Genomic DNA, 144,179 nt, shown 5'->3' with positions numbered 1-144,179 from the left:
CTAGGAATTCAGCGTCCACAAGTTTTATTCTGGCAATTGGGTTTAAACTCTTACTATTTTAACTTGATATTAAAATCCGTCATAGAAGCTTTCAAAATGCATCTGTGAATCATTTTTAGGTGAATATTTACTTTAAGTGTATATATATTTAAACATCTTTTTATTAAAGAAACCCAAGAAGACTAAATTTGCTGGATCATTTTTTAGTAATAAATTCTTAAAGCCTACATTCCAAGAAATTGCTAGGAGCATTAACTCCTCCATTACCACCAGTAGGGATAACTGAGGATGCATTTGCAAAACCTCAGCAGATAAGTTAAATTCACATGTGGTATATTTCCTGTATTAATATCAGCACAAGGATGTTCTTGAAGTTGGCAGACACACAGCAGCAAAATGAAGCTGACATAAGTTCAAAATGACCAATGATTTAAAAAGTGGAGAAAATAATACGACAACTTATTTGCAGAGACCTTCTATGCTACTGTTTAGATTCTTCACAGCTAGTTACTTATCAACCTAATAGAAATGCTGACACGAACAACCTTAACTCCTGTATCACCCAGGCAATGCTCTAATCGAATTGATTTGTGGTTGTTTCCTTGGATGAAGATATAAAGTGGATGTACTTTCCAAAATATCTTCGGTTCTTCTTTAGAACAAAGAGGCTGTCCCAGAGGTACCTGTGTTTACATGATTCATACAGATTTTTATGATTTTTGTGTGCCTGTTAAATGAAAGTGCATCATATTTTACACTGACTGAACTGCAGCCCTATGAATGATGAAGGTATTTTCAGCTGATAGTACCCTTCCATGACCTCTGTGGGCAAGAAGGTAGTCCTGCATTTACTCAGCATTTACTCACTCCTTTAGTTAACACTGCAGTGGCAGCAATTTCTATGAAGTATGTCAGATAATTATGTTGTCTTGCGTTTTTCAATTATCTAAATTACCATATAGCATTTACAGCAACTGGTATGTCATACTGCATTTTCTCCTCAAATTCTTGTTTTTCAAACTACAGAAAATAGTAACAGCTATTCATTTTCCTTCTTTTTATTCAGCTTCATTATGCTGAGAAAAATAATCTATTATATTGCTGAGAAAAGGGAAATAAAAACAGAAGAAAAGAGCAAATCTAATAATAACAAACAGCTTTTTACTAAAAGATGCATGACTTTGTAATGACTAAGATTCGCTCATCAATGTGAAAATAAGTTTGGTTGTGATCTGTCAGTGCTTCCTCTGTTCAAGGTCTCTTCAAAGACTCCAGTTTGGGAGGGTGAGGAGGCAGCCTTTTTTATGCCGGCAAAGAACAGAGCCAGCAATGTATTAGCTAATATGCCAATTACCCAGAGAGATTTTGGCTGCAGGATTTGGTCCTACAGACCACCTGTCATAGGTATTGTTAGAACAGGGACTTTTAAGCTATCTCTTCTCGTTAGGAACTGTTGAAGCTTCACTAACCTGGACCGTGTTATCCAGGAACACGATTTAGCAGCTCTCTCCACTGATCTGTGCTGCTGATCTGGTACGGCCTTGGTGGGGGAAAATGTGGATGTCTTCCAGGCCCCAGTATTTCTCCACCAGGAAGACTAGGGTGGGAAATTCCCAATGAGCCCAGATGGATCCTTTTAGGCAAATGCTGGTGGTCACAGGTGGCTGCTGTTCACACTATTTTTTGGGCCAAGTCCTAGTAGGATACATAACTTCGAGGTCTGGAAAATGGACAGAACAGCATGGATAGATTTAGCAGTTGACACGTAAATGTGAACATGACAGTAAGAGCCATATCATGACTCACGTCATTTCAGATGGGGACCTCCTATCCAGGTAGTAATGTACTACATACACATTTGGGTCAATCTGTCATTTTGAGTTTCCTGAATCAGTCCTGTGATTTGAAGGCAAAAGACATTTTAGAGCCAGTGTTACTTTCTGTAGCAAACATTTATGAAAGTCTGAAATTTGATACACAAATATTTGAACAATTTCCACATCCGTATGGTGAATCACTTATATAGATATATTTTGCAGCCTTAGCAAGTAAGGTTCCTTTTCAGTAAATCACCCTTTTAGAAAATCTCAGTCTTTTCTGATCAAATTTCTCTTTTGTGTTTTCATCCATATGTACATTACAAAGTTCAGTAAATAAAGAGCTCAGGAATATAACTAGCAACATAATTTCCAAAATTATTCTAAAACATTTTAAATCAGAACCAAGCAAGAATAATAATCAATTTGTCTTACGGATTTTTTCATTAAACCAATTTTTATTTGTAAAATACATTCTTGTTTGCTTCCCCTTTGAAAATATTTGAAATGGGATGCTTAAGGGCAATCCATAATTTAAGCCACAAAAACGGTTCCACTCATCACGTTGCTAGGAATAAGGATATTAATTTTTTTTTCAGCTGAAGGTTGTTAAAAGTGATAGCCTTGTACTGAATATGACTGAGAGTTTTTTCTATTTGACAGTATCATCTGTGCTGAAGAAAGGAATCACATTTCAAATGTTTTGGGATCAAAGGAAGTGAATGCAATCATGTAAGCTCTAAATTGGATTGTTATGGCTTGTTTTTTATTTATGTAAATATTGCTAAAGGAATAAAACCACTGCAATTGAAATACCTTATTCAAAGGCTATCTTGCTGAAATAACAGCAGATTGTAGGGACAGCAGTGGATAAAACTCTACACCTGCCAGTGTTGTGCTTAGCAGCAGCAAAGGAAAGAAACAAGTGATATTCTAGGATGAAAAGCAATGCTACAAAGATAGAAGTCATCAGTCTGAAGAAATGTACCTCTCAATTACAATGATCAAGTATGATTTGCTGTGGAGGAGTGCAGAGGTATAATATGATCACCTTGTCAAAATAATCACAGTCTACCAGGGCCGTTACTCTTTCACAGTTCTTTAATGACAACGCAAAGAGATCCAGCATCAAATCTAGACCTATAGTACTTGTAAAAATGACAGCAAATGACAGTAGATCTGATTAAATAGATTGGCAGCTGAGGCCCAAGGATACTTGAAGTCTACATCAGCTTACAAGTAACAGGATGCTCAGCGGTTCCGGCTGTTCATCAAAAGTCCTCAGGGTAGTTATCTGAGGAGCTGAGAAAACAAACTGTAATTACTTCTTTAAAAAGGAGAATAGGGTCTTATCAGGAAATAATCCTGAATTCCAAAGCAAAGCTCTAAAGCAAGCTCACTTTTGCACCAGTTTTTCCTCTACTTTGTCTCAACCTTCCTTTTCAACCAGTAATTTCTCTTGGGTGCTTAGAGTAGTTTCACATCAAAGTAGATGGAGTTATCACAATCAGGTTATCAAATATGAAGTTCTGGATTGTCTCATTTAATGCTGAATTCAAAGCACTGCAAAAGAAGATGATTTCTCCCCACCACCGGGAGCTATTTAGTCTCAGCAGTTGCTTTTTGGGCCTCTGGGAGGATCAGAGAGCGCAGGTAACCTGAAAGCAGAGGCTCCCCGTGTGGAGTGGTGGCACAAACAGCGAGAACGAAGCCCCTGTCTCAGAAACACCTCAGTTTCTCCAGCAGTTGGTTTTAATTGTCTGTTTTTTATCTGTTTGCAGTAGCATAGTTCAATAGCATGGATAACTACACTTAGGTATGGCAACCATCAGTGCTATTTGCTCTAAGGAGATAAAAGTAAATAATGTTATAACATAGTAACAGTTCATTGTGGAATTTGTACTGAGGGCAGGTTTATTTTTCAGCAAACAGCTACCCCTTTCCTAGCTAAAGTCAACACTGCCACTTAATCCATGAATTTCCAGACACCTTCTTTTCTCTCTACTACTTTCTGGATTAAGGTTGAGAAGATTTCTGGTGATGGTCAATTCATTATTTTTATTCGTATCAGAAAGTTGTGTAGTGACTGGCACCATTTAAAAGAAAGTGTTGGGGGTGGTAAGCAGATCTTGGACCACTGCAAGAGATATAACACAAAGGCAAACCTTCAAATATTTCACTCTCCTTCTCACTGAGTCATAAATTATCAGTTAGCATCTATAGCAGTGTTTTGCCAGTTAAAGGTCTCCAGATACTGGTCTTGCCAGTGAATGTGTTGCATCACTGGGTGTCCTCAGAGGATTTGTTTTTCCTCAGGATGTCCCTTCTGATAATTGGGGTCTTCACTAGAATAAGATAAGGTATCTATTTCCCTTTTTGTTGGTCTTGGCCTGCGGTATAACGAATAGCTTGGGGGCAGGACAAACAACTCCATGCATGGTAGAACTCCTTTTTACTTCTTTTTCTGGTCTACCAATTGTATGGGAAAAGCACCAAAATATACTAAAATGTTTATAGGACAGAGATGGGACAATATTTCAGCACTGCAATAGTCCATGACACTTCAGTAGTGGCAGGAGTGAAGAATTGCATTGGGCGGCATGCCAGTGATAGGTAGACGGTAGTAAGATGCTGTCAGAAGGATTAGGCCCTAACTCTGACCTCTCTTGATGGTGCTATAATCTGCTGAAGAATTTCTCTCCAGAATCTAAATATCAATTTATTTTAAAATCTATCACTGTCACCAAGAAATTGCAAAGTAGCCATAGCCACCATTACTACGTGACCCTGCAATATTTTGTTCTTGCTGCTAGTGGGGGCAAGCTTCCAACCAACAGACAGAAAACACAGCAGCTAGCAAGCAATGACTTCACATTCAGAAATACTTTCTTAAAACACCTATAAAATGGTGCCACTTCTAAGTTTTGTTTTGCTAATAATTTAGAGTATTTACAGAGAATGAATGACCGGTGGGTTGGCCAGTCATTGGCCTGGGTGCTAGGAAACCTAAAATAATTTCTCAAATCTGTCCTGTACCTGCTATGTGACAGAAGAAATGTGAAAACAGTTTTCTTCTCCAGTCTTAGTCTTCTGTATTTAATATGCAAATATTTTTATAAGAAACTGTATCCTTGGGTATATGTGCAGTGCTTTTAACTCTTAGAGTACCTTTAACTTCTAAAATAGTATGGTGTGATGTCTCCTGAGGGACCACTGAACCACTGCCTTGAAGAGATGCTATCCGTACGATATTGCTTTATCTATACTCATATCGGGACATCTCAACAGGCTTTGAGGTCTTTCTGAAGGTTTGCTGTGAAACCCAAGGCAGCAGTGGCAGGAAGCTGGGGTCCCAGTTCAGCCCCGGTGGGCCCACTGGTGCAGCCTTACCAGCACAGAGCAGAGGCGGCTGTGTAAAAATCCTGCAAGAGAGGCTGGTTTTGAGGTATTTCTGTCACAATCAAAAGCAGGAAGTACAATGATTGTTTTTGTCAATAGTAAATCCTGCTTCTCAAGAGATTTCCAGACTATTTTTGCAGACTCAAGTGTTTGATAGTTCAAATAAGCTTTTGATAAACAACAAGATTGCAGTTTCTCGGAGAGACTATAACCAGGCTGACTTTGCTTTTGCTGAAGTCAATGAGAGCATTTCAAGACATCCCTGCCTGGCCAAACACATGCTTTTAAAAACCCTCTTCCTTGCATTTTGGTTGCCTGTCAAAATCCTACTTGCCTGTTCCAAATTTTTGACAGTTATTGACGTCTAAGGAAAGCAATTTCAAAAAACACTTGAAATTATATTTGGGAACTTTGCATGTAAATAAAAGGCGACTGATTTTATTTTTACTATTGTAAAGGGAGGTGCATGCATTTTAATGGCTTGAAAACCAGCTGAAGTCCTTCAATTTGTTTTAGGACATGCTTACTAGAAAACCTAATTTTATTTCACCTTTGTCAGCTACCCATTCCCCTTCACATCCAAAGCAGTAATTTAACTAAAATGCTCTAGATTAACTTCATAAAAAGCTCCTGAATATGTTTATCTTTCCTGCACTTAGAATACTTTTATTGCCAACAGTAATATAGCTTCAAGTATTTAACAACTCTAGGAGTAACTTTTGACAGTCAGCAATACCAGTACATTTATTAACATTTATATTTTAATAAAATTGGATGCATTAATATTGCCTTTACTGAGAACATTGTGGCCAAGAATAATAACATTTTTATTCCTTCGGTGTAGCTTGGGAATGTATATAAAATATATCACCTCCTTTTTGAATCTTTTTAGAAAGCCAGGCTTTCAAAGACATAAGTCATTTTTTCAAACTATGGTTAAAAAAAAAGTGCCACTTAATCTTGCTGAAAATGATTAAATATTGGTAATTGATTATTTCTGCTGGTATTATATCTTGCAACTCTGAGCCATAGTTAAGTAGAGGGTTATAATTTCATAGAGTATCACCAAAGCATCCCAGTTCACCCAGTCAAAGGTCTGTAACCCATAGTCTTACAGACCTGGTGGAGACATATGAGGATTTTCTACATTTCAAGGCAATGCTTGCAAGATGAATCGCATATCCAGAATATTCTTTCTTTATGTCAACAATCTGGATATTTTAGCCCCAAATAAAGGAGACCAATATAAAACTGTAGAGCAATAATCATATTCAACCAATTTGTACAAGTCTATCCATCCATCCATCATCCATGAACTCATTTTCTTCTTTTCTGTACATCTGTTAGCAGGGGCTGAAAGAGATAAAATTGCCAGCCATTGCCAAGTATTTCAGGACGGGTGGGCAGCACTTCTGAAACATATTTACCATCTGGTAGCCTTTTCATGTTAAAAAGATAACAGAGGAGATAATCTGGAATAACTCTATTAGGCACTTGAAATTAAGAAAAAGCTATTGAATTTATTTTTTTGCTGTGGGAGTGAAAGTAAAAGCACTCACTTGGGAACAAAGTGCTACTGTGAACCTTTTTATAGGACATTTTATAGTTTACACTGAGGGATGATCCTGAAAAGCCCTGGGTTGGTGATTCATGAATACCTGCAAGGTTAAAAACAGTGAAGAAGGAAAAATGATAATGAAAGCAAATGCTGCTTTGTGGTCGGTCTCCTGCCAGAAGCCCAAGGCACCCGAACCGAAACATCGCAGTAGAGCTCGTCTTCAAGCTCCTGGACACACACGTTTCCTACTCTTTGTTCATACCCAAGTCCCTATAACATTCATTTGAAACAAGAAAAAACAAAGGATTTCCCAACTAATCGCAGAGAGAGCATGAGCTCCCTGCGTACGAACGTATGGCAGAAACAACCTGCGGCTCCAGGTCTTTGGGGGTTTATCTGGGACTGTTCAAGAAATGCAGAAGCCCTTCTTCCTTGCTACTGCTCAGCCTGTCTTCCTTGTTTTAGGCGAGGAGGATGGCTATTTTGAGAACATATTGCCTTTTTCAGGGGGCCTCCTGAGGGCACCTTCAGTCCCCGCAGCTTGACAGCCAGCCGGGGGCCGGAGCCGGTGCCTTGGGCTCAGCATCTCCTCTCCATTCTCATTCCTTGTCTCCCTTGGCTTTCACGCACCTTGCTTTATACCATAAAGAAGAGCCCACGTTTTCCTCATAATGCACTACTGCATTTCTCATTTTGAAAGATTTTCCTTTGAATTCAGGACTTAAAGGATTTCGTAAATTAGTAGCAAGGCAGCAATTGTTTCAGCATGTTTTCTCTGAAACTGATTTTTTTAAGCAGCTTTTCTGTATATCAAAAACCTTTCAGAAAAACATAACTTAATGTGAGCGATTTCCAATTAAAATGTGCAGTGCATTAACTTAATGCAATTCCTGATCTAATAGCGCCTATGAAGACTGTCGAGAAATTACAGAGGTTTTTTGCAGTAGAAACGTGAGGTCATACCTTGTCTATAAAACCCTCCTATTGACAGCTTCCCACCTAATTTGTTTAAACCTGGTAGTTTCATGGCCTGTCTGCATCTCTCTTGAAATGGGGCTAATAAGAGGAAATGATATGACTTGTCCACTATTTCGACATAAAAAACCTATCTTTACCACTACCATCTACAACAAGCACTCGCTTTTAAAAGACACCACAGCAAATTAATCAAGAGCAAACACAAACCTCTTCTGCCTAAGGGTTCTGTGTAAAAGGGTAAATAATCAAAAGGAATGCTACAGCTGATTTATATTTCTTTATGATGATCAAAGGCGAACGGACTCCAATTCAGCAAGGAATATAAATGCTGTTTGAAAACTCACTTTTTCTGCTGCAGATAAAATTGAAAAGCCTTCTCCACCGAGCTATATCTAGTTTAAAATCCATTAGCTAATACTGCATGCCCTAAGGTTAAAAAAGGAGTAAAAATCCGATGGTGGACTAGACATTTCAGATAGGTTTTTATGCATCCCTCAAGTTTTATGTATCCTTCTCGCTTCCTAGCTGGAGATAAATAGATTTTGAGATATCTGACTTGTTGAAATAGTTGCTGGTACTGCAAAGTTTCTCATACATAATCATCCGATGAAGTGCAGTTCTCCATTAAAAATAAAAAATTCAGCATCCAAAAAGAAGAAAAAAAGAAAGTCTGAAATGTGTTATTGCTTTGGCCTCTGAGGGCTGGTGTGAGAGAAGACGGAGCCGTTTGCTGCCGTAGGGGCTCCAGCTGAGCCCTAATTCCCACGGCTCTGAAACGCACCCACAGGCAGAGCAGGGGTGTCCTTATGCACAGTGGCAACGTGCCTGTGGTTTACTTGCCCTTGACTGGCGTTGGGATTGCAGGTTAAGCAGGCTAGAAACAAGAAGACAAATCATCAGCTGGCAGCACTCCACAGGAGGTGAAGAACTGTCTTTTTAAAACTCAGTGATTTTTATGTTTTTTTTTTTAAATTTGGGGTCTAGTAGCTCTGATGATTAGAAAAAAAATAAAACCAGTGGAATGGAAAGATACATACTCCTCCAGTTCTGGGTGTTAAGTAGTTTAAAAACATTTATTACTAGGAAAACAAAGCCAAAATGTTCCACAAAAGTTTCTACAAAGCAACTATGCATTTCAAAAAACAAAAGAGTATGCCAAATCTTGCTGACACTATTTTACCCTGCTAGGCCATGTGCTGCTAAATTTATTTCTAGTTTCTGGATTCTTTTCTGTTTCCCTTAACTTTAAGCATCCAGAACCCAAAATCTGGTATCAACATTTTTCTTCTAGGATCTCAAAGTCCTCTCCTCCTTGCATGCTTTACAGCCTGTAACGCCCTGCAGCATTTTGCAAGGCAAAGTGTGTTCTATTCTAAATCTTTTTACAGATTTTAAATAGCATTATTCTTAAATAATACAAAACCTTTTCAAAGAGTATAGAGATGATTGCAATACTTTATTTAGATTTGAAGCTCTCTGGGGCAGGGATTGATTTTTTTCTGGTTTTGTATGGCCCATAGCAAAAGGACTAGTTCCTGGTCTATAACTGGAGCTCCTAAATATTAATTACACAAGTGCACTACAGCTATTGCAAGACTAAAACAAGTAAGAGAAGGAGACATGCAATCAGACATGTTCTCTAGTCAAACGTGACCAATGCCTTCACTTGCATGACTTACTGGTATCGTTGCTGCCACTCAAACTAAAGGAGAGCTAGAGCATAATTAACATGGTGATATCCTTCACTCTCAGCAGTACGGTACTTGATTTTTTATGCTGGCTTCTCATCTGAAGTGCTAGGGAAGACAGTTAGCTATTTCAGTTTAAAAAGGGGTGAAGGAGTGGGAAATGTATGAACTAATTTAACTGGATTCAAATCAGAAAAGTTTTTAAAGAACTGAAAATAAAGCTTTTTTCTATAAGTAATAGCCATGCCTCTTTGGCAAGAAGCAAAGACATTGTAAGTCCAGAGGAGAAAAAAATCTCTTTGATTCCCAGATGCGCACAAAGCAGAAAACTTTACTAAAAATGCATGGATGTTCGTATAAGAAGAAAATTTATTTTAAGTTCACTGGCAAGAATTCCACAGATGACAATGACTGAAAAAAATAAGGTTTTACATTTTGTGTGAAAAGACAGAAAATGCTATGCATGTTCCCCCTAGATGTGACATCAAGGTGGGATTCATCTACATAAAAAGTTCAATTAGTTGTTTGATGACAAAAATCCCACTGGCTTCACTAGACAAGGAATGGTCCCAAATGAGTGTTCAAGAGATGTTCAAAACTAAGGCTTTATATTCTAAGATGTAAAGCTTTTATCACAGAAAGCTCCTCACCGTAAGGATCTGCTGCCTAGCCATCCTTTTTTAAGATGGTGACATTTTCAGAAGACACAGCATTGCCCTAATTCTGCTCCCCTTAAAATCAGTAGACAACTGACTTGGAATGGGAAGGAGCAAGACAAATGCTGGGCAATCTTGCAAAATCTCATCTGTAGTGGAGGTATCTGAGAATTTATCAGTGGATCAGATACTTAATTTGGTACAAAACATGCGAGCAAAGCATTATGCAAGGGAAATCTATGTGCACAAATATATTCCACACTTAAAATTCATGCATGCATGGGAAAGTTATGGAAACTGTCTGGGTTGGACTACCACAGTTTTCAATTGTAGTACTCAGCTGCCAATTTAAGTGTGTATATTTAATCAAGTATACCACTGTTTAAAGTGCTTCATTTAAATTCTTCAATTAATTAAAAAAATCATAAAAAACTCTTGTAGAATTATTCTGTCTTTGCCAAGAATAATTAAAACAATTTAGCAGAAAGAACCTACTAATTTTCCATATTCAGCATTCTTAATTCACCATAAAACAGTATATTCCTATATGAAGCAAATCACTGATATGTCTACTTTTATTTTTAGATGGATGAAGTCTAGAGCATTCTACTTACTGCATTGCTGATCTGTCTGGGTTTTGCTGTCTTGCTACTCTTCCCTTGAATTGTACTTCTTTGCTTCTTAAGTAGAATACAAGCAAATTAAAGACCTCATTGCTCAATATTTACATTTTAACAGATCAATTTCTCCATCAGATGTTAATTTCATTGATCTTTTATCTCTTTCATTTTTGCTGCTTTATGAACAATGAAAATGGGAACAGTGAATGAATAAGCAAAAATGTACTCTTTTAGGCAATTTGTTACCTTAGTAGATACAAATATGCAAACAAAATAGCCATTTCCTATTGCTGCTCCCATTTTCTACAGACTGCAAGATGGGTTCTTATAATTTTAAGTGGGAACTCTGAATTACAGATCTGTACCTGTTTGGGACACAGGCCATTTTTGGAAATGTGTTATGAGGCTATTTACAACACCAGAGAAAAACATAATAAAATCCACCTAGAGAAACCGAAGTTAAATGAATTAGTATTATACTTAGAATGTTCATTTTTTCCAGGAATGCAATTATTCCTGTAAGGTTAGGTTGGGTTTTCTCTGATATAAAATCTTCAGATCAAGACTACATTTCTAAAAGTATGCATTTATGGAAGATACATTGTTTGATGCAAGAATCCTGTAGCAAGAATCTATGCCTTGTATCAGGTATGCAATCAGACTGAATGGGCAATGTGGTCTCTTCTGGCCCAAATTTCTAAGAATCTACAAATCATTAAGAATCAAAAATAAATATTTTCCCTGGTGGTACCTAGAAACCCCTTGAAGGAGCAGTATATGCAAGAGTGGTGACCAGTATTCAAGCAAAGAGACAGTTTGCCATAAGAGAGGAGCAACTTTACCTTGCTTTCAGTCTGTGCTTTCTCAAATGATTCCTGATGGGTTTGCAAGTATATCTTTAAATAATGCATAAACAACCTGAAATCAATATGAAGACTCCTATTGATTGCAAGGGCCTTATGTCTAATATGCATCCTCCTTTCTTTCAAATCCCTCTTCCAAAAATCTCCTGTGCCACTGATCTCAGGAGCACAAGCCAATACCAGTGAAGCGATGCCATACCATTCACTAAAAAAGAAAGATACTCTAGTACCTAAGATCCTCTGAGGCTTTCAGGCATATCGCCACCTTTTAAAGTACCTCAGAGAACTCTTCAGAGGTAGTATCTGAAAATTCTTCTAAGTTTTTGGACATTGCTTTCTGCAATGACAATAATTCCGTTATTAAAAAATAAAATCAAACATTTAACTCTTAAATGAGTTAAATTCTTAAAGAAGATAAGCATATAAAACATTTTAAAAGTTCATAGGGTCTTGTCAGTGTAAAAACTCTCATTGCTTATACGCAACTATTTATTAGGTACTTAAGATTTTTTCTTTTAATTCTGACCTATAATATCTCCACATCTTAGTCTTAGCAGATTTTATCAGTCCAAACTTTCCAAACTTTACAGACAGTGCAATAGGATCACTTAACAACATGACAAGAAAAGAACTCTTTACTTTGTATCTGACCAATTCCTTTTATAAACCAACTTTTCTTGGGTTTCCCATTTTTTATTGTCCAGTTCTTTTTGATGACAGTGAACAATTCTGCCTTCAGACTTGAGATAATTTGGCAACCCATATTAGAACTGGAAAAAAGCAAAACAGGTTCAAGGACATCATTTAAGAAAATGTCATGCAATCAAGAATCTCCTTTCCCTAAGACGTGATAACTAAATATCCCTGCTTGTTTATCTAGCTTTTTATTACAATACTGAAGATACTACAGCCCTTTTTACTTCAGAAAAATTCTTTAATACTGAAGCAGAAGCTTACTTCCTACAGTCTAAGCTTGTTACTTCTTGTCCTACTCCTTGTAGGCACAGCAAACAGATTTTTCCCTTCTTCTTTTCAAGAGCACTCAAAAGTTGTAATTCAGCATGGTTGTGCAATTTATTAAACTTTTTTTTCACCCACTTTAAAAATGAGTAATGCATATGATGAATATGGAGAGTCAATAGTAGGAAAGAAATGATCTGCACTTAGTGTTTTGTATGTCCAAGTCATAGCACTGTATAAACACACATGGAAATTAAGCTGATATATAAAGCACCAAGACAGCGTTGCTGCCTTAACCTATGTCAAATATCCTACATATATCATACTACTTGTGAAGCATGGCAAATTCGTATTCTGTTCTTGTTACTTAAGACCACCTCATTAGCACCTTCATTTTAAAGCCTAGATTAATGTCCAGCCAAAAGGTTAAATAAACCTTTAACCTGGACCTACTTGTTCTGCATGAAAGCTTTAGGTCAGGAGAAGGAAATATGCTACTCACATAGCAGAACTTTTTCTGGAGAAGCTAGTTACCAAATGACAGTCACAACAAAGTAACATAAGCCAGACTTTAAGGAGGTATGTTACAAGCGGGAAACATCTCAAGAGACTGAAAGCACATGTTTTCTCATTGTGCTTGGGAAAATATAATGATCCCGCAGCCCATTTCCTCTCGCTGCAGACAAACAGCTTCAGCTCTTGCCACGATACCCCGGTCGTTAATCCTTTAATTTATGCATTGCTAAAGTGTAACTCACTCTTCCCCTTCCATCACAAATTCCTCTCTGCCTCAATATATTTCAAGTTCTCATGAAATTTCTTGTGGTGTTTATTTTTTATTTATGTAGCTTTTGGTAATATCATTTATAGCATGTTTGTGAGAAAGAGCCACCTGCTCCCACCGGGGAATAGACTGATGCATGGATGACAGATTCTAGAGAAAATCTTGCAGAAGATAAAAGTAGCAATAGCTTCAAATCTATTGCCTGCTACTTCTTGTTCATAATAAGATGCTCTACCCTGTGACTCTGGGACCAGGACTAAGAAATTCACAGATAGGAGGTGTAATCTTTTAGCATACAAAACATCAAGTTGTTAAACAGAAAAATTCTGCTTACAAATATTTACATGCTGGGAAAGACGAATTTGCAGTTAACATATGGTGGCTAGGAGAGACTGGGGTTTAATTCTCAGTGCTGTAGGCTTGCAGCATAGTTTTAAGTAAATCATTTCTCTCACTGTGCATGAATTTTACATCTGCAGTGTAGGTGATAATACTGATTCTTTATCTGCACACTTTGTGTCCCTCCCCACTCCCAGTTATGAGCGTTTTAAAGAAGAGGCTTTTACTACATGTCTGTATGCCGTCACCCCAGATATTCAGCTCTAGGGGCTGCTACAAGCAACACGCAGCAATTTCCATGGCTCGCTTTTGCAGACAAAACACAGCAGCAGTGGAGGTCCTTTCGCATTAAAGACATTATGTGATAATAATGACTAAAGCCAAATACTGGCAACAATGACCAGAGGGAGGGGAAGGTTGCGGAGTGTATTTACAGCGAGTAATTTAAGACAAGTAGCTTCACTGAAGCATGTGGGAGAAATTCAAGTACTATGAGCGGGACGGTGCTTGAGTCCAGCAGTGTGTTTATAAGTGCTTAAAACAAGGTGGGGTACAGTTCAGCCAAGGATCTCCGTGACCTACATAAGAATAAAAATGATATACCAGAATTGCAAAATTTTACCCACTGGCAGCATCTTCTTCAAAAATCAAACTGTAATATGACTACCGAGATTTCTCTTTAAGTAAACTAACAACACATAACAATAATGCTTTCATAGCTCAGGTTCTTAACGCACACCACTCTCACTGATTAATTTTGAAATTAGTCTGCTTTCAGAAAAGTGGTTTCAAACTAGTTTGTGGGATACAAAGTAATACCATAGAGGAGACACTGTAATGTGGCCAAATCTTACCAAAGCCCTGGCATGGCTGGAAACATTTGCAAAGTCATTTTGGATGGCCAGTTAGCCAAGGGGCTTGAGTCATTCTGCAAGGCCGTTCCCTTGCAGCTCACTGGTTTGAGCGCAGGGGGTGCCTGCAAGGCGCTACGCCACCGAGCAGCCACCGCGCCGGCGTAGGTTGGTAGCCTCAGCGCAGCTGCTGGTGGACTGCTGTCTGCTCTTCCAAGTCATGGACATGATTAGTACTAACCAGCAGCCTCTTCAAGGAAGCTAAAAAAGACTAAATGAACGTGGCGATGAGCTACCCTCTTGCTTGGGAGGTTATTACGAAAATAAATAGGACGTGGTCAATCAAGGCATAAATACAACATCCACTGCGCTTCAAATGCCACATCCATAGCCAGGATTTAGCCAGAGAAAATGTCCCATGGGCAGCACAGCAGCACACCAGCCGGGTGTTACTGCGCTGACTGGGTGCACTGAGTTTGCATGGGACCTTGAGGCTCCGGGCACGGGACTGACGGATACGGAGCCCATGCAAGCCGAGAAAGGCGGCCTCGGCAGCCCAGGGCCTCTGGCCGCATGGAGCACCACAAATTCCTTCCTGCTGAGCTGCAGAGCCCTGGCACCCGCTCCTGAGGAGCCGAGCTGCAGCCGAGTTGTCAAAATAACAGTTTCCAGCTGGGTGCAAGTGGGATAAAAATAGAGGGAGAAGGGGGGATGTGAAAGGTTACGTAAAGATTCACACAGCCCCAGTGCTCGAAAGATAACAAAAAATTGTCTATGTGTATTCACGCTCTAATTAGGAAACCATGCAGATTCGCATGCGCTGCTGAAGTGGTGCTTCTCCAGGTTTTCTTTGCAAGTTTGATTTCCTTCTGCCATGTGTGCTGGTCTCAGAGGAGGAGGAGGAGGAGGAGGAGGCAAGCGTAGCAGCATCGCATCGCATCCACGGGCTGGAGCTCCTGCTGCAGGCTGGGAGCTCCCCACGTCTGGCCCTCGCTGCAGCAGCAGGAATTTGGGGGAAAGCTGGGGCATGGGCACATTGCTGGCTCCACCAGGCACAGCCCCGTCTGGCACATTTTCTCCAAGTCTGTAATCTGGATTTGCTTCAGGGCTTTACAGCATAGATCTTCCTGGGGAAACGTGTGTAGAGGGGGAGACTTTAATCACGTAGCCACCAAATGATGCTGCTCTTGTGTTCAGAGGGAGAGGCATCTCTACACACACCTGTAGTGCCAGCTTTACAGAGATATGTAATCATTATTATTAACAACAGAACTGACAGAATTTCTAACAAAACAGTTTTTCTGTGGATCTGCTTTGCTATCAGTGAGGTGATTTTTTGTTAGCTTTATGTGTTATGTTAAATTCTGAAATGCTTAAGAGTTTTTCTTTTTTTTTTTTGAAAATGGGCTTCTAATACTTGCGAATTCTTAAACATTTATGGATAAACTTATGAATCTGCAAGCACTTGCAGATTTCCCATGAGAGCTTGAATCCCTATATTAAACCTCATCTGGTAACTGCAAGTGTCAAATTTATTTCTACTCTGCTGAATCAGCCTAAGCTTGTCATTGCATCCAAGAGAAGTGGAAAATTAAAGTGAATTTCATTGCTTCATAGCTTGCAACATGAAAAAGCATGTAGAAATGAACAGCACATACAAAATTAAAATTTTAAATTAGATTAATATATGTTCTCTGGAGACAGTTTCCATCAAGCAGCCAGATACAATCTTCCTCACTAACCACTACTATTTATCAATAATGTTTTTTGAAATATTTTAGAAAGAAAACAAAGCCTTTTCCCAGGTTGTGATGACAGTTTGTGGACTCCGGCTGGATGGTTTCCTGATTTTTTTAACGCTGTTAGAACCTGTTCCATTTAGAGAGAATGGAAAGGTGGAGATGATACATCCAGTACCGCAACAAAAAGAGGATCTTAATCCCTACAGGTATAATGAGATCCAACAGAGAAACCCCCCTCCCACCTAAACTTTTGTTAGTGGAATTAGACCCTTTATCTGTGTACTGCCATTTTCCAGACAGGACCCTGAGAAATAGTGAAATGTCACAAAAAGAGCAAAAGATGGGGAAGCTTTTTCATGCTACCTAGTAATTATAGGTGATTCCCCTCTCCCTAGCTGGTAAAATGACTTAAGATCTTATGCATGTGAAAGGAAAGATATTAATGCAAATTTAATTCATTCATTCAAAAATACATGCACCTAGAAATGCTTTTGGGGAATCACAAAGCTTGAAAGACTCAAAATATCAAATATTCAATTATTTGTGCTTCTGACATTTTGTGTATATGTAAATATTTTATTCCTCATACCATTTTCTCTCCTTCTCTTATCTCTTCTTTCCAGTCTCTCAGATGAATGTGGGTGAAATAAAATGCATTTCAAAGTGTTGTTCTGAAGTTTCCACAATACCCTCTTCCTCTGGCAGTCCCTTGGGAGGCTTTTGTTTTTTGCTCAGTAGTAGGGATGGGAAAGGAAAAAACATTTTTCAGTGTTGTTTTGGAACTTCTTTTCCCCTCACTGCTCCCTGGTGCCAATTTTTACTTCATCCTCTGACTTTCCTTTTTCTCCTATCTCTTGGACCAATTCTCCTGCTGCTTAGGTTAATTTTACATCAGTGAAAGTTGGCTGATTTCAGTGCACTTACTCTGATTTCTCTGTACTCGCCTGATATGATGGATGTGAGAAACAAGTCAGATCCTCTGGCTTTGATTCACTAGTGTCTTGAAACACATCTATATCTCTAAAGCAGCGATGAAACATTAGCATCTGGATGATAAGAGCATTTTGATTTAGACACATTTTACACCCACTTTATAGTCAAACATGATTACAGGGTGCACTAAAGATACAGAGTCCTTGGGCGCATTTCACGAGAAGGAAACTATTGGTGTAAATATCCTGTGCTATAAAGCAACAATTAATTAGATTTAAATAGATTATGTCAGTCTGCATACTTCTGATGTAGACAAGATAACAATCTCTTGTACTTCTTTCAGCAAAAAAAAACAAAAAAAAAACAATTTCTAAACTTTTCACTACTCCTTTTTTTATCCTTTATTGTCTGGATATTTGTATAAATAATGAAGATGTTTTGGGGTAGGCTGTTCATTTCATCTTTTCTCTTTGCACCTCATAATAAACTCTGCTCTTTTGATGTTGACCCCAGGTCCCATCTTGGAGACACCCTGAAGGGCTGAAGCATTCCAGGTCCCACTGGCATGGGCATCTCCAACAAGGGATGTGTCAGAAATGCCACAACCTCTTCCTAATCTTCGGAAATGCTTGCTTTCCTAGGACACATCATTCAAGACTAGCTCCTGCTAGCTGTGGATTGTGACTTGAGTCCTCCAAGAAAGCAAGTCTGCAGCCATTAAACCTGAGTTGATAATATGCTCTTAAGTATCCTTTCTGGAGCCCTAACAATGAACTTGAGAGGTTTGGTTCCACTAAGCAATCAAAGCTTTTGAACAAAATTTTTGAAAAATGATTGCCTTAATTTAGGCTCCTTAGCTACACTGAGGCATCTCATTGAATGGTCTTATTAAGTCCAAAAGAGGATGCTGGTTACTCAGCATGACACTGAATTAGACCCTTTATTTAGATGTTTGAATGCAGACATAAGGTTCTTGCTGTGTGAATCACTTTTTGAAAACCCTGGTTTCGCTAACACGGTGGATGATTTGGTTCTGGCACTCTGAAGACAAATTTCCCAAGAATACCTTTTTATAGTCCTGCTGCACTTTCAGCTCCCAGGACTCACCAGGTGAGATTGGAGGGAGGTTTGATTTGCAGCCTGAGTTTTAGTAACCTGGAAAAACACATTTTTCAAGTGTCATGAAAAAAGGACAGTAAAGACACAAAATTAGCATGTTTTAGATGACCAATTCATGCTTGGTTTATAACCTCACTCATTTTAGTGGAGGCACACAGAGAACATATTTTTACCCATGTGGTTGATAGCCTCCTTCCTCTAAAGTGTATTCTTTTCTGCCTGTCTTGAATGAAAGTTTAGAAGAGCAGGTTATATTCCCTTGAAAATACCATTTAAATTTGGAAGAGTTTTTTCAGCAGATAGTCTTTATGACTGGACACACATGAACAGGGGCTACTAAAGAGTCTCAGAGAAAATTCAACTGACAATAGGTAAGGATTATTGTTAAGTGTATGTTTTTGACTGCCTATCAGAGTTATTTAAAGATGGGAAGTTTAGCAGCAATTTGAATAATGTTCTATCTTTGGCAGGATACATGCTGTGTAGGGATCAAGAAAAGGTATGTGACTTAAAAGTCCTACAAACTGGTGTAGAATTTAAAACGTATTTCCTACTTAGTGTTTTATGGCTGCTTCTTTCCAGTTCATTTTATAGCTTGGCAAGGAAGACAATTCCTTAGATCTTCTCTGTTATCTCATATGAGCATTTTCTTTTTATTTAAACCTATACTCATAAAATATTGTGTACATCTGTTTTTGCCTTAGGGTTTTAAAGATGTTAGTTTTTATTGTTCTTATTTTGAAATCAAAAAGCACAACCACATCTTATATTGTGGGGATTCTATGTTTGTGGTGTGTTTTTGTGTTTGACATACTTGCATATATACATATGAATTAGTCCTCTTTATACCATAGCAAAGAGGACAATTCAGGGATGACCAGCAGGCAAGGACTTTCTGATTCCTTGCTCTCCAAGAGGTAGGACTGCTAATCTAAGAAGATTCATCTCAACTCTGTGACTCATTTTCCTCTTATGTAAAATAAGGCAACGTAAAGGCAAAACAGTTTTGCACACAGACTATGAAGGCTCTAATATATTATAATTATCAGTATTTATATGTTGTGTGGCATTAAACTAACAAATCCTGAATTAGATTTTTTTCATAAAATATAAATAATTATCATTGTTTTATTTCAACTCAAGCACCCATTATTTCCCTCTTGCTAATATTTTTTCCTATTTTTTATGCTGCAAAGTCAGAGAAGAAAGCAATTAAATGACATAAAATGCTTAATTTCATAACTTAGCACAATTTAATGAAAAGTAAGAGAAAGAAAAATGAAGACTGAACATGAGGAGACCATGTAAAGGAATATCATAAAATAACCCCCCAGGGGGATCTCCTGGATCTCTTCAAACTAGACCAGAAAATTTACTGTAATGTCTGTTCTAAGAAACAATCCTGCTAGCTCACATAGGATGGACTGGAAAACATCAGTTTGTTTTCCTGTTGCTAACTGTGTTGTATGAGACACAGACTTGCAAGTTCTTTCAGTTTGCTGTTGAGATCTAGATAAGTGACATGGAAAATATCTTTATTGCAACCATTATTTCCAGCTCCCATAACCCCCAGTTACAGCCATCATGAAAGCCCCAGGGCAAGAAGTTTACCCAGCTCGAGGGGTGGCTGAGAGCTGGCAGAGAAGAGCGAGAGGAGAAATCCTGCACTGTCTCCTGTACCAGGGGGTGAGACATTTCCTGAAGCTCTTTTATTAGAGCCTGCTAACTTCCAGAATTACCAGAACCTGTCCTGAGAGTATTTATAACAGAAAGCATTGGAACCTCATCTCCATTTTGGTCATAGCAAATGATACAACAACAGCTGTTTCCTCCCAATTACTTGCATTTAACAGCGCCCAGAAATGGATGCAGATGCTGTTCTTTAAAATGAAGATTTCAAAGCTAATGGAGTGAAATATAGCAGGATGTGATTAATTCTTTGCAAATATTTTTCTTTATTGGGGATCTAATTAGATTATTTTCTGAATTCTCAGTTAATAAAAATATTAATATTTGATTTTTATCTACTTCCAAATACTAATAGTTAGCATGTTAAATAGAACCTTCCTGGAATTACATTTTATCTGTTTTTACTACATCTGAGCTTTGCCATAGTCAAAGTAGATTCAGACAAGCTTTCAACTGATTTCAGTGTTATATTGTATAGTAGTCATAATAGTACATATCAGTACACCAGGGTGCCAAGAAAATCAGAGCCCTATTATGCTAGGTATGCTCTTACACATAGAAGTGTAGTGCCCTGAAGAGGTAATACATAAATTGAAGCCAGACAAAAAAATGAGAGAAAGTGTAAAAGTCCCCACCTTTTAGAGTTAATAAAGACAGCATTAAAGGTAGGAACCAGAATATACATAGCAAGGCTTTGAGTTCAGCTCAAGTCTCCTGAGTCCTAGACCAATGCCTTGAGGAAGATTACTATAACATAGCAGTTTACTCAGAGGTCAGATTCACGATGAATTTTCTAAGAATATTTGATGGTGGAGAATTGCCTGCCTGTTGGTGGAACCCTGTAGAAAAACTCCATCCAAGCTGTGAGCCATGAGCTAGACATCCCTGTCTCCACTAAAACACCCAAAGAATGAACTGGGCTTGTAAAATATAGGTGAATGCCGATTCAGATTCTTAAAACTTCTTTCAATAGTAGTACCAATAAAAACTCTTAGTTATTGAGGAAAAAGAAAGAAAAGCAGAAAAATGGACTTATGGCGGTTGCTTGTTCTAATTTGTAAAATACAACTGTAAAATTGTTAAACCCTTAGAAGATGAAAAGATTTTGTCACTTATCCCCCCCAAAAGCTGCAGTATAACGTTATATATCTTTATGCAGTATAACTGTGAACTTCTTGTCTGCAGCACAAGTTATATCAATAAAATGTTTTAAAAAATCCTTCTTATTCCAATGCCATTTTGCATCTGAAGAAGCTGTGAGTCCAAGGATATGTCAGTGGAAATTGCACTCTTTTGTCTGGTCTCCTACAGCCTTCCTGAAAGCTGTCACAACACTAGTAGAGTCTGTTCCATGCTCCCATAATATCTTATTTTCTGAATGTGTTGCATGTGGCATATACCTTATAGCACCTCGAAAATGCATTTGAATTATTACCACTATTACCACAAGCTGGCATGCGAATCGTCTGAGTTCAACAGCTACACTGGAACCGTTGTTAAAACTTGCATGGTATGATTGATTCACTATTTTTTAAAAAGAAAAGTACTTGGACATGGTTTGGAAGCTGCTAGAGTCCTGAACAAGATCTTTTAGACATGTTGCTGAACACAAGGCAAACAAAGTTGGATTTTTCCCATATTTCCTGGGAATAACTGCTCACTATTATGTAGATGCACGTCAGATCCAAACATGAAAACTGAAATAAAGGAAAATAACATCAGGAGACTATAATAACTAACAGTGTTTTATAACTACCACTCATCTATTCAGTTTTCTCTGGTAAAATCTTAACCTAAAAAATTGTTCTCTGAACTGTTGTAAGAGACAATTTTTGGCATTGCCTATGAATTTCAGAAGTAGCCATTCATTCTCCAGTTTCAGCAGCTAATAAGCTCTGAATTCAAGATATTCTTGATATTTATCTCTGTATCATATATAGAGCAGTGTTTATTTTTTAAGAAAAGTCCATTTTGGATCACTGTGCTGGAAACTCTTCTTGTCCTACCTAGTAGTCTTCTAGTCAAATGGATCTTGTCCATGAAAACATAAATTTTTGTCTAATCCTCAGCTTATGTAGATCACCCTAGCTTCATTTTCTTTCATTTACTGCTGATTTGATTTAGTTGTGAACTTCAAATAAAATATTTGGAATCAGATTTTATTATGCCCATTGCCAAGTTCAAATTTTTGAAAAGATGTGAATTCATTAATAGCTATTATTATAGTATTAATTAATATGTCACCTTTTATATCTGAATATATTTGTTTGTTTTTACCCAGAAAGAAGAGAATAAGGGGGAGAAGTTTCCTGTATACAAATATTTTCACATAAAGCTTTTTTCATAAAGGTTTGCCATGAGTATTATCTAAAGCAAAATGTTGCAAGAATTGAGACTAAAGATCAAGAACGTTAGCAATGTATAAACCAGAATTTCTTCATTGCCTTGTCTGGTGTCAGTGGAGGTATGCAAATATATCCCAGGCAAAGAAAGAGCTCATTATTTCTGAGAGAGAGAAAAGGAGAGGGATTTACTAATTTGAGGTCAAGCCAAGACTCTGACTAGAATGCGTGTAGATTTTTCCCACGTCATCTGATGGCCGTATGGGACATATTAAGGTGCCACTTTGTGAGAAATTGAAAAGCCATATATGTATCTTGTGTTATTGATTCCTGAAGTGGAGTTAGCCATTTAAAAACAGACTGCGAAGCTGCAGCAATGACAGAAAATGCTAGTTGAATCTCCCATCATGACTGTGAGTTAAATGTATTACGTTGTTACTAAATAGAAAAGGACTGAAGTGCAAGAAATCAGAAGTACAAGCCAATCAGGAATAATTAGGAGGATGAAAGCTGAAGCCTTGGTGCAACAAATCAGGGTGAAACTAAAATCAGGTTTTACTTGTCAGATGACAGATAATGAAAATAGTTCTGAGAACAATTTAATGATAAACATTTGGGCAAAAAAAAAATGTTATTGATTGACGGCATCTAAGACTGACTCTGCTCATACACCACTGAAAACCTTGAGTAATTACAGTGGAGTTTATGGAACCACTCTGTCTCCTGTCCTGTGTCAGAGAGAAGAAACTGTGGGCCAGTATCTGTAATGTAAATATCATCTGTCATGTGATGTATGATACACAAAAAAAGAAACAGTTGTTAAATATGATATCCTTAAATGGCTACAGATAGGACTCATAAACCTTGCCTCAGACTTTCTCAAAACTGTAAAAGCTGCATTAGCTGAGCAATGAAATGCAAGTCCAGCAAACATCACAGTAGAGGAGCAGAAATCAGAAAGCCAGCAGCACATGAGTGGCTTAGAAGTGGTCAGGACTAATCCAAAACAGAAGAAAATGAAAATACAACAGAAAATCCAGAGATGAGTTAGCAGTGAGGTGGGACAGAGAGGTGCTGATACAGAAATTCAGAGGAGGAGAGAAAAAACATTGTGTAGTGAAGGAAACAAAGGCCTTTCTGAGGAAAAACATAATAGGATTTTAGTTAGGATTTTTTTTTTTTTTTTGAGAGAAAAACTCACGCAGAATAGTCACACACAAATGTGTTGTTTCAGCTATAAATAGTTTAGGTTCAAGAAAAGCTTAATTTGCTTCTACAGCACCTAGTATGAGGAGATATTGTTTCAGACATGACTCTGGTTGATGCTGTCACAATGTAGCTTGTATGGAAAGGTACAAACACAGTAAGGAAAGAATCAGCTACACTCTTAAAAATAAAGTATTGTTAATTTTTGCTACTAAATAATACCATGGTGAAATGGTTCTACTAAAGTTCAAAGAATTCTGAAAATCCTCTCTTGATGGAAATTTCAACTACTATTTTCCTTCTGTATCCAAGCAAAACAAAGTGATATTTTCAACAGAATGAGATTATAATATTAAAAAATAAAAATTCAAGATCTAGTTCATTTATGAACATACTTCATCTTCTATTCTATTCATTTTATCTCACGGCATTTGTATCAAGTCACGTGATACTGTGTCCACTTGGCTGGGTATGCCATGACCTCTATTATAAAGCATGATATCCTCTGTTCCATTACTAAATTCATGAAAATTTGCAGATTAGCATTTTAAAACATCTTACTTTCTATATCAAAGTATTTTCTGTCTGTTTGTAACAAAACTGTTGAATACCGTGACACTCTGAACAAGAAAAAATGTAATCATTCAGTGTACTAATTAGAGGAGCAGCTGTGTAACTATGAAATCATTTTTCCCTGATATTGAAAACAGCTGCTCCTGTTCAGCAATTACATTATGTCATAACATGGCATGTTATGTCATACCATACCTATCATGGAGATTTAAGCTAACATATTTCATAACGCACTTCCTGCAGATTAAGCCTACGGCACATAGCCATTTACAGTGGGTTTTGCTGTTAAACTCTGGTAACCTGATGACATTTGAGCCCTGATTTGTAGAGCTGAGGACTTGGCCTTTTCTTTCCATAGGCAATAACCTCATTATTACTCTCTTAAATCACCCAGAGGAATAGGTCGTGCAAGGAGTACATTTGCAGACAGAGCAGCATCCTTTATTTTGAGTTTTTAAATAATTTCATTTTACACAAAGCTATATTCTCGTTGCACGTATTCATAATTGATGATAGCTGATCATTCCTTTTTATTCCAAGGTTATTTTGAACAGCATACCAGTTCAGAAAGTTTCAGCACAGGACTCTTATAAACACTCATGGGTCACCGATGACAAGATCGCTGTATAATACATTATCTTCCAAGCTGTCCCTTGATGTCTCCCCTATAGTCTAAATACTGTCTGCCTTGATTGCTTCTATTTACAAATCGTCTCTGCCGTTCCAAAGTTTAAATACGTTCTGCATGTCTGGATTTAACTTATTCCAATAAATGAAACTTTTCAATAAAAGCCGCCCTTTGGGTTATAAACACGCCAGGGTAATCCCAAGTCAAACGAGATTTTTATGTGCGCGCTTCTGAGCGCTGAGCGCCATCCATCAAACGCAGCACGAGGCCCACAGGAGCGGGGTGATCCCGGTCCTGGTGAGACACCGGAGCCGCCCTTCGCCAGCAGGCTCCGGGGCCCTTTCACGAGTGGGGTTTCTGTCATGTGAAGGGGAGAAGGGGCAGTAATGGGGACGAGTTCAAAGCCGCCCCGAGCTGCGGGGCCGGGCGGCGGTGGCGGCGGCAGTTGGGCAGCGGCAGTTGGGCTGTGGCAGTTGGGTGGCGGCAGTTGGGCAGCGGCAGTTGGGCAGCGGCAGTTGGGCTGTGGCAGTTGGGCGGCGGCAGTTGGGCAGCGGCAGTTGGGCAGCGGCAGTTGGGTTGTGGCAGTTGGGCGGCGGCAGTTGGGCGGCGGCAGTTGGGCTGTGGCAGTTGGGCGGCGGCAGTTGGGCTGCGGCAGTTGGGCGGCGGCAGTTGGGCTGTGGCAGTTGGGCTGTGGCAGTTGGGCGGCGGCAGTTGGGCGGTGGCAGTTGGGCTGTGGCAGTTGGGCGGCGGCAGTTGGGCTGTGGCAGTTGGGCTGTGGCAGTTGGGCAGCGGCAGTTGGGCTGCGGCAGTTGGGCGCAGCGGCAGTTGACCCCAGCCCAACCGCCGCTGAAGGGCCCGGAAAGTTCCGGAATGGCTCTGTGCAGCCGCTCCTATCCCCCCCCCCTCCCCACCACTGCCGTCCCCTGCCCGAGCTGCAGCTTTCGCCGGGTTTCTCCCCACCACCAGGAGGTGACGTGGAGATCGAAAGACAATAAAAAAAACGAGTGAAACCAGCAGCCCCCAGGAAAGCTGCGTTTGAAGAATTATCCCGGCGCGCAGGAACATTTGGGAAAACGGTAAAATGGCTTTGATGAAGAGCATCTGTTTTATTGAGTACTTGTATATTAAAAACAGGGAAAGCCCTGCCAAGCCCCACACACTCAGGGAGAATCACACAGGAAGTGGAAGCCAAGTTAAACAGCTACGGAAAAGGGCAAGAGCTGCCTTCAGGCTCCCTCCCCGATCAGCAGGGGGCCTACAGCAGGCCAGCTCCTAAAATCAACAACCGCAGGGTTAGAATGAGGTTGGAGTAGGCTTGAAATGGGTTAGGGATGATTATCTCAGCAAGGCCTTTTTATGTTGACTGGATAAAATCATCCCAAAGGGAACTTGTTAGGACAGTCTTAAAGTTTTCCAGTGCTAAGGATGGCTAAAAGCTAGGGTAGTTTGCTGGAATATAAAATAGAGATTTGCAGTGAAGTGAAGGCTTTCAAATTATGTTTAAATAAACAGCTCCCAGTAATGCTTTCAGCCAGTCAGTGATGGACTGAATAGACATGTCGCTTCCCTCCTTTTTATTTATTCTTTGACAGTTTTTTTCCCATTTGGCTTTTATACTAATTTTGACACTTAAATGAATTTTAGTAGGTTGAAACCCTTCGATAGTATGAAAGAAAAAAATACTTGAGTTTTCACCAGCAGTGCTGATAGTTTCTTCAAGTTGACTCACAGGACATTAGCTTAGGGGTATCTTCAAAATGTAAGGAGCTAAAACGGTGATTATTTTAGGTGGGAGCATTGCTCCTGTACTTACAAACAACATTTCTTTTTTTTAATGTGGCATTCCTCTTGCCCTGGGCATAAGCAATCAGTGATAAAGTTCTTCAATAAACAAATGAACATCCTCAAGGAACATGAAAAGATTGCATCTCTAATGTTATTTTCAGATTTTTATCAGGAGTGTACTAACTATATATTCCAGAAGACAAAATTTTCCAAGTGTCCAACACTTCTTTAAAAAAGTAAGACCAAACATCAACAAGTGTAGCCAGTATTATTGGATTCCAAATAGGAGTAATTAAGAACTTATCTAAGAAATAGAAAAAAAGCAACAACCAAATTGACTTTAAAAGTCCATTAGATTTCTTTTTTTTTTTGTATGAGTGGCTGTGGGACCTACACATTAATTCAGTTGCATTTAAGTTACTGGCAAAGGCTGGTTAATGGCCAATCTGTTCCCAAACAATATCTGGGATATTATATCCAAACATTAAGATTATATTGGAGATTTGGAGAACTATCGGGTAACAGGCTAGCCTAATAATGAAACACATCTTAAATCAAATTTCATGCCTATTGTTTCAAAGATGGTTATTAGCTTTTGGTTGAAACATCAGTGTAAAGTAAAGAGCTATTTGCTATGAAGTAACTGCAAATTTCATTGAATGCAGTGGTTAAAATTTACCGACTTCGCCTTTTCTTCAGTGATCCATACCATAATCTGGCTATGAAGATTTAAAGGTTAAATTTGTGCAACTACTCTGCTAGTGATGTGGCACCTTATTCCATGTGTCAGTGCACAGCTGCAAGGTTTCTTAGGCGACCATCACAGATATGGCTATACAAAAAAATAGGTTTTAAAATATTGTCATTTTGTGTGATAAACTTCCACAGTGAATCATTGCTGATGGCTTTATCCAGACTGTATATCTAGGCAATTCTTTTCCTCTCTTGTTTGCTTGTGATACAGTTTCACATAGCGTGTCTTTTACATTACAAGTTATATGCAAAAAGAGGTACAAACCAGAGGATTTTGAATTTACTACTTCTCCATTTGCACATTTCAGGTATTGAGCTCTAGTTAATAATGAGAGTAAAACTGAACTTTTTTTTTGGTAGTCTAGGTGAAGTGAAAGACTCCCTTCCACGGTTTTCAGAAAATTGATCCCTTTTGAATATCAGATGCCAGATGATGCATCACAGTCTGTTAGATTGTGTACTGCAGTGTGAGAGTTTAAGTGGGGACGGCACACAAATCCAGCCATGCATTAAAACAAAGACTCAGAAGAGACAGCATGTGCTGGGAATTGCATCTTCAGCACTTGTCTAACCTTCTTTTTCTTTCCCCCAAGTAAAAATGACTTTACCCCTATGAAATCATTGCGATTAACTCCTGGGGTAACTGCTTCATCTGAGGATATTGTATCCAGTAGTCTACTCTCTGCTCTTTAGTGCACCCATACAAAGATTATAGAATATATATGGTCACCTTCCAAGCCTTTCAACTAAAGAAGAATTTGTTTCTCTTCCACTTCACATATTTTGGAGTCAGTCCACAGATACATGCTTTTTCAGGGCTAACATAATTAAACCATATGTTGCTTATTGCTATTTTTGGTTAAGGGAGAGGCCTAATAGCAAGTAATGAAAAACAGCATGTTTTTTCCGTTGAATGACAGGCTAGAAAAGCAGTGATTGTATACACTAACTTGTGTTTAACACCAGAAAAAAATCTCTTGACCATAGCTTTTGCACCAAAAATACACAGACAAGTCAACTCACACTGCTAATATGCCAATATTTTGCCAATTAATTCCATTAAGTTTTTTAACTGGGAAAAGATAAATAAAATTTCAGGAAACAAATCCCAAGCTAAAAATTGCAAAGTTTTAAAAAGCAAAATATGTTCATCTTTTTAAAATTTATTGTTAAACAGTTTGAAACATTTTTAAAGCCCAGAGTAAGTGGAGGTTTTAATTTCACAAAAAATCTTACTTTTACTTTTTAGTTCAAAAGGTTTCAAAGTGCTTTTTTTAGAGCGAATCCAAAGTGATTTCTCCTGATTTTTCAGAACTGCCAATTAAACAAAAAATCAGTTCATACTATTTCTAGATTGTTTGAGGAGTTCTTGATTGTTACTCTTATGCTTCCATTGTCATTCTCCTGTTTTGTGTAGCAGTTAATTATTTTATTGAAAACCAAAACAGGCCTTAGCAACATGAAAGCAATAAAGAAATTCAAGGAGTGCATTCACTCAATGGACTATAATTTCTGAAGTCTGAAAGTTCCTGCACTGGAGAATGAAAGGCTCACTAATAACCTATTGCCCTTGAGAGTAACACTGAAAATAATGAGAAAAAAAACACTTTCCTTGCTACAAAGTGGTGTTTCATTTTATCTCCCCTGTATATACTGCAGCAGACATGCAAAAAAGAAAAAGTACTCCTTAACAAGTTAACAAGATCTTTGAAAATGAAAGCATACATCTTTCATTATTATCCTATTGTGATAAATGTTTAGTCCTATTCATCTTCAAGAGTTTGCAAGTGATACTTGAAGTCCAATAAAAGTGAAGACTTGCTGATGCTGTTGGAGTTTAACAGGAAAAGAAAGTCCATGTCAGTTATATCACCTCATTGTCTAGGTGAAAATTCTTTTATTTAAATAATGTAATATTTAACTAAAATCTAGCCATGGAGATTTTTTTTCTAGTAAGCATAAAATTATCTTTATTTTGCACAATTTGTAATTAATTCTTGATGAAGGTACTGCTTCTCTTTGGCACACAGAAAAGTACTAGGAAATGATTTTGTATGCGAATAAGTGACATTTCACATTTTGCAAACGTATTACATCCTTCTTCTTGATCTATTGCCTTTTGTCATCTGGGGTCTTATCCTGAAGCCCTTACTAAGGGAAAATTTTCTCTGACTTAAAAGCTAAGCAAAGCCTTTATGAATAAATCACTTGAGCTTTTGGTTTCACTGATCACTGAGACTTCACAGTTGTTACAGACTTTTTGAAAACAAGTCTATGGTACCAAGCTTCATTGCTTCATAGTGCAGTATATGCCAAACCCTGCTCTTTTTTGCTGTGTTTTTGCTAATTCCGTTCATGATTTCACTGCTCAGCTTTTCCAGGTTGGTAAAGTTACTGTAGCAGCTTTCATCTCTATATTTAAATACTTAAACCATTTGTCCTATCCAGGATTTTTATCTTATTATAAAAATTACTATCAATAAGAAAGAATGTTGGAAGGTAACAAGAAAATAAAATAATTTAAGGAGTACTTTATTGAAGCAGCTTAAGCAAATGCTTGTCTTGCTTAAAGTGTCTTGCTGTTACTGACATAAATGGTTTATATTGTTTGGTTTATATATTAATAATGCAAACTGGAAGTGAGATTCTTGTGGCTCTAATTGAGGGAACTCTGAGTCCATGCAGCTATCCTATTTAAAGCAGCTAAGGAGGTCATCCTTGATTTTTAAGTAACATGAAATAGTATTAGTGTCTGATAAAAATAATGAAGGGGATAGTCAGGTGCTGGATTGTAGAAATGGGTTGAAAAGAGGATGGTGATAATTTTCCTTTCACATGTTTTATCTCTTTCATTTGGTCTGTGAGATCTAGTGTCAGGGTATGTCTCATTATGAACAGCAGCACCTAGCATAATATAGTGTAAGTTGCAGTTCACTATTTCAATAGCAATAATGCAAAGAGATTCAGCATTAGGTTAATAAAGATATTGTGCCCCAAAATGAGGGAAATAAATAATTCCCAAAGCAAGCATCTTAATCTTCTTGCAAAACTCTACAGGACTTTCAGTGTCACTGAATACCAGCAATAGGAGCAACAAGAAAAAAACAATACAATGCATGAAGGTTGGAAATCAACTTAGAGAGATACTGGCAGGTCACTTTAAATGCCTTTGTTTAGATTTAAAAAGGATATGAAACAGTTTAAAACTGGCATTTCTGCTAGATAATTCTTTAGAAAATTGGTTAGTAATCTCCCAGGCTACCCTTTTCTTTGCCTTAATAATTTATAATTTATGTCATCCATCTACCACCAAAGCATATAAGCCAGGAAGCTACCACAAATCAGGGTAATGTTGGGGTAGATCAGAGACTGCACAGGGACTGAGATGTTCTTCAAAAGTACAGCATCCTTGTACAGTGACGTTGTAGGGTCTAAGAACATCAATATGGATGACTTCCTTTTAAAAATTACCTAGCTCCAGTTCCCAGAAAGAAAAGAAGATATAACTGAGAGAATTTCCAGTGTGAAGTAAATGGGAGTTACAAAAGTGCAGGCTGCAGTTTCTCTGAAATGATAATCTTTAGGACTTAATCCTGACCTTTGCTGTTGAAGCATATAGTATCCAACTATCTTTATAAATATATTTATGGCATATATTCATACTGTTTATGTACTCAGAGACTGATCTTCCAGTCTCCGAGACTGATCTTCTTGCAGTAATATTGTTGTTCTTCCTAGCCAAAAACACAATGAGCTCTCAGAATATAGAAGTTAGCAGAGTTATAAAAGATCAATAACCTTTTAAAAACTAATGTATAAAAAAAAGTAAAATGTACCTACTTGACATAAACTTTAAATTCTCTTAATTCTTGAGTATATAGAGTGATAGACTTTTCAGCTAGTTGTAATATTAAGCCCTATTCTGCAGCACTTTCTACTCAGAATTTTTAAAAGATCGGCTGAGACGTAGCTGCATGCTGACATGTTCTCACTATGTCCTAATCTTAAGTTTTGCTGAACAGCCTCCTGCAGCCTTCAATTACCACTGCAGAACTTTGAAATTGGATCAGTGATGGCTTTTCTGACGAGGAGAACTTGATGTGATTTTTATTGTACACAGCCAGCTATAGAGTGCCAGGTTATACTGTAACCAGTTTTAATACCTATTTTTAATTTTAACTTTGTGGTAAGGAGTAATGATCAATAAAGTAGTTTTTTGTCTGAGTTCCACAAGAGACAATGATCATCATTCCTCTAGGGAGAATTTCACTAAAACAAACAAACAAAAAGCAAACCTATGATTCCCCCTCAAAAAGAGGGTGCAGTGCATTTTCTCACTACTTAGCAAATTCATCTTGTTTTTCAGGTAACATCAATTCTATCATCATCTTTTATTTTCTGTTGTGAGCAGACTGGTTTAAGCAGTCTCTTGAAGTAGTCCCATTCTTGTTTGCTTGCAAAGTGTCTGTAGATAGGTCTAGATTTGTATCTGCAGTTGTTATTCGTCACATTCATTTGATGGAAATCACTCAGTGCTACAATTCAGGCCATTACAGCAACTAATCGTCATTCCATACAGTCTCTTCAGAGTTTCCTCTTTTTTCTCTGACTGGATATTTTCCATGTTATTGTCAGCGTTTTATGAATTAAGCCAACTGGAGAATCTTTCTAGAAGGAAGTGGGCCACAGTGGAGCAGGGTCACTGGGAAAAGACTGGTTTCCTTCCGAGCTGCGGAGCATGAAGCACTCAAGAGCAACAGTGACACTGAGCCTTTGAGGCTAATCCCCATCCGTTGTCAGGAAAGAATCATCAGACCCTTCCTCAAAGATCTGAAAATGCACTTGCAATCACTGACTAACTATCCATACCTCCTTTTTCATGTGAAAGGCAGATGCTTCTGAAAATTACTACTGCTACTAATCCATAGAGGAAAATCCCTTCATTTTCAAAAGAGCTCTCAAATGTTTTGTTGTGTTGCAACCTCCAATACTAGATGACTTTCTGAGATCTGTGACAGTGGGCAAAGTAAACCAGATACACATGGATCAAACTTCCCTGTACTAACTATACACCTGAAATAGGAAACACTCTTAGAAAATTAGTAGTTGCCATTTTTTGTAGTTATTTCTCACCTGATTATATTTTAAGGAACTGGAGTGAATTACTGGGACATAGGAAGGAAAAAAGTTCCTTTGGATGTGTTGTAGTGGTGAACTTTGCTTAAAAGAAACAACAAACAAATAAAATCTCCTCTATACTACACAGCCATCACAGTGGTGTTTGTGCAATATGTCATCAATCATTAGTTACAAATACAAACATGCTACATCATGTACTATAGACCAAACACTGCAGTTTCCCTTCAAGCTCTGCTTAGATTTGTGAGTTTAGCAGACTTCTCTCTGGTGACATTATCCAACCACCAGGTGTTCCCAACCCTTCCAGCTTAAGCCAAAACTCTGTATGAATTTCAGCTTCCTTTTTGCTCTAATAATGTTTCCTCTTTAGATGGTTGTTGTTGAGCTTTAGAACTTAATATTAAGCATGATGCAAAGTTTACTTGAGAAATATTTAATAAGAAATATGGATGGTACAGCTATAATACTATCATAATGCTGTATATTGTTGTCAAGCTTGATAATATTCATTCTCTCAGGATGAATTAAAAAGGCTTTGTATATAATGTTGCATATTATATCATAATTTGTGTATTAATTTATTTTTTAAGGATTCTGAGGCATCTTTCTCATTCTTTTCTGTATGTGTTGTTCTAAATCCATAATATGCTTTTCATTAAAAGAGTAGACTTTTCTTCTCCAAACAAAACTTGTAATGTTCAGCTTATCAGGATACTCACCTGCATTTCTGGAGCAGGAAGAACTCTATTTTAAACACTATGTGTGCCACAGTGACAACCACAAGACCCTAAGTGGTCAGCGATTTCTTAGATTATGCCAGCAGCTATGTTCATTATTGTCTTTTGAAATGAGTGTTGTTCGTTATGAATTTTTTGTCTCTGTTTCACAGATTTAACACAAAAACTGTCTCTTGCCTCCATGAAATGGTTTGTTAGAAAATCAGTGTTATAAAAATCTATCTCTGGTTAGATTATCTCAAGAACATGCCACCCAAATGAACAGTCCTTTGTCAGTACACCAATATAACTGTAGGCAATGTAGACATCTCAGAAAAACTGCTTCAGATTTATATTACCATCAGTCTTGCACAATGAGACTCAGGCATAATTACAGTCAAAAAAAAACCACTTAAACTTTCAGATTAGTGTGTAATTGGAATAAAGATGTTGATTAAGATTGCTAAAGAAAGCAATATTTTCCAAAGAAATTACCATTACTGTTACAATACCCCCGGTCTGAAGGTTTTGGTTTTTTATAGTGAACATCATTCATCACAATCAAAAGACTTTCTCCTAGGCCAAGGAGAGGCCAAGGCCTTGCCTCTTCTCTTCTCTTCTCTTCTCTTCTCTTCTCTTCTCTTCTCTTCTCTTCTCTTCTCTTCTCTTCTCCTCTCCTCTCCTCTCCTCTCCTCTCCTCTCCTCTCCTCTCCTCTCCTCTCCTCTCCTCTCCTCTCCTCTCCTCTCCTCTCCTCTCCTCTCCTCTCCTCTCCTCTCCTCTCTTCTCTTTTTCAAATGAGAGAGACTAGAAAATTTATCCAAATGAAAGTGTCATGTTTCACATAAGACTATATCAGACATCACTTTTGCCAATGGTTGATAAATCAAAGGCTACCTAAATAAAAGCAAGCAAACAAACAAACAAAATGTGGACAAGCTCACTTCACAAAAAATGTAATAAACACATGAAATCTGATATACTACAAGGAAAATAAAGATTCATATTTTATTCATGGATTCCATCAATGGTTTCAAGGGATTACTAGCACAGACAGATTTTTTTATGCCACATTAATATTTTATTGTTTTTTATGGAAGGGACAAAAATGAACAGTGATGATAAAATGGTACAAATAACATTTAAGAGAGGAAGAAGATGGATTTAGAATTAATAAGACTGAATAGAAATGAGAGGGAAAAGATCACAATAAAATGTGCAATCTGGGTGTCACATGCACACAAAGTCTTTATATAGACTTCAAAAATTTTCATTTTACTTGTTCATGCATTCAGGAAACACATCAGACTCAGTGCTGACAGCCGGCAAATTTGTATTCAGAGAAGTGGCTTGCTCCTTGCTGGGGAAAAATGAATGGTCAGAGAGAACAAAAACATTGTATCTGAACCTAATTAAACCTTTTCAGGAGAAATATCAAGTGAGCACCTCAAGCGGTACGTCAAAGCCCAGGAGAGTCCCAGTCCCTGCCCCGCTGCTTGCTCTCCTCCTGCTGTGTTCACGCTGCAGAGTGAGCCCTTCCCCTTGTGCCATATCTGTTCTGCAGTCTCTACATTGCAGTTGCTGTAGTTTTAGATTTATGCCAGCAAGCTCAACTGTTGAGAGCCATTCAGCCTCTGCAGCGCAACATTTTCCACTCCAGGCTCTTCCTGGAAGATGTCTTTCCTCCTTAAGGGATCACAACCTCTTCCAGCTTTGAGCCAGAGGTTGTTTTGCTCCTGGTGAGCCGTTTAACTTTCCCTGGTTAAAGTTTGCCAGCAGTATTACAGCTGGAAAATGATAGATTATTATTTCTCATTTGTGTTGCAATGTCTACAACCCAGCCAAAAGTAGAGAAATCGGTAGTTTCTTCTAAGTGGGCCAGGCAGACAATGTATGGGCAGGCTGAAAAGAGAACAAGGAGACAACATTGAAGTGCTTTGTCCAAGATCACGCAGATGTACTACAACGAAACTGAGATCTGAAGTGATATCTTTGAGATTCTCTGTCTGCATGGGCTCTGCAGAGATGCGCGAATGCTCTAGATTTGCTGTGCGTACACAGACCTCCAGTGAAATGCATGTGCTCAGATTCCACCTAGCAAGATTTTCAGGTAGAAAACAGGAAGCTTCCAAGAGATGAAGATTTGACAGACTTAACTTCAGATTTAGCCTTTATCTCTAGTGGCTGGATTTGCTTCTGATTTATACATATATAAGGATGGCTGCACACAAAGTTTTTCCAGACCTCTAAGTCTCTGCACATTATTCCCCCAAGTACCAAGCAGAATAAGATGATTTGCATACAATATTTATGTCCAGGGTACTGCATCCTTCCTTCTTTTTATCATAGAATGATTCAGAAGGCTAGAATATATTCTATTATACATTCTATTATATGTTATTTAGTATTTAAAAATATAATCTCTGACTGTGTATAAAGTTAAATCTGTCCTGTATGGAAAGAAAATATATTCCAGAGACTGCTTGATCTACAAAACTTCACTGCATGGGTGAATAAGACACACCTGCAAGGCATAAATATCCAGTACTTCTCCCTTTATACCTCCAGGTCTGCAGATACATTTCTGCAGAAAGATTTTGTAGAAGCATGATCTGTCACTGTGGAGTAGGAAAACAATTTGCAGGTATTCACAGATATAGTCCATTTCAAATTCTTTCTCTAAAAATATAAAGAAAATTTATCCTAAAAAAATTATGAAATACAGTAAGTAAATAATGTATTAGCCAAATAAATTACGTCATAGTATGTGCCTACTTTGTTTCTTAAAAAGGGCTCTGCCAAAGCTACTAGACTCAAAACATATCCAGTGTGAACTGAAATAGGGCAAAACCCTAATTTTGTTTGTATTTAAATTTGTTTTAATCTGGCAGACCATTGATACACCTACTCCAAAATTACACTGAAGCAACTGTTGGCACAATTTCTCCCACAATTAAACCTGTTTAAAATACTTTTCATAAATATTTTAAATGTTTTCATTTCCATAAACATAAATCCATCAAAAACATTTAAAAATTTAGTTTTTTTAAATGAAATCCTCAATAGTTCATTTTATTTTGTATTTAAAAATGCAAAACCCCCTAAAAAATAAAATTTGAAAATGCCAACTGCTCCTCCACAATTTTTCAGTAGAATATTAAGATAACCTGTGCTTAAGCATTATTAAGTAAGCAAAAAGATTATATTTTAAATAATTTAAGGATTTTGGCAGACTGATAATATTTTTATTATAAGAGCATCTTCAAAAATCAATAATATGATAACTATGCAATGATCCATTCATGCAATGAAAAAACAACCTTTTTATCTGAAAGCTAAATTTTAAAGTATATGCACTTTACTATTTGTGCTGTGGTGATAATTGCTATTATTTATTATTTGTGCTATAGCCATAATTAGCACTGAGACTCAGACTTCAGCATTTTATAAACACAGAGGAAGATATAAATCCTCCCCTGAAGAGTTTACAACCTATTTTTGATTGTAAAATGTGGGAACTGTACTGTACTGTATTTTTCCTTAGAATGTTTTTTTTTTTTTCACTAGACCCAGTAGCCAAACCCACCTCTAATTTAATGGCCCTGCCTCTAATGGAACTTTACCAGGATGAATCTGAGCTTGGGTATCACAAAGATTTCTGCTTTGACTTTGAAATGTAGCTATAGGATATGAATGATAAAACTTTCAGACAAGGCTTAAGAAAGGCAGTTGTATCTGTCCTACATGGACATCAAAAGCCTTGTTCTGTGTTAGGAAACAAGCTACATTTGACAAAGCCATTCTTGCCGGGCACTTTTTCTTTTAAGCAATCCTCACACACACTTTGGCCTCTACTGGGAACCAGTTCAGTTGCAGGATTTTAATACCAAATGCACTTTATTCAATCACCATACATTACTCATTAAGCATGGTTTATCCTTGCTTATTACAAGACAAATCTCTTGTAATTGGCCATGGAGAAAAGGCAGCCAGTGTTTTTTTGATAATGGGTCAAACATGGATTAACTCTGAGGCTAGATATGGGGCCCAGGTATTTCATATCAAATTGTTATCTCTTAACTGAAAGGAGGAGTCCAAGAGAGTCTTTCCACTCCATTAAGGGGAGATAGGTAAAGGGTGCCTTTTTCTGTTAAAGACATGGTTTTCCTTCTGAAGACTCTTCTCTCTAATATTTCCATGGCACACTAATGTAATGTGAAATTTATACAGGCTTAGGGAGATGTGGATAATTGCATTTATTTTTGATAAGAGAAGACATTTAGCTATTGTGGAATATTTAACGTAAGTTTGTTTGGACAGAGACCATTTTTGTCATGTGTTTGTAAAGTGTTTAACTGACAGGGTCCTTGTACATGACCAGACACTACAGCAATAAGAAACTATGAAGAATAATTGGTGTGTTAATTCTCTTCTTCAGTTTCCTCTATCTATGCCCCAGTTGTTTCCTCTGCTGCTATCCCCTACTTAAGAGAAGGATCAATGTCAGTAAAGTCAGATCCTCTGACATTATGATGCTTACCTTTCTTCCTGCTCCCTCTGAGGGAGATGTTCATTAAGAAATAATATAAATAATATAAATAAATGTGGTGGCTGTCTGTGTCACAGTATAGTTGAACACTTGGAAGTAAAGTTCCTTGATGTCCAATACAATCTGAGAAGAGCTTTCAAACTGCATATATAGTCCGTGTGCATAATTATATAATTCTAATATTAGGAATGGAATAGGTTATTTGCAGATCTTGCGATGGATAGTAACTTCATTAGCTTTGACTCTGAAGTTTTCAACTCACTGAACCAGAACTTGTCCCTTCATTAGGATGACAGATCTTGTGATGTCTCTGACAGGTTCTCCGTTCCACCTAGTTCTGGATATCCTGAGCCAAATTATTTGGAAGAGTGAAAATTTCTCTTTCTTTAATTTGAAAGGACCTCTGGACGACATCTAGTCCAAACTCCTGTCTGATACAAGACTGTCACCAGCACTAGGTCTGGTCAGCTGTAGCTTTTTCTGGCTGAGTCTTGAAAACCAGAGATTTCATAGTTTCTCTTGGTAACCTGTTCCAGTGCTGCCCATTACCCTCCTACTGAGGTAGTTTCTCTAATGTCCAATCTGAACTTCCCCGGCCACTTGTTTTACCATCTGCCCCTGCCAAGAAGAATTTGGCTCCGTTGTATTTATAATTGTCTTTCAAGAGAACGTCTCTGGAAGTTCAAAGTTCAGTCCATCTCATGGGCTGGTCGTCCAGCCCACATCTCCTCATCTTACAGAGGAAAATGTGTGGAGGTCCATGTAGCCAGCCATTTCATCACACAGGGCAAACAGGCTGGTCAAGCATGGATTGCTCATGGAAAATCCTTGCTGACTGAAGGACTTCTTGTCCTTCATGTATTTGGAAACAAATTTGATGAGGATGTGCTCAATGCCTTTTCTAGGGACTGGGAGGACGCTGACTGGCCTCGGTCAGTTCTACAACAGCTTTTTGTTGTTGATTGTGATACATGGCAGCCTGTTTACCCCTACAAAAGAGACACCAAGAAAAATGCAGTTCAGTTTCTTTGAGTTGTCTGAGATATCATGACTGTCTTGTATCTTTTTGCAGTACTTTTTACTAATTATAACAGCAGCTATATATCTCTTTCCTCTTTTAGAAGCTTATAAACAAGTTCTTAGATTCCCAGCCAAACCTTTGCAGTTCAATTTCTCCCAGAGCACTAGAAAAAAAGTACAATCATTTGCTGGAATCATGAGCAGCTAATTTGCCGAGTTTAGTGGCAGGAAGCCTGAAGATAATCAATCCAGTTCTTCTCTACATATATGAATGCAATACAGCATGCGGAGTATGGTAAATTACCCTGTTCAAGACAAGATGAAAAATCTTATCAGGTGAAATTTTGGGTAAATCTTCACCGTCAGAACATGATATTTTAGAATATCTCCAGATTCTAGGAAGACTTTTTAACAGTCTCACTTAGTCAAAATCCAAGCACAATTGGACAATTGCACTGAATTAGGATATGTTTATATTTCTTATGTAAAGTAACAATTGCAGTTGTATGACAACCATACAGATTGCCGCTGCTTTTCCTCCTCCAAATTCAAACAGTAATGTGGACAAAAATGCATTTACATGGAAGTGTTTAATTTTTTCAGTGTTCCTTGTTCTTTACTGATCATTCATTTCCTTCATGTACCTTTTTTTTTGTGCATTATCTAGTTTTTGCTTACAAGAAATGTATCATAGCAAGGTTCATCTTGTGTACAGCTATCAACCCTCTTTTCTGTTTCATCCAGCCATGTCCAAACTAGATTTCATCAGTGCATCAGTCAGTAGAGGTACTTTTCTCTATGAGTCTTGTAGCTTAGCTCATTTCAGGCCATTGAGACAGTTGATATAAATATGAGCTGAGCTGGGCAGTATAAAACTGCCTAAAATCCTTCTGAGGTTGTATAACTTCATAACTCTCCTGAGGTTCACTGAACAGTCATTTCTGTCTTTCTTTCTCCGTCTTTGAGGTGGGTTTAACTGACATGACCAAAACTCATTGCCTGGAAGTAAAAAAGAAAAAAACCCTACTGTATATTTTTCAGCTAGGTTGTAATTGGAGAACTGCACTTTACTAGACCTGCCATAAAACCCTTTCATTGACTTCTGAGCAGTGAAATATATACAGACTTTAGCTGAAAAAAAAAAACAACAGAGGAGCCATTTCTACACAGCTGACATTTAGGGCTGTATTGGATCTTTGAAATGAAATTCTGAGTAGGGAATTGATTCACAGCATCCCTCAGAATGACAAAAGAATTAGGACTCTTCAAGGTCTGGAAGAGGAAAATTAGGGGCAGTTTGTACCCTCTTTGGTGTTAATAGTTTGCTGCATGTTAGAGTCATGATGAGACTTCTTCACAGTTATCTAGAAACTTTTTGGAACCCCAGAAATGTTTGACATTTGGTTGTCTTCAAGTTTAGGTTGGATACTCTGCAATGAAAGGCAATTCTTATGAAAAAAAAAGCAGACAAAGCAACAAGCAAAATATTGTTTTCAAAACTAAATTCCCTTGGTCAAGTTCTAGGCACCTACGCATCAGTGGCCTTATTTTCCAGTCTTCTATGATAATTTCATTTTTCTATACAAAGCCAGGTAACTTATTTGTGTGCACAAAAGGGTAACTTAAGTTCCTAAATTCAAGCACTTGAGTTTGAAAAATTTTACATACGTCAATATTTGTTACTTTCTCCACTGAATGGGTCTGTATATTTTTAGAAATAAAACCTAAAATAAGCTTTGCTTGCAAAGTTTCTGATAAACAGAAGAACAAATGAATAGACTTCTCTGACTCACTGTTTCTTTTCAAGTGCATATGTAAGGTCACAAGGTTATAGCAGTCAAGGGAAAATTCTTATTAAAATATTGTGGCCCACTGGCAGCTGTACTGAAACACCAAAAAGGAAAAGGAACATTGTTCAGGCTTATTGCACTAATATACTTTCTCAGGGCAACCATAATGCATGTGTGCATCTGAGTCAAAGAGAAAATACTTGTGCAACAATGCTGTGTTCTCTAATTAGAGAATTGAAAATAATGGTGATAATAAAAATAGTGTCATAAAAGGGTAGGAAAATTGCTTCTTCATAATAAGAATATCTCCATTGGGGTCACATTTAGCTTTTATGGACTGACAAAGAAATTGGTCTCAATAATATATTGTTAACTGGCTGTTTCTCTGATCCTGAAATGTCTTCTCCACTCACATACATATTTCTAGCTTGTTAGGGTGGCAACATGACAGTACAAAGGACTGGAATGTATGTCTGTGCATTGTAAGCATAACTTTTAGATGCTCTGAGTCAGGATTTTATAATCAGATAGCAGAACTAAGTAAATGGTTATGCTCTATATCTTCCCCCCAAAATAACAAAAGGAAAGTCTGAAGCAGCTCTGGATACAGGGAGACTCCTCAAATCTGTCAAATATTATAAAGTATATGATTGGAAGTATCTGCTGCTTTTTTGTCTCATGTTCTTCAAAGTCTGATCAAATGTTAAAGACGATCTGAATTTATATGGGGTGGGGGGTGGGGAGTACATATTTCCGCCATTATCTCCTTTTCTGCTTCCTTGTAAATCCAAACTGGATAGCATCCAATTCTCATTGCAACAGCCTCTGGAAATGAAAGAGAGCCTGAATAGAGGAGGAGATGAGCTGCTTTAAATGCTTTTTCATAGTTCTTCTCTCTGCTATGAAAGCTTCATTAAAAGCTGCAGCTTGCTTGTTTTCTAACTCTTCCAAAGTAATGAGCATATAATTGTGCTGAAAACTTGGGAGGAGTGTATCACTGCAAGCCATTATGGGATCATTTTATTTCAAGGTCCTTTTGCATTTTCTTGGGAATCAGAGACCTCTCTGTCATTCACAATAGAAGGAAATTCAGAAGAAATAGTGTCTTTTTAAAGAGGACATGGAAAATTTGCAATGTCGATATGTCTACATAAATTACTTCTTCATGGACTATTGACTGTGAGTGTGTGTTGGTAGCATAACAATTATTTTGTCTTTTTTTTGTCTTCTTAACCTACATTCAAAATATGTTGGATACTGTGCTCACTGCTAACATACTAGGAGCCCTTTTGTATTTATTTTGATTTGTTGAAGTGGAGAAACATGAGTAATGATGAAGAAAATGTGTGATTCCTGGAACATATTACTGCTTATTCTAAAAAATTCAGCTACAGTGCTAAGATCCACATATGCTATAAATGATTACATAGCCTTCATTCTAATATCTGCTGTGGTGCAAGACAATCTTGCCTGCAGATGATAATAACTGCTCTTTTGAAGCAGCCGGGAGGGATCTCAGACAGCACAGTTAGATACATGTATTTCATAACACTGTAGGTGACAATAATATTCAGAGGTCTTAAATCACCCTCCAAAATGACGGTCTCTCAGTATAGTAACTCCACTTCACAGATTCGCCAAATTCAATCTTATATTTGCTTATGAAATTCCATTTTTGAGGTCCTGGGACATACTCTGCATGCATTATGGAAGAAAACACTAGCCTTTTGCATTGTCCAAGGCTCAAGCTCTGTGTTATTTCTTTTCTGACTTGCCCCCATATAAGACAGTGCCATGTATCCCACTGTGCAATGCAGTATGGAAAGAACATAGTATTTACAAGACTCTAGATGTGTAGATAACTGCCACCACCTAAAATGGAAGGGTAATTCTCAGGGTAAACTGATATTAGCTAAGTAAGCCTAATGGAAACTCTGACAAAAGTACTTAGAAAGTCAGATGTTGATTAAAGTAAATGTATATTTCTGTAGAATATACTTTCTGTGGAATACATTTCCTAGCAATATTTGTCTCCTTTCTGTCTGTGGCATTCACAACTCCCAAATAGGTATTCTGAACCTCTGTTCCATCTTCTTGTGTCCAGCTTATTTCTGGGATCTCAGTGAAAAATCCCTTCTAGTTTATAATGAAATAGAAGAGACTTGTATCTCATAAAGCTTACGAAACTATGAATTTCAAATGGCTGTCCTTTTCCATTGAATCTTGATAACATTGGTTTTCAAGCCTTCCACAAGCGAACTCCATATTGGAGTTCAGTATAGGAAAATATATTTACATGTGTTAATTTTCTTTCTCAAATTGATAAATGATTATTCATAAATAACTTCTTAAATTGATAAATGGCTATTCCAGAAGACAAAAGTGAGTATTAAAACCCAGAGTGAGGCCAAACACAACAAACCTGGAATCAGTGGAAATCTTCTGGTGCATTACATAGAGATGGGTAAAGTCTGTGGTGTGAAAGTCATTGTCATTCTTTTCTTTCTTATCAATAAAAATCTTGCAACTCAAAGAATAGCTTTAGGATTTTATCCTGTGATTGAGGGAATTTATTCATAGATCGGAAAAGATATTCACAGAAAGTGAAACAATGACTTTTACACCACAGGCTTTATCCTAACTCAGAGAAAATGCCCACTGAAGCCAAAGAGAAATCTCATTGTGGAATCAAGGATGGAGAGTGTTTCTAGAAGAGCTATGAATACAGAACTGGGAGCCTATTACACCCACAAAATGGTGACGAACAGAAGTGTTCATCTTTTCTCACTCTAATGCTTCATGAGTCTCCAGTCATGCCTTTTCACATCTGCATGTGAGGGAGCAGGATGGGAGAATGTAGAGCTGAAATTTGGATTCTCACATCATATTACAAAGGTTCTACTTTCTTGTGCACTAAAGTGTTAAAACGCTTTTTTAGAATCTCTCTATCTCCTGACACTTCAGAAAACAGGCCACAAAATGCTGAGTTTTGGAAGTGAGGTAGTATGGACTCTGGCCAGATCATTCATATCTGCATTAGTTCTGTATTACAAACTATAAACAGAACTGAACGTGGCTGAACTTTCACATTTCAGTATGAGTGATTGCACAGCCAGCTTAAACAGCAATGTAATGGTTGCTTATCCCAGGTATTTGGATCTAATGTATTGTAGAGCTAGCTATTTTGTCCAAAATCAAGTTTTGGACAACTATATTCACTTTCCTAGATTAGACATGTACAAGTGTGAGTGAGCCATTCTTTCAAAATCAAGCATGCAAGAAAAGTGCTCTTGAATAAGATAGTGATATTTTTGTAGTGATACTTTTCTACCTTTTAATATCCTTCTAGATTTGGAAGTGCCATATCAGAATCAGTTCTTTTTTGACCATTCTGTTAATTATAGAGGGAGACTAGTTTTCCAAGTTGGCATATGTTAGGTTCCTAGATTTAGAAAATATGGTGTTACTTCCCCTTATTTTGTCCTGAATTGCTAATTTTCAAGAAATGTCCCAAAAGGAGCAAGTAAGCATTTAAGGTTCTAGGAGAAATAAATCTCAGTTGTGTGACCCACTTTTCCTCAATAGAAAAAACTGTCTAGCCATGAAAGCCAACACAACTGGGATAGGGAGTTTTAAAATGAAGCACAAATGTGGTTTCTTCTTCTTCTTCTTTTTTTTTTTGAATACAGGCTGGATTTTTTCTTCCCTTTGTGCTTAATTTCAAAATCCAGAGAGAAAATGAGTGAAATGTTTGCTTTTCTGTCTGCATGCCACAATATATGATTTTCATCAAAAACCTCAAATATTTTCAGGTGGAGTAATCTCTAGACACTCCCGGAAGCAATTAACATTGTCTGGTTTTGTAAATGCATTCTGCCCATGCCTGTTTGTCATGTGAACTATACAAATATTATTTTCAAGGTTTCTGGTAAAGCTGTGATTGCTTATCCCAAAGTCACTGAACTGACTAGGCAAGGCAAGCTTATGAAATAGCTTGGCATTACCATTTGGATCCCTGCCATTCTGCTAACGAGCATTATTGCAGCTCTGAGCTAGGTAACTCTTCAACTTGACCCCGAATGGGGAAGAGGTGGGAGAAGGACTCTCCATCCCCAAATGACCTACGCACTTCCCTTTCCTTTCCTGGACAAAATTAGCCTTGAGCTTTATCAAGAAAAGAGCCTTGAATCGTGGCTCTGGGCTGGGTGGCTTCTTCCAGGAGTGTATCAGCTAGTGAGTTGAAACTTTTCAAAAGCTACGGTGTGGGGATGGACCTTAAGGATGCTCCAGTGGGTAGTGGAGAAAAATAGATCAATTTTTTTCTCCATTCCCTCACGGTTAACCTATAAGTAGAGGGACAGGACTGGCTATTAGAGAAGTAAAAAAAATCTTGGAAAGTTTCTGGAATTTTATGGAGAAACAAAATTCAGTTTGAAAATATTATCCCTTAGCATACTTATCAACACCTCTTTTTTTTTTTTTTTTTCCTTTTTGGATAGCAATTTGCAAGTCATTTTTTGCCAGTTGCAACAGAGAAGGATCTTATGCTGAAGGAGAAGTACTTAGGCTTTATCCTTAAATATTTATTAGTCCAAGAAGCAATGATGTACTGTAATGTTCTGGCTTTGTGTTACATTCTATTCACTTGTGTAGGTACAACCTGTAGGCAACTGTTACATCTAACAAACAAATCAGTAAGAGAACTGAGAGGTACTAATGCAAACCAGCTCTTGCCAATGATATGCACAGTTTTCTGAAAAGGCTGGAGCTGTTTTCCTTTGTGCTCTGCATTTTTACTATGTTAGGCTTAGCAGCTTGCAATGCATAAATTGAACATGGCTACACATCACTTCAGGTGCAAAATGCTTGTGTGATTTGCACTTTTTATGTACTATTTTTTACTATTTTCATGTAATGTCACTGTTCCCAAGGCATGTGAGCAGCTTTTTCATTTCATTTATTGCCTTGCAAATATATGTGAATTAGGTAATTATATAAGTTAGTATTTCAATGGGAGAAAGAAAGAATTGTGATACAAGAAAGCGGTAAGGCAACCAGGGCTTATAAATGTCCTCAGGCCTCGCCAAGGTCTTAACCCTTTTAATGTTGTCATGGCACTTATTGCAATGAAAATGACATCCACTGTCTCAGTATAAAATAATTTTTAAAAAGAAAAAGCAAAAATCAGTTGCTTCAAGTTTCTCTGCTATTTGCTGCTTCAGAATTGTCAGTCATGGCCTATTTTTAGGGTCACTGAAAGAAAAAAGAAATTATTCTGTCCACTATTTTTTTTTCTTATAAAGCTGCTGCATTCTGGGTGTTGTAGGAGCCAATAATCAACCATATAGAAGGTAGTGCCAAATCTGACATTAATGATAATGGGATGGAATCATTGTGGGCAAAGGAAAGCCATGTGATACCTTCAGCACTGAGGTTTTCATGCCGCGACTTAAACTCCTTAAATAAATGGAGTTGATTAAGGTGAGCCAGAGGCAATTCAACCATCAGCTTCTCTAGAGCTAAGCAAGGAAACAAAATAGGTCAGCTGAAGGAAGGGAATATTCCTTAATTAGTGGTGAACCCCTCCAAGTTTAGAAACAGATGCTGCACGGCTAGAAGCTAGGGAGGCATCAGCAATGATGGTAATGAAGAGACCCATGACTACAAGGCACTTTTTGAGGAGCAGCATTGTCCACAGGTCCAGATTCCAGATGGTGTGTCAGCCTTAGGACCTAAAAGCATACACAGGAGATGACTGAAAGTCAGAGTGTCCTACTAGCTGTCAAGTAGAGAAAATGTCCTGAGGAGATGACAGGCAGTTTAGTAGAACAGAGTAGACAGTATAAATGTAAAAATGGAGACAAACAGAACAGATCTAGGGAAGGCAGCTGAGCATTTTTCTCTTGTAAAATATCTGTGTTGTAGTTTCAATTAGCTAGGAGAGGAACAAATTGTCATTTCAATTTGGAGTTCCAGCTTTTGGAAGAGAATAGTGCAAAAGATTAAAGAACAGGTGAGAGAGAGAGAGCTCAATAATACAAATAATATGGAGAATTTTTGTGGCATACTGAGGAGGGCACAGTAGGCATCACACACATCTGAGTCCCCTTCTCTCCCCCACCAGGTCTCTTCACAGCCAGCTCAAAGTCCCTTGCATAGGCAGCCAGCTGTTTAGGCCTTGAGAGTGCCCAGTATCACAGCAGCTTTGACAAAGCCATGCTTAACAACAGCTCCAAATTATTCCTTTTATTTACAAACGTGCAGTTCTTGTGGAAGGTGTTTGGATGTATGTAACCAGCAAAGCAGCACTGTCAAACTGCTTCTTGACTAATCCCTCAGGTCTTAGTCCATATAATCCAATCTAGTGGCTTCTCTTCAGGGCACATAAAGCCCTTTTTATCTGTAATCTTCATATTAGCAGATAATATTAGCTGAGTAACTCTTTTCTTCCCATCTTCTGAGTCACCAAGATTTCGAGTCTCCATTGAATGGGGGAGTTTTGATTCCAGTGTCTGATTCCCCATCTCCCTTGTGTGCCCTGTCTGGGAGAATTTCCAGCCTGCAGCAATTCCAGGATTTACCATGTGAAATGGCAAAAGAAATCTGCTCATAGGAACCAGGCACTTCCAGGATCTCTCTACTGTGTGCTGGCAATTTGAATGACTTGGCCTAAAATCCTGTATTCCTTTTAGTATGACAACAAAAGAAATACTAATTGCAGTTAACACTCTCCAAAGAATCCCCTTTTGAATTTCATGAAGCCTTAATGGTTCTCCAGGATATAAAGCAGGTAAATGCTGGGGTGCAGGTAGGAGAATACCATTGCAAGGCTTGGTATATATACTGAAATTTGCCTATGCAGCTAACATATCCCATCACAGTAAAAGTAACTAAGGGTACACAATACCGCAAGCTGGGATCTAATGATTTTATCATGACTTTATCATGACTTTATGGAATGTCTGTCACACTTACCAGAGCAGTCTTGGCAGTGGAATTGTCTCCACTCAGCTCCTGCAGCAATATGCCCCTGGATCCCCATCACGCAAAGGGAAGTGGGGAACCTCCCTTCTCTTGAAGAGGTGGAAGATGTCTCTCAGACTTCCACATGAGCACCTGGCTGAGTCCTGAGCCTGTCATTCTCTCCAGCTGCCTTGGCAGCTCCTTTGGGGTGACAGTTCCCTTTCCCACACCTTCTGCCTCTGACTCAGACAGAGCTCACGGTGCAGAGGCTGATGGCTGGTAGGAGGAATGGAATTGTGTGTCAGTGAGAAAGCACTAGAAGAAACAACAAAACAAGGGTTAATGGAATGGCATATATTAATTGCTACAGAAAATGGAGAACAAACTGATATAAAGATAAGGTGACAAGAAGATGAAGAACAGAACCAGAGCCATAAAATAATGAGGCAAAACATCCTGGACAATATCTATTTCTAAAGGATCTAAAAGGCACATCCAAAGTTAGTTTGCTGTCTTCACTCAAAAGGACCCCAGAAGATAAAGTGAGAATGTCAGCCAATGTCCTTTATCCTCCGTGTCACACACAAGTGGTCCTGACCAGACCACTTGGACACACACACACTTAGTGCTTGTGAGTATGCGAGTATAAGAGTGAGTGAGTCAAATCAGCTTACTGAGGGATTTGGTTAAATCCTTCCCCTTCTCTAAGATTTTGAATTTTTGCATTGAACTTTGCTACACTGATTTCTTACAGCTGTATGACTTCTAGCTGAGTCTTACTATATTATATGTCAACTTAGTTAGAACACATGCTCTACTTTTTAATTGGATCAGTTAAGGGATTGCCATCAAAACCAATTCTTTAAAAGAAAGAATTCCTTTGTGCATTTGAAGTTCTTCCACCAGTGAGAGCACAAAAAATAGAACTCAGAGCAGTGCCGATTGTAGTTCTCCCAGAAAAATGCAGGATATAAGCAGCAGAAATTATAGCAACAGAGATTTTGAAACGAATATTATCTGAATAAGGTAGAATTTTTTAAAATCTTTGTTATCGTTTAGAACCTGTGCTTCTAGGTTGGATTGACAACTCCACTTAAATGGATTTGTCTATATTTTTATATGCCTTTAGAGAGTTACAAAACCAGTTTACATACTATTTTAAAATAAAAAATTTATGCCATATGAGTTCAAATGTTCATCATCTTCATACTTTTGATTACAATGTCCTCCGTGACTTCTGCTTTATAGTTTCACTAATATATCAGAACTGTTTTATTTCCCTCAGCTTCCAGTGCTAATTTTGAAGCAAAGCTTGAGCATTTACTGTATTATTGCAAAAATCAGAGCACCTGAAAACCACTATATATGAAGTGATTTTATACCTCTAGGAAGACTTTAACCCTGTGTAGACAAATATACTTTTACTCTTTTGCATTTGATGTTTTTAAATGAAAAGTTTGATAAAAAAAAATAGTGTCAGTTTAGAGGGTTAGCATTATCCAGTATATATATTTGTTGACAAACATCCACATATGTTTTTCAAAAAGAAGAGGAAAGTTTGTTTTTTCCCTAATCTCTAATTATTGAGTTAAGTTTGCACAGGAGATTGAGAGAAGGAGACTCATGTGGCTGGGATTTAGAAGGTGTTATAAATTGGGAATCAGCATTTTAATGATGAGCTATGCAGAGTAAAAGGCAGGCTTCTGGGGGAAAGGAAACCTTTGAAAGCTGTTATATTGCCTGGGTGGAAACCTTGCGGAGAACTTTTTCTGTTACTAGATGGTCTTTCTTGAGAGCTGGACAGGAACTGAATGTTATTTGCCCTCAACTGAGAATATTTTACAATAGTTGCTAGTATAACAGTGGGTGGGAAAAGAGACTGATGAGGAAACTAGGGATGTATAATTGGCTAAAATTACACTGTGGCTACCCAGCTCTGGCAACTGATAGCTTTAGGTAGCTGATCTTCAGTGCTTTTGGAGATTTATAGCTATTTGCATATCAAAAGCTGTAATTTTACTTGACAATGAATGGAATTTTCTCTGATTGAGCCCACCTGGTTTTTATTTTTATTTTCTCTAGTAAGAGTCTTAGACAATTGGCCTTTTGTCTTAACTCTGTCTCTTTTTTTGTGCAGGCTTTTTTCCTGAGTCTGAGCTGCTATTTTGAAAATGGGCGAACCTCTTCCTCCATTTCTCCACCTCATACTTAAATCTGTGGCTGCTTGTTATCTTATTCCCTTTTGACCTTCAAAAACTACATGTTGACAGTTCAGTAAGCATTTCTGTGCAAATTCAGGAGAAGGGGCCAGTGTTAAATTGTACTCTTACTCGTTCCAGAGTAAGAACTGCAGATGTAGTGGCAGAGGTTTTCTAAAGGAGAAGCTATGGTACACCTGGGTTTTAAGTAGGGTTCTTGTTAAACAGCCCTTCCTCTTCTTTTATCTGTTCCCTTTCAGAAAGGAGAACACAGAAAAGATATCCTGAGCGTAGAGGCTTCTTCCCTACTTCAAATATAGCTTAAATCTTTGTGGATATAGTGGGAGCTAACTAAATGGATCATGTCCAGCTAAGTACTATCTCAAAGGGAGAAACATTTGACAGATCACTAAAGGTTCAAAACTTGCTCTAGTAAATAGGCAGAAGTAATTTTATCACACAAGACAGAGCTTTCATCAGTACTAGATAGTATATGAATATAAGTGTACTTAAGGCTTGCACCATGTGCTTACAGAAGCCATCTTTAAGAAAATATATGAATATTGGCCAGGCTAATACTTTGCCAAGCATCATAAGATAAAAGATGAGACAAGGGCACCCCATATGCAATCAATTTCTAAAAAAACGTGGTCATTCATTTCAGTTCACTCTTACTGAAATAAGGAAAGGACAGTCCCTAAACTTCCTGGGTTCACATTGTTTCTTTTGCATTAGGTCTGAGCCCCTTGCTCTGTTTTTAGTGTCTTTATGACATGTGTAGCTTGTGCAGATGAAGGGAACCCTGGATCATCAAATGTCTCAGAAGAGTGGGTGTTATTATTGGGTAGCTACAGATTTTTAGGGAGAGAATAAATGCAGAATTATTTTCCCCTACTTTGATGGCTTCCTGAAATTTAGAGGATGGTTCACTATTTTAAAAAATGATAATTACATCCAAATTCCATTAGAAGAGACTGTGAATATGCTATTTTGGGGCTAAGTCTGTATTTCTAGCTCTGTAAGATTAATCTCTCTGGAAAGTGGAAAAAAGTAGCCATACCACTTTTCAGATGCTGGTAATCCATTTATTTATTACCTCAATGAAGCAATTAGGATACCAGAGCCTTGGATAAGTTTCTTTCTTGTCTTACAGTGCTTTAATGTTTTCTTTTCCCAGCTGCACACACACTTTTCCCTTCCCACTGATCTTCTGAGGTTATTAAATGATTTTTCAGGAAACTGCCAGGTTCTTTACTGTGGTCGTGCTTATACATAGAAATTAGCTGACTAGCTAATTCAGCCTTTGCCAGCTGAACTTTGTGCAAGGGGTGGCGATAGGGAGAGAATGAGCAGCAACACGGAATGAGAAATGAAATGAGAGTATATAATTTTTGATACAAAACTGTTGATTGAAGCTTAGATGACAAGAGCTTCCCTACACCAAACTCTGTCTGACATGGAAGTTTGCTTACTATGATCAAACAAAAATTATCAATGGGAGGACACTTAATGGCTCAGTCCCTTGAGTGTGTTTTGATATCATATTTGAGATGCTGTCTGTGTATACACCTGTAGTTAGTGAACTTAACCTTACAGAAAATACTAATTAGATATTCCTTTTCCTGTTGTGTTTGGGAGATAAATTGTTATCATCATTATCACAAATTATGAAAAAACATTAAAAATAGAACATCTGTTTTGGATTAAATAGGTGCACAGATATTTCAATACCTACCTGTTAATCAAACTTAAACTTTGCCATTCACCTCATTTATTTAGCCAAAAATGTTATTAAAAGATCTACTTTTTCTTTTATGTAACAGTGGTTTGGGGATTTATTTTAACTCATATGGGGGGAAAAAAAGGAAAAAAAAAGAAAAGGACCAGTATCCTGCAAACTTTAAAGACTTTTTTCCCTCTGTTTTCCCTCATTGTACAATTCACTTTGATCTAATTTTCGAAATGGGTGACCAGCTATTTCAGATAAAACAGCTACAGCTGAATGCCTCTAAAACTTAAGATTTCCAGAGATTCATCTCTGCTGGAATTATTAAGCTCATTACTGAGGAAAGAATGACTTGCCAGCAGAAGCATGTCTGAAGTTGATTTGGGAGGCTTGGAAAGAATCACATGGAGGAAGAGCTGAAGGGACATTTTCTGTCTCCAGATGCTCTGAGTTTTGTCAGAGTTAGCTAAAGAGACAAAGCTGACCATGCTGTATACACCAAAGTGATAGAACACCCTAAAAATTAGGGCCAAAATGTGCTAATTAGGTAATCAATTTTGAGTGACCTCTAGTGGTGCTTTCCCACGGTTTGCCCTCAAACAGATAATCCAGATCCCTGACAGTAACTGAATTTCAAGCTCTACAGTTAATATTGCTCCCTGACTGACAAGGCAGGTGTACTATAGCTAGGTGGGGACACCACATCATAGGCTTGTTTTTCAAAAAAGGGTCTGCTGTCTTCATGGAGAAAATCAAAGTGTTTTTTATATATGCTTTTATTACACCTGATACAGCAGTATGCTGGAACCCAGGCAATGAATGATACAGGATTTCATTGCATGAATAATGAAAAGTACACCTGTGCTACAATATGAAGAAGTGGTTTTTAACAGATGTAGGTACATTTTATTAGCTTTAGCTGAGCTCGTACAGGTAATAACAGCTGTGGCGATGTGATGGTACCCACTCATCTATAACCTGACTACACCAGGTCTACGGCGTGCCCGTGGGAAACCCATGTCTCTGCAGTGTTCCCGTGTGCCCAGCTACAGGAAAGCCAGAGCAGGGCTGTGTCCAGTTCTCCTGCCAGTGCTGCGGCAGCTGGCCTGCAGCCACAGGGGGTGAGGCTGGGTGGGCTACAATTTGAAGTACAGAGATGTGGTAGCCAAAAGTGAGGGATTTTAATATCTTTAATACCTTTAAGACCTATAGAAATAATCAGTGACTCTTTCTTTTCTGAGTGTTTGTCTCAGCACTCCTATACACTTTGGGTTCTTTCTTTGACACATGTGCAGTCTAGATATTTCATTCCAAAAATATAGCAGGCACCCACTGAATTGCCAAAGGGTTGCCTGGATGTGACATCTTCTGATGACACATAACACCAGGGTCCTGACTACTTATGATTGCAAAAAAAAACCCCATGAGATGTTTTATAAATGGGACAGAATGAGCCCAGGTGTCTAGATTAGAAGGGTTGAGGCTCATTCTCCAGGTGAGATGCACATGTGTGTATGAATAATCATGCAGCACAAAGTGTGCTTCCAGGAGAGGCTGCAGTGAGGTGGGTGGCTGCTCCCTGGGCTCCCCGGGGTGCTTTGCAGGCCAGCAGCCTCCCTGTGGGCAGGCAAACCCACCCCCAGAGAAGGCATAAACATAGATTAAGTTATGGTAAGGTCAAACTATGTGATCAAGATAACTCTGTGCAAAGCTGGAGCATATGGGAGACATCTGAGATGCCCTGTGTGGCAGTAGTCTTGTTGCATGAGGTGAGCCTTTATGCTAAATAGGTTTAAGTTTCAGTTAAAGGGAGCAAATCTTGTCTTTTCAAGTGCACCAGAAAAACAATCTGGTAGTAAATTAATTCCCTTACCTTCTACTGCCTTCTTATCTTGGGTGAATTTGGGAACACAACACAAGTAGGAATGCTCATCGTTTGCTCTGTAAACATAAGGGACAATAAAGCATCTCCCATGTGCGCCGAGAACTTAAAAATCAACAAGCAAGTAATCATAGACTGTAAAGATTTACTGTGTGCGCCATTACAATCCTATAACCCCATGAAAAATCACAGTAAGATATATGAGTTAGTTCTGAGGTACAGACTTGCAGAGTTTAAATTTGCACAAGTACTGAGGCTGGCTCTAAAATACATAAATAATTATTCAAATTTCTTTCTCAAAATCCACCAGCCCTGTACAGTGACATGTGACCTGTCATTTAGATGTTTAGTTTTATGAATGGTCTTGATTTAGTGAGAGACACAGAAAAGTCACTTTTTATTTGCATTCGCTGTATGGAGTGGATTTTGATCAAGATTCTCAATCAAATTGTAGCTGACTGACAGTTTTTCTTCACTAAAAAGATTTAAGTCCAAAGACACTGTTAGAATATATGACATAATTATTTTGCCTAATGGAAAAGCATTCATTTTGATAGCTGTCTTAAATTACTGCTGCCTTAAAGGCAAATGCTTTAGTATATTAAGGATTTGAAAATTGGCTGATTAGTGGTGTAAATCTTCAGCAGGGAGGGCAAGGAAAGCTTGCATTTGGTCCATTATTTAATTAATTCATCATTGAATGACTTGCAAGTATTTAATCCGCTCTTTATTTATTGTTATATTTCATGCATACATGTCCTGCTTGTCTTATGGACTGAATTTATTTATTTCTCACTTAATTAAAAACCCTTTTTGTGCTTCTATTTCATGAATAACAGAGATATACAGTAGTATTCTATGGACAATGTAATAGGTTTTTGCTAAATACCAAAAAATTAGTATTTTTAATCTTCTTAAGTTGGAAGTATTTCTGCAGTTAAATCTGACTCTGCAAGGTAAAAGGTCGCAGTAACTTATTTAACAAATACATTTATTAATTCTTAATTATTTCCTATTAATAGTCTTTTTTTTTTTAATATTGGAAGATCATTATTATTAAGTGACTTTGCTTTGGGATAAAGGCCTGATCATCTCAAAGCGCAGAAGAGAAAAAGATGTCTCCATAGCTTTGTGGTGACATAGAAGTAATTTCAATTCTTCCTTTCAAATCACATAGCTCTGAAAAGACTTTTAAATCTATTTTACGTAAAATCAGAGGTTAACTTTGGTGTGACACGTGAGTTGGTGCTTAATCAATTTTGTGGTTATCTGCTTCTTTTTGCTGCCTAAGCCAGAATGGGAGAAACATGGTTAAGTACAGGAGCTGATATAAACTCTTCAAATGCAATTTCAGTTTTCAGAGCTAGGCAGGGTAGCTCTGAGAGCCAGATTTGTCCGTAAAAGGAGAGTTAAGTTGTGCTTCAGCGGTACTGACTCCAGGCAAAAATAGGCATGAGGAACTTAGGCAAGCATTCAGCTTTAAAAAAAAAAAAAAAGGCAGAAAGAAAGCGCTGTTCAGATTTCCAGGCTGTAGGAGCTTCTACAAAACAATGGAAATATAGAAAATTGATTTGTATAGATCCTGCAAGCTGGGATAGGCTTTGCAGTGCGTCAGACCAGCATTTCTGGGAACAAATGAGACCCCCGAGACCGAAAGCGAAAGCCCATGGACTTTTCTAAAAATTACGTGACATCGCTTCTCTGTAATTTCCAGTCCACCAGCTGCTGCAGAACAGACTCTTTGAGTAGACTGTCAGGCCTCCCCAGCTGCAAAAGCCTGTCCTGAGACTATAAAACAAATTCAGAGTAGTTATGGTTTTGTTTGGTTAACCAAACTTTCCGCATCCCTTGAAACAAGCCTTCCTTGTGTAAATCAGAAGCAACTGCAGGGCAGTCAGTGGAGTTTGTATTAGAGTGTGATGAAAATATTATAGAAGTTCTCAATGATTCTGCCCTGTTCTGCTATTTGGCTAATGTAGCAGCGAAGTAAGAAATCTGGGGATATATTGAGGGGCGAAAAACCGTTGTCTCTTGGAAGTGTGTTTATTCACTGCTGTCAGGCTAGATGCTTCTCTGGAAGTACATAATCTGAGTGTTTTGTTTTAGTTTCAGTTATAATTTGTAGCTTGCAGTGGTCTGGTGGACTCAGCTGATTCTTCATTTTCTGTTAGACTCCAAAATGATAACTTTCAAGTAAATAAAGGACAAGGTGAAGCTGCTTTTTCACAAAGATTGCTATTGTCTTCTATATCTGTTTTGTGGGGATTTTTTTAAATTTATTAGAAAAGTAGCAGTATAGGAAAGATTTTTTTTAAAAAAAAAGAGAGTTCACAGATAGAATAGCTACATATGACAGACCTTCCATTTAAATGAAAACAGAGGAAGACTGAAACCTACTCATTCTTGAATAGTATTTTATACAAATGCTGTAGAAAATGTAACTAAGCAAAGGAATTTTTGCTTAGCATTACTTGAAAAAAACTACAGTTTAAAAATTTATGCTGCAGTTGCAATGCTTAAAGTCTCAGCTTTCCACAAAGCAATGAGATGGACTCTAAAGTCATAATAAGGCTTCTACAAAACATTGCATGTCTACCACAAATTTCTGAATAGAACAGTTTAAGTTGCATCTCAGAAACCAACTAGAAACTTTGATTTTTTGGCACGCTTTAAATGCCTGTACTTGTTGTTATGGTAATTTTATGAAAAAGACTTGCAGAAATCAATTTGCTGTCTGTGTATAATTTCCAGCACTGGGAGAGAAACTGCTAGATGTTGTGTAGATGAAGGAACAGCCACTAGAGAAGCTGTTGAGCTCAAGCTAAATCTACAAAATGTGCCAACTGTTAAATATAAATGGCTTGATTGCATGGTGCCTGGTGGCGGGGAGGAGTTAAGATGCTAATGGCACAGCTCAGATGGTCTCAAAGGTTATTGCACAGCATTTTTCCATACTCTGCTCTGCAGCAAGCCCAGAAAGAGTAGGACCGCTGTCTGAATTTGTCCCAGCACGCTGCTGTTCTCTGAAGAGTGTGTATGGAGGAGGCTGTTGGTGCCTTCAACGCGAGCCATTAAACTATTAGAACTAGACGAAACTTCAGGTAGATTGGAAAGTAGCATTCAAATGCAAACGGGAAAAGAAAGAGTTACCAAGCCAAAAGCTGTGCTAAAAGCACTGAGAACACTTAAATTTCTTACAGCTATCAAGGCACTGAATGCAGGCGAAGAAACTGGCAGGGCGTTGGCGCAAGCACAGGAGCGGGTAGGGGCTCCCGCGGGAGGCAGGCGGCAGCCCAGCTCGCAGGGCCGGGAGCCCGTGAGCACAGAGGCACTGCGAGCCCCTGGCTGGGGAAGGTCACCATGCAATTCCCAAACCACACTATTTACTCATAAAACCAGCAGAAGGAATAGGTTTTGTGGTTTTTTTTCCAAACTGCACTTGTCCAAAGCCTACTGGCAATGACATAGGAACCAGAATTTAAAAAAAAACCTAATTCTGCCTGAACTCACACATACGTGCCTACTGAAGTATGAAAGATTATCCTGGGGGGGAGCCAGTTACCTGCAGGATTTCAAAGAGGAATGGATTGAGTCCTGCAGAGAATAAATAGTATTTTCTGGTTTTTGGATGACATACTAATACCTGGGAGGAATTCAGAGGAACATTTACAAAACCTTGAGGAAATTCCAACAGGTTACAAAGCTATGCTTTAAATTTAACAAAAAGAAGTATGTGGGTTTGGGATTTTTTTTTTTAACATCCCTAAAATCAGACTCCTTACTTAAGCCCCAAGAATAAAGCCATTAAAGGAGAAGATGAAAACTATGGAGTATGCATAAGTACCTTAATGTTGCAGAGCTTCGATTGTTTTTAATCCATGTTAAATGGTTGTTATTAAAGTTCCAAATTATCACTGCTAATTAGGTTGATGTCTTTCCTGATATGGGAAAAATAAAGTAGATTCGGACAGAACAGTTAAAGAAGCCTTTTGGAGGAAGACAAGAAAAAAAATCAGTAATTCTAGTCCATGGGTAGCCTTTAATTTGAAGTTATCCATGTCCACCTTTAAATACCATTTTCTGTAGGAGTAAGGGCTATTGCTTCATAAGACAGTAGGAGCAAAAAGCTCCCACTCATTTACTTTTTAGATCATTATCAAAATCTGAAATTACATCTAATTTAAAAAAAAGACTTATTGTTTCCTTTAGGAATTATTAAATTCTATGAAGCTCTATTTTAAAAAATATTCTTAACATGGATAGTAATTCATTGATGAGGGGCATGTACATGTTTTTGGAGGCAGGCAGTTTTCAGAGCTAGGGCTTGACATTTGTCTTACTATTGTAAAGTTCCGTATAGACCATCAGAAACAAGTGTCAGCAAAGCCACTCCCTCTGGCCGCTGGGGAGTTCAGCTAGAGACCGAGATGAAAATGTGGCATATGGAATTCCTTGCCTAGCTGATGCCCCCATTGCAGCTAAGGAGATTGTTCTGGAAAGAAATCCCACTTTCCTTGTGGTTTTGGAACAGCCCCATCCTGTGAGGTGTTTAAGCTTCACTGTTTCAGGACACCTGAGTTACCTGCGGAGGAGACAGTGTTTCTGAGGAGGGTCTTTCCGTAGTAGCACCAAAGAGCTTATGAGATTTAGTACTACTAGAATTACATGAGTAGCATCAGGGAATAGTAAAAATAAAAAAGGGTAGTCAAAGTTATTTCTGGTGGCAAGCTTTGATTAAGATTTCTTGTTTTCAGTATAAGCCCTGTAACAGCCGTTCAAGCATGCCAGAAATTGCAGCATGTCACCCACAAAGCAGACTCCGGATTGCACATTCGTTTTGTGGGAGGGTGAGGGGGACTGTGCATGTAGTGTTGTCTGACGCATATTTCTAAAGCATATAAAAACTTACATTTCTACCACAGTTTCAGTAAAAACTATCGAAGCAGTTATTCTGGTTGCTCACAGCAGTCAAGAAGCCTTCTGATATTTAACCTGGCCGCTGTAAGGCGACTGTGCCCAGCTCTCCTCTGCTTCCCTCCTCTTATATCATTGTACACACCTGTAGTACGTGTGTAGCTTTTTGTTTCATTCTCAGTTTGCAGTTTGCTGCAAGGTGTCTGAGCCCGCTGCAGCCTCTGGGAGCAAGGGCAGTGATGTTTCCATCAGCACCTTTGGACTGCAGGTCTCTCGCTTGGTTGCCTGCGCTTGCAGCAGGCTGGACGTGATCCCTTCTGCTGTTACTGAAGAGTTTCCTGAAAATCTCATTTGCCTTAATACTCCACAATTTATTTCTGATTTATTTCAGGTCTATTTGTTTCCCCCACCCAAGTACTGAATTGAGTATTAAGCCCCCAGCCCTGGGAGGCTGGCAGAGCATTTTGTAGACTGGACGGCCCAGACATTGGACAAAAAAGAGGGGACTGCCATATCGTGTTACAGTATTGCACTGCAAGTCTCCTTCTTCCACTCCGCAGACTACTGCCAAAAGCCCCTAGCTGAGTTGCTTTTAGACCCCAGCAATGTTCTGGATTTAATTAATCAGGTTAAATTACAATGCCATGTATGACGCTGGCCGAGTTAGGATGGGTCATTAGCTATGTGTCTGCCCACCTGTTTCTCTCTGTACCTTACACCAGGGTTCTCCTTAGGGATTTAGTCATCTCCCAGCTACCTGGGGACACTGGTCCCCTGGCCCAATCCAAAGCTTGCTGCGGAGGAAGGCTTTTAGGCACTGCTCCATTACATCCGCTGACTCTCAGCCTTCAATAGAAAGGGCGTCCTGCATATTTTAGTACAATCTTGTGGTCTGTGCATTTAGTTTAGTAACTAGGAGGAAAAAACATTATTGTCCTCAGTTAATTGCTTCTTTGTGGCAGAATACACTTCAAAGACACTTTAGTCTCAAGTGCATCTTAGCAGAAAAAAACCATATTACTGATTTTAAAAATCCCTCATTTCCAACGATGCAGATAAATGAATTCTATATAATAGAATATTCTCTTCCTAACATCATAAGACCCTAAAGTAGAATGCTAAATTAGTTTGGGGCTTGGTTGGGATTTTTTTGTTTTGTTTTTTAAAGTGCTGTTTTAATGAGGTGTTTAGTTTAGCACATTTGGCTCCTCCAAATTACCTCAAGGGGATTCATATGTTAACGAACTACACAGCTGTTGTTTGTGAAACCAGCCTAGCACAAGCAGAGCATGTTGTGCAAAGATTTAAATGCTCTATTGTAGAGGTCATTGCACTTCTCTGTCTGCTATCAGTTATTAATAATGAGCCCACTACTTAATTTTAAACACTAAGTTAATTTTTTTCAACACAAAAAAAGTTTCAGATTGGTATGGTTTTATTTTGAATGCTTGGGTTGAGATAGGAGAGTTGAAATCAAAAGATGACCTATTTTAAAGCTATTGATGAAACATTTTGGGGTGGGGAAGATTAGGAATGAAGTTTCAAGTTTTGGTGGTGGCCTGAAGAGGCTCTATTGAGCAGAGCTAATGTTTGCAATGATAATTGTTTTATAAACATGCCCTGATATGCTTCAAAAGCTTTAATTCTGAATTTCTTAAATTAGCCAGGCTTTGCTCCTGGCAAGCAATAAACTGTTTTCATTTTAGAGATGTCACTTTACATTTAAGGAAATTAATAACTGGGAAGGGAAAAAAATCCTGTTTGGTAAATAAGGGCAAAGAATCTGTTTCTCTTATTCCAGTTCAAGTATCCAATTAAAATCAACAGGATTTCTCAGAGAACAAACCCATCATTTTTAAGGGTCAGAGTGACAGAATCTGTACATTAAGGCAGGAATCCCAGTTTTCACCATCTCATGGGAAACAATATTCAGCAAGAAATGTCTTAGCAATACTCAGCTATTCTTGGAGCCTGCTTGGGTGCCCTGGCTTCAGTAGTTCCAGGCAATATTGGAAAATTCTGTGGACAACAGATTGTCCCCAAGAAATGGCTTAGGGACTGCTATTTAACAAGCTACTTACACAAGGCACATGTTATATAATTGTGGCTCACAGATGATTTAATCATTCAAATTATTTGTGTTTGGTTTCCTTTATATGCTTTATTACTGAAAATAAGTTCACTGATTAATCATTAACGTCAGAACAACCTCTGCTAGCAAGTGGAGACAGCTTATTTCTTTGTTTCTTAGTGTCATGGCATGTTAAAAGAACATTCAATTTCTATATGTTTGCTGCTAAATCCACACTTACACTGTTTCTGAGCTTTTATTTTCCCTCAAAGGCATTAGTATTTAAATATAAGAAATTATATTTTGCTTAGAGTTTAGGTAGAATATACAATACATGTACAATGAGAGCTTTGCTAGGTTTTAAGAACTCCTTATTGGCATGCAGTATTCAAAAGTATATTCATCAAGACCTCCAGGAATATATTTCCTAAAACATAATGGCTGAAGACGACAGAGTCTACCAATTCTTGTTCAGCGTTCTTTGGAAATTAGTTTTCAGAAAGACAGCACAGAGATGGTGCTTCTTAAAGAGCCCCTCTAAAAAGAAAGCAATCCACGTTAGGTAAAAATATAACAATGTTTCATAAATAGACCTGTATTAGTATTTTACAGATGGGAAACTGAGGCACAGGGTGTTCACATGCTCTCTCAAACGTGGCTCTCCCAAGCCACCTTAGAAAAACATTGACCATCGGTGCAAGCTGCACTACCATACCCGAACGGCTCACGACCCTTCTGAGGCACAGCCAGTTTTTAAGACTGTGGGGCACTTTCCATCCTCGGCCAATGCAATCTTCTGAGGCTGATGACAGGGCACGACAATTAACGTTGCCTGCAGTATCTGCTTATCTAATGGTAGTCTGTCCACAACGGAGTGGGCTAAATTCAGCAGTTCATTTAACATAGCCTATTGAATACTATCCATGCACAAGCTTTTTATTTAAGCAGATGAGCTAGCTGTGAATGGGTAAACTGGATTACTAAAACTGTATTTGAAAATCTATACTGAAGTCACCTTCCATGTCAGGCTCATGTATCTCAAAAGGATGAGTTCTCCAGTGGATCTGGATTTGTCACGTATGTTGGCTAGGAAAAACTCAAGAAACCCCACATTTCTGGAATGCAAGGGGCTTGGAGGGAGCATTTACACTCTGTTGCCCACCGCTTAGCCTAGCTGCTTGTGCATGGTGGATGAGAAGCCCTGTCCTCCCCGCTACAGCTTTAGTCTGCCCTGTGGCTATGCAGCTCTGGTAATGGTACGGCTGCCTCCAAGGACTCTGTGGTCTTTCTGTAGGGACCTAGGAAAAGCAGTGTTGCTAAAGGGCTAGCGGAAGCCACTGTAGATATCAAGACCTCCAAGTACTTTACCTTGTGTGTTTATGGATGCCCCAAGATCCAAATGTTAACGGAGATTAGAGGTTTAGCAGGGGACAGATGGCTTTGGTACTGGGTTAGATTGGGAATATTCCTAAAAGATGAAATCCCCAGCCAAGAGAGGATTTCCTGTAAATGTTTAAGTAATAAAATCAGCGAGTCCTTTAAAAAAGTAATTATAAACTATCTAGATATTTCTAGTGATAAAGTTAGTCAAAAGCCACTGACATTGGAAGGCGTACAAATCCTATAGAAAGCAACTTGGTAAAGCTCTTCAGACAAGAAAAAGTCTAGTGATAAAGGTGCAGAATCATTTTCCTTTGTGGTCATTTATTTCACAGTGCAGCTAACATGTACACATATCTTCTCATTTATATGAGTAAGCACTGACTTCTGAGATGGCTGTTAGACCCTTGTATTTAAATACTTAATCACACATCTTTAGCTTACTGATGCATCACCACTGATGCAGGGTGTCATTTTTGATAAAATATAAACTCTTTTCCTGTATCAAAATAAAATTATTGTGCCATAATTTAATAACATAGCTCTTCCTTCTTATGAGCTCTGAAAATATCTCATTAACAGTTTCACAAATTACCACAATAACTTACGCTGACATGCTCATTTGTTCTCATCTACGAATAAATCTGGCTGACAACTTTAATGGAATAAAGCAGGGATTTCCCAGACTGTGGTTCAGAATAAGCTTCACTTGAACACCTCAAATGGATGTTACCTTGAGCTCAAATATTTGATTAAGCCAAGGTGTGAGGTGCCACTTCAGGCAAGCCTAGATTAGGACTGTGTGCGCTATATGGCACTAGTGTGAGAAAAGGACTGTTGTAATGTTTTTCCTTCTCTCTCAGATCTCCTATTTCAGCACTCTTCACCATCTGCTGAAATACTTCAGAGAAGAAAACAGTCTTGCAATGTCTAATTTTGCCATGTTTTTGGAACATTATTTTAATGATCTTTGTGTCATTTAAATATGATTACTTGTCCTCCAAGTCTTTTCCTGTTTACACTTAAATAGTATTGGAGCTTAGCCAGATACACTTTAAATTAAATGTACAAAATACTACATTTTTGTCATAAAAGCTTAAAAGCAACATTTACAATTTGGGAACATAGCTAACACTTTGCATTCTGGTAGGTTTTTTTTGTTTTGATCTTATTGTAGTATTAGATAAACAAAATGAATTAAGCAAGCATAATTACCAGTTAAATTTTACAGAATACCAAGGAAATGGAGAACCTAATTCAAAGGGGTGGTAATGGTGTAAATAATTAAGTCAAATTGTTTTCATTTTCATGCTGCATATTGTTTCCTTCAGCCACTAATGGTACAAGGCAAAGTGTACTCAGCACTAGAACTAGACAAATAATAGACAAATTTATTCATAAACACTTTGTGGATTGTAATTAGAAGTTCACTGCAGCAGCTTTCGCTAGTCTTTATTTTTTCTCTTGTTTCTGTAAATATTTGCATGAGTAAATTTTCTTTTGAAGAATGTACTCAAGCAGAATATAAGACAGACGTTTCCTGCAAGCATCTTTGCTTCCTGGCTCAAATGGCAACGAGGTCTCCAGCAGCGTCCGTGCCGAGGTCTGTGTCCTCGGCACGGACCCCGGTAGGCACACACCGCAGCCCCTTGGGCTCAGGAGTAGGGATTTCATAGCTACGCGCGCACAGTCCTGGATGGCACCTGGTGGTGCTGCCTAGCAGTGAGGATATCTTGCTTTTTGCATAGCACGTTCTGCCTTGCGTTTGGGTACTGGCGATGCCGTCTGCAACAGGGCACTGCTATCATGGTATCTTCACCTGGAGATGTTTTCTCCCTATATATTTCTATTCCTTTAGCAAAAATGGATTTAAATATATAAGACCCTGATCTGCAGTGTAATAAAAAGACTGGATACTATTTTAGGGTGGTGGTTATCCGGCAATATGCTTGTTGTAGGTTGTGGATTGTTTTTTTCTTTGAGTCGGTGTGAGGTTAGTTTCCTTCTTTTCCTTGTGTAATACTATAAATAGAGCTTTTCCAGCCATCAGATACAAATGACGGGGCAGATATTACCGTGAAACGCACCAGTCCTCGGGACTCCAGCAATGATTTCTGTCAGAAGGAGGAGCCTGGCAAATTAAATGGTTGTGCTGGGTAAATATGGCACTACGTACAAGATGAGGAAATGATCACTGCCCTCTGACGGCAGGTCTGACACGGTGTTGCCTCAGTCCAACATGGGTGTATCTTCCTTCAGTGAGCTTATCCTCATATGGGCCTGAGATAAATGTGGGAAGGATGCAAGACCAGGACATCCTTTGGGATATGGGCATAGGTACTTACCATGGCAAGTCCTCAAATGACAGGCAATGATACTAAAAGCAGCATTCATAATAAATACCACACAGGTAGTTCCTAGGCTGAAATCCTTTTATACAAATACCCCTCAGTTTATTTTGAACGTGCTATAAACTTATTAAAATCATAATTTTGAAAATTCAGAGATGCAGAAGCAGGTTAAACCTGCTGAATATATTTGCCATTCAGCACGCCTGAGATATGTTTATACTTAATGAAATCAGCCATAGCCTTCGGATTGCCTGCATTTCCTCAGATTAGGGGGACCGTATACTTCCCTGATGCATCTGTACAGACCCCATCAGTATTAAGCCGTACGTGTCAGAGGCAGGATAGGTTCCCGTGACACTTGCAGTCCTCACCCACAGCAGCAGCCTATGTGAGAATGGATGAGGATTACCCTGATCACGGCGCAAGCACGGCTTGCAGTATCAGGCTCTTGGTTTTGAGGCTATGCCCAAAGCCCAGGGAAGGATTTGCCGTTGACCAATATGCAGTGCAAACTGTTAACTACAAGCAGTTGGACAGAGGTCAAAATGACAGATTCCTTGGGTCTGTTAATTCACTGTTTGTTCTTCTGGCAGCCTGAGGGAGAGTTGCAAAATAGCGTGGTGCTTGCCTTCACCTCTCACTGCAGGAGCGCACAGCTTCTGCATAGCACTACTGGCCTCTGCTGCCAGCACAAGAGAGAAGGCGAGTGAGAGGAGCTGCATGTGGGCTTCCCACACTTCCACTCCTCTGGAGGGCCTCTTGATCCCGGGATATGAGCTGGAGGAAAAGCAATCTTTCATCTTTACCTTATTTTCTTGCTTACAAATAAAGGTCAAGGTTCCTATGCTGTAGTCAGCTCTGTACGAGCTTTAAACAACCACCCTGAAATGTGATTGTAATTAGTTTCCTTTCAATCTCGATGTGAAGAGTGATCTTAAAATGCCAGGACTGTAGCAGTGCGTATGATTAACAAGCACACAGAAAGCCAGTGTATGGAAAAATATGGATAGAAACGAACAAAATGCAAATATTGCAGCGCTTTAAGTTTTATTATCCTCTTAGCTCTTCATAAAATACTGTAGACATCATTTGATTATATTTTTAGTCTAGGGAATTAATTTTTAACTAGGGAACTCGTTTTTGTCTTATGATTACTCTTCTCTGCAATGGCCTGTAGGTCTGAACTAAAAAATCACAGTTTTAATTGAGCTAATGATGCCCGGAACTCAAATTAATCTCACTTATGTGTGTGTCAGGCCATGCAATATGTGCTATAGCTGCAGGCAATGTGTGCATCTTTTCATACCAATGATATCTCCAAGAGACTGAGAGTGAAAATCCTGGCTGGGAGTAAGTCTAAGTCCTGCTATTACCACTGACCAGGAGAGTCCTCTGAGAAGGCTGACATCTCTGCAAGAAGCAGAGGGGAAGAAAAACCAGCAAACCCAAGGATATTTCCTGATCCTTCCCTGATTCCACCCCAGCTCTTTCAAGGGCATGGTTTTAAGGGACTTTTAGCCTCTAGTTTGCAGGAGGTGGGTACCTTCACAAAAGAGCCAACTAGTCAGTGAAGATAAATGCTGACCAGGGTGCTCTGGTCACATCTATTCTCAGCATCTGACACATCCCCTACACACACCCGCTGCTGGGCGCGAGTATCCCCCTGAAGAGAGACAGAGATTTCCTACTCCCTTAGTGGAGCCTGAGAAATGGCCCTGTAATCTGCAACGTGGCAGCTGCCTCTCTCTTTCTTCTGTAGCAAGGCAGGAAAAAGCAATGACAGAGTAAAGAGGAAATTACACCTGGGCCATTTTTCTTGTGAAGTTCTTAGGCCATTTCTTCTATTACAGAAAACACAGCATTTTTTTTTCAACTGCCAATGAAATTCACTGTATCAAGTTACAGTTCTTAGAAAATTTTTGGAGAGAAAGACAAGGAACTACAAGGCTATGTTAGAGACATACAGGGTTTTTTTTTCTATCCTGAGATGAATTTGGGAAGGAATATATGGAGCAGGAACATTACCTAATTCTCTTCACTGCCTAAGAGAAGTAAGGGCATCTGGTGCTTGCATCCAATCAGCTAGCTTTTTCTACAGCACCCTGGACTCGGTCAGGACACGTGTTTTATAAGCTTGACTTTAGCGTCTGAACCACAAATGCACACCAGTGCCTACCTAAACATTGTCTTGATTATCCTCTCCTCTGAATAATTTGAACTTAGATGCAACTGTTTGAATGGCATAATATCTTGAACCAAATGAGGCGGTCTCCTCACGGCTAGTATATAGTCCTGAACATTTAGAGAACATAGCGTTACTTGTTTATCTAATCACATACTCACCATCCCACTACCTTGGGCATTAACTCTCTGCGCTGAAAACCACATTAAATGGAATGTAGAAATTCCTATTATTTGATGTCAAAAAGTTTCAGCTGTGTGATTAAAGATGTGATCTTTCTTGCCAGCAAGAGTCTTTTTTGATTGATTAGTAAACATGAGGTAAAATGTGGGAGCATGCCAGTGTTAACTCGATATTGCCACAGGCTCTGTGCATCAAATATTTTTGCTTTATTTTGAACATCCTGTTAATGAGAAAAATATTCTAATCAAAGAAACGTTTCCTTCGATTCTCTCCACAGAGTCATTTGCAGCTTCAGAATAACATGCTCAATTATGTCTGTTTTATTCCTAAATTTAAAAAAAAGCTACAAAAAATTATTAAATAAGCCTCTTAGCAACTGCTAAACAACATCCAGTATTAATTATTTAATCATTTTTTAATTATTTTTCATCAGGTAAGTAAGAGGACAATAGCACACTTCCTCTCAGGTTTTCTCTTCACAAAATGCTTTCATACAAGGGACCAAGGTCTCAAAGCAAGCAGCAAGGTACGATGCACTTGTGCACACAGATAGGCAGAAACATTTTCCTAAAAGCAGCTGGAGTGGCTGGTGTGAACTGAGAATAAAAGGCAAGGTTTCTATACGTGTTCTGACACTTCACAAAATGGCTGGTAAAGGATCGAGTCCAAACTGATGCAAGAGGGCCATCGTCTGAAGGCACATCGGGAACTGTTGCCCCTCGGTGCTGTGCCAGGCATACATTCCAGTTCCTGGACACTGAGGTCCCTCTCACCTGCTGGGATCAGCTCATTTCTTGGTTCAAACTTCTCTGCCTTTTCCAAACAATTGCACAGCTCCATCCACTGTACTTTCCCACCTACCCATCCCTCTTTTCTATTTTCAATAATTTCACCGTGCTGTAGGATTGCATTTAAAGAAATACCTGGCAACTTCCACAGTCAGTGCAGGCTCTTTGGTGCATAGGAGCTTCTGAGAGTGAACTTTGGCTCATTGGGTCTTTGAGGTTGGGGACTTTTTTTGCTTTGTTTTGATGAGACCAGTTAGCTACCCTTTGGATTAGGGAGAGGGTTCATTCATCTCAGCTCTCCTCAGCTGCTGGGAAAAGCCTCCCGCACCCATATTGCATTTTATTTTTTGGACTCTAGCTGTACTGGAGCTTCCCCTATAAATGCTTCCTGCTCTGCTTCCCCCGAATAGGCCCCAGCCCTTTCTTATCTCACAGAGAACTCATCAGAGATTGCAGATCGCTGATGCGAAATCGAGCCCATCACCACATCTTCCTGAGGCTGCCTGAGGCGAAAAGGCTCCTGAGGTTTCCTGAGAAGAGTGAACAATGTCAGCCCAAAGAGATAGCAATAGTGGTTTCTCACAGAGCACGTCTGGACAGGGGATTTGCTGAACTCGGGGGGGTCATGCAAAACAGTCCTATTTCCCAAAATACCTGTGAGCCAGGCTGAATGAATTCCTCAAATATAAGAAATTCTAACAATACTGGTTAAGATGACACAGATCAAAGTAAACCCACTGTTAGTCAGAATTGTTGCTTTTTTTTTTCCTCCTTTTTCAATTATACCATTTTGTCTCAGCTACTTCGGGGCTGTATGCTAATACCTTCCTGAACCCATAGAGAGATTCTGCACATTTCAGACACGTAATGGCTATATGCATTTCTTGGAGGGAAAGGACGGTTTTTACCTCTCCCTGCTCCCCTGCAGTGACTGCTCCGAGTCCTCAGTGCCAGGACATGAAAACTGACCCAAATTAGTGGCCGCTGGCCTTCAGAGTGAAGTGAGGAACTTGCAGGCAAGGTGTCCAGGAAGGACAAGGCTGACAGTTGTGCTCCCTTGTCTGTCCGCATTGCCGGGAACCTCACTGTGCCAGCATATCACACTGCTGTCTGAAGAGTACTTCAGGGCCGGCCTGCCCCGAGGAGAAATGAGGACGCTGCTGCTGGAAGGAGCAGGCTGCTCTCTGTCTGTTACTGATGGTCCTTGCTAAAGCACAGGAGAGAAAATTAAATGGAAAACATGCGGCATCTTATGAAGCCAAAGTGAAGCTTCAGTTCGTATGCTGTTTATACAGTGCATCTTTTAAATATTAGCATTATTGCTAGTATTTATTACTATTTTTGTTATACGCATCTGGATGAACATTGCAAACTGCCAATGGAAACCAAACAGCAAATGTTCCTGGCTGAATGAGAACAGTCTTGAAAATTCTCTCAGTAAAGGGTAAGAAAGCAAAGGACCATGGATCCTATGCATTGCTGCTGTAATACAAACTTAGGGTTTAAAATATATAGCTTTCTTTTTAGAATCCTGGAAATTGTTCGTATCTTCTTGTTCTTTTCTTTAGAGTTATTTTAATGTACTTAACACTACAAATCCATATTGGTGGGATACAGAAAATCGCTTGGCAGCCTGGCCTATCTCTTTGGCTTCGTCACGAGAAAAAGGATAGTCTTCAAGTCCGCATACAAATTTTTCACACGTCAATAGCCAGGCCTTATGCCATTGAGCTTGTTTCTTTAGCTCTTCTACAGACTGACAGTTTGCCACAAAACTTCCCAATTTCAATCTAGTGAAAATAAATGCAGTTTGATTCGGAGCACTGGGCTGCAGAGAAAGAGCTAACGGCAGATACAGCTTGTTTCGGGCACTTGGCTGTGCAAACCTCCTTGGCATGGTGGGTGTAGACTGAGATCAACAACCTTCTCTCCTAACTGAAATGAAGCAACTCGTTTCTAGTGTCTGCATCTCTGCCTTGAAGGTCTCCCTTTCTAATGCAGTGGGCTGGGCTGCTCCCTTAACTAGCAAATTAGCTGTCTACTTCAGGAGCATCACTGAAGTCCTCTTTGGTCATTGGTATGGTGTTTTCTCATCCTAATTTCTGTTGGGACAGATTGTTCCAAAATATTTAATAGTACTGTAGGTGCTATTTGGGTGAGCAGCCATCACCTTGTTCAGGACCAACACTTATGAAAGTGTTGCATGGCTTGGCCTGAACCACAGCTGCCAGGGTTATACTTGACCACTTGGTTTACTTACTCATCTCCATGAACATGCACTTCACTACTAAACTGTTTTAGAAGTATTACCATGAAATAGTTCTCCCAACAACAACAAAAAAGTCTCAATATTTCTTAAGTCCATCAAAAAGACTTTGCTACACTGTAAAATATAGGTGCCTTCAAGAATAAACTTCTTGTTACCTTAAATAGTCCTTCTATACACATAAATAAACAGTGCCCAGGCACCCTTTTTTGTAGTTCATAATAATTTCACTCATATAAAAACTATTTATGACAATTCCATCAATTGTCATTTAACAGTGCTTTTAAAGGATACTGAGATGTAATTAGCCCCTCATGGGGAAGTCATGAGTTATGTCAAAATAGATGACAACCAACTGGTCAAACTACTTACAGCAGGGATGAAAATGCTGAGAAAGAGGAACTGAGGACAATAATAACTATCAGCAGGATGAGTACCAGGTACATGACAAACTTTTAGATTTACATTGGATACAGTTCCTGGTTGAGTTCACTTCCATCTGTCAGCTTCATTTAGGACCACACTCCCTGATTCAAACTGATAGCAAGTATCGGAGTCAAATAAGTGAATATTTTTGCTAAATGTTGTCTGTCACATCATGTTATTCTACTTTGGCTTCTTCACCATATGTACTAACATGATGTGGTGTAACATAACATGATGCATCATAAGTGATTTAATGCAATATGACAGAAAAACATTGCTGCAGCTTTTGGAATAAACACCTGCTTTTAGCAGTTACTTGGTCTACTCGAAACAGTTGCTTAAAATATGTAACCTAGGTCCTGCTAAAAATATATCTCCAATACTGTTCATATATACCTAATACTTTCTGTAACACATTACTTGGCCACTTCCTTTTATTCCAGAGGCCATCTTCCCTTATAGGGTTTTTCTTCTCATTAGAAGGTAAAAATTGCATGTTATGAAAATTGAGCAAAAAAAAATCAAAAACATGAATGGGGACACATATGGAAAAAGTTCTTATTATGAAATAAAAATACTTGCTCTATTAACAGCAAAGAATATATTTACGCACAGATAATGGTAATAAGAGTAAAAAGTATAGAAGACTTTTTTTCCTTCAGTTGAATGTCATAAATGAAAAATGGATAAAGAACATATCTCTCTCCTTGGAGAAATACAGACACAGATAAAGCAAACATTTAACTGTTGATTTTGCATTTGCAAATGTAGGTTTTATGAATGAGAACACTGTCAATAATAAAAGTTAAGGTATGAGTGAACCTTTCTAGAATTTTGGTTCATTATCCTTGACCTGACTGACAGAAACATTAGCAGTGGGAAATAAACCTGGTGCTTTTATTTTAAAAACAAAGTATTCATTTGTATTAAATATTCTTTCCTTCCAAAAATCCTTCCATCTGTGTGTGAATGTGTGAAAATTAATTAAATTGGCAACCATTGCTTTGTACTTTTTATTTGGAGGATCCCTGTCTTAAGCTAGAAGAAGAGCTTCATCCTCCAGGTCCTTGTTACAGAAGTATTTTTTGCAAGCAGAGGGAAGGGAGAATGAAATAGATATGCTGGTGACCTTCAGCTCATCGGCTCAGGAAGTTCAAAACAGAATTCATTTTCAGAAAAACAACAATTTGGATCACCAACGTCTCTTCAGAAAGAATAAAATTGCTCCCAAGAAGCCAGATATGTGTTTTCTGTAAGCTGTAGCAAGCAGAGGCATTTGGTATGTTCTTTATATATCTGACACCTGCTGAAGAAAAAACGTCATTGTGTGTCTATAAGGTTTCCATCAGCTGTCCTTCTTGTCCCTCACCCAGGAAAAAGCACCACTCATCCTTGGCTCATCTGAGCCAGCCCCAGGATAGTGCAGCGTCAGCGCGCAGGTGCTCCTGTTCAGCAAGGTGCCGTTTGGATCATCCCATGGGAGAGGGGAGGGAACTCTGCTGCGTTACAAAGGGCTACAGGTTAGATAGCACAGAGAGCCACATCCTGCAGCTCTTCCAAGTGCAAAGTACCTTTAGACCTTTGGTAGAAATTAAACACTCGGAGGGACTGGGCAAAGCAGATTTTAATTTTTAATAAAAATAAAGACATCGTTGCCTGTATTTTTACAAAGGCCCTGAAGAGCTCTCTTGCTATGTGAGCCCAGCAAGTTGGCAATGTATTTTAATGTATTTATTTGAGTATGCATTCATTCTTTCATTCATTCATCTATTCAGTCATTCATTCAGACACTTGTTCATTCATCCCTGTCCTTTTGCAGGAAGAGAACATAAGCCAGCAGTGGCATACTTCTTCAGTGTCCTGAGTTTGTATCAATAAATCTCTTTGGCCCTCTTCAATCCAGCATTATCCCTCATTAATGACTGGGATTTTAAAAAAGGATTTTAAATAATATCAGTTTTTATTTATATATATAAAAATATACATGTATGTCTATTGCAATGCTTTGATTAAAGTGATGGGGATTTTTCTTATTTAAAAGACCTTTAATATTCATGATTCTCTAGATCTTGCAATTATTTTCACAAACAATCCCTGACTATTTATTAACTGGCCCAATAATTTCCCTATTGGAACTGAATGATACGATGCAGTAACAACGGGGAACCTGGGAAAACACATCCATCATCGGTGGTTTTGCTGTCACCATTGCTGTCTCTCTCAGTACGTTTTACCTGCTTCTGAGTAAGTCTTAAACATGGGAGGAGTTTCTCTGAAGAGTACTTAAATGGCTGGGAACTACTCTTTGGGCTGGGATTACTCACACACTAATGGTTGCTGAAGCACTTTTTCTCCCGTATCTCTGAAATACACTTAATTAATCTTGCAGACATCTCACAACACAATTGTGTCCCTAAACTGTTAACCTTGAAAAGTGTTTGACAGTGTACTAACATCTCAGAAACTTGTTATCACAGGGAATATAATAAATCCATAAATATCCTGGTTTCTTTCAAAAGTCCCAGAACAATTCTTTGCTGACCGTCTTTTTTTCTCTAAGTTTTCTTTTTGAGCTGGTGGCAGGAGAGGCAGGAGAGAAAAAGGGCATGTTAAGAAAAAGGCAGCTTGGGAGGAAAGGTAGTTATTTATCACATACAACTTCTTATTTCTGTTAAAGACCGGGGTCCCTTTACCAACCAAGGGCATGCATTATCCTTGCATCTGTGGTGCTATGGGCCTAAGCCACTAGAAGTCACAGCGTGTTGTTTGCAATTGGGTCAGTACCAGTCTCTGGTAACTGAAAAAAACAATACTGTAATTCAAGTAGTGCAGAACTATGCAGGCTTTGCCTATAGTTATAACTGCTTCATCTTAAATAAACTCCTCCTATTTAAAAGAATTGTGACACTATATATCTAGGTTGGCAGTGTGTTTAAATGCTATGTTCATGTTGGCTTGGAAAATGAGAAATTTAAAATACATGCATTCTTCTGACCTCAGTGACCTTATTAAAGGCATAAAAATACTGAATGACCGAATAACTTTAATTAAAGTTGTTAAAATGTCTTTTATTGGTTCGTTCTTAGAAGCTGAGAAGCTCTGTTGTATCTGGCACAGACTACTATTGATAATGGAGACAGTCCTGTTCTAGTCTCATCTGCTGTTCTTACCATGTTGTCATTTGAAATCATCAGGAAAAAACAATCATAAGCATAAAAAAAGCAAAAGAGACCGTCTGTTTCAGAATATTTCAGTATCTGTGTTTGTTACAACTGAATGTTCCTGTTAAAATCATAGTCTGATTTTCCTCCCAAAGATTAGGTTATAAATGGAAGGATTTGACAAAGACAATCCCACTGACAAAATTTAGATCTGAGTTCAGATGTGCATTGGAACCCCTTATAAATTGTTGAATCTCTTTGGATTGAGGCCATCTCTATTTTAATAATAATTGCTTACCTAAATATAGGTATTCTTAATATATTTGCGTATCAGGAATTAACTACATAACCTAGTAGAAAACAGAAAATGAGATCACTTTTTTACAATTTAATTTAGAGGAATTTGAAGGCTAGGGATCAGTAGGGAAAGCAAGCACAGCTGCATTTCTTTTAATTCTCCCATTAGAATATACTAATTTCCACACTGATGCTCCCTTATTTTCAGTGTTTTTGTAGGTATTATTCTCATATTTGGCACCATTAGCCTGGAAAGCCTCAAAAGTGTGCATGTGTGTTTTTTTGCTAAAACAACACTTTTTCACCTCGTTTCTGATATGTATTCAGCTTTTACTTTCTAGTCTTCAAATAAAATGGTAAAACTGTGCTGCTAAAATGACATTATTATACATTTACAAACCTGTAATGCAAATTCCAAAACTAAATCTAGATATATCTGAAGCACTTAGAAAACTTGGCTGTACTAGAAAGCAGGTGCTTCGCAGTGTGGAGCATATTCTGCCTTATAACAAATCTTCAAGATAGTGAACAACCTTAATCTCCACTGGACAAAGAACTGAAGTTCAGAGGGCCTGAATATATTTAAGGTCATACAGAAAACGTATGACACAACAGGGAGATAAACCTGCGTCTTCAAAGCCTCGGCCACCCCAGCTCCGACAGCCTCCTCCTCTGTGCAGAGCCTTTCTGCCCAGGCACAGTTTCCTTCTTGTCAATCCCTTCTAAAACAGGTTTTTAAGCTAACGAACAGCCCAAACTTTTAAATCCCTTAAACTTTTAAACTATCAACATGTTAAAACATTAATCGTGAAGATATCAGTGCTATTGTACACATTCTAAGCATTTCCTCGCCCATGGTAATATATTTGAAATGCTGGAGTTCCTCTTTGAGGGAAACATTTTGTCTGCTTACCCTTTTGCACATGCTAGAACGCTCAAAACAGCTTTTTTTACCTGTCATTAAACATAGCAGAACACTGAAAAGCTTAAAAAGAAAAGACTTTTCAAATATTTGAATTAGCATTTGAGATGTAACAGGTCATGTTTGATCTGGACATACTTCTGGGGTCATAAGATTAACTATCAGCAAATATTTGAAAGTTTACAGGGGTATTTATGAAATCTTTTTTGAAAATTAGATCTTTGTATAGTAAGTGAAATTAGCATTTGGTATCCAATTGTGATATCCAGTGATATCTTTTCCAGATATTATCACTTTGACCAGAAATGCAATCACGTGACTTGAAGATATATACTCCACCCCTGACCGACAGTTATCTAATATATGCTAGCTGTTCATTCAGGCTTTCTCTAGGTATTTTCAAATACATTTGAAAGCAAGATATTAGTTTCCAAAAGATTAGCAACCCCCCACCTCCGCAACCCCTTATTTGCTTACGAATTTTTTTATTCACTTCAGTCAACCACCAGTAATAATATCAATTTCATCATTTGTGCAACATGAATTATATCAATATATTTGCACCAGGAATACATCTGGCCCAATAATATGCTAGTGTGCATTACCGGCTCCTTTGTAAGAGATTTATTTTTTTACACAGCGTTCTGTTTGTCCTACGTATGCCACAGCTGCATATTGAAGCAGCACAGCAAAGGCTTTGGGGATTTCCCAACAATAAAGTTGAAATCTCTTTCCTGGTTAGTATTCAGCAGCACTATAACATTTAGCAGACATTTTCCCTTCTCCAAGATTTCAGTAGGCTACATTTATCAGCATGGAGTAGCAATCAACATGTATTTGCTCATGTATTCAGATGTCAGGTGTATACTTCCTCGTTATTTGCAACTCTTTCTTTAAAAACCTCTGTTTTCCATGCCTACATCAAAGAAATTCTGGGTATATATAATGTGTATACAGTGGTCTGTGGAAAGAATTTTTTGGTGTGGCATAAATAAACCAGTATTATCACAGGTATTTCATTAGTAGCAAAGTGAATTATTCATGTAAGCCCTAAATAGCATGTAGAATTCCCCCTTATTTCATCCCCAAATGTTTTTAATATATGTATTATAGTATTACATATATTATGTTGGAAAAAAGAAAGCATTATTTGTATCTGTGCACTTACAAAGCCATTTCACCACTGGAAGCTAAATTCTAATACTACAGAGTTCTTGAAAAAGAGAAAATAATATATTTTGCAAACCTCCCAATGTGATCTAAGATAGCTGTTATACATATCATTAGACTATAAACTGAGAGGAAGGCATTTTTGAGAATTTTAAAGAATGACCATTCTTATTCATTGAAAGAGCAATTATGATCTGCTGTGGGAGGCCAAAGACACTAGGCTTCAGGGCCAATAGAGTTTATATATGTTGCTATAACTAAATATTTATCATTCTGTCAAATAGCAGCTTATCTTTAGAGTTTGGAAAAAAAGAAGGAAGGCTTTTTTTTCTAGATGGGCAATTTTAAACCAATGGAAAGTCCTTAAACATTGCTGGGGGATTTGGAAGAACAGAAGTCGTTCCAATGGAAAGACACTGGTGGGCAGGGTGCTCATGAATATTCAGAGTTTATCACACTTGAAAGCTATTATTGAACAAGCAGCCAAAAAATGGGGAGAAGAGGAGAAGTGGGAGCAAAGAAAGAAAGGTATGTCCAACCATTTCCTCAGTACAGAGCCAGATCTTTTACTGATTTCAGAGGGACAAGATTTCAACCTCCATCACTGATGTGTGCACTGTTTTGCTCCTTTAATAATATTTCTCCAGAATAAAAGATGCAAAAACTCACTGTCTTTGAGAAAAGTCTTCTAACAGGAGATAAGTCAAATTTGATTTATTTAGTACAACTTTTCTCAGCCAATTGGTTGCAGCTCCAAAGAGTCATGAGAGGCAATTAGAAGATATAAGACTTAAAATCTTATTACAGCCTAAAATAAAATAAAGTCTAAATCCTACTCCCTCACTCCGCTTCTACCATAATCCCTGAAGGTCACAGTCTGAAACCTTCTAAAACATACAAAACTTACTTATTTCTATAAGTCTTGGTCACAGATTGGAGGGTTTTTTAATTTGAATGTAAAGAGAAGGAGGTCTCAAAAGTGTTATACACAAAGCAAAGGCCCATCTGACTGGAAAGAATGAAAAATATTGAGTTAGTCATCCCATAAATGTGCAAATTATGTATCAATTTCTTTCTCTCTCTCCCTATATGGTTAGCTTTTATTACTGAAAAGCAAAATACAGTGCTTCCATATTCTGATATCAAACCACAAAATTATTTGTTTTAAATAATACACAATTCAGGAAGACACTTAGGCACCTGCCTAGCCCCCTCTGTCTCCAATTTTATGGGCATTAACTGTCCCAGCTGATTCAATGAAATAAAATCCATTGATCTGTGTCGGTCAGGATCTTGAAAAATGAAGAACTGAGGCTTAAGAATCCAGCATAATATGCATTAAAATCAGCTAGGAGGCTTCACTAGAGTTTGATTCATGCACTGACAACTCCAACTCCAAACAAAATTCACCCAGTAAAGCTCAAAATAAAACAAAGTTATTTGCCTGGACAAGATTCAAATATATATGTTATTATTAAAGAGCTGCATCAATAATCTCTTCTCTGTATTCAATAGGATATCCCTCCTGGGGCTGCAGTTTGGGAGTTCTCTAAGAGCACCAAATAAAGTGAAATACAGAGAAGCTGATGGAAGCTCAATAAAATGATTCAGAGGTTTAATGGATTTCTTCATGATGTTGCATTTGTTTGATCATATATGTAGCCTATGTGCAGCTCAGCTGAACTAGAAATAGAAGAGGATGTTAAGAGCCATCTAGAAGTAAGTGAGGAACCGCTCTGAGAAGGGGAAGAACCCTTTGGGGTGCTATAACTAGGTACTATGTACTAGGTACTATGCTATAACTATGGTACTATAACTAAAATAATGGGATTACATGGAAAATGTAGTTGAATATTAAGACCAAATTGTTCCCAATGGAAAAAATCAGCTAGACTAAAATAGCCTCCCAAGGGAAGTAATAGAAGCAGTGCCATCTGACATCTTTGACACTGGCTTGCCAAACTGTTAGAAATGTGCTGCAGAGAACAAGCTGACATCTGCAGAGAGGTGGAGTGGACAACCTGAGACAACTCAGCCGACTTGCTAATCTTTCTGACTGCATGTGCTGACTTCAGGCAGTGCGGTTGTGGTGCCTCCCTCCAGGTAACACAGCCTGGGGCTGGACCCAGGTATGAACCCTGTACATCACAGTGGGTAAGGAGATTCGGAGAAATACCGTAACTAAATTTAAATCCTCTTTTGTTTCAGATGTGGAAAATTCCCACTGCACAAGCAGGGTTAAAAAAAATAGAAAGTCTATTTGTTAAGAGTTTTTCAAGAAATGCTTTTCCATGGAGGCCAGCATTATGATTAAAATTACATAATCTGATCCCTAGAGATTTTTGCATGTATATTTCCTATCGCAAAGGCAATTTAAAATACACGCTTGTTCAAAGTACATCTGTCAGAAGGAAAACTTGAATGGCTTTCCCAACCAGATCCCAGAGGGACAGACTGAGTCTGACTCCAACTGCGTCAAATACATGGTATTAGAGAGAAAACGGCTGCAAAACAGGAGGGTTAGCACTGGAAGGGTTAGCAACAGCAGGGCAATCTGGTGGAAGTGAGATGGTCAGGGAAAGCTCAAGCTTGTTCAGAGCCTTAGGAGCGGTCAAAGTTATTAAGTCTGACCTTTATTAAATCCTATGTATTGGCTTTTTAATATGATCAGCCTGTTTCCTAGATTATCTAAATCTTAGTTAACCTAGTCACATTGTATTATAACATATGACTACAGCTTTGCATTCTTGTTTCTCTTGACATTAGAGACAACTTAGATTATACTTCGTAGTGGTTTTAAAAATGAAATATTTTCTCGGATTCACTCATTTTAGATGGACTTTATTGGTGACTTCCTATGGAAGCATTTTTCCTGTTGAAGTCGGTGCTTATATTTCAATGGCAATAGCAAGCTTGCAAGTCTTGACACTGTGCTGTGGCATGATGAAGCCTGAAGAGCCAAGGGAAGCAGCAGGCGGCAGCCTCAGCACCCCAGCTCCGCTCCTGGCATGCCCAGAAGCAGACCCAAACACCTACAGCTCTTCTTCATGGACCATACTCCAACCTCTGTACCTACCAGCTCTGCTGGCTCACCAGCCTCTGGTGGAAATAGCAGAGGAGGAGCCTCATACCTGGCTCTGATTTAAATCAGTGTAGGAGTAAGAAAGCTCTCACTCTACGCTCTTACCCTAAAAACCAAGTACAACATCAGAATAATAAATGTTTGTGGACTGTCAGCCAGACAATGCCGTCTTCTCCTGTGCCCATTAACTAAGAAAAGCTGGTATAATAACAAAGCAGAAGCAACACTTAAAGAGTTGTACAGGCTGTCTCAAGTGATCGATACAAATAGCAGAAAGTGTCCTCTGGAACATCTTGAGTATTACACCTCCTCATTATCACCACTTCAGATATTTATAGAGAGCCTTGAGTGTGCAGAGTACTGTCACACCAAGACAAGATCCCTGACCGAAGGAGATTACAATTTAACTTGATCCTCTTCCGGAACAGATGCATTTCTAACAGGTCAGGTGTAACAAGTATGAAGGATTCCCAAGAAGGTGAACAAGTACAGCTGCAGGAAAGAGGGGGAACAATTCTGCAGGTAGACAGACCTGGTCAGGAGGCAACAGTTAATGGGAGCAGTCTAAAGTTCAGATAAAAGATTAGGGGAAATCAAAGGCAGCAGAGATGAACGGCACACACACACACACACACAAAAAGACATTTACTGGAGGATGCTTTGAACTAGAGAGGGCCAATATGATTCTTGAAAAGGAGGTGTCCTGAACAGCAAGCACAACTGGTATGCTGGCTAGAAGCCTTGGAGATTTTCCTTTTCCCATTAGCAGTTCTGATAGAGCCTGCAGGTTTATTGCATTGTGAATAGCGTGATCTATGTCATTGTCTTAAACCATAGTGCAATCCAGCTGCAGGTACTTCAGCAGACAGCACGCAGGGACTGCTGTTTTGTGCACAAACCTTCTGCTGTTTAAATCAAAACACCCATGGTCTTCCAGTGAGACCAGGGCCAATCCTTCAGTCCCAGTAAATTACATTACTTTTATTAATATTAACTCTTACAGAGTTTGGAATGCCTAAAGACCCAATCCACAAAGGTGTTTGTTTATGTTTATGAATAATAAATATTATATAATGTAAATTATGTACATATCATAAATCATTCCTGGACAAAATGCATTATTGCAATTTGGTACCAACTTGTATCAGACTTGCTTATGTCAACTGTCCCAATGTCTTTCCTTACACTGGAAGGACGTCCAGTGAAATTCCATAAGAATGAAGTCCCTGAGTTGGTCCAAAAGGATTAGGATAACTGACAGAGTAAAAAGAAATCTCCAAACAGCTGAAAATGTCTGGAGATTTACTGCAGTGCTATATACAAAGGAAAGTAAACAAACATGGCTTCATTACACAGCTCACTACACTTGGCAACTGATACGCAGTCCCTATTCCCTGGTCACCTACAGTATCTCATCAGTGATTTCGGCCCAGGAAAACCAATAAAATAAGAATGTATGTTGCCAAGGTGAATTTTTAAGAGTTACAATTTTAAATTTCTTATTAGGAATAAGGTAAGATTTACAGATGATATACTGATTTATAAATATGTTTAGACAGTAAGTATTTTTGGCTTTAGGCTGGAATCAGAAAGCTTGGTGTAAAGAAAGATTTTTAATGGTTTTCTGGCACATAAAATAAATCCAACTTATACTTTCAAAGAGCCCTCTGGCTGTATAAAAGATGATGACAGTGACTGGGAAAAAAAATCTGCTTATATCTACAATGCTCCATTATTTTCTCATTAACTTGAGTTTTAAAGGGAATCATATTAGTGCCTCCAGAGGCTGAGCTATATAAACAAGAGCTACAAATTTATCTGTGCATTAAAATGAGTGCTATGGTAACAGGTTTGATTGTTTTGGATGCAATTTAGAATCCTAAAGGTATATTATCCTGAAATAATTTCACTCTTGGGTCTTTATATATATTATATCTCATACCTCTAATCCTGGGGGACAGTGCCTAGCTAATAATATCCCCTCTGCCTTTGTCTGGTTTGTCCTATTGCAACTAAAACGTGCCTCTTTCAATTTTAAATAACACATTAGTTACGTAATTTTACTTTGATCACCCTGAATCATTAGTTTATTTCTGAAAAATGTGTGAAGATTTATTTCCTTGGACATAAGGAAAAATTTCCTCACCAAGAGCACAGTGCAGTGCACAGCACCCAGAAAAATGGTGGCATTTCTATCCCTTGAGGTTTTCAAGACATGGCTAGGCTAAGCCACAGCTGAGCCGATCTGCCATGGCAATCACCCCTTTTTGAGCAGGAGGCTGGACTCCATGATCGCCAGACATCCCTCCCAACCATCATTTCTGCAGTCCTCTTAGATGGCAGAAATAGTCAGCATACTCCGTCAGTACTACCAAACTGGTACCAGTGGGCAATACCAGCCTGGGTATCAGTATCTTACAGGCCAGATTCTCTGGTTTAAACAAGGGAGTCGTAAATAGTTTCTTAACTATAAAGAAGTTAACTATAAATAGTTGCTCCTTTGGCCATGTCCATCCAGCCTTTGCCTATGGTGTCTTGCCGAGGACCTTTCTGACCCACAGAGGCACAGACACAGCCCAAGGCTCCCCAGATCTGCAGTCATCCAAGCAGCTAAGGAGAATCTCAGTCTTCATAAGTTGGTAGTGTTTTGAGATTTTTTTTTAATCCTTTTCAAGCACTTTCCTATGGATGTATGCATTTACTACAAAGATTAGGATGGCTTTAGCCTGAATCAATTATTTTCAGGTCCTCACAGCAATCTTTTCCCATTGAAATTTGACCTGTAACTGATGCTGTGCTACCCCTGAGAGATCCTCTGTGCTTGGACCGGTAGACAGTGGCAGTGGATCACTGCTTGGACATGGCAACTGAATTGCAGAACATGCAGATGTGGAGGTAGGATCCAGTTCTTCACCTTGTGGATGAGGTACTGACCTAAAGGCTTACATCTGTTTATCCATAAAACAGCTGAAGGCATTTTTCCATTCCTAAGTCTGACCCTTTCAAGAGCCAAACACCTCTTAGAAGAATCTCAAATCTTATGAAAGTTGAAGGAAATCAGCATATGTCAGCACATTCACTTCATGCCTTGAATTGGTCAATAAAGTGGCAACAGCTAGATTTCTGTTTTTTCAGTCAGTCGCAGCTCTCCTTATGCTGTTTATTGCAACACTATTATTCTCTATTAGTCATTTGGCTATATAAATTGCAGACATTGCAGAATGATTTATAGAAGGAGACAGTGATATCTCATTAAGACAAAATGACCTTGCTTTTGAAAGTCTAAGTCAGATCCTAAGGGCTAGCAAAGACTCCTCAAGGTCTCAGCCAGCTATTGCATGATTTTTATATACTGTTCCTGGTATAAATTGCCTCTGAACATACCTTCCCCTGTCAGTTCTGTTGAGAAATTTTTGAATGTCATAAACTTCTACATCTTAAAGCCAGGTGTGGAAAGAATTCCTATTATTATCACTACATTGTCAGCAACAATAACAACAGTTAATAAGTGATGATAGGGATATAAATGCCTGGGTTTTGTGTACAGCTTGTCATCTGCAGTCAAATCTAACACTGCTGGAGGAGTCTTTGGAAGCTAATTCTGAAAAAATGTTTGTCTTCTAGGAGCAGACTCGGTAAAAAAGGCATGCATGTTTAATTCCACTTAATCTTTTCTAACTGAAGTGTGCTCTGCTCATAAACAAAATTAACATGACAGTGTGAACATGCACATGTATATTAAGGACGTTTGAATTTTCAGCTGTGCAGACTTGTCCCAAGGTCTGCACCACTCATTCCATGTCAGGCCCCAATGGCTGCTTTTGCTGATCACAAACAGGGCCTATTCCAAATATTGACTTCAGCGGGATGAGAATGGCTTCTTGGCTGCGTTGGCTTTTCCATTGTCAATAATATGTAGGTTAGAAAGGGAATAGTAGATTTGACTCGCAATACACTAAGTAAAACCAAAAGAGGAAAGTTGTATATATGTTGCCACTTCTCTGAATGCAGTATCACGTTATTCCAGTGCTCTGTTGTACTGTGCTTTCTTTGTTCTTTATTTTGTATAGCTTAAAATCAGGCACTCACTGATATTCTTCCCAGGGAATTGTTTATACCAGTCATTTTTGCACCTCTCATGCAAAAAATTAAATATGGGCATGAAGGGGAATTGCTTATCTTGCCTGGATGACATGTCCTTGCACTTTGCCTTAGCCATGTTCCTGGGTTTTATAGGTCTACTAAAAATATTCTGCAGGAAAACTGTTTCCCTTATACAAGCTGTGTATATTTTGCCTCTTACAACAAATTAAATAGCCTGTGTAAGAAGAGCACATGAAATATTGATACTGTACCAAGATTGAAAGTGTAGGGAGAACAGACAGAATATTACATGCTGTGGCAAAGCAACCACACATTTTAGTTGGCTACCTTGGTAAATAGTTCTGTAGGAAATATTGTGATTTGTTGCCTGGTGAATATGCAGTTGATCTCAGACACTTTTTTGCTCTCTGTAGTTATCTTTTCCAGTTTTTAGTTTTGAGCATAAGCTGATAGTAAAGTTTTGACAAATTATTTAAGTGAGAAGTTCAGCGCTCTGTCTTTAAAAGGGAAATGTGATTCCTTGCCTGTTGTAAATCCAAGGGACAGGGGGACCCAGTTTCCCGTGGTTGATTTTGGTCTCTGTTTGAAGTATTCATCGGCTGAATTTGCAGCATTTGTTTTCATCAATTGTTCCTTTCAACTGGGAGGGGGATACTTGATTTTTCACATCACTCTGTATTTTCCTACTTAGGCAAATTTAGTTAGCTTGCGTAAATATGAACGTATTCCTGCATGTCTTGAAGGCTTTGTAACTAAATATTGCCTGCAACTGACTCTGCAGGTAAATTAACAAACAAGGAACAAAGTCGAGGAAAGCAATAATTCTGCGCACAGTGAGAAAACACCAACTGTTAGATAAAGGCCTCCCCCTTCCAAAATATATCTTTTCTACCTTTTTAGTGTTTCCTTTTTGGTGGATGGAGGGTCAGAGCCCACTGTGTCCTTGAGGCCAGGCTTTATGCTTTGCTTTGTGTCAACTTCATGTTATCGGTTCTTTTTCTTTCACTGAAGCCAAATATCAAACTGAAAATCACTCCTTTATCTAGTACAGTATGAGTCAGTGTAAAAACCTTTACACTTTTTAGGAAATAATTGGGTAATACTCTAACAGGATCTCCTAAGAAATTCATGGTAACAGGCTGTCACAGACTTTCAAAACAGAAAAGGGAAAACTTTCACTAGAGCCTTTAAACATTTGTATCTGCAAACTTCAGATGAGCACACTGCATGTGGGCAGTAAGGAATAAATCAAGTACTTGCGCACATTTTTCAGGTTCTACTGTTCCTGTCCCAGGTGCTACTAGTTTGCATATGGTTTTGAGGATTTTAAAATTTTGAAGTTATTTTTATCCTCTAAGAAACAGCTTCTACATAAAGAGTGGTTGCTAATGTATTATAAACTCAGATTAGCTTAATTAGAGACTTCACAAGAAAGTAATGACTATTTAAGCCCTGAAAACAAGCTAATTATTTTGTATCACATTGTTGCTAACATAACACAGTCCTCAGTTCTCTTAAGGTGAACATTCAAAAAGATATATGGGAGACATGCTAATTAACAGATTTCCTGAAATCACTTTACCAATTTTTTATAATACTATTCAAATTACTCTTTTATACAACACTTCATTTATACACATTGTTACTCAGGTTAATTGACAGCATGATTCAGTGCTTCCTGAAAGATCACATCACCACCAACGTTGTTAGCATACTTGCATCAACATATAACTTTATGGGCTTTATCCCCAGTGACCTGCTGAAAATAGCCAGTAGTTGCATTATTTGTGCCACATTTTTTCATATATTCCTTTATTTATGTTATTGTAATACGATATATTTAATGTTGTTAAATAAATCCAAAGGAATAAGTAGAATCTGAAGTTCTCCCAAGAGGCAGGACACTTCAGATCCCTCCCAAAGCAACCCTTCAATGTCTCAATAATCCTGTTCCTGCTCTTCCGCTACTGGAGCCTTGTACCTGCAGCTATATATTACATACCACAAATTATGAGTGGAAAGCCCATAAAATCTGCATGCTTAATGTAATGCAAATATCTTATGGCAGTTTTCTGTAATTAAAGTGTCTAGAATTTACGGAATATCTAGCATTTAATTCTAATCTCTATTTTTCCCTTTATATTATATTTGCCTTTTCTTTAAAATCACCTCTTTTTTTTTTAACTTCCTCTGCTCTTGCTTTTCATATTCAATTTTTCTTTATTGTTACTGTGCTTCACATTATCTGCTCTTTCCATTCCTTCACCATTTTTCACATGCATGCATATACATATTCCAAGATCTCACTGGTGTATTTGCAATTAATAGTGAATTTATCCTGACACACAAACTCTTACAGTGACTACATATGATGTCAATCAGATAGCTGATTTCCATAAAGGGGTATTGGAACAGAAGCAAATTTTCAGCTCTACTTTTAACTGGCACACGGGCTCTGGTTCATCCTAAATTTCCCATGGTATTAGTCAATCTAAATCCCTGAAGCCTGACTTGAAGAAAAAAAAATGTTTAGATAAATATATGTATATATTATAAATTATGTGTTTCTCAGTAAACAGAAATATATCTGCTCATTGTAAATGGAATAATGCAGGCATTTTTGTCTGACTGCAAACCCAAATGGCTGACAGAAAATGACTACACTATTATTAAGCATGTATGCAGTTTCTGCTGCGAGGTATCGTCTGATCAAAATTATTAAGCTTCATTAGCGAGCTGGTGCCTTTAAAAGAATCCTTCTGAATGGAACTGACTGTCCTAAATGAAGGCCCCTTCAATAAGGCCTGATAGCGTTTCAGCTCGGCAGCATACCGCTTCTGGCTCTTTTTTCCATCTTGAATTTCCCATGGTGTCATCTTATCTAATCATTGCTTGGTAATGCTGGCTCCGTAAGAAATCTTCCATAGAAAATGAGAGTTCATACATCTGTCTCCTGCTGAAAATGCTCATGAATAATGACATGTCGCAGCACTAGTCAGTGAGGAAGCAAAGAGCTATTCCAACTCTGTGAAAGGTAGAAGGCTCCGAAGGAACAGAAATTCAATTCTCATTTTAATTTTGTACCAGGGACTTCTTCGGGTCTAGATTGTCCCAAGCCCTTGAAGGAATATTAAAGGAGAAGTCACAAAGAAATCTTTTTTTCGTCTCAATGCAACAGCCAGACAACAATTATACCTTTTGTGGCTGGTTAAGTGCAGAGACAACCCTTTTATATCCCTAAAGTAAAGCTCCTAAAGGGAGCCCAAGGGGTTCCAACCAGCCTGTGAGCGATCAGCAAGGAGACGAAGCCTCTGTGTGTGTGTGTGTGTGTGCGCGCATGCACGCGCGTGGGTATGTGTGTAAGCAGGAGACTCCATGCACATGCATTACGTTCATATTTTCTTCTTATGACATTCCTAGCAATTGAATGTCTTTGTCATTTATTACTGTCATAACTGGATACTTATTAGTTTTATGTTCAATATTTTGATCATAAAACTCATCCCACCCCCCCATTTTTTATAAGCATAATCATCACCTTCTTCATAAGCCTTGCTCTGATGCTGGAGATCACTGGCAGACCACCCTGACTACGGACCCTTCACATATGCTTCTGGCTGATGAAACAATTAATTTTTCTAAGTCTCTTATTGACACTGTGATCCCAAGAGCACAGTGTGAGTTAAATATTTGCTTATTATAATTGCACATTTCACATGCTAGAAGCAATTTCTATATTATATTACTGGTACAATATTCTGCACTGTAGAACTCTCTCTAATAAGGAATCAAATTCAATCAGACTTGAAAACTATTCATGTGAATGACTACCATTACTTGATATCATCTGTAATGTAATAAACTGAGTGTTTGATATAATACTGTTATATTAGGAATAAGCATAACCTATTTGTTATCCATCATTTGAATCACTGAAATTTTGTGATCAAAATTAATTACATTTTAGGGTATGTCTGAATTAGAGCTAACCAAAAAAATCAGTTCAAATGTGTTTTTCAGAGAAAAAATGGATGTGATGCTGTGATCTTATTTGCAAAATAGCTTTTTTAAGAAGCTATGCACGTCACCAAGAAAGTTTGGTCCCTGCGTAAATCTCTTGCATTGCAAGTTGCGGAGATGCTGGCTACAGAATACAATCCTTCAAAGAAATATTACATGATATGAAAAATATTACATCAGCTTTCAAAACAGAAAACTGAAAAGAACTTAAAAATAGTATTTCCACAGTCAAATATTTTATATGAAGTGCTACCCTCAGGATTTTTTTTTTTCATAAATGCATAAATGCAGCATTTGTGAATTAGTGTTGCACTTCACAAAAAATGCCCTAACACTTGGCAAATTGATTCATGAATTTGAAAATAAGTCAGTCTGGGCTTTTTAGAGTAATAGAGATAGGCAGGAAATATATTTGCATTTGATTATAGTAATTACTTATTGCCATAAGTAACTTTCAAGTCTTTAATAAGTTCAGTGAAAATGGCTTTTCTCTTAAAGCAGACCTGCACCACAGCCAATGGGACAAATGCAAAATACAAAGGCGGCAATCCCACAGTATGTGGATTTGATTCTGAGCTACATCTTTATCACATTTGTGTAAATCCAGTGATGCTGGAGGAGACACTCCTGATTAACACTGTTGTAAGAAAGACTAGGACTGAGCTTCATAATATAATTTTTAATTCTAGTCCTAACTGAATGCAGTAACTTGCAACTGCTCTTTGCTATGATCCTCCTTTCCTGCTGCTGCTTTTCCTACTGCTACTGTAAACATGTGGAGAAAGGTTTTCACTGTGTGTTTGCACCTCACAAATCCTTCTCTAATTCAACATAGTATCAATCAGAGTGTTTAACTAGTAATGACAAGTGTTAAAGTTGTATCAGGGTTGATGCTACATATAAGCTATGAATGATATTAAATGCATATGGGAAGACTTTGGGGGTTTAGGAGCTAATCTTAATATCCATAGGATTTACCAAATGTTTTCTAACCTATTTTGTGAAAGGCTGTCTTAGAATAGTTAGTATTTTCTCTCTTTATTCCTGCACTCTCAGACACATGGTATTTTCTTTGTCCCTTGATTGTACGATTTAGCATTTTTCACAGCATAATAATTAAAAGGATTTGGGGTTGGATGCATTCTGTTCTGGAAGAGCTGGAAATGCACAATAAAATTATCTCCCTTTGTACAAAAGTGTATAGATGAGGGAAAAGTAAATTAAAATCTCTGAGTTTCAAGATAAATTGTTCTAACTGCAGAAAGGAGGAAGCTAAGGAAGAGGGGAACATTATCTGTTCAGGGACTGCAGCTCTGCAGCAGGAATTCCCGGCTTAAAACCTCAGCTCTCAGATCACATCGGTGAGCATCCAGCTCCAACACGAGGTGTCCAGCAGCAGCCTCCCAGTGGCCATGCGGCGGATGCTCCACCAGCCGAGCCCGCTCTTAAATCTGCACAACGGCCCTCGGAGACAAAGCTCGCTGTCAAAACCAACTATTGATCATTCTTCTAGTTTTTCATCTAGGTTATTTTAGGCTAATTTTTAAAAAGAAAAATTTCACAGTTTCCAGCAGTTTATAGAAGTTCAAAATCCTGCTAAATACTCTTGTTGAATTATGCCCTGTTAGACTTTGTAATAAGTCTGCCCTCCTTTCTTTAAATCTTCAGAGTTTTGCTTATTGTCTTCAGGACTGGTGTGGATGATCCTACCATAGATGCTAGTATTTTCTGATCATATGAAATGTTAGAATTTCTTATTAAATCTTCAATAAATTATACCCACAGTCATATATCAGCTATTTTGGCATACAATGGTTTCAAAGTAGCCAGACTATATTCTGGAAATGTTAAGAGAAAATTTCAAAAACTACTGAAAAAATAATGGTTGACAACCAGCAAATTCATTCTATATTTGCTTACAGATCTGTTTTATACATATATGAACTTTCAAACTCATTTATTCACACTAGTGACATGAATAACCAAGGGCAAGATTTATAATGATTTGTTACCCAGCATTGCTCAGATTAAAAAAAATTTAATTAATTTTTCATTAACCACAGTTAATGATGGGTTTGTTTACCATCTTGTGGTGAAGCCAAGAGCTATTAGCCATATTAAGGACCAGTTTCAAGAAAATCGCTCCTTTTAAAATCCCCAAAATGAGTCGGAATGGGTTTTCCCCTTTAAGAAAACAGTATTAAGGTATATAGGCATATTAAAATCTATCCAGAATACAGGCTCTGTGTAAAACTGATCATGCAATAAGCAATTTTTGCGTCAATCAAAATGAGATCAAACTACTTGAGGGTTACTATAATGCAATAACCTCATGAAATTAGTTACCAGTTCTTATACCTAAGAATCAACATATTGGTTTATCCTATAGCAAAATAGTTAACTAGAGTGAGTAACTGTAAGAGGAACTTACAGGCAGAATTGGCTGCCTACCACAAGGGCATATTATGGAGAAAATCAGTGGTGAAAAACTGGTGTTCTTCTAGTGATAAAGTGAGTAAGAAACACTAGACTTCTGCCAATCACCATAACTGTGCATCTCGCTAAAACAGAAGTTAGGGTTTAATTGAAAAATTACTTTGTACTGACCCGTGCCCTTTGCTACGCCGGAGGTATGATCACCACAGCGCAAACAAACAAAAAATACATATGAGCAGTTAATGTGCAAAAATGTAGAAAAATAAATAAATAAATTGAATGCTTTTTCTAGCAACTATCCTTCTAATTTTCAAAAAGAAAGATTACATTAAAAATAAATTCAAAATCTTTAAAAATAACTTTCTAAACATAGAATACCAGGATGTGAATAGTCTTAAAGCTTAATTTGAGTTTGTGGGAGGAACAGGTCTATTAAAATCAATGACAAATGTGAACTCACAGTAACTCTAAACCATAAAGTATTGTAACTGTGGGTTTAAATAGGAATTTAGAAGCACTTAGCCTCAACTTTTGCAAATCTTGACCAGGATATACATCAAATGAAAATATACTTAACTTAAATAGTTATAGAAGAACAAAAATTCTGTTTCATAAAAGATTTTTAAATTTAGTTCCATTCCAAACTGCAATAAAATTTCAACCTTTTTCCACAGCAAAAATGGGAAAAGTTGAAAATCCATTTTCCATGGATTCAAATGTTTTGCTTTGGCTTTCTTCTGTTCTTAATGTCTTCATATCATATATAACACCATGCAAAAATGGTAGGAACTCAAACTAGAATGTGGTTTCAAAATGTCAATGTCATTCAATTATTAAAAAGTATTTTTGATCTTATGAGGCACTTTTACCAATTTTTTCCTAAATGACATTTCAGGGAACTTGACATGAGCTTGACCCATCACAAAGTGCTTCAGTGAGAACTTCAATGGAAACACAGGAAGCCACCAAAAAACCATGCTCGATGGCTGGCGTTGGCAAAGGGCATCGGTTCTGCCTGTGCTGAGCAGAGAAGTACCGCTTGATCCACTTGAAAACTGAAAAGCGAACAGAGCAGAATCAGCCTCCAAGTACTGACTGTGCCCCTTAGCATTTTAAAATAAGATGTTTGGGCCTCAAGTTGATAAATTTTGACAGAAGTAACTGCATTCCTGCCACACTGCTGAACAAGCCTCAATCATTCCACGCTTGTCTTATGGATGCAGTCTGCATTCATGGCTGTCTTTGCCTCCGCAATTTAAATATGAATGTCATGGATTCTGTGCACACAAACTGCACCTTGTGTCCTCACTGGTGTCAACCAGCACTTCCAGCCCTGTGCAGTTGGCCATCCTCGGTGCCGACCCATGTGTGCACTGGAGCGGATGCTGCCCAGATGATCGCCAAGAGACATCAGGCAATCTCGGCAAATGCAAGTATGAAGATAGGAAATCTTTAGCCTGACCCAGAAAAGAATTGTTGGAAATAAAGGAGATGTGTGGCAAAATCTGGATGTATGGTGGCCTTACCGTTGATAGGTATTTCTGTGTATGAGGATGACCTGAACGAGCACTTGTGACTTCATGCAACACAGGGCAGCTGCGCACAACACCTGCCATCTCCCTGCCCACATCCAGTCGGGAAAGGGTCTATTTAGTTGAGAGCAAGAACATGCACTTTGAAAGCATAAAGCATAAGACCCTCTAAATGCCTTGCCCAAGGCAATCTGTTTCCTTTAGCCGGCTTGCTCTTGAAAGAAGTTTGCAAGGACCCTTCCTTACCACTTTCCCTCAGAGCTGGAGCAACGAGGGCAAAATTCGCACCCTCAACCCACGTGGAGGCCCCAGAAATGCTCCTGCCATGCCTTGCAGCCCCGCGCCGGTCTGCGAAGCCGGCTGCTCGTATCTGCAGTTCACTCATTTGGGCAATGCTGCTTAACCAAATCTGCATATCCGAAAATGGGACGCTAAATGAAGCCGTATGCATGGAAGGAGAAGAGCTTAGGTAAGTAAGAAGGCTTAAAAATCTCTCTGTTTTCTCTGTATAAACCCATTTAAGCAAGCTTCACTTAACTGATGTGTAGCTAGCCTACTGAAATATCCTGCTGGGTACCCCCAAATTCTGCTGAAATGAATAAATATATTCCTCCATCTTCATGTTGATATTTTGACCTAGATAGAATAAATATATATGCTTGGTCAATCCAAATATTCGGCCAATCTAAATAGCAAGGCACGAAACATATGGGTAGAAAATACATAGGTTGCTCCTTATAGCTTTTCAACACACAGTTACTTTTATGTACATGCGATTGTGCAACTGTAAAGAAAGCATGGGAGGAGCAGCATTAAGGGTGCACTAGTTATCGCAGCTCTGGCACGTCTTAGCATTTTGCTCTTGACATTGCAATCTTAAAAACGTTCTTTTAATGCAGAACTTTGGCAGGAGTGGAGGTATTGATATGAGTATGCAATATTACAGCAAACTCTTGATGATGTCTTACAAAAATTATAGAGTTTTAGTCCTCCTGTTAGCAATAGTAGGTGTCTGTCTGTCAATTGTTAATCAGTCTTTACTGGATACTATTGTGGAAAGAAAGAAATTCCAGATTTAAGAGTTAAGCAGCAATGTGGGGCAACAAATGCAGATGCAGCCTCCTGCGTACACACTGTTCTCATGGACTGGGAGAGGGGAATGTAGGGCCTATTATGTGCAAGAGCAACAAATCTTAACCCTACATTTATCCTCTTAGGTCACTTTCTCCAAATTTCCCCTTATCTCTATAAACCAGGACTTACATAACCCAACCTGAGGGTTCCCCTGTGCAGACTAGTAAATTCCAACAACTCTGAAAAAACAGGGATTTGGCTTCTTTAAAAAGAAATAGCTAAAGTTGTGGTTCTGTTCTAGTGAAAATAAATTCTAACTGGTTCTAGTAAAGTAGCATTTTGTTCAAAAAGAGCTAGACATATCTTTGCTCTATGCCCGTCCAGGGAAGACAAGGATACTATTCTAAGCTTTACTACTTACTAGATGGCACACAAACTCGTTCCAGACATTTAGGAAAAAAATAGATAGATAGATAGATAGATATTTTTTGCATATATATATATATATAAAATACACACACACATTGCATATATATATATATATGATTTACAAACCACACAAGGGAGCAAAATCAGAGACAATCGGAGATAAAGAGGGAGGAGAAAAAAAGTACTGCCAAACTCCCAGCTTCATTTGCTGCATGTATATTCTGAGCTAAAGGGCTAAATGTAGTGTCCCTGCAAAAATTACAGCAAAGAGACTGGGAACGCAGCCCCCGCTGATGGCACTGGGGCATTTGGTGCTGCAGCCCTCGCACGACCCATCAGTTGCTCTGCACAGGGCTCGTACCGAGGCTAGCGGCATGGTGTAACACGCCCAGTACCTCCCAGAACACATCAGGCCATGAAGAATGGGAGGAAAAACCCCGGCAGCAACACTAACGCTGATGTGGGAATTTGTCATGGTGACACTGACGGTACGGAGAGTCCTACACTGTAATGATCGGTTTACAATAAAAATTACTCCGAATGCTGGATCAGAAAAGGGATGGTTCAGTCCATCAAATCGCTGTCAGCTGCAAATTAGGTTGCCCATCCCTAGGCAAGGAGGAACATAATTGGTTTTGCCCATTGCTGGTTTTATTTTTATCTGTTCTGTTAAATTCAGACTCTTTCCTCACTTGCACTGGTGTGATCAGGGAAAAAAGTCATTGGCACAGAGAGGATCTTTCACTCCTTACGCCCACAATAAATGGGGCAACTTAGCCCTGAATTTCTAAAATTAGCTAAAGGCTCTTTGAGAGACTGCTTTTTGTTAGAGCAAGGTTACCTTAATGGAAGAAAGTAAGACCAAATGCATATTTTAGCATATGGATTTCCTGGAGTCTTAGGCTGAAACAACCCTTAAACTACAAGTGGCCAGTGGTCTGGTTTGGTTTGCAAGGTGGAGTAGGGCAGGAAATCTCCTTTTCTCTTTTCTAAACCTCTAAGCAACGCATTAGCTTTAAAATCTGCTATAATTTCGTGACAAGAGGATGGAAATACATACATTTAACTCCTTCCCCTTATTGTGGATTGATGGTTTTGACAGTCCGTTGAAAAGCAAATTTGTCACAATGTGATGTCTTCACGTTTCTACAAAATGTAAGAATGCAAGGTGAAGTTACCAAGTTGCATGGGACTGAAGTAACTGCCAGCAGATGTTACTGTGAGCATACAAGCAACTTGAAACCATTTCCACCCAAAAGCATTAGGATAAGTTGCTTTTGTAGCCACTAGCTACAGACTCGAAACAGAAGTGTGCACCATCCCCTGCACAACACGCAGCTGTCAGACAGTCGAGAATCTCTTTCTAGCTCTCAAACGCATCTACCTCAGCATTCAGCTGTCTCTAAACTCCAGATAGTCCTATCCATCTTCCTCCAAGTGCTCAGATTTTGAGACTAGACCCTTCCCTGGCTATCAGAGCTTTCTTCACACATTCCCCTGACACCGCAGGGTACAGTGAGACTCAGAAAAGGAGAAAATCCACTGAAAAAATAAATATAGCTGCCTAAGTAGGAGTGGGGAACAATGTCTGTCATCTTAACCTGTCTGTCATCTTAACCTGGAGAATTTGCTGCTCTACTTGCTTGACTTTCCCTTTCCTTCACTCTAACTTTAGGGCAATTTAGCAGTCACCTGTGTGCCTGGGAAAGCAGCTACCATGTGAAAGGGTTGTCTAAGCCGTGTCTGCACAGAAAAATAAGGACATGTGCAGAGCTAAGGGGGCAGGCAGGCAGTCAGGCCCAAGTTTAACTAACCTCCATGTTGCGCCCAGCACAAAAGAAACATGTCTAGGGACAGCTGCTCATAGGACTCTGTTCATCAGTAAAAGCCAAATAATCCAGAGAGGGAGCACAAACTAGAGACCTCACTGAGGCACTACTGGCAGCAAAGAAGCAAAAATTATCTATTGCACACCTTCTCCTGTCGGCTTCTGTCCCATTTATACCGCATTTACCCGGCCGAAGATTTGGATGGATGGGGGTAATTACACCGCGGCATTGTCTCGACTTCGCATGCATGAGGAGCTGCTGTAAACCTGAAGCTCGAAGCAAAGGATAAAAATAAAATAAATTAAAGCATACAATACTAATCAAGACCTTTGGAAAACTAGAAAAAATACTGTTAATAATAATAATAATAATAATAACGGTTCTTGTTTTTGTTGTTGTTGTTATTGCTATCATGATGATGATGATGATGATGATGATGGTGAAAACCATACGGACAAGCAGCTTGCTTTGAAGATACCTGCTTCTCTCCCTCGTAGTTTTTTCTCCCCCGAGCAGGGCTCGGGGCCGGCGGGGACGCGTCGGGGTCGGGGTCGGGGCCGGGGCCGGGGCGCTGCGCTGCGCTGGCTGCGGCCGCCCGGCTGCGCGGCGCTGCGCGGCGCCGCCCGAGCGCGCCCCCTGGCGGAGCCGCACGCAGCTGCAGGGGCCCCGGCCCCGCGCGCACCCCCGCGCACCCCTCTGCACTTCAAACGGGTGCTGATGCCCAGCGCCCACTTATCCTCCTGCGTACGGAGGGTGCCGCCGGGGGAAACACCTCGCAGCCGGCATTGGTTTTTATAACTCTGTTTAACCTGCGCTTCCGACGCTTAGGCCGTGCCGTTTAGAAGTTTATTCATTTTAGAAAGCTCAGTCACGAAACGCAAAAGGTGACTGCTTTAAATTGTCAAGTGAAAATCAGAAGCAAAAGGCTTTTTACCTTTCTCTTTAATGGAATCCAGCTGGCCTCCTTCTACACAGCCTTGCAGTCATTTACAGATATGCAAATTGTTGGGAAAAAATCTTGCCATTTTCATCTGCACTGCGCAATAGAAAATCAGACAATGCACTTGTTTTCATAGGCTTTCAGCAGTTTTGCAGTTCTGTTGCTTTTGTGCTTTAGTACAGTTTCACAGTACCATGTATTATGGATATATATTAAAAAAAAAAAAAATCAGTCTCTTTACCTGAACAATATTGATGATGTCCCTTTGACAAGCTGAAAACTTTTAACATCTCCTGAGTAATTTTTAGCAACACCTGCCAACACAAGCAGCACAAGCGAGAGGCCTGGGATTGTGGGGGAAGCGATGGACAGCAATAGGGAGGTTGCAGAGCCCAAAAGGTGCAGGCTCCAGGTGAAAACTGGACTTTTCCAGATGCTGACACACCAAAGAGAGCCCAGCCATAGAGTTATTTTGCCACCTGCGGCATTTTGCTACATTAGGCAACTGCCTACTTTCCCTGCGTCAAATGCTGGCCCTGCTAGGATCTAGCTACACTGCAGGTTAGGATTAACACCAATATGTCAGTGATTCACTTCTGGGGTAAAAGTATGCCAGCAGGGAGTTATAAAGGGCCTTGTCTAGCTTGTCTACTTACATTGGAAAGTTCTTAAAGTTTGAGATACTCTGTAACAGCATGTATGTAATGCTAGCCCCAAATGGCTTCAATATGGAAGGAGTCCCCCCAAGTGACAGCTGATTAAAAGGCAAAATATAAGATTACATTTTAAATGGTGTAATTTAACAACTTAATAATGCTATCTTTAAAAAATAAGCAAGCAAACGAACAAATGAAATGATTCGGTGGTAAAAAGAAAATGAAATCCCCAAGCCGGCAGGCTCCACCAGGCAGCTGCCAAGAGAAGTGCCTCGCTTTAGCAGTGCGGGATCCCCCTTCGAAACTCCTCCAGGGTTACTGGGGGCCTGTTGCAGAGAGATCTCAAATGTCGGATCTTCCTCTATGGCTTATTTGGAAAAATAATTAAAGCCGCCTGTTAAAATTAGTAACCTGCAGGAGAACTGAAGTAAGAATTTAGCTGAGTTGATCTGGCACTGAGCCGGAGTTGTAAGGATGAAGAAGAAGAATCTTAAATACATTCACACACAGAGGTCGCTGCTCTGCAGGTTTTCTGTGTGTAGTTACATGTTTGTACAGCACCTTGCGCAGAGGAGTCCTTGGCACTCCCACAGGGTAAATTATTGATATTAATCCTCACGTTAGACTGCTTCCACATTCATCATAACCTCCGTGGGGAGGTGCAGAAACTTGCCAGGTGCACAAAATAGTTGCTATAAGCCAATTTTCATCGATTCTTTCCGTAAAAGGGTTAACACAGTAAAATTTTCATGGTTCCATGGTATATTTAGCTTGATGTATTAGCACCATCTTGGCTGCAGGCTTTTCAGTGGCACCATAAGACTGAGGTCTTTCACTTTATACTGTGATACCATTCAGGAAGGAAGGAAGGAGGAATCAGACAGCACCTGCTTGAAAACACGCTCAGAAAACAACGCACAGCTTGACTTTTGCTGGCCACTCAGAGGACAGGTGGGACATATTTTGGGTTGGCTGGCTTGATTTTAAGCCAATATCTGCTCGTTTCATTTATGATTCAGTGTGATGTGTTATTTTGACAGTTCCACAGTGGTGTTCCTGCAGCAGTTCAGCCATACGCCCTTCACTGTGGAGCGCGTAGCTTATTATTTGGTGTGTGGGCACCGTACACCCCACAAGCCGATGAACTATGGACAATTTATTCATTGGATTTTAAGCCTAGTTAAATCAACAGATAAAAGGAAGTTTCCTTGCACTCTTAGAAACTGCTAATGTTTAATGTTGTAAGAGTTGTTACGAAATGTTGAGTATTGTTACAGACTTTACGTTACACCATGGTACTGTTTTTCTTACACTAATAGCTAAGTTTTTTGTCTGTATTCAGGAACACCAACTGTCAGAACTTCTGGTAAATTTTCTGGTACTGGAGATTTTTCCTAAAACTCCAGCTTCTGGAAGCAGGTGACTACCTGAGAAGCTCATATTTTTATCTAGTTAGCTATCTGGAGACAGATGGATATGTAAAGATAGAAAATAAATAGAAATTGAAAATCTTAAACACAAGAATCCTGAAAAATTAAAAGTACACAAAATGATTCGAGGTTGTGTGTGTGTGTGTGTGTGTGTGTGTGTGTTTGTGCGTGTATGTGCACGTATGCATATATATATATACTTTCAAGACTATGATTTTAGCCAATCACATGAGTTCAGAGCTTGGACATACAAGGCTTGGTGTTAGCCATACTTTATGCATATTGTCGACCTAGAAGTCTTCAGTTCTTTCATGCTCAATTTTTTGGTGTCATTATTTCTATTGAGATCTTGTTCTATATCTGTTTTTCATGAATTTTTTTGTATTTCATTTAATGAGTATATATCTATTTTAAAGGGAGGTAGCATAGGATCACATACGATTCATTCCTCAACACTTGGTGAACAATCAGAGAAGGGGGTTTGGAGGCTGCTCAGGCGATCACCTAATCCATCTTTCTGCCACAAGAACTACTGACTGAGAATCTTGCCTGCCCCTTTACAGGCCTCTATAACCTCCTTAGTCAGCCTTTGCTGTCCTCACCATCAGAAACATTTTCCTAATGTTTAATATAAATCTTTCTAGCTACAAATTAAGACCAATCTTTTGTTCTCTCTGTGATGTTATTCACAGAGAATAAAGTATTCCATTTGTTTTTGCAGCATGCTTTTATATAATTCAAAGCTATTATCATGATCCTCCTAGTCTTCTTTTTAAAACAGCCCCAGTTTAATCTTTTCTCATAGGTCATACTTTCTAGACCTCTCATACATCTACATATAATGACTATCTGGTTGTAGTGATCAAAAATGGTAGTCCCCACTGTTTCTTTTAGAAGAAATTCAGTATTATATAAAATGGCAAAAGTCTAAATGAAAAAGATCTGATATTTAATAAATGAAAAACATTTTTTTTCCTAAGTTTTCTCATCTTCTACAAAATGATACTATTTTAATTAAGACAAGGAAAAAGGACTCTACTGCATAGAGGGGATGGTCACACTACTCAATTTTCAATACCTAATTCTGTTGTCTAACATAAAAGGACAGTCTCGCAACTTCCCTAGTCAGTGGAGAGAGAAAAGCCCCTCCAGGGCCGGTTCAAAGCAGAAGTCTAAATAAAATACACTCAACAGTACTTCAGCTGATTCTGTCTCTCTCCATTTAATAATTTTAGCATTAAAAAATCATCTTAAGAACATGTTAATGTGTTAATGCATCAGGCACTAGAAGTCTAAGTGTTATAGTTCCTGCTTTTACATATTAGAGAAAAAAAAAAGATTTTAAGACCAGATTTTCTTTCACCATTTCTACAGACTAACATTAGTCCACAACTTCCATTACACAGAACTGAAATCAGAATGAGTCAGCTTGTCTTGAACTTCATAGCTGAGCCAATTTGGGATGAAAGATCGCGTCTCGATCATAACTAGGGTCTACGATAGCAATTGTGGCGGCAGCAGCAGCAGCAGCAGAGAAGAAAGGAGGGCAAGACTCGCAGGAGCAGAAAGACATCATTCTCACCATCTCTTCCATGGTCGTTGAACTACTTTTTCTAAGAGATGAAGATGCCTGCCCATCTTGCTGCCTCTGAACCGAAAGATAAAGCCTATCTCTGTGTCTGTCTTAGCTGTCCTTGAGCAGGAACTGCCAAGAACCACATTGACAGGAAGCATGCGAAATGGAAGAGATAGGAAAGAGGAAAAGTAGCTAACATTAAATGGAAAATTTTGGCACCGTTGGAATAAATGGAAGTGTCACCCTTGACATCACTAAAAGTAGGATCAAGACTGATCTAAAAAGCAATTTAGAATATGAGGTTTTCTTTCCAAATAAGCAGTAAGTGCCTTCCTTCACACAGAAGTCAGTGCAATAATAGTGGTTTCTATTACATTTTAAATTGATTGGCATAATGGCCCAGGACTGGGGAATTGCCCTAGCATGATCTCTTTGGGCTGATGTTTCTAATTCTGGCAACTCTAAATCCAGATGCCTTGAAAATCTGTGCTGTTGCTTACAGCGTGTGCTGGAGGGTAATCTCCATTTTCATCCATCCAGACAAAATAAAGGTATTGGTTTGTTCAAAAGATTAGCCCACAAGATGAAAAGAAAACCAAGCAAAGCAAGCTGGTAATTGCAAAAGAAAATGTTTACGTGCAAAATGCATACATGTAAAAATAATCCAGAATGATTATTCTGGAGCAAATCCTTCACCCAAGAGAATCCAAACTTTTTTTTTTTCATTATCTAAGATTTTTAGTAGGCGAGCAAGGTAGCAGATGTCATTTGAGGCTCTCTGACCTGTCACCTGGGTCTTAGAGCAGTGGCTGGCGATGTTTGGAGAAAGCACTTCCATGCAGGTGTGCTTCCTTCACATGGGCATGGTCGGCCTCATTTAGACCATCAGAATCTGCGTTTGTGCTACCAGGGTAAAATAACTCCTGCCACTAAAAGAGAAGATGCAGCCCATTGGCATGAAGGAGGATGTGGCTGATCGGCTGCAGAATTGCCTGACTGAAGCATAAGGAGAAGCCACCTTTCTGCACGGCAACAGAGAGAGCTCATAACTCTACAGTTCGGATGGGAAGAGATCGCCCTAAGGGAATTATTCTGCTTTTGATCCACACATGAAATTCTGGCTGCTGTCAAAGGAAGTTGTGCATACCTAACCATGGCTGTAGATCACTCTCGTAAAGGCCAAAGAGAAGCTCATATATAAATGGAGTGAGAAGTTTTTTGACACTGGCTATAATAAATATCAGTACCTTTAGAAAAAAGTGTGGACTTACGTGTCTGAGATGGAAAAATAGCTTTAGCTGTGCCTGATTTACTAGAAGGAAAATTTAAGGTCGTTGAATCATTAGATAAAGAACTGATCTTGAAATGTCAGGATTTGGTGAGGATAACAGAACTGTCAATTTTGTCCATTAAAAGCTCCCTTTTATTTTGCCTACTTTTCTCTTTTATTTTTAATAACAATCCATTAAAAATGCTGCGCGCATGATTTGCTGGTATTTGCTATTCTATTTTAATACTATCCATTAGTTCTTTCCTCCTTTCCTTTTAATATTTACACATATTATCAAATACTGGGCAAAATTTCTCTGCTGCAAGAAATCCCACGAGTAAAAACCAATTACATATAGTTTGTTACTGAGTGCATGGCTGGAGCTTCTGCACAACTTCAGTGTCCTTATATTGAGTTTAAAGTAGATGAGGACTTTTACTTTGGTAGTATTGTGTGATAATTTAACTTGGTGCGTTGTTATTTCATATTTTCATATAAAAGTGATATACTGTATGCATCAGTTATAGTGAATGCGCCTTGGGAACAATCAACTGCTATTGCACAGGTCAATATATAACTGATAATGAAGTGACTAATAGTAGAAATTGTGGCCAGGAATGTCAGTTCAACCTAACAAGTTCTCCAGCCCCGAGGATCCTCTGGCTCACTGAAAATCCCATTTTAAAATTTGCCATTTCCTCCATTTCATGTGTATTCACAAATGCTTATACCATTCAAATAATCTGTGCCTGTATTTATAAATGGCATGTCAAATGCCAGCACTATATAGAGAAAAGGATACTAGCCTTCAGCTGAGCAACCAGGAACAGGCAGGAAGCAATCTAGGGCCTTTTGCAATTCCTCTTGAAGTCAAAAGAAAGGTCGCGAGTTGGCCTGGATTCGTACAGTCCAAATCTGACCATACCGAAGTCAGTGGAAACCTCTGCATTGACGTGAGAGGGGCAGGACAGTCCTTTGCATCAAATCTGTGTTCACTTGAAATGCATCTGAGCTGTCGATAAAACAGCAACAGAGGTTGCTAGAACAGTGTGGGGGACAATATGACTCAGATTTAACAAAAAAGTTCTTTTCCAGAGTGAAAGTGTAGATAAATTCCATCTGATACTTTGGTTTCTTTATCTCTGTGTTTGATATATGAACAAAGAAATAGAGAGGGGAAAACACAGCAGGTTAAGCCTCATAAACTGTTTTACTAACTGCTATGCAGAGAAGACAATCTATTCTGATTTTCCTCTATCTACATTCTCAAAGACACTAAAATTTTTCAGTTTGAACAATGCATAGTATACAAAACAAATAACATCTGAAAGGTCTTTTTTAAAGAAAAGGTGGGTGGCTGAGTTTTGAATATATTTATCTTAACACACCAGCAAATGGAGATCTCATGGGGACAGAAGAGGGGTCACAGGACCAGTAATGGGATTTCAAGCCTTTCCGCTGCCGGGCTCTGCTCTGACCCCAGCCCCGACGGGCTGATGGCATGACCACACAACGGCACTCCGGCCTTTTCTCCCAAATCCAGGAGTCCCACGCTGCCCAGACAACGGCCCCCAGGCAGGGTGCACCACGGAAAGCCCTCTCCAGAGCCAGGCCTCGGCGGGCCGCGCGGCTCTGGGTCTGCTCTGCACCCTGGCAGGGGCACGCGAGCGACTCCCCCCGGCACACGCTTGGCAGCTTTCCCGAGCCTGTGGGCTTTGCGTCACGGATTAATCAGCACCGCAGTCTGCTGGTGCTCCCCCTCCCACGTCTGGGTTCCCGCGTGTTCACCTGGCCTGATAAATCTCCGCTCGAGCCTTTCGCCTGCTCCTCGCTCAGCGTGCCGGCGTGCGCACGCACGGTAGGAGCAGGCTTTGGAGGAGCTTTTAGGCAGAAATGCCACCACAGCCCGGGCACTGCCTGGATCCAGAACCTTTCAACACTCAAATCCAGAACCTCTGAACTCCCCTAGCTTTAACAAAATATAGAGAATGCCAGAAAGCAGCTCCCATCTATAATAATTACAACGGAGTTTCCCTTGTCCTTCCACTATTTATTGCTTGCGCTCTTACCATAGATTGCTCAAGACAGAATAGACTATTAAAGATCAGAATATTTCTTTCTAGACATGCGGAGAGAGCTTTGGTAGAAAACTCCCTCTTTCTCTCAACCATTTCCACTTCTATTAAAAAGGAAACGAGTTGGTTTACACTGCAGATTGAATGAAGCATTAAATGACTGCGTTACAATGACTGCAGTGGGGGGAATGGTCGCCTCCAGTGGAAATGTAATGCTGTAATGATGCTTTCGGAAAGGTGCAATAATTGTTCAAGTATCCTTGTCTAATTTGTCACAAAAGTTGTCCATGGTTTTTCTCTCCCTTATTTTTGCAAGACTGTTGGGGGGGGGGGGGGGAAGGTGCGTTTTAGTAATTACAACTGAGGCTGGGAAGAAGCAGGCAGCAGGGCACCTGCCTGCCTCCTGGCCTGGATAACATGCATCCTCCCTGACTTGGGAGCTCTAGGACAGAGTTCTGCAAGGAAATAGCTCACTTGCCAATAATAATTATTATTATTAATAACTGAGTGACGTCCTAATCTCGGTTACATCAGTCCGCCATAGCCTTAGCCAGCACTGCTGCCAATCATGCTCACACGGAGCCTGTTCCCAGCAGGTTCTGTCGGCAGATCACGCAGGGACAGAGAAGCGATGAGCCCCGCTTGCGCCGGAGCCAGACGGCCGGGAAGACCTGGGGCCGCGGCCCTGTCGTGGCTGGGGAGGGCAGGGGGACACGGCCTTAAGAGCTGGCCAGATCCAGGCAGAGCCACCTCTCCGGGGTGCTTTCCTCGTCCCTTCTGCAAATCTGTGGGTGCCTAAAGGATGCGGGGGGGGGGGGGGTGCGGGGAGATCCGCCACCCCGGGGACTGCAGGCAGGCACTGTCCCGGCGACACCGCAGCAGGCCGGGAGCCGAAACCCGGGGTGTCCTTGCAAACTCCAGCGTGGCACTGCCGGCGGGCAGGCCCGGCTGCGGCTGCCGGCGACTGCGCTCCCCGGGGAGCCGTGCAGCGCTCGCTTATTTGCATTCCAGGGCCATCCCCTGCCTCCCCCCCCTCCCCCCCCCCCCGCTTTTCCCTAGTTCATCCGCAAAACTTGGAGGCAGCAGCCCCTGAAAGGATTAACACGCGGGATCGGTGGCACCGCCGAAAGTTGCGGGCCGGGGAAAGCGAGAGCGCGAGGCCGGGGCGCGATGGACCCGACACCGCGGGGACGGCTCGCCCCCCCCCGGCCGGAGCTGCGCCGAGCGCGCCGCGGCCGCGCCGCCCCTGCGCGCCCCTAGGCAGCGCCGCGGCGGGGCGCGGGGGCGCAGCGGGGCGCGGGGGCGCAGCTCGCCTCCCGACATGTACGGAGAGGTAGAACCGGGCGGGGGGGGACGGACGGGGGGACGCGAGGGGGGATTGCTGGGTCGTTTGTCATCGTTTCCCGAAGCTCTGATGTGTTGCGAAAGCCGCCCTGAAGGAGGCACCTGTGCAAGCTGTCTCTTCCCTTTTACTTGTTAAAAGAACAAACTGCTTTGATTTCCCCTTTTGCCCTGCTTTTAAAGGGGGGGGGGGGCGGGGGGGTGCAAGGTGCATTTTGCCTCGGTGCCCCGCGCTGCTCCCGCGTCAGAAAATGAATGATGCAGCAGTTTAATTAGCGGGGAGCGGTGCGTCCATATTGCACGGGCTGAGGAGCGCTTCTGGGGCTGGCAAACGCCGGGCGCGTCCCGGGGCGCGCAGCGGGGCGCGCAGGCAGCGCGGCTCCGGCCGCAGCTTCGCCTCGCAACTTTTTTTTCCCCCCAGTTTTTTTTTTCCTTTCGCCAGCGCTTGGGAAGAAGAGTAGTGGTTTAAAGCGAGAGCTGCGGCGGGGGCCCGCGGGGAGGTAGAGGGCGCAGCCCCTTTCCGCGGTGCGCGCAGCGGGCCTGGCCGCGCGCGCGTGTGCGCCGCTATGTGCGCGCCTGGGTGCGGGGTGCGCGGACGTGTGCGCGCTCGAGCGCGGACGGCGGGGGTGGGGGTGGGGGACAAGCAGACACGACCTCGAGGTGGCCCCGCCGCTGCCCCCGGCGCCGCGGCGCAACTTTGCGCCAGGGGCGAACCCGCGCAAGCCCCGCGCCGCGCGGCCGCTGCGCGCCCGGCCGCGGATCGGCCGCCCCCGCCCCGCTCCGCGCTTCCCAGTTACCTGCTGCGTCTCGCGGCGCGGGAGCTGGGGCCGGCGGCGCTGCCCTCCGCCTCCGCGCACGCCTCCGCGGCCCGTCCGCGCCGCGGCGGGATGCGACGGGGCCGCTTCCCCGACGGCTCCGGCTCCGGCTGCTTCCCCGGCCGGGGCGGGCGGAGGCTGCTGCATCCCGGCGCGGCTGCGGGACAGCGGGGAAGGAGGGAAGGAGGCAGGCGGGAAGGAGGAGAGCGGCGGGGCGGGCGGGATGCGCGGGGCCGGGACGGCCGGTGCTCGCTGCCTCCGCGGCGCAGCCCGCGCGGTGCCTTCCGCGGCCGCGCTCCGGCCGGGGCCGCGCAGCTCGGCGGCGGCGTTTGCAGTCAGGGCGTCTCTGATTTCCTTAAGAGATTTGGGGTTGTTTTTTTTGGGGGGGGGGGCAGAGGGGGGCAAATTATGACCCATCCCGGCGGCTTCTTCCTCTCTGATTCTTCTTGTTTTTTTTCCTCCCCCATCTGCTCATTTCCCACTTCCCTTCCTCTCCGCGAACCAGCCCCCTCCTTCCCTCTCAAAAAAATAAAAAAAGGCAGGGGAGGAAAAAAAAAATGTATAGTCAGGGCTTCCCAAATGCGCGCCCCCGACCTGGTGCCAAGCGCGCCCCCTTCATTTGTTCCCCTTCTTGAAGCTCATTTTCATGACGTGGAAAAGCCTGATCCAGGGCAACAACAACACCGCGCACACACACACACACGCACGCACCCGCGCACACGGAGAAGGAGGCAGCCCGAGCTCCGCCGCCGCGCCCGAGCCCGCCCGCTCCCCGCTGCCGCGGCCGGGGCCGGGGCCGGGGCCGGGGCCGGGGCCGGGGAGGCGGCGGCGCGGAGCCTGCAGCAGCCCCTCGCCGCCCTCCTCCATCGAGTGTGCCAAACAGCAGCTCTGCATCCTAAAGAAGATCATTGAGGGGCTCATTGCATTCCCAGCACGTCGCAGGCTTGCTTCTTTTTTTTTCTTTTTTTCCCTTTTGCCTCAGCTTCAGCAGGAGTAGAGAGAGAGGGAGAGAGAGACACAGAGAGGGAGAGACAGAGAGAAACCAGCAATCTTTAAACTCGAGCTTTTTTTTTCCCCCTTCCCCCCCTTTCTTTTTTTTTTTTTTTTTTGGTAACGATGTGCTAAAATCTCTCCTGCAAACCGGTAAGTACAAGCTTTCTGGATCCTTTTGTTTCCGGCTAGGGTCAAAGACACCCCCTCTTCCAAAAAGAAGATATAATAATCCTTTTTATTTTTTTATTTTTTATTACAGCCCTTGCAGAAGAGAAAGAACTTAAGTGGCTAATATTTTGCAAAGGAGACAGAGAGACTGATGCTGCAATATAGCTCTCATCTCTCTCCCTTTTTCCCAATTAGATCCTGGTTTTAATTGCGGAGGGTATTTCTCTTTTCATGCTTTCAACCATCTCCTCTTTTCCCACAGGGGAGGGTTTCATTTGCAAGTTGGTGCTAAGGATTTCTTTCCGTTTCCCATTTCTCTTCCCTAAATGCATCTTTCTGCTTAAGTTTCTGGATGGGGGGCAAAATTTTCTAGTTCTTGCACGAGGAAGGCAAAAACGTCCTTTTCTATTGCAAGATTCAGACTAAAAGCAATGATCGCTCCGAATAATTTTAATGGGCATTTCAGTGATTCAAGGAAGGCTGCACCACCATCGTTATTATTACCATCCTTAGCATTTCTCTATGCCCATACATTTAAAATATCTGGCGAAAGGAAGGGTGAAACCATATGTTGAAGGAGCTGCATCTCATTAGTACAATATTATTTTCATCTGATTGGAGAAGAATGGTGTCTTCATTCGGAAACGTATATAGTAGGATAGATAATTTATCAGCTGGTAAGTGTCAAGGTATTTTTCTTCCACTTTCAGCTTTTTAACCGGGTCTCCTGCTTGGTCCTGGGGGCGCAAAACACCATAATCCAAGCCAGGCTGAGCATTTCAATCCTGGGTGCCTCTTTAGCTGTCACTTCCCTTTAGATCTGCTGATCGCATGGGCATGTGCTTTAGAAAAATTAATCATCTCTAAATGCTTTAATCAGCTAAAATGACTAATATGTGGTATGTATTTATCTGATTATATACCAGTTGCATTAATTCATCAGTGTGTTTGAAAAGGGAAGATTTTCTTTAAAATCAGGGTCGATGATAACCATTTACTGTTTTAAAGACATTGTGGGGATTTCTAAAAGAAAACGTCTTGCCAGGGACATCAGCTGCCTTGCACATTCCTTTGAACTTACATGTGGATATATGGAGCCGGGAGGGAGAGAGATTCAACGACTAAAATTCAATAACTTTGGGAGTTTGCATGTATATGAAAGATGTAGTGCGACACTGGAGAAATCTAACCACTGATATTTCCCCCTATAGTCAATGCGGGTTATGATGGCTATAAAGCTAAAATTGCAAACAAGTATGAAATATGTGCAGTTCTAAACACTGGTCATATGGTGAAAAACATGTAAAGATGCAACACGTCCAGCCTGCGTGTTCACACTGTTGTATGATCTGCATGTGCAGCCTTCCTTAGAGATGGCATTTACCAAATGGGGAGGGAGGGGGGGAAGGGAGGCTGGTATCGCGTGATTAAACCTTTTAACATGTCTGAAGTATAAATCAGGGCCAGGCTTGCACATCAGACACCCCTAGAGTTTGTTTTGAACGTCTACCCAACAACTGCTGAACTTTCCAGGAGCCTAACAAAAGTCGAGCAGGTAGGGGCTTATCAAAAAGAGCGGGGCGCGAGTGAAGTACTGAAAATCTGCGTGTTTTTTTTTTCCCTCCCCGTTGCAGTTTTGTAAACATCAACAAATGATGAAACCTTCCACGGCAGAGACTCTTCACAAAGGAAGGATGTTGTGGATAATTCTTCTAAGCACAATTGCTCTAGCATGGACTACACCAATTCCCTTGATAGAGGACTCGGAGGAACTCGATGAGCCCTGCTTTGATCCATGTTACTGTGAAGTGAAGGAGAGCCTTTTCCATATACATTGCGACAACAAAGGATTTATAAATATTAGTCAGATAACAGAGTCATGGTCAAGACCTTTTAAACTTTATCTGCAGAGGAATTCCATGAGGAAATTGTACACCAACAGTTTTCTTCACTTGAACAACGCTGTGTCTATTAACCTTGGGAACAATGCACTGCAGGACATTCAGACCGGAGCTTTTAATGGGCTCCGAGTTCTGAAGAGGTTGTATTTGCACGAAAACAAATTGGACATTTTCAGAAACGACACTTTCCTGGGTTTGGAAAGTCTGGAATATCTGCAGGCAGATTACAATGTCATTAAACGGATTGAAAGTGGGGCATTTCGAAATCTAAGTAAATTGAGGGTCCTTATCCTAAATGACAATCTTATCCCCATGCTTCCCACCAACTTATTTAAATCTGTGTCCTTAACCCATTTGGACTTGCGCGGGAACAGGTTAAAAGTCCTTTCCTACCGGGGGATGTTGGACCATATTGGCCGGAGCCTGATGGAGATCCAGCTGGAGGAGAACCCTTGGAACTGTACCTGCGAGATTGTGCAGCTGAAGAGCTGGCTGGAGCGCATCCCCTACACCGCCCTGGTGGGGGACATCACCTGCGAGACCCCCTTCCACTTCCACGGCAAGGACCTGAGGGAGATCAAAAGAAGTAAGCTCTGCCCCATGCTGTCTGACTCCGAGATGGAAGCCAGCCTGGGGATCCCTCAGCTGCCGTCTAGCAAGGAGAACGCGTGGCCCACGAAGCCTTCCTCCATGCTGTCCTCCTTCCATTTCACCGCCTCCTCTGTTGAGTACAAAACGTCCAACAAGCAGCCCAAACCCACCAAGCAGCCCAGGGCGCCCAGACCTCCCCCGACATCCCGCGGCCTGTATCCCGGGCCAAACCAACCTCCCATCGCTGCTTACCAGACCAGGCCCCCAATCCCCATCATCTGCCCTACTGGGTGCTCTTGCAGTTTGCACATCAACGACCTGGGCCTGACGGTCAACTGCAAGGAGCGAGGGTTTCACAACATCTCCGAGCTCCTGCCCAGGCCCTTGAATGCCAAGAAGCTGTACCTGAGCGGGAATTTGATACAGAAAATCTACCGCTCTGATTTCTGGAATTTTTCCTCTTTGGATCTCTTACACCTGGGGAACAACCGGATCTCCTACGTGCAGGACGGGGCTTTTATTAACCTGCCTAATCTCAAGAGCCTGTACCTGAATGGCAACGACATCGAGCGGCTCACCCCGGGCATGTTCCGGGGCTTGCAGAGTTTGCATTACCTGTACTTCGAGTACAACCTGATCAGGGAAATCCAGCCGGCGGCCTTCAGCCTCATGCCCAACCTGAAGCTGCTCTTCCTCAACGACAACCTGCTCCGCACCTTGCCCACCGACGCCTTCGCCGGCACCTCGCTGGCACGGCTCAACCTGCGCAACAACCACTTCCTGGCGCTGCCGGTGGCCGGAGTGCTGGAGCACCTGCACGCCATCGTGCAGATCGACCTGAAGCTCAACCCGTGGGACTGCACGTGCGAGCTGGTGCCGCTGAAGCAGTGGCTGGAGGCGCTGAGCTCGGTGAGCGTGGTGGGCGAGGTGCTGTGCGCCAGCCCCGAGCGCCTGGCGCGCCGCGACCTGCGCGGCCTCGAGCTGGCGGCGCTGTGCCCGGCCGCGCTGCGCCCCGCCGCCGCCGCCGCCGCCGCTGCCGCCGCCTCGCCGCCCGCCGCCGCCGCCCCGCCGCCGCCCGCCGCCACCGGCGCCGCCGCCTACGAGCTGCCGCCGCCCGCCGCCGCCGTGCCGCTCTCCGTGCTCATCCTCAGCCTCCTCGTGCTCTTCGTCTCCGCCGTCTGCGTGGCCGCCGCGCTCTTCGCCTTCGTGCTGCGCCGCCGCCGCCGCAAGCGGCCGCTGCGCGGGCCGCGGCCCGAGGGCGCCGAGCTGGGCGGCGTCGCGCTGCGCTGCCACCGGCTCTTCGAGGAGGGCGGCGGCGGCGGCGGCGCGGAGCGCTCGCCGGACAAGGCGCCGCCGGCGGGCCACGTCTACGACTACATCCCGCACCCGGTGACCCAGATGTGCAACAACCCCATCTACAAGCCGCGCGAGGAGGAGGAGGCGGCGGCGGGCGGCGGCGGCGGCGGCGGCGAGGAGGCGGCCGAGCTGCTGCGCGGCGGCGGCGGCGGCGGCGGCGGCGGCGCCCCCCGCTTCGCCGCCGCCGCCGCCGCCGTCGGGGGGCAGGAGCCGGGCTCGCACTACCGCACCTTGCTGGAGAAGGAGCAGGAGTGGAGCCTGGCCGTGTCCAGCTCGCAGCTCAACACCATCGTCACCGGCAACCCCCAGCACCCCGCGGGCGGCGGGCTGGCGGCGGGCGCCGGCGCCCCCCCCGGCGCCGGGGCCGGGACCGGGGCGGCGGGCGGCGCCCCGCGGGACCGCGACCGCCCGCCGCCCTGCGCCGTGGGCTTCGTGGACTGCCTCTACGGCACCGTGCCCAAGCTGAAGGAACTGCACGTCCACCCGCCTGGCATGCAATACCCGGACCTCCAGCAGGACGCCAGGCTCAAAGAAACCCTTCTCTTCGCCGCCGGCAAGGGCTTCTCAGACCACCAAACCCCCACAAGCGAATACCTCGAGTTAAGGGCCAAACTCCAAACCAAGCCGGATTACCTCGAAGTCCTGGAGAAGACCACCTACCGGTTCTGACCGCCCCGCCGCCCGCGGGGCCGCGGCCGCCCCGCCACGCCACGCCACGCCACGCCGCGCGCGGCCGCGGCCGCCCCCGCGCCCCCGATCGACCAAGTGCCTTCGCAGACTTTTGCCAGCAGATGTTAATCAATCATTATTTTTTATACTGAAACTGAGACTTTGACTGTGCCATGTCTAAGGTATATTATTATTATTATTATTATCGGGGATCTTTGTATTGATCCTGATTAAGTAAATTCTATGTGTCTCTCTCTCTTTTTTTCTTTTTTTTCTCTCCTTTTTTTTTTTTCCTTTTCCGTAGCAGTAAACTTCCTTTATATTTTCCCTTGGAGGGGAGGGGGAGGGAAGATGGCATTTTGTGGCTTGCTTTCTTCTTGCCCATCATGGCACAGATTCTGTACATTTACTTAAAAATGCAAAAGAAGCAAACGAAGGCAGTTTGCTGCATGCCTGGAAACTGCAAGAGGGAAGGGAGGGGAGGGTCTTGCTCGAATGTCCTCGCTCTTGTCGCTCTCCCTCTCTCGCACGCACACTCGCACTCACCCTCGCACTCACCCTCCCCTCCCGGGGGCCCCGCGCTGCGCCCCCCCGGGCAGCGCCTGCCCCGCGCCCCGGGGGATCCCACCCGCGGGGGGCCCCGGGGCCGCCGAGCCCGAAGGATGTCACCGCGTGGCGCACACACCTAGGGGATGCTCGGTGACACTTCCTCATGCCGCCATGGTTTTTCTGGAGGACATCCGCACTTTCTTAATAAAAGCAACATGCAAATATGCAGGAAAAAAAAAAAAAGGGAAAGAAAAAAAAAAGCTACTGGGCACCTATCACTAACAGCTTTGTAGGAAGCACTTTTAATGTTTTCTCTCATACACGCATACACGCACACACAAACACACACACAAAGGTACAACGATGTGCATATATTTATTCTGTAATTTCAAGTGAATATAAATTGTAAAGGTAATGTTTAATCATTGTACAGTGATGCGTCTGGTATAGCTTTCCTAATAAAACATTTTGAAAAAAAATGCATATATATATATATATATATACACATATATATATATATAGGAATACAAAGCTTGAACCTTAAACTTAAGCTTCCCCCTACTGAGATTTCCTTTCCCACCTTAACCTTGAAAGCTATTTTATTAATAACAGTTCAATGCACTGTGATGTTAACAGAGGAAAACCCTGTACAGCTTCTCTTGCCAAGATGCCACGCGAGACTTTTAAAAATCCGATTTACAATCCGTATTCCCACGTTGCACTGTAGTTACGGCACTTCCCGCGTAGTTAAAAATAGGCAGCAGAATTAAGACCACGTCTCTTCTCTTGGCGTTTCCTGCAAGACCTCTGGTTCCGCTGCCTGCCAGGAGCAGAGGCGGCATCGCCATGGCTGTTCCTAGCGTGCGAGCCGCGAAACGGGGGCGGGACGGGGGGGAGCGAAGCGCCTCGCGGTTCTGGAAAAGAGCGAAGCGGTCCGCACGCAGGACCCCCGATAGCCTCCACCGCGCCTTGCTGCGCGCCCCGCGCAAATCGGCGCCAGACCAAAGACGGCCGGGCCGGTCCCCCCCGTCCCGTCCCGTCCCGTCCCGTCCGGTGCGGCGGGGAGGCGCCCGGCGCCGCCGCCGCCCGCCAGGTGGCGCCGCAGCTCCAGCGCTGGCGGCGGCGCGGCGCGGCGGGGCGCGGCGGGGCGCGGGGAGCCGCCCGCGGGGGGAGCCGCCGCGGAGCCCCGCGCCCTCAACGCCGCCCTCCACGTGAAGCGTTTTGTATAGAAATATCATATATATGTATGAATATATGAGTATATGATATATATATATCATATACACCACATATATATCTCTCATATATATATATATCTCCAAATATATATATCTCCAAATATAGGTATATAATTTGTCTTACAGGAATAGTTCTATCCGGACTTTACCCAGGTGATTTGCAAAATGTTTCCGCCGCGTTAAAAAAGGTACCCCCACTTCTTCGGGCGCTTCTTCTGGTTGTCGTTAGGCGACTAAGAAGCGCTTGCACCTTTTCGGAGCGGGGCAGAGCCGGTTTTTGCGCACGGTGCGGTGTCGCATTGGACCCGGCGAGCCTTCCTTCCTCTTGTGTGACAACTTGAGTTCACCCCGCACAATGCTTTTTGATGGAGATGAAAACATGAATGCTTGTTTTCACCCCAAGTGTCCCTATTTATAGCTTCAGCAAGTATGCTTATTGCAGGCTTTTTTGTCTATTTGTCTTGGAAAGGCATCTGGGTGCCGCAGAACAGAAATAATTTCCTGAGTTTTGGTAGTAGCTAATGTATTATGAGATGGAGGGGCAGTTCCCAATGTCTGTACATCCAGCATCAGCTCTGTATTGTTGGTAAAAATAGTATGCATCTGAAGTTCCCAGATCACTCTGTTGGGTTGATAGTGGTTTATGACAAATGCATTCAGCACTAATCTTTTTTTTCCCAATGGGTATTAGAAAAGCATGCACGTATTAAAAAAATAATAAACATCAAAGTGCAAAGGCCAGATCCTTCATATGATAATCATTATAATTACATTGATAACACTACACGCAGGCAATGCGTGGAGTTATATAAATCAGGTTAAAGTACAAACCCTAGTGAGAGTGATTCTGTAGACATTTGGCAATGTCAACAGATCTCCAAGTGTTCATATGCTGTATCAAAACATAGTAAAGCCAGTTATAAATAATGTTTGTGTCTTATTTAAACTCCAGGAAGGCAAGAGCATTTCAACATAACTACAGGTAGCAATCTCACCTGCAAAGGGTGGGGAAATCTATTTATTCAGTGGAAATAACTTTGTTTTATGAGAATGGAATTTTGTATTAAAAGAGATAATTTTTGGCTTACATTGAGTTATTTTTCTTTCCTTGTGTAGGAAACTTCCTTTTCCTTGTGCATTGGGAACTCACTGGAGTCTTTTGGGGATGATTACCTCTGGAAATGTTCAGAATATTTAACTGTTATATGTAATGTGTATTGCGATGAGTTCTGGTTTGCCATCTCATAGTGCTGAGCGGAGGCTGAGAGGGTGGTAGCATTACTTTCCACTGCAGGAAGCAAAAGTGGATCCATCATCTCTGATCCGTGACGAGTGACGTGCTTCGGCCTGGGCAACACCTAACTGATAGGGATTATTATCATTATCAGCAGTATTATTGGCAGCATTAGTAATACTGGGAAGGATTTGAATAAAGTCAAATGATCCACATTCACTTTGGAGCTCTTTAATGGGATGCTATTTTAAATCAATAAATATTTTTTAGCTTACTTCATGGTTGTTTGTCAAGTAGGTGATATCTGTTTCAGCACATGGTGCTCATTACCTTGTAGTGAATCGTTCATCATGTGTTTATTTTTATTCTCTGACTCGCTATACTGAAGTTCTTCCTACAGGTGGAAAAGGAAAAAAGGCCAGGTAAGTCCCAGATATATCCTATCGTGACTCGACATAGGAAAAAAGAAAGAATAATATGGTGTTCAATTATCAGTGCTCTTTGTGCTTCCTGGATATTGTCATTGATGTAAACAGCGTGTTTGTATCTGGTTTAAAAGACTTGTCAGAGACTTAGAAATTGTTCCATGGATCTCTTCACTGTATTAACAGTGAAAAAAGGATGCTAATTTTTATGGTATGAATAACAGCTCTCTTAATGTTAAATCTGACCTCTGGAAAGTGTTCTGTCTCTGAAAGTCTGTCCCAGCAAGCCAATAACTGTGCTGCTACAGTCAGTGAATATTACAGAGGGGTCATTTATTAAGCGATTCAGTAGACTTGAGTTTAGCCATTACAGCGCAAGATTTTGTCAGAGTTCTCTCCAGAGAAAGAACGTTTTTGTGCTTATCATCACTGCTGATTTGTTTTTAAGTTGGAAATGTAGAGTTGTGGCCAACTTGTGTTCTGTGCTGTAAACACACACAGCAACATGAGAGAAAAGTCTCTACAAAATGCCGATATGCAATGTTCTGGGTTTCTGAAACACTGATGTATGCAAGCAGTAGCTCAGGAGTGCTACGTTGCTTCTACTTTACTCAAGTACCTGCTTCAAATGAAGTTGAGCTGTTCACTTAAGTAAGATGTGAGGACTTGGCCTTAAGTATAGCAGAAATGTTCACGTGAATAAGGTGTGCAGAATTTGGCTGGAAGTTTGGGAGTTCATTGCATGTCTATATTACTCAACCGTTGGATATGACTTCTGGCAGCTCTCCAGCCGCTTCCAATCACGTAGGTGTGAACTTGTTCCAGAAGTGCGGTGCCTCCAAGGGCATTTGCCAGTATCACATGGATTTGTTTGCACTCTTAGAAATCAGACTGCTGGGCATTGCCTATTCCTATTTTCTGAGTTGTCCCAGAGCTGATTCTAAATCTGACTTCTTCATATCTGAGTTCCACAGTGAATTTGTGTAGGGGTTATACAGTATGACACAATAGTTTCCATGGGAGAAATGTAGAATAAATTTGCCCAACGTGCATTTTCACAGCTATTTCATATTAACAACAGCTCTTTGTCCAAAAAGTGCTGTTTTTAATTCTCCGTGAATCTGATGGGAGTGGAAATATATCTTTTTCCCATCTCTTGAAAAAGTTCCACGTTATTCTGGCAAATATAACTAAGCCCTGATTCCAAGCCTGCTCAGGTTAGTGGGAGAAGCCCATTTATCACAGTGCAGGTGGAACAAGTCCCAGTGCAAAAACCTAATTCTGCTCCGGTTGAAACCAGTGATGAAATACCCAGCAAGTTCAGTTCTGCATGAATCAAATTATTCCCCAGTTTTAGTCCATAGACCTGAACGAAGAGCAAGGTCTGATCTACTCAGAAAATTACAATATATATTCAGTGGACTCAAGTATTTTGAAGCGAGCACTCCACAGGACTATTTCAGAATATGATGAGTAATCGTACAGAGAAAATTGCTTTGTTACCAATTTAATAACTTTGTTGGTTGACCTTTGTCGCAAGCCACAAATTGGTCAAACTATCACTATCACTTTTTGTTTGAAAATAAGAGCATTTACATGAAGATAAACATCTGTGTGTCTCCACAGATTCAAGAAAAGTGGAAATTAGGGCAGGAGTTTAGATCTAATGTCATCAGCTAATTAGTCAGCAAGATTGTTAATATAAGAATTGGAAATATCTTGTTAATATTATCTTTTCCTTGAAAAGCAGAAACATTAACATGGAACTGGCAATTGCGTTTGTTATAGTTTTTTAAAATCTCTTTTGTTTGACCCTTATAGTTTTCCACCTCTTTTAAAATTCTGTACTTGTATTTTCAATGAATAAACATTTAGGTTTAGGTTCTGGGGGTGGTGGTTTCTTTTTTTGTGTTTTTTTTTGTTGTTGTTGTTGTTTTTGCTTTGTTTAGTATTTGCTGCCCTGAACTAGTTTTCCTACACGTGGTGTTCACTAGAAGGATATCGGGGTGAAATATTGTACCTTATCTTTGGTCACTGGGAAAGTGTTTGGAAAGGTTTCTCTGTGGTGGGATTTTCTCTGTTAAATTGGTCAATATTGTGGTGGTTTGCTGAACAGTGTCAGATCATTCGTTTTTGTGGAGAAAGGATGGGAGAAGGCTCACAGGAATTGAGCCATCGGAATTGCTATGGGAATTCCCTTTCTGGTTGTCATATTGGGTAATCTCTGTGGATGCTGCATCAGTCTTTGGGTTTTTGAATGTTAAGGATCTTCATCTTAAATGTGTGACTGTTTTTAGACATTATGAAGAATGTATATGCAATACTAAGATGCTGGGTGCCTTAATAAGAGCAGATAATAACAGAGGGTGTAGCACAACATAAAATGTTGGTCATATATCACATATTGAAAGTTTAATGTCCATTTACTTTTTAAAACATTCTTATTTTTCTACGAGAATTTTCTAAATCTCTCAAGAACATCCTTATAGTCTGTGAATTCGGGAGGAGCGTTTTAGGTTAACCACGGGTCCAGGCTCTCCGTGTGGGGGAATCCAGGTACCGCTGCCTGTAGAGGAACAGCCTAGCCGTGGCGCACGGCGGGGCAGTTTGGCACGATGCAGGCGAGGGAGGCGCTTTGTCGCTCTGCAGATTTTGCAATTTTGAGTAATTTAGAGCAGGAGTTCCTAAACTGCGATAAATCGCTATGTGGCTGGCGTAGGCCTGAGACTTGCTGCCCCTGTGACAGCACCGCTGTCACTTCGGCTGGCAGTGGGACCTGTCACCGCTGCCGGCGGGGGCCTCTGTTCAAAACAGTAATCCAAACAAAAAGGGTTGGGAGTCTTCGTCCTGCAGAGACCATCGCAAGTGCAGTGAATGACTTTGCCCCAAATGTTAAAGTGACATTAGTATATTGATTATGTGAGACTGGTTTTTTTCTTGTTTCGTTCACCTTTACCTTGCCTTTTTGGAGGCAGTAGCTATTTTATTTGTTAAGGAGCTGTAGACAGGAATTTGTTAATAGTCTCTCTAACCATATTTGCTCAAAATTAAATCAGTCTCTCACAAGAGTAGCTGTCCTAAATGGAGATGAGTTTTCCGTCAGGCTATGTAAGCCTTTGGTTTTATTTCTGGTCTCTTAAATGTGCATTATCTGGACAATCCTTGAACTAAAATCTGTCATTGAACTTGGGAGATTTTGGGTTTGGAAATCAAAGCTAGTTGTGGTTTGCTTGTTTGGTAGTTGTTTGGTTTTGGTTTGATTTTATTCGGATTATCACTGGAAAGAGGAAACCATTGCAATGTGAAAATTCACATCAAAGAATACTTTTTTAATAAGACTTTCAAATGCAATTCTGTTTATCCTTTTCTTTGGAGAACGGAGGACCTGTGGTCAACAGAGCATAGGGGTTGCTCTGTTGCTGCTCCTGCTGCTTGGGAGCAGAGGGGAAACGTGTTCGCTCTGCTCTGTCCTCTCGTTTTGGAGCGTGCCCAAGATGATGAGGCTCAAAGGCGGGCGTCAGAAGCTCCCGGTAGCAAGATTACAGGGTCAGACATGGCCAGCTGGTCCTGGGCTTGTGTTTCTGGGAAGCTGAACTTTTTAGAAGTGCACTTTAGGAAACTGGTGCAGAGTTTCGGTGGTGTTGCTGAAGCTGCTGTGCCAGGGCATGTCTGGTCAGTCTCCATAAAAGTGCTGCTGAAAAAGATATGTAATGCAAGCAATTAGAGAGTGTTGTTTCTTGTGGCATCACTTCTGTTATGTTTTCTTGCAGTGACCCCCAAAACCTGGCTGCTTTGGAAAGTGGATAGTATTGCAATCAAAGAAATATGGCAAGTAGAGATATATATTTTTTAGATCCAGTTTATATTAGTATGTTCTTCAAAAAGGGGCAAGTCATAGCTATCGGTGCCTAGTTCTGCAGCCTTCACTGAGCGTAACCAAAGGCATTGATTTTGGCAAAGGTTTGGTCATCGTTCAGTCTGTGTTTAATTCTCCCCTTCAGTTTTAAACCAACAAAGTAAGGACTCGATGTAACTAAATAAAAGAAAAAAGTCCTCTCCCTGTGCACGCTGACGGGCCGTGACCCTGCGGCCAGCGATGTGGAGGGAAGGGATGGGGATGGTGTCGGCTTCACCAGGAGCTGCGTTGAGCGGGAGCTGGGCCGGGGCGACCCCAACGCAAACTGGCAGCTGAAGCTCGGGAACTGGCTAGGGGAGAAAAAGTCAAGAGCAGCCCAGAATTCTCTTTGAAACCTCTATTTTTAGAGCAGGTAGACAAAGATCTCACAGCATCCCGTTTCTCCTACATTTGGCCCAAGTTTTCAACCAGCCTCCAGCTTGCTGGCGTCCCAAGTATTGCTTTTACCTACCTGCCTGCACAGATAGTCGTTTGGCTGGCAGCAAGTCTGACGCCTGAGTTTGCACATTTAACACGGGCGTGAAACGGAGATCAGCTGAAAATATGGTTGTCTCTGTTGGGTTTCTCTGCGGAGTGGTGCTTTGCCCCTCGAGACTTCATTCTGTACGATGCACCGCCTGGAAAGCCGGCCGGTAAATCGGCTCTGTACGCAGCCTCCCAAGGCTAGCCGGGGGCATCTTGCGTGCCTCGCGCTTCGGCAGCCCCTACAACCCAGCCCCAGCCCGTTAAAGCCTTCCCAGCCCAAAACCCCATCGGGTGGATCCCTACCAGCTGTGCGTCAGGGATAGAGCAAAGATGCTCCGCTGGCAACGACCGGAGATTAGCTGCTGTTGGCTCGAAGCAGTGACAAATGCCTCCTGCATCGCTGCTCCTGGTGGAGCAGAGCAGCTCGTGTGTATAATGGAAGCGATACCATAAGTATGTGCAGGGTATACATATATACTGTGTGTGTGTATGTATTTATACGTGTACATGCTGGCACGTCGACATGTAGAAATCAGCTTTCGAAAAGTTCTGGGAGATGCAGGTACATGGCTTGCTTTGGACCGTTATTAGAAAATACGGGCGTTTTGGTTGTTGAGTTACAAGGTCTCTGCACGAAGGCCTACGTCTGCCACGCAGGTCGGCGGAGGCACGCGCAGACACGTTAGCCTTGTGGACTCTTAATCTCAGCAACACGTCGCGTCTCCCAGAATAAGTTACTTGAGGCAATGCAGGAGAAATTGCTACATCTGAATCATTCAGAAACGTTGCCAAGTTTCTCAGGAACCAGAATTGTGGAATAATGAGTATTATATTTTGTTCGGGAGAGAAAGAAAACCATAAGGAGTTCAGCAGGGGCAACTCCGATCATCTTGGCTCTTTGTGAGGAGGGAGAATTTATAACTATGTCTAGCTAAAAAAATAAGAAAGCAGTGTGTGTGTGTTTGTGTGTATATATAGTTATATATATGTATATACAAATCTGTGTATGTGTATATATCTCTGTGTGTATATATGTATGTATGTATATGCCTATAATGTATATCTATATATATGTATACATTTATATAAATTTATATTTCTCTACATAAATAGTCATGCAACTATGGGAAAAAACATTTCAACAACGTATCCTTTTCTTTAAGCCCCCCCAGAAAGCTTCTTTCATTAATATCACACTGGCACAAATACTTTAAATTGTCTTTTATACGCAGAGAGGAGTGTTGCGTCATGGTTGAGCACAAGATTGGAAGGTTTTTGCTCTTCCGGAGGACTCCGAGTGAGTCATTAGCTGTTCCACAGCTGTTCTACGTTTGTGAGTTGAAGCGGTGTCCAAATGACTCAGGGGCTGGTTTTAAAGGCCAGGGAGTTTGCTTGCTGCCTGGGTTGTGCTTTGGGAGTCTCTCCTGTTGCATTCACAGTGTTTTGATGATAAAACATCCTCACTAGTAATTTTTCTGGTTGCTGTGATGTCCTAGCTACTTCTAAACAGAGGTGAAAAAGGATGATGTTCCTGCCCTAAGAGTAAGTTATTTAAAGTCTCATTACTTTGACTAAGTGATGTTGGGGCTGCCATTTAGGGTTAGGATGTTAGGCTCTAAATCAAGAACCTTAACTCAGTGTTGTTGGGTTTTTTTCCTAGTTCATGGTGTGTCTTTTAGGTTATAATCAATTTTAAATAATTTCACTTCATCATGAGAACAAAAATATTACCTTAATTCATGCTAAGCTCAAAGAATTTCTCAGTTTGAAACTGTTCATATCAGGGCAAATTTAGCACTTGGCTTCAATGGGGTTGAATCAGAGTATTTCCTTAAATGCTGACATTAAACTGATCTTGTAGTTGTGCAATGATTAACTAAAACTGTAATTTTATAATAAAAATGAGCCTAAAAATGACTTAGTGGTTATGTGTTCTATGACTATAGCAGCATCTTTGGGTCAAGGAGACCTTTAGGCAGCTGCTGTACGTTGGTAAGGGGGTAGATTTTGTGCTGCTGATGGTTATTCTTGCTTTCTGCTGGTGATTTAAGTTGGACCTGGCTTAGCCCTCGGACTTGCTGGAATAACACACCCTAACTGTGCTGCACTTCAAGGAAAAGCCCCAAAGCAAGGGGGAGAGTGGATCATCTCTTTTTCTGCCCTTTGCTTCCCTTAGGGCAGAAAACAAACACGAAAAGGAAGTGAAAACAGGCACCTGGGGGTTTGGAATATATGATATTGAGCGGAGTGTTTCCTTTAAGCTTCTTGATTATGCTGTGCCTTATTATTTCATCTAAAGAAAATAAGCACCTTATGGGAAAGCACTTCACAGGCTCTTCTGCATAAATGTTACGGTGAACCTTTGTGCGATATATAGCTGCCTGTTTAAAAAAAAAAAAAGGTCATTTCCATACAAATATCATTTTTATGCAGAAAATATGCTGAATCCATATACTATCTTCTGGTTAAAGCAAACCTTTTGCTATCTTTTGTGATTTCAGCATATTTGCCTGAATGAAGACGACTGGAAGGGGAGCAGAAAAGTTATTGTCATTATTATTATTTTAATTAACTCATGGAGGCCTAATGTCATGCTAACCACTCGCATACGGTGTCTCTGGGGCACGCATAGACACATCGTTTTCAAATGGGTAATTTTTTTTCAGCACAACACGCGAGAATTTGAGCTCAGTGTTTCCCAAAGCTCAGATGGCTGCTGCTTTGCTGAGCATCTGGAGAGCTGGAAGGTTTGGAGAATTAGGTTTGTCCAGCGTTGCTCGTTAAAGAGGACGCCTACATGCCCACATCCTCAGCAAAGCAGCTCTTCTGCTAAAAAGCCCAGAAACTCTGAACAATAATGAAGTTTGCAAATCTCCTTGTTATCTGTAGTAATCACTTTCCCACAGGATGTGTTTAATCTGTAACAAACCTTGCCGACTTGCGATATTGTTCCCGAAAAACCCCAAACAAGCCCCCAAACAAAAAAGCATGTCTTCAACGCAGTTGAAAGCATGCAGCCCTTGCGTTTAGAAGGGGAAACAGTGCGGTTTGAAGGTCAGGTATGCAAGCGCACGTCGTCACTGTAGATAGACATCCAAATAAACGACGTGTCCTAGAGCGCTACGTGCCGGAGGCCGGGCTGGCGGCAGTCGTGTGTCTCTGACCCTCGTGGTGCAGCAGTGCCCGTGTCCCCGAGCCGGAGTGGTGGCTCAGGGATGCTTGGGACCCTCTGGAGAGCTTTACACGCTGCCTTTAGGGCTTTTTTAAACTAGTCTAAAAATGAAGAACCGAACCAGCTTCTCAGCTAGCGTGAACTGATGTTGGCCTGGCGAAGCTCTTGGGTTACTTAACGCTGGCTGAGTGTTTGACCATATACACTCTGGTTTTCTCCCTTTTCACCTCGCTGGTTTGTTCCTGTGGGAAGGCAAAGGGATGAAGCTGTCGCTGTGTCCAGGTCTGCGGTGATGCTGCTGTCAAGTGGCCTCTTAATCCCTGGCAAAAACTCTTCTTCTGCTGGATTTCTGCATGCAACCCTCTGCCCACCTGAAACCCACTCCTGTCCTTGCGTGTGGAATGAAAGGGGCAGACGCAAATTCCTTGAGCTTTTCCTTTACCAAATCCTGCTTAAACCAGTCCTGAAGGTAGTTGTTAAGCGAAAAGGCCGGTGGCGGTTTGTCGGAGTACGCTGCTGGGAGCCTGCAGGGATCAGACTCGTGCGGTTCCCGTGAAAGCAAGGTGTCTCAAAGGTCAGTTATAAAGAATAATTATCTGCTGTAAAACACTGATGGTCTGCACAGCTTTGGAGTTGAGCACTGGTATTAACAAAAAAAGGACAAAAAAAAAGGTGCTGCAGTGTTGGATATGGCTCTGCAGATGCAGGATCTGGACTGGCAGAGCTGCAGCTGTGCTGGCCGTGGAGGCAGGCAGCGAGGGGGAAGACACTCGCTGGGGCTGCTGCCGTCTTTTGGACGGGAACGCACCTTCCCGACAGCTCTCCCGGGTCGGGGAGCCCTTCCTTGCTGCTCAGCCCCTCCCCAGATTTTGCACCCTCTAACGAGGGGTGTTATGTTATGTCTTGCCATTACGGCACAACGCGTATGACCTTGGAGAAGAGCAGCCTTCCACCCGAATTACTACTGCCAGAGTAATAGAGATGTGGTAAAACCCTAGAGAAGAAAATCATTTCTTCTGGGCTTTAAAACATACCCTACTTTCATAATAATGATCATGAAGTTTGACAGGACGTTTTAGTAACAAATAAGGAAGGACAGTTGTAGGTCCACCACTGGTTGTAGGTCTTGTCTGGGATATGGAAGGCACCTGGCAGTTTTCCTCTGACAAAGTGTCCGTGTCGTCCCCTTCCCGTTGTGAATCACGTGGGTGCAGACTTGTCCGGCTGACGCGAGGTGCCCCAGGAGCATATGGGAAGGGAAGGTCATCTTGAGCAGTTGGTGTCTCGGGCAGAGCGGAACGGGCCTGGGGAGAGGTCTAGCGCACCCCTGAATCTTCCCGGGAGCCTCGGGTCGTGGTGTCATCTAAACATTTAGATGTTTAAAATCAATTAAATTTACCTGGAACTCAGCTTCCGTTCCGAATCCCCTGTCTTAGGAAAACAACAGCATTTTCCTACCAATCTCATAAGGATATTATGAGATATTATGAGTAATATGTGTTAGTAGGTGTCCAGATACTAGTAACTTTTTTTTTAAACATATGCAGTGATCCTTTAAATAGAGTATTTCCTTGCTTTCGTGAAGAGATTTAAGAATTACGTAAGAATTAAATCAAACGAGGGATTGAATTATTATGAATATCAAAATACTAAGCTATGATGATATGCATCACTGACAGCTCTGGATATTCAGATGACAGCGTGATAGGCCCTGATGGAAAAGAATAAAATTCTGAACAGTTAAGATAGTGATGTAACTGCTGAAGATGTTTCATCTTCATAAACTTTCTGCTGAAAAAAGTCTACTTTTAATTGGAAAACAACATCCGCAAACTTATTTTTTAATGATTGTTTTGTGGATGAAAATAATTAAATCACTTGGAAGTTGCTGCAAAAAATCTGTTTAACATTGTTTTCATCTTAAGAAAACACACTTTGCAGCTTAATAATACATTTTTGGGGCATAGAGGAGCTTTCTGAAAATAATAAGAAGGAAACACTTTTTTCTGACAGTGCTTTCTGCTAATAGAAGTAGGGTTAGAGCTATGAGCAATCTTTTGAATCTTGTTCTGCTAAAACACATTACGTTTTATGTACTTCGGTTCATGTAAATTTTGTAGGGAAAAATAATATCTTCAATCTGGCTGGTATTATGGTGAGAAGAAACATGCTCTCAGGCACATGAAGGTTGTCTATGATGAGAAATTTTGTCTCTCTGTATCAGTTCTAATAAAAGATACTACATGTTCTGTAATCTGAATAATTTACTTCCCTAAGGAAGGAACAGAGAAAGAGTGATCAATAAAGGAATAAAGTATTAAAGGAAGGAATAGAGGCGGTTTCCCCAGCAAAGGGCTTAAAGTTCCCAAACTTAGCTTCTGTTGCCAGTAAGTGTAGATGTAATCACTGGGTGCGTGTGAATGTGTAATCCTTTTGAATGAAGATCAGACAGTCCGTTGACTTTTCTTCTCTTACTACATTGGATTATTCCCAATGTAAACTAAAACAGAATTCATAATCTTTGTTACACTCCGCTTGTCATCACTGAAAGTAACAGTTGTAGAAAAATTGAAGAATGTGAATGGAGAACCTCAGGAAAATTGCAGTTACTTTGCTTTTCCTGTGACGTGCAGCTCTAAAGCCAGAAGTTATGCCAACTGCATCGAAAATAATGAGGTAACGGTAAAACTTGAGTGACCGTATTGTGGAGAGAAAAGAAAAATGCAAAATCCAAATTGACTGCTAGCAAGTCAATGAAAGCAACATCTGTGTATTTGCAGGTCCTTGACTGCTGGGACTGGTTAAAACTAGAAATATAAAGATTTTTTTTCAAGTCTGTTTTAGATCCAACCTCCCCCCCCCCCCCCCCCAGAAGAACCTCACTGCAGTATCAGGAGAATGGATTCAATGACCTTCTGATTTTTATTAAGTTTTGTCCAGTATCCACAGTCCTGCATAATACATCGGTCTTTGAAGGAATACAAATATGCAAATATAAATATGCAAATACAAAGCAGGTGATGTGCGCGCTTGCATGGGCACGTGTGGGTAAAAGTTAGAAGAATGAGCATTGTTAAGCTGTTAAAGCACAGAATTTCTGTTTCTTACTTTCACTGCTGGCTGGTCTTCAGCACCTATGAGTAATGCGCTTTGAGTGGGTTGACTTCTGCACACTTGCCCATCTCTCTTCATAGTTACATCAGGGCATAAGAACATCTTGGACTTATGGTTCCCCACAAAGCGGTTTTCAGAGTTTCCCAGCTCAGGGCTGGGCTGGGTGGAGAGAGCCCCCATAGGGACACTGCACTCCTGGGAATAAAGAGCTGTCTGAGAAAAAAAGCTGGAATCCTAAAGCTCTCTAATGAAAAGTTGTTTGCCTTTTGGACTAGGTTCTGGTTCTTGATTTTGCAGCTCCTTGTAGTAAGTAAACAGAACTCAAATATTCAGAAATTCCCGAACTAGCTGTGCAGCTCTGATGCAATGCAACTTTGGTATCTCTTGACCTGGCTATCACCTGGCTCTATACTGCTTAGGAGAACTAACTTATGAATTTATCAGGTGCTGTGTGAGCATGATAAATAACATTTAAAGAATCTTATATTTCTGTGACATGGTCAGCATTTTTTGCAGGTGATAGTAAGTAGTCAGTGTTCAAAAAAGTGATTTGGTTGTATGTGTTTATTTACAAGTAAGTAATAGTAAAGGCAATCTTAACTTCAGATATCTTCTATGTTTCTTCAAAGCAATGTCAGTAGCCATACGAAAGAGTTACCATATCTGATGAAATTACTCCCATTATTCATATTTCCTGCAAAAATAGTTGTATTAATTTTTACAGTGACTGTCTTAAAAGTCAGTGCATTTTTTCCTAGCCTAAGCTCACAGAAGCTCAGAAAGCAGATTCATGGGCCCAGGGACTCGTAGCAGACACACACGTCTGATGTCCGAATAAGTGAATATTTCACTCAGCGTGGCATTAATCCCTCGGCATCAGTTGATGCCGAGCCCCCGTGTATATTTGTCAGTGTTATGAGAGTTTTGTGAGATGAATAAATCATGTAACAAAGGTTTAAGACATTTGTTATACATGTGCCTGAACAGTACGAAATTATATCTGCGCTTTTATTTTCTAAAAAAAAAAAAAAAAAAAAAAAAGGGTTTGGACATTTTGCTTTTTCTTGTGTTTGAAATATTCTGACTGTTTGAGCTTGCTGGCGTTTGTAATTGTGCTTGAAGAATATTGGTTCTGATGGAGTCTGGGTGGTTTTGTTTAGTTTTGTCTGAATATCGTGACCTGTCGGACAGGTCCATTGTTCATTTAGGCAACATCCAAAACCTGCCGCAGTCGGTTCCTGGTCGCTTTAATGGACTTTGATTCGGGTCCTTGTGCATTGCTAGGGAACCGCCACTCCCAGGTGGAGAATGCGCTTGATAGAGGTGTAAATTCAGTGGTTATCTGGAATGCAACTGCTGAGTTTAAGCTGCACTCTACATTTGTAAAGTGAAATTTCCGTCAGATGGGGGGAAAAAACCCACATCCAGACTTGTGATCTGATGTACGAGGAGGCCACTGGAAATCTTCCCAGATTCGTATTGACTCCAGAGGATCAGGCCCCTGCTAAATCAACCACAGCATTAATTTAGAAATTTTTATCTTTATAGCCATAGTTTATTGCAACGTAAACATCAGCAAAACCCCCCCTTAAATCTAGTGGATGAAAGTGCCCAGAGCATAAATCAATAGAGAAAAGTTCAACCCTGGGAACATAAACTTAAAGTTGGGATGACAGTCACTGATTAAACAACATGCTGCGAAGAGTCTGGAAGGACAGACTTTGGGTACATAGGGGAGACAGCCCCATTTGTATCCTGTGATTTGCTGAATTCGGGAAGAGGGAGATGCTGGAGTCGTTGCCGATGGAGGCTGGAGATGCTCCAAAGAGTAGAGGAGCTCTACAGGTCAGGCAGGGTCACCAGCGTGAGCACAGGGACTTGCTTATAGAAAAAAAATTAAAACACTGTAATGTAAACTTAAAACGGTGCCATGGTTGTAATGGGGAATTGTAGATAAACAGGTTCAGGTTTTGGGGGTAAACAAGTGTTGTATGTTTTGGCAGGAGGCTGCATGGTTCAAGGAGAAGCTAATAATATTTATGTCTTTGACCTTTTCTTCTAGTTGAGTGACCGGTGAGTGAAAGCCGACCGGTGGCCTATGCAATGCTGGTGGCTAATTTTCATTTAATTCCCAGCTCATTAAAATTTAGCTCTGAAATCACGAGAGGTCCTCATCACTTCTAAGCTGAGTGGCCCAAATAAGATGTTTTTGAAAAATATGAACCAAAGTTTCCATTCCTTTTTTGAATAAGGACCCCAGAAAACATCTTTAAAAAATGGAACTGCAAAGAACAGGTACTTCTGCAACACTTCTCGAGCAGGGAAGTGGGAGCTGAGTGCAGGGTCTTAAAGATTTTTCCCCTAGGGCATAATCAAAAAAAAAAAAGGTAAAGTTTACTGTCTCTTCCAGAACCCATAACCTGGCTACACAAATGGCAAAGCAATGATAGAAGACCGCAATTTATTATGTTTGAGGGAGAGGGTACATCCAAAACATTAAACCAAGCTTCCCGGAGGAGGCTATTAATTAGTCTTCTGAGCCCACATCAAAAACAAGTTGGTTTGTAAAGAAAAAACTTCTGTTTGAGAAAAGTGCTAAAATAGATTAAATACAGGCTCAGGAAGGTCAGCAAAGGGGAAGCCGTACTACTAGAAATAAGGTTACGGAAGGGCTCGTTGTTCCATTTTCATGATGAACTCAAGAGGTGCGTTGTATCTTCAGGAACTAACCTGGCTGTTGGCCTCTTTTTGGAGCATGACAGAGAATATCAAAAATATATTCAAAGTAATGCACACAGATTGGATGTGAGGCTGCCGGGTGATTCCCACAGTTCATTGTAATGAAGAGTAAGGTCATGGGCTGACAATATAAAACTAAGAGCAGAGGTCAACACTTTTAAGTATAACTATATTTTGGGGGGTGACTAGGGCTTTAGCTGGTGACTTGGTACACGTTTCTGAGCATCCATCTTCTGCAGATCCTGCGAAATGTCGCCTGTTAACCAAATCATCACCGTCGGTGTTGAAAACTGTGATCAGAAGTTAGAGCGAGGCAAGCCACAAGTTACAGCTGATCTTTTTTTTTTTTTTTCCAGAATTATGTAAAAAAGCATAGCTGAGCACTCGTTATTGAGCTGGTTGAGTAAGTGAGGAGCTGGCAACCGGGGACTCCTGCCTTGGTCCCAGACGCTGATACTGATTTGCTGCGTGGATTTAGAGAAATCCTTTAATATTGCCTTTGTAGTTCACTTCTCTGTAGAACGCTTATCTCCGTACCACGGAGGCATGGTGGAAAGGCACAGTGCTGCTGTCTCTGGGAAATACTTAGAATATATTATAGACGGAGCTAAATGTTTGCAATGAAATCCCCAAACCCACAAAACTCTTGACTGCTGTGCGCTTGGGGAAAGGTTAGCACCAGGGAAGGTTTGGGCAATGCCTTTATCGAGGACTGATAAATATTGAAAGCAGCACTGGAAAAGAAGTCACACTCGGGAAGCTTCACTCTCGGCTGACCTTTTAAACACACATTGCATGGCATGGGAAATAAATAGTATCAGCGTGGGGCATGGAGAAAAGCGAAATCACGGGCACAGGACCTGTGCCTGTAAAGAGCAGCTTCCCAACGGGGAATCTCAACGTGCAAGGTCAGCCCTTGCGTTTCTCTATATTAGAGAAGAATTTACCCCCGGTGTTTTTGCAGAAATTAAAAGGTGGAATTTTAGTTCTGATTTATGAGTGCAAATTGCTACCTGTGGCCGCTGCAGCCCGGAAAGCCAGCGAGGCTCGAGGCTCCCTGCAGTGCCAGTCCCCGCACGGAGAGATGGTGTTTGGTCCTGCGGTGCGTCCCAGATGCTGCAGCAGGTGGGTGCATCCAAAAGGAGAAGACCAAGCTCCTGGCGCTCGGGGCGGCCGAGCTCAGGTTAGTGCCGCCAGCAGCAGGAGGAAGATATTTGTCCTGGTTGCAAAGCTGCATCAGGTGGGAACCGGGGACAATCCTCAAACTTGACATTTTTTCATAGTTCCAACCTCTGAATCTGGTTAAAAGTTGCTCTGGATGGAGACGTTGTGTTCATATTTACTAATATATGTCATATCTCCATGTTTTTGCTAGATTAATCGGCGTGGATTAACCGAGGCTTTAAAGGAGCGAAGAGCAGATATTATTTTGCCTAAACAGAGCTCTTATAATTTATTGTAGGAGTATTGAAACAATTTTATTGTAGTGTTTTACCTTAAGTGCGTATTTGCCCCACAGATGCACAACAGAAAAAAGCTGGGTATCTGCGAAGAGCCCAGGCGTCCTGGCCTCCGGCGCGGCTCCCTCTCGGTGCGCCTCGTGGCGCAGCCTCGGCGTACGTAACCTCAGCCGCTTTTCTGTTCATTACGGCACGACATCCTTCACGTTAAATGTTATCTATTGTAGCTCGGAACGTAAAAGACTAACAGCATTATTGGGAACTTTGGACGCCTTATGTTAAATACAGGTGCGGATCTCATTTACAACTCGAAATACGTGCCATATAAATTCATAAGTTATACGAGAAACGGTACAAAGTAATGAGACATGTCATCTTTAGTTTCTCATCCGAGAGGCAGCAGCATGGCACCGCAGATTTATTAACTACCCCCGCCCCTGGGTTTCGTGCAGGCAAGAGCTCGTCACTTCGCTTTAGCCTGCAAATAGGAGTAAAGATATGTTTTGCAAGAAGGAAAATAGTAAGATAGCCGCCTGGCCCAAGCGGCGGGGTGGGGGCTGGATTCGGGAGAGCCAGGTCTCAGCCGGGATCAGCTAGGAAAAGTCGCTCGGCTTTTGCACCTCTGCCTCTCCTCGTCTCTGGGATGGTGCTAGCACCTTCTCTTTAAAGTGCAAATCGGTGTATGGAAAGCACCATGTGAAGTTATCAACGGGAGTGAGTGGGGACCCACACTTTGCCCACAAAAAATGGTTATTTTTGCCACTTGACAGCATATTTTATTCTGCTTGGTGTAAATTCCAGATATTAAAATTAAATTGTAAAAAAAAAAATTGAGTGAAATTCATATTTGGGCCCCTATTCCTGCTTTAGCTTCCACGCGTGGGAAATGTCTTGGGATATATTTGCGAGGCAGTGGTATGTTCCCGGGAGCCAAAGCGAAGGCCGGAGGGGAGCGCGGCAGACCGAACCCATTGCATCCCTCGAAGTCAAGGTGGGGAATAACGAGAAAACTTCATGTAACACGTAGGTTTTGAGGCTAACTTAGTCTCTGGTTGCCACGGATGTCAGCCTGCATCATTAATAAACAGAGAATGAAATTAGGTGAGAAGCAATTATGGATAATCATGCTTTATTTTTAAATAAATAGTGTACAAGCAAATATGAATTGAAGATTGCAGAACAGTCCTAAAAAACAGGAACAAAGATGTGATGTATTGTCCCTTTTTATGTTTGAGAAATAATAAGGGATTAAGGGTCAGGTTACAAGCAGAAAGACATTCTTCAGATTACTGCTTTTCTAGGCCAGGGTTCCTGTGTGGTTTTGTGTGGGCGCTTCCCTGCGGACGCCCAAAGCCCGGCAAAATGGACTCTGGCCGCTGTACAGCAATTTGTAGGGACAGGACGCAAGAAGAATCGTTTAATGCAAAAAGTTTCTTTACAGCTAGTGCAGCAGTTCTGCAGCATTCAAAAATTCACTGAAGTGATTTCCTCCTGGACTCGCCTAGCGTTTTATCAGCTCGTGCCAAACCTTGCAAGTTACTGATGAAACAGTAAAAATTCACAAAAGTTACATAGGCAAAAATGCTCAAAACTACTAGCTGTGTTTTAAAAGCTAGTAATCCCAAAGTCAAGTTTTAGTTGCTTTTTTCCCCTCCCCTTTTGTAATAGTATCTAGTATTATTCAGTAGAATTTCCCATGTGCCGGGCTGGAAACCCTCGGTAGATAATGTGGATTTGTGGGTGATCGGAATTTGCAATGAAGGTGGTAGCTAAGCATTCGGGATGGCTAAAAGACTATAACCTTCATGATCAAAAGATCATTATTTCAGTGACTGGAATAAAGAATATAGTCTAATGGAAAGCATGTATGCTACAAACACAAATGTGCAGAAGTATACACACTGAAGGGAGACGAAAAATAAAAGTTTAGTTCCAAGCAGAGTTTGCACTTTCTGTAGCTTTTTATCCGAGTTTAAAATAATAATTTGAGAGAGTTTTATTGACTGAAAATCCAGACTATTAAAGCTTCCAAGAAAATAATATTCATATTAAACCTGTAGAGCATTTTAGGATCATTTGGATGCTTTGAGTAACTGTGTACAAATTGTTGGATGTCACAAATTCTTGCATTATTAATAAAAGTACCTTTGCATCTTCCTAGTTCTAATTATTTCTCTAAATATCTCCAGGAAATAAAAACATAAAATAGCAACTATTTAAAAATACTGGGTAAGCTTCTTTTTGAGAACATGCCAATAAAATGAGTCATGCTTGTTTTTATTATTCTTTTATATTGATTTTTGGAATCATAAAATAAGTACATGATTACAAGATGTCCAAATCATGGTGATTACAGTCAGGTCAGGATTATGAGTCAGTATTTTGCTATATGGGCATCTCCACTAATATCAGTGGATAACTGGTACCAGTATTTTTAAATATGAAACTAAGCTGAAAAGATATTTAAAGATCTCATGATACTTCAGGAGAAGAAACCACACAAGACCCAGATGTCGTTTCAGTGACGCTGAAGTAGTTTACAATCAATATTCACTCTTCTTAATGTGAATGATATATAAAAATATAACAATATTACTAATTCACATATATGTGTTGCAGTCATTTTGCAGGTTGCCTTCTGATGTCCTCAGGGCAACAAGACATTCCTGGGCATGGGCTGACCAGCACTCTTCTACAGAAAGGTCAAACTGTGTGTCTAAAAACATGATCTGGCTCATAGTGACAAGAGAGAACCAAATTCTACTCATTTTCTGATAAAACGTTCACTGTTTCATGAAGTGCCTGACTGGGTGTTTTCTCTAATTAAAGAAAATACTATGTAGTACTGATAAAGTCCTATGTTGTTCTTCAGCACCAGACTCTGAGCTCTCTCCTCATTAAAAAGCTGCAGTTATTGTAGTTTTCTTATTTGTTAAGTACCATAATATGAAAATAACACTAACTTTCTGTCTTTTAAGTAAGACATATGGGAGTAAGGATAAACAAAATTCACTCGTATGTGGATTCTCACGCCTTGCTTATATCAAGTAGCTTTTTACTTCATAATTAGCTCTACTCATTATGGGATTATCCTGGCTTTTTGCTGTGTTTTAGGATTTTCTGTCAAGGGGGAGATTTTTCATCTTGAAGCGAAGTGTTTGAAAGTAGCTGGTCACTTAACGAAGGAAGGATCCTGAGCCCAACGGGAAGCCAAGCCAAAAGAATTCCAGACTGCCGCTCAGGGACAATGTTTTTATTTTTTAAATAGGATAGTTTATACCACTTTGAAGGTGGATGTGATTATTTTAAATTAATGTGTTTATACTACTGCTTTCTGGAAGTGTTAGGAAATTAGGAAACTAGATGGTTTTGCACGCCTCCATTAATAACAACTTGCATACGTTATTCATATACCTAAAGTACAAAAATATTTACATGAGCTCTTACACTGGACAGCCTTACTCTGAACACGACTTATTCGGGACCTCCAGTATTTTTTTACATTCAAGTTTCAATTCACTTATCTATTATGTTTTTGTTTTTTTAATTTCAAAGGGAGGAAAGCAAATATCATCTTTGTGAAAACATATTGTTTCTAAAATCAGTCTATGAAGCGCATTCTTTATACTTGATCACACTTTACCATATGGTTGTAGTGTAATCAATAGGACATCCGTATCAGTTATTCACTCTTTTAATTTCCACTGATATAGCAGAGTGTCCTCACTAAACCACACCCTAACGAGCTGAATTACTTTGATGTTGCTTTGCAGAAGGTCTGACTTTACTGCCAGGCACTGATCTGCCAGAAGAACATTTCCACCTTACAGTCCTCGCTTACTAACAAGCATTTGTTGCATCAAATGTTCACTGTGTTTGCACCCTAATTTGTTATTTAACATTTTTTTCTTGCAAATGAGCATATGTTCAACTGCGTTTAAGCATAAATAGATATGCTTTAGAAGGAATCCTGACCCCCACTTGATAATTATACTGAGGAAGCTGTATGCTTAGTCTTCTAGTGATGATGTCCCACTTAAGGTGGTGTTAACATACAGAAAAACCTGAGGTTTTTTTCTCCACTATATCATTTACCAGTGTTATTACAGTGAAACTAATTGCAGATCTCAGTTTTTCAGCAGAGGTCACCCTCCATGGCTCCTGGTAATTCTTTTTTTGCCAGAGACTTCATGTTATTTTCAAGAGCATGTGAGGCCAGGGCTTACTTTATTATGAACCAAAGGTAAAGAACGTGTAGAATTTTCCAACTACATTTTTCCCAATGGACACGAATGAATTGTTGATCACAGCTGGTGAATCAAAAGACTGGAGCAGTTACAATACCAGAGGCCTTTTTTCTTCTGTCTTCAGACTGGAATTATTTGGGCATTATTTATGCTCAAAAGATTTTTCTTCCTTACAAACAAACAAACGACACCCCAAAATCGCCAGTATTTCATGTAAGAAAAACATGCATAGATTATAATAGAAAATGAGTTTTTAATTAAGAAATGGTTTTAACACAAATTTGAAATGTGACAGGGATCTCACCTTGAGTTTGGCCATGTGGATTTCAGTGCACCTGCAGGAAACCTCTTGATTTTATTCACAAGTTTAAAAAAGCATATTCTGTATTTCAGTTCAAACAATGACTATCTTAACAGCTCGCGCTCTGAATTTTGTACAAGTGCAGCGCAAGCACAAAACTGAATGGAAATGGGATTCTAAAGTGTGACCACCAAATATTTGGCACTGTGAAATGCTCCAGTGGTGGAGAATTTGTGCAAATACACATGGATGGAGATTGGGTCCAATATGGGGCTCCTCCACATGGGAGAATAACTCCTTGGGGCCCCCGAAAGGGGGGAAAAAAATCACTGTGCCTGAAAGACTTCTATAGCTTCTGGGCTACAGCTTCAGACTGAAGGTCTGACTGGGGACAGGGAGCTGTAAAGTATGAGGACAGGCAGTGAAATCGTGGGGAAAAAAGCGAATCCGCAGTGTCTCAGGCAGGGTTGCTGCAGCCTGAAAGGATCTCTGGCTTTTTGTGCCCGGAGCTTTTCGTGAAACAGGTTTGATGTTTAAGGAAGGAGACATGGTAGTGGTCCTGCTGACTGTGGATAATAGCTGACAGGTTCTTCTAAGGCTTATATTGGACACATTTTAGAACATTTCTTCCTTTTCCTTTTTCACTAGAAGGTGCAATATATATATGTTTATCTGAAGAGGAAGCAAGAGCCCAATCCTTTTCCTACTGACAATTTTTTCTTACTAGCAGTAGACCCAACTACGTGCATTTTGTACCAGGTGATACATTCGTTCTGGCAGGGGCAGACATCCCCAGTACCAAAGAGTATCAAAGAGTTATGATAATTGCCCAAACGGATCTCCAGTAATGTTATCTACGCTGCATATTCCTTCCTTAAAAATAAAAGTACACCTGAAAGATGAAACTAGCTCATCAGTTATAATAACAGCTGACCAAGCAGCAACTTATTAAATCAATAGAAACAACTCTAAAAACCTCAGGCAATACAGTGTGCTTATTTGTTTGCATCTGCTATTTTTCCTTATCTTCAAATACTTAAAATGCTAACGGAGAAGCAGACTTTAGATCCCCCCCAAGTCTCCAGGCAAAACTGAGTGACTGATCTTGCCACCGCCTCCTCCGGGGCAGAAACAGGTCCCGTTGCAAACCCTGTGAGCGAGCAGCCTGGGCGAGGAAATTTCCTTCTCCGGCAGCTGCCGCAGTGCTGCCGGACCTTCTGGCAAAGCTGTAGGACGTCGCTCCTGCTCCTCATGATGACAACCTGCCTCAGCAAGGATCTGCCAGCTCTTAAATAGGATAAGGCACTACCGGTCCTGCCCTCATCAACCATCCCTCCATCAAGCAGCAGAGACCCGATTTAAAGATGTTAGAGCTAGCAGCAGAAAGGCGAGCACTGACCCCAAGGATGACAGTCTCATCCATCTCCTCACAGGTGACCATAACCGCTTAGACTGCAGCAACATTTAGACCAGGATGAAAGAATACTTGCAGCCATCTGCAAGACTTACTTCACTGTTTGAGGGGTTTTTTTGGTGTTTTAAACGAGTCTGAGCTATTGTGTTGTTGCACGTCTTTCAGAACAACCCCCCAGAAAGCTTTGGGCCTGCAAACTCTGGATTTTCCCCCTTTGAAGCTGCCTAGGAGGATTTAGGAGAAAAACCATATGAAGAAATCCAAAGTGCCTTGGCCCAGAGCCCAAGCCTACCGACAAGAAGACCAACTTAAATGAGACATGGGTGACTGCAAGTTCCTGCAATAAGCATGTGTAGAAGATCAAAACTCTCCAAAAGACTACCAGAAATCCAACTGCCCCGTGAGGGTCCATGGGGAAACACAAAGATGAGTCAGAGCTGCTGAGGAAAAGGTTTGTTACTGTCTCATGGATATTGTTTTATGTGAGAGGAACAAGAGGCAGTTTTGTCCCATGATCCCAGTGATCCTCAGCTTGGATTGTAGGTACATGCAGGGTAAGTCCGAGCGCTGTGCATGGATTGCAGATATGCTGTCTCTGCTCCCTGACAGCGTGTTCAATGCAGCTTTTACTTTCACCCTCAGGGTGATACTTATTCTGGAAAATAAGAAAAAAAAAGTCTGTGCATTAGTCCTCAAATAGGAAAAATAACATGTCAAGAACCAGCAATTTGGTGTTTAAGAATAATTGGCAATTACAAAATGGTTTCCCCTTCCACGGCAATACTCACTTTAATTAGGCCTTTTAACACCTTTGATTGGTATCCTTTTTGGTGTTTCTATTTAGTTGAGGTTTGGTCAAAAAGTTGTTGCAGTTCTTTTCCTGTGTGGCCGGAATAGTTGGCCTCTGTGAGACTTCTTCAGCGCAAGGGCCCGCGCTGTAAAGCCTGTCGTTGGCGTTTGGTGCCCAACGATGCCTTTTGGCAGCGGCAGCACAGGGTAAACGTGGAAAAAGCACAGCGATTGAGCTGCACCTTACATTTCCAAAACCGGTCTTGTCGAGGTAGGGCTTGGACGTCTGGTGACTCTACTGCGCATCTGTTACGGGCGAATACCAAATCTCAGCCTGCGGGAGCAAACAGCACATCTGAAGACGAGGCTAAGCCCTCTGCGTGCGAGAGGAAGGGCTGACGAGCGAGAGGTGGTTGGTGACATGTCTCATGGTCTGGTGTCACGTTTCTGACGCCAGGTTGTCTTTGCAGCGACTAAGCCGTGGCAGTAAGCCCCTGACCACCGGGATGGGTGACAGCTGCTGAAGATCAAGAGGCTCAGTGCGACATCAGGAGCAGCAGCACCACGGACTAGCGGCAGCACCGGCGACAGCCACGCACCTACTTATCATCTTTGCAAGAAGGGGGGATATAAAAGCAGGGGTCACCAGAAGATCTAAGAAATAATTCCATTTACGACTATACTGCTAGCCACTGGGGTTTGCGGCTTCTGGTCCCGGACTTGCAATCCTGAACTTGATGATGAAACAAGTCAGGAATTACAAGTGAATGTCTTACTGTGGCATCTTTATTATATCTGTTAACTTTAAAGCTGAATCATGCCATAATATTTACTTCCAGGTAACAACTGCTGAGTAGGATAAACAGGTAATATCAGTAGCACTCAGGTTAGAAATGGAGAAAACTCTTGAAGGTATCTCCTGTTGGAAATACCTTTTCCTGTTGGAAATACCTTTTTGGTTCAAGTGAAGACAACTGCGTGATCACTTGAAAAAGTGATGAGTACTGCGTGATCATGCTGTGGCTGCTGAGAGATTAGGTCCAATTGGTTTTATCCTGCTATTGCCTATGTAATTTTTTTATGATAGACTCTTATCTTATTTCTTCCTTCTTTTATGGCATATAAGCACTAAAAATATTTTTGAAACCCGGACAAAAATTAACGCTGACATCGTAGAGATGTTATCAAAGGGGCCTCTGATCAATTATTAATTAGTTAATAATTAAAACTGTGCAATAGTTTAGGTTGGGTGGGACCTTTGAAAGTCATCTGATACAACTCTCTACTAAAAGCAGAGCTTACTTCAAGGCTAGGTGAGATTTCTCAGCTAAAGCTTTGAATATCTCCAAGGCTGGAGGCCCACAGCTTCTTTGGATCCCTGCTGCAGAGTTTGACCGCCTGCATCGTGCTGGCCCTGCACGGAAGTGAGTCAGCAGCCACATGGTGATACCCACCACCTCCTCAGCACCATCCTGTCCTGTGCTCATGAACACGTCCTGGCTGCCAAAGGGATCTCCTGATCTCCATCTGCCGTGGTGGTGCTTCCTTCTCCCAGATTTGGCCAAAGGGGCAGGGCCTCGGCAGGCTTTGCAAATAGGCAGAGAAGTCCCTGAGCACCTCAGCCACTTCTGGGTGCTTCACCGCCAGGTCACTGCTCCGGCAGCAGCGGGTCTGTGGGCTTCCTCTCGCTGCCGACGTACCTATGGAAACCCTCCTCGTGCCCCTCACATCCTTTCCCATTTTGACCTCTGGTTGCACTTTGGCTTTCCTGACTCCATCCCTGCATGCACAAGCAACGTTCCTGTATTCCCGTGGATATCCTAACCTCGCTTCCACCTCCTGTGCATGTCCTTTTCCCGTCCAAGCTCACTCAGGAGCTCCCCATTCAGCCTGGCTGGCCCCAGCCACACTGCTCGATTTTCTGCTTATCAGAAATGGATGTTCTTGTGCTTTGGGGATGTTGTCTGTATTCGGCTTTTATGGCTTATTTTGATTTTGTGTCCAACTAATTGACTTTATGGCTATTATTATTTGCCTTTTTGGTTTTCAGTCCCTGAATTTGTTAGGTAATCATGACAAAAAAAGCCAAGATATTCTCCCACTTATTAATAAAGCAGCAACATTTTTAGAATGAACTTGAAACATGCATTCATGTTCCTTATTCTATTCATGATACACATGTCCAGTCGAATTTTTAAATTGTTTCTAAGAAACCTTAATTCAGTAGATTTTACTCCCAATAATTATTTCAAACATTAACCCAGCAAATAAGTATTTTTCATTAAGTATTTTTGGGGCTTTCCCCTGTTTCTTGTTTAAACAGTAAGCTTTAGAGGTGGAAATACATATCATAATTGATTTTAAGATTTTTCTTTTTTAAAGTTTTTTTTCACAATCCATATAACATCAGTCTTTTCCTATCCCCACTGCTTAATTCACTTTATTTTCATGTCATCGCTGAGGGTCACCAGCAGGTTCAAGCACCCCCAGCTCCTGGCCAACCAGATCGCCCAGGTCTCACAGCTGCCCAGCCAATCAACATGCAAATAAACACCCCCCCAATTAGGGCAGGATCCAGCTTGTCTCTCAACAAGTGGATGGAGCCGGTGTCAGGTCCTGGAGCCCCAGGGTTTGGGAAGCTCGTGAGCTGAAATGCAGAGGTACTCAAGGGGAAGGTGCTCGGAGGGGTCGTCTGGGCAAGCCCACCCAGCGCGTTGCCTCCTGCTGTAGCACCCGGGTGTTGATACACGGCTTCGGTTTCTTGACCTGTTCTGTCTGGAATTGTAGGGACTTCTTAGGAGAGAAAAAAAAAAAAGCACTCCTAAGATGTGTTCGTGCTTAGGTGGATTCTGTTTTCAGAATGAGAAGTTTGTGCAGTTATTTATTTCTGTTTGGCTATAGTGTGGATCTTTTTTCTTTCAAAGTTATTCTATATTTGTAGTAGGAGTACCTAAACTCAATATATATATAGCAACCCTCTATTTAGAATGTCAGTATATGCTGTCTACTGATTTTTCTGTGGCATTAAGATTTCCCTTGAATCCTGCTTGTTTCACTGGAACATTTCTCCTTGCATATTCTTCATGCAACCTGCCTTTTGTACATACCTGATTTTGATGATTTGATTCTGTTTTCAATTTGTGCTATTTTCACTTTGCAGCACAGGAATTTACAGATCACCATGTTTGTTTGGTCCTTGCTGATCACCGGTTCTGTTTTCCTCCAGATGCTGTCTGCACTGGAGAAAGGCAGGAAACATTGAAGGCTTTTGCCTTTACACTTCAATAAACTACTTTCAAATTGAATTATTTTTATTGCAAAGGGATTGTTTCAAGAATGATAATAATAAATAAAAAAAGATCGAGTGTTAGTTTAGCTTCCTGGGGCACTGCTAATAGATAAAGAGATAAAATTGTTAATGTATTTTCATGTTACTACCCTATTCAGATAGAACCAGTAGGTGTGGTTGGGTTTCTATACTGAGTAATATCTTAAGAGTCACAAGGCTTAAACAAAACAACCTATGATTTGCCGTAAGAGAAATCTCATTCAAAACATGTTGAAACTTTTTTTCCTCCTCTTTATCCATTCACTCAAAAGTGTGACTTGGAGTGGAGAATCATTTTCTTTCTCATGCAAAAAGATTGCACTTGGGTAACTTTGTTTTTATGGGCTATGCAGAATAAAACAATGAAATTTTCAAGCAAGGCCTGGAAGATATTTACACTGAACCAAGACAGGATCTCTTTTTGCATGACTATTTCCATTGAAGCTCAAAAGCAGAAAACACCATTTAGCTGAAACAGTTGACATGCCCTTTACTCTCCTTTTAATAATAATGAGAAAATTAAGGGAGTGATATTATGGGTGCAATCCATGAAAATAAAAGTAGTAGATCTGAGGGTACAGAAATAGCACAGAGATATGAGACAGAAATCCACAAAATGTTCTCGCCCAGGGAAGCATGTTCGAAATAGCCAATGTCATCGTGCAAACATGCTGACGATACCTTTTCTTTCAAAACTCAGTTCTTTTTTATGCAGCTTGTGATCAACTTGCAGCTCAATCGAAGGTTCAAACAATACAGAGACTCTCTCTCCAGCTGCGATGCCTTCAGAACAAGTGCCGTGCTGATGCTATCTGAAATCCTTCTTTGCCATAAAGGCTGGCTTTAAATCTTTTCATGGTTTTGAGTTAAAGTTCTGAAGAAGGATATCTGAGGGTTTACATTCAAGGTTTGGTTCAAGCGATAGGTCCCACTGGCCTAATATCGGTTTTCTCTGGCTCTTCAATCTCTTATTGACTAACATGAGTCTAGGACAATCAACTTAGATGATCCTGGGTTTGGGGTTTTTTTGTTTGTTTTGTTTTGTTTTTGCATTTTTCTTTACTAACAAAGCTATCGCTTTAGAAGTTTCTTTGCATGACAGCCCAAAGGCAGAGGAGGGTGATCTCCAAGCTCATCTCTAGCTATTACTCATACTCTAGCTATTACTTTATTTCACATTGAGTTTTGGTTTTTTTTTTTGTAAGACCAGATGCTGACCCTTTTCAGCTCCCAGGTTTTCTAAATTATGTGGCAAAGGTGTAGACACAACAAGCGTACTACCTCTACACCATTTAGAAGAGCTGATTATAACAGGAGGCCTATAACTATTCCAGCTTCATGGAAGTAGCAGATGATAGTACATTTTTTTTCTTTCTAAATCTCCTTTCCAAAGCTGATTGTAGACATCCCATCAATTGTTTTTAAGTTGGAAGGTTATTCTACTTTGGCATATTTTCCAAAAATAAGCATAGCCAAACATGTTATCTATTTTTGTGTGCCAAATTATAGAAATTTCATATTAAGCAGTCAAACCTCTGAAGATGCATAAAATATTGCTATTAAAAATATGTGAATTTAATGAATGAAAATTTGGGCAATGTTTGGTTTTGATGAAGCTATAAATAGGCTAATTTACATGGTGATTTACTCATGTTTAATTATAATGATTTTTTTTCTTTTTTTTGGAATTATCATAAGCTGAAGGGATGCTGGGATATCTCGGAAGTTCTGCTGAAAACAGATAGCAGTTCAAAGCAAAAATGAAAATATAGCTGTATGTTTCCTGAAACATAGCCCTGGAGGAATTCGGCAACGTTCTCGGGCCATTTGTACGGAAGTATGCCTCTTCAGATATTAGCATAATACTTCACAGGGAGCAGCGTGATAGCTGGCACGCAAACAAGCTTCTAGAGTAATGCCCCAATTCGAACAAAGTGTGCTGTCATGTCCTGCGCCTTTTAAAGGAAACTGGGTTCACATGTTCAAACGTAATTTATCTGATAGTAGCAGGAGTGTCTCCCCAAGCCTGTACTTCATTCCTGAGCTAAATTTACCCTTTTCTGATTTGTTGCACAAGCTTCTAGACCTTCAATTTTAAGGCTTACTCACCTAGCGAGTCGTACCGATTTGGTGACACCTCGGGTTTTGACGCAGGCACTAGTACTCGTACTATGCAATAGCGTATAAAAAGTGGCTAACATTTTTTTCTCTGTTGCTTCATCCTGGCACAAATTCATGTGTCATATGACCGTTATGTTTTAAAGTGGATGCTCTAAATAAATTAGATCTTTACTAGCAAAAGGGGATAGAAAAGTGCGTAATATCTATGAGTCATGATTGCCTAAAAGTATACCGTTGTCCTTTGGTTTATGGCTTTCCGCTCTACAGGTATTGCATAAACCTCTTCAGCAGCTCTTCTTTTTTGAGGCATTTAAGTCTCCACAGGACGTTATTTGCCACGATAGTCTCTCCTTCTCTCTCTTATTTATCATCTCCGTATCTCCACCTGAACATGTGTGACTCATTTTCTACAATCCTGAGACATTCTCTTACAGGTGGATAATCATTTTTCCTGTCGATAGTATCACACCAACTTTCGCTTTTTACCTCTTACTGTTCTTCCGTTAAGATTTTCTTCCATTCCCTTTGGACCCTTCTCACCAGCTGAACTTCTTCCAATGCACCCAGAAGAATCTTTCATTTTAGTAAGGTCCTTATGTAGCGCTAGTTTAGTTCTAACAGTCTGCGGCACGCATCCCTTAAGCTATGTTAGATACGTGTTCCCGTCGCAACTACATCCCGATTCCATTGCAGCTGATACTGAAAGGATTTTTTATCCACCCGCGATCTCAGCTGCCCTCTGTCCTCTCCAGGTGAAATATCACTGAACCCCGAGAGAGGACGTATTTTTGACCTCCCGGTCTTGACTCGTTCCAGAGTATGACGGGATGGTAGTAACGTCAGCAGGACGCGACGTCGCGCAGCGCTGTGTCGGGAGAAGGGGCATCGGTAAGCAAAGGCGACCGCTCTTCTTTTCTAATAAAGTCGCAGGAAGAGTCCCTGGGTCCTGCTGGAGGATGCAGTGGTTCTCCTTACTGCTCCTCTGAAACTGGTACCTTCGGGAAGATTTTGAGGAATTTCTGTTGCCATTGCCCTCATGGATTCCAAACATAAGACTCTTACAGACTGTATTTTCACGAGCTTTTATTTTTCTACCACATATTGTTATTAAATTGGATAAATTTTCACTTGTCTTGTGCAGTCAAATAATTTTTTTTAATTTAGTTATCTAGATTTTTATATATTTTAAAAATGAGCTACAGATTATTTAAAAGCTAGAAGCATTTTCAATGAATGCAATGTCTTTTCCATTGACTTTTTCCCTTTCTCTTCTCTGCCAGTTTGTTAAACTTCCTTTCCAACAGTCCTTTCCAATAGTCCAATAACAGACTACACTTTCTTGTAGTCTCTTATTTTTCCCACTGTTTATGCTTCTTCTTTTCCCCTATTTCTTTGTGTTTTCTATTTCATGCTTGTCACCCTGCTGCTGTAGTTTCTCACTATTCATGTTTCAGAAATTTTGCATGAAACGTATCTGGTCCTCTTAGCCAAACCGACCTTTAATATTTGATTAAGATTTATTTCATTCTCTGGGTTCCTGTAACATGATAGAGGCATTGTGATCAAATATTATTAGGAAAGAGGCAAGACTTGGGCAGTTAAGGTTCATATGTCCACACTTCTGGGGTATTTTAAAATTGAAAAACCATTTATTAAGGTTCATCTGTTCCAGTTCTCACAGTCACCCAAAATCCCCTGGTTCAGTATACATTAAAAATGAGAATTCAGACACAGCATGAGTATACCAGGCAGTACTTTCCTTGGGGAATAGTCTTTCCATTCTTAAAATACTTTTATTCTGTGGTTTCTATTTTACTTTGGCTTGTATCTGACAACATCATGCAAGCCAGTGGCAAAACTATTATAATACAAGGAACTATCCTATGTTAGGGTCATGAGTTTGATTTGAGATAAACACTATCAAAATATAGTTGTGTGTGTTTTGGGATAACAATGCTACGCCAAACTCTAACGAGAAGCAAAAGTACTAAAAGTGGCATGAAAAGTGACCTTACGTATTCTGAAGTTTACGTTTCTTTCCTTGATATAGAAAAAGATATTAAATAAATATGGAAGACTTAATTCACCTTACATACATATATGTATGAACTAATGAAGTCAACATTTGTAAGCAAGGCATACTTACTTTCTTACTTAGTGGAGTGGGCAAAAAATGCGAATTTTCGGTTTTAATGCATTTCTATTATTTGGCTTGTTCTGCTAACAAGCATTCTGGGGCTTGGGGCTCCAGGCTTGAGGCAGCCTTGGGATTAGCCAGCAGTTAATTCCTTCTTTCAGCCTGCGTCCCCTCCCTATGCCTTTGTCTGTTCTATTTTTCATCCTAAAACTGAACCAAAAAACTTCAACAGCATTACTGTAGACAGCTGGAAACTTTAAGTTAATAATTGAACGACCAGTGTTTGATCTGGTGGGCTAAAGAGCACTGTATTACATTAATTGCTTTTGAGGGTGTAGTAGAAAATGTACTTTATGTATGTAGAAAAAAATGACTACACCTATTAGTACTGCGAGGAGATTTTTTTGGTGATGTGTCAGGAAGAAAAAGATCATATTGCATTCTTACTTTTGAAAATTATTCTGGTAAAATTTTCTGTCTGTGGGGCTCTGGATTACAGGAAATAGCATTTCAATGACTGTTACAAAATAGCCTTCTCGGACTAAAATTAAGTAAAATTACTCCTTTGTGAAAAGATGTCATGTACTGAATTCATTAGCTTTCTTATTTCCTTCAATATAAATTAGGAATGTTATGCATCTTCTTATTACTATAGTAACCACTTCAGTTGCTTTAATTTCCCAATGTATTTATTTATTTAGTTTAAAACATAGTTTTAGTTAATTATGTGCATTCACAAAAGTTTAATATCAACTGAAATGAAATCCTTTAGTCAACTGTAGTCGAGTTGATAGACAGTACAAGGTTACCCCGGTAGCCAGGTCATTCCTTCCTGGAGCGGTTTTCTGAGAATATTAACAAGTATTGCTCAATATCTGTAGCGTTAATAAAAGATTGAACCGCTTTACCTGGGAAGTATTGTTAAAGAAACAATATTAACTGTAAGTATAACTATTTATTAAGCACAGAGCCACTGCTAATGTGAACGTTTGGGTAATTTATGGACGATGTTGTTCCTCCTCTTTCCTGTAAGTAATATTAGCGAGTTATTCTTTGGAGACTCTTTAATTCCTTGTGTCCTTTATGAAAGCACAGATAAAATTGGAAACAGTTACTGTGGGGTTTGGGGTTTTTTTGTGTTATTCTTCTCCTCCCCTCCTCTGGGATTAACCTGAGTTAAATGAGTCACTCCATTACCAGAGTAAGAACAGTGCATGTATTTGCTTCCAGAAAACTTCAAATTAATGCCTACTTTTTGTGGCTGTGAATTCTTTCACTAAGAATAGTTTGGGGGGATTTTTTTTTGGGGGGGGGGGGTGGGAGGGTTCTGGGAGAATTGTTGCAGGTGTTTAGGTTGGACTTTGAAGGGAAGACGCTGTAGAAGCAGGAACTACCTCTTCCTAGGGCTGTTTTAAGCAGAAAGCTTTTAGCAGCTTCGTTTGCTTTTTTTTTTTTCCCCTTAAAGAAACAAACAAAAACAGCAACAAAACTTTTCCCTCCTACATAATGTTCTGCAAAACCTTTCAAATTGAGGGGAAAAAAAACCACCAGAGCACCACAGAAAATATTTAAAAGAAATTCAGACAACTTTTTCCACCTGAGATTTGCTTTTATATGTGAAAGGGAGGCGAGGAGAGAGATTTTTACCATAGTAAATTTCCTTCTGATTGCTCCAAAAGGAGGTAATATAACCTTTTTATTTCAGTTTTCAGCATGTGCCTTTTCAGGCTCGTTTCCCCTCGGTCTGTGCTTTGGTCTTTCCAGCGCTGTGCTTTGGTGTTGCCCTTGCTCAGCTTTGAGTGCTTGCTTTGGCTTGACCGGTTCCCCAGCTCCTGCCTTTCCGTTCCTCAACCATCCGTGTCTTTTTG

At 40.6% G+C, this 144,179-nt stretch overlaps 1 protein-coding gene and 1 long non-coding RNA gene across 6 annotated transcripts; one reads left to right on the top strand and one right to left on the bottom strand.

The window, feature by feature from the left end:
- Positions 1-60,715: 60,715 nt before the first annotated feature.
- On the bottom strand, positions 60,716-104,262 carry LOC106499614 (uncharacterized). 3 transcript variants are annotated; one of them, XR_010885095.1, is made up of 5 exons: positions 103,967-104,262; positions 94,816-94,917; positions 94,027-94,147; positions 68,042-68,340; positions 60,716-60,786 (listed from the first exon to the last, which is right to left on the bottom strand). It is a non-coding gene; the product is annotated as an uncharacterized lncRNA (long non-coding RNA). The 3 variants fall into 3 exon arrangements; XR_010885096.1 differs by lacking the exons at positions 60,716-60,786; positions 68,042-68,340 and adding exons at positions 89,883-90,072; positions 93,113-93,198; XR_010885094.1 differs by lacking the exon at positions 60,716-60,786 and having other exon boundaries at positions 66,574-68,340.
- Positions 104,263-104,826: 564 nt separating this feature from the next.
- SLITRK3 (SLIT and NTRK like family member 3) lies at positions 104,827-128,052 on the top strand. Of its 3 annotated transcripts, none has more exons than XR_010884999.1 (3): positions 104,827-105,127; positions 106,780-109,844; positions 128,034-128,052. XR_010884999.1 is itself a non-coding variant. In XM_067301579.1 (3 exons), exon 3 carries the CDS (start codon positions 106,798-106,800, stop codon positions 109,660-109,662), a length of 2,865 nt encoding a protein of 954 aa, XP_067157680.1. In that variant the 5' UTR covers positions 104,827-105,127; positions 105,237-105,822; positions 106,780-106,797; the 3' UTR covers positions 109,663-110,744. The 3 variants fall into 3 exon arrangements, 2 of the variants coding, with proteins under 2 accessions (XP_067157680.1, XP_067157678.1); XM_067301579.1 differs by lacking the exon at positions 128,034-128,052 and adding an exon at positions 105,237-105,822 and having other exon boundaries at positions 106,780-110,744; XM_067301577.1 differs by lacking the exon at positions 128,034-128,052 and having other exon boundaries at positions 106,780-110,744.
- The last annotated feature ends 16,127 nt before the right edge of the window (positions 128,053-144,179 follow it).

This window comes from Apteryx mantelli, chromosome 9, assembly GCF_036417845.1.
Source record: "Apteryx mantelli isolate bAptMan1 chromosome 9, bAptMan1.hap1, whole genome shotgun sequence".
Lineage (NCBI taxonomy): Eukaryota > Metazoa > Chordata > Aves > Apterygiformes > Apterygidae > Apteryx > Apteryx mantelli.
This window is presented reverse-complemented; position numbering and strand designations above follow the sequence as displayed.

Coding starts and splice junctions, on each gene's coding strand:
- SLITRK3 (XM_067301577.1), top strand. CDS start 106,798: ATGATGAAACCTTCCACGGCAGAGACTCTTCACAAAGGAAGGATGTTG.